Source organism: Misgurnus anguillicaudatus, chromosome 12 (assembly GCF_027580225.2).
Source record: "Misgurnus anguillicaudatus chromosome 12, ASM2758022v2, whole genome shotgun sequence".
In the NCBI taxonomy this organism is placed as follows: Eukaryota; Metazoa; Chordata; class Actinopteri; order Cypriniformes; family Cobitidae; genus Misgurnus; species Misgurnus anguillicaudatus.
The window spans coordinates 36,087,426-36,209,321 of record NC_073348.2 but is presented as its reverse complement, the minus strand read 5'-3'; the positions used below and the strand labels follow the sequence as shown (position 1 = coordinate 36,209,321).

At 38.3% G+C, this 121,896-nt stretch overlaps 16 protein-coding genes across 16 annotated transcripts; 3 read left to right on the top strand and 13 right to left on the bottom strand.

Moving 5' to 3' along the window:
- Positions 1-630: 630 nt before the first annotated feature.
- LOC141369088 (uncharacterized) lies at positions 631-5,550 on the top strand. The gene is made up of 2 exons (XM_073874489.1): positions 631-745; positions 2,172-5,550. Exon 2 carries the CDS (start codon positions 3,303-3,305, stop codon positions 4,632-4,634), a length of 1,332 nt encoding a protein of 443 aa, XP_073730590.1. The 5' UTR covers positions 631-745; positions 2,172-3,302; the 3' UTR covers positions 4,635-5,550.
- Positions 5,551-7,116: 1,566 nt separating this feature from the next.
- On the top strand, positions 7,117-8,879 carry LOC129447236 (GTPase IMAP family member 9-like). Its single transcript, XM_055208884.2, has 2 exons — positions 7,117-7,231; positions 7,370-8,879. Exons 1-2 carry the CDS (start codon positions 7,177-7,179, stop codon positions 8,137-8,139), a joined length of 825 nt encoding a protein of 274 aa, XP_055064859.2. The 5' UTR covers positions 7,117-7,176; the 3' UTR covers positions 8,140-8,879.
- A 4,355-nt stretch (positions 8,880-13,234) lies between these two features.
- On the bottom strand, positions 13,235-16,463 carry LOC129446325 (uncharacterized). Its single transcript, XM_055207277.2, has 4 exons — positions 16,329-16,463; positions 15,426-15,969; positions 15,031-15,104; positions 13,235-14,934 (listed from the first exon to the last, which is right to left on the bottom strand). Exons 1-4 carry the CDS (start codon positions 16,336-16,338, stop codon positions 14,285-14,287), a joined length of 1,278 nt encoding a protein of 425 aa, XP_055063252.2. The 5' UTR covers positions 16,339-16,463; the 3' UTR covers positions 13,235-14,284.
- A 6,455-nt stretch (positions 16,464-22,918) lies between these two features.
- Positions 22,919-23,914, top strand: LOC129446605 (trace amine-associated receptor 13c). Its single transcript, XM_055207796.2, has one exon. It carries the CDS (start codon positions 22,919-22,921, stop codon positions 23,912-23,914), a length of 996 nt encoding a protein of 331 aa, XP_055063771.2.
- A 3,399-nt stretch (positions 23,915-27,313) lies between these two features.
- Positions 27,314-28,398, bottom strand: LOC129446229 (trace amine-associated receptor 13c-like). The gene has a single exon (XM_055207185.2). The coding sequence runs from the start codon at positions 28,313-28,315 to the stop codon at positions 27,314-27,316; it is 1,002 nt and encodes a 333-aa protein (XP_055063160.2). The 5' UTR covers positions 28,316-28,398.
- Positions 28,399-31,390: 2,992 nt separating this feature from the next.
- On the bottom strand, positions 31,391-32,414 carry LOC129446611 (trace amine-associated receptor 13c-like). Its single transcript, XM_055207804.2, has one exon. The coding sequence runs from the start codon at positions 32,390-32,392 to the stop codon at positions 31,391-31,393; it is 1,002 nt and encodes a 333-aa protein (XP_055063779.2). The 5' UTR covers positions 32,393-32,414.
- A 4,296-nt stretch (positions 32,415-36,710) lies between these two features.
- On the bottom strand, positions 36,711-37,679 carry LOC129446244 (trace amine-associated receptor 13c-like). The gene has a single exon (XM_073873742.1). It carries the CDS (start codon positions 37,677-37,679, stop codon positions 36,711-36,713), a length of 969 nt encoding a protein of 322 aa, XP_073729843.1.
- Positions 37,680-47,965: 10,286 nt separating this feature from the next.
- On the bottom strand, positions 47,966-48,934 carry LOC129446606 (trace amine-associated receptor 13c-like). The gene has a single exon (XM_055207798.2). It carries the CDS (start codon positions 48,932-48,934, stop codon positions 47,966-47,968), a length of 969 nt encoding a protein of 322 aa, XP_055063773.2.
- A 4,323-nt stretch (positions 48,935-53,257) lies between these two features.
- On the bottom strand, positions 53,258-56,719 carry LOC141368915 (trace amine-associated receptor 13c-like). The gene is made up of 2 exons (XM_073873741.1): positions 56,681-56,719; positions 53,258-54,280 (listed from the first exon to the last, which is right to left on the bottom strand). Exons 1-2 carry the CDS (start codon positions 56,717-56,719, stop codon positions 53,258-53,260), a joined length of 1,062 nt encoding a protein of 353 aa, XP_073729842.1.
- Positions 56,720-58,119: 1,400 nt separating this feature from the next.
- On the bottom strand, positions 58,120-59,088 carry LOC129446609 (trace amine-associated receptor 13c-like). The gene has a single exon (XM_055207801.2). It carries the CDS (start codon positions 59,086-59,088, stop codon positions 58,120-58,122), a length of 969 nt encoding a protein of 322 aa, XP_055063776.2.
- Positions 59,089-75,898: 16,810 nt separating this feature from the next.
- On the bottom strand, positions 75,899-76,894 carry LOC129446604 (trace amine-associated receptor 13c-like). Its single transcript, XM_055207795.2, has one exon. It carries the CDS (start codon positions 76,892-76,894, stop codon positions 75,899-75,901), a length of 996 nt encoding a protein of 331 aa, XP_055063770.2.
- Positions 76,895-79,463: 2,569 nt separating this feature from the next.
- Positions 79,464-80,432, bottom strand: LOC129446608 (trace amine-associated receptor 13c-like). The gene has a single exon (XM_055207800.2). The coding sequence runs from the start codon at positions 80,430-80,432 to the stop codon at positions 79,464-79,466; it is 969 nt and encodes a 322-aa protein (XP_055063775.2).
- A 5,667-nt stretch (positions 80,433-86,099) lies between these two features.
- On the bottom strand, positions 86,100-87,274 carry LOC129446615 (trace amine-associated receptor 13c-like). Its single transcript, XM_055207808.2, has one exon. It carries the CDS (start codon positions 87,066-87,068, stop codon positions 86,100-86,102), a length of 969 nt encoding a protein of 322 aa, XP_055063783.2. The 5' UTR covers positions 87,069-87,274.
- A 2,335-nt stretch (positions 87,275-89,609) lies between these two features.
- On the bottom strand, positions 89,610-90,578 carry LOC129446614 (trace amine-associated receptor 13c-like). The gene has a single exon (XM_055207807.2). It carries the CDS (start codon positions 90,576-90,578, stop codon positions 89,610-89,612), a length of 969 nt encoding a protein of 322 aa, XP_055063782.2.
- Positions 90,579-101,548: 10,970 nt separating this feature from the next.
- On the bottom strand, positions 101,549-102,517 carry LOC141369211 (trace amine-associated receptor 13c-like). The gene has a single exon (XM_073874769.1). The coding sequence runs from the start codon at positions 102,515-102,517 to the stop codon at positions 101,549-101,551; it is 969 nt and encodes a 322-aa protein (XP_073730870.1).
- A 1,709-nt stretch (positions 102,518-104,226) lies between these two features.
- LOC129446613 (trace amine-associated receptor 13c-like) lies at positions 104,227-105,279 on the bottom strand. Its single transcript, XM_055207806.2, has one exon. It carries the CDS (start codon positions 105,277-105,279, stop codon positions 104,275-104,277), a length of 1,005 nt encoding a protein of 334 aa, XP_055063781.2. The 3' UTR covers positions 104,227-104,274.
- Positions 105,280-121,896: the final 16,617 nt, after the last annotated feature.

The following is a 121,896-nucleotide window of genomic DNA, read 5'->3' as shown; positions in this document are numbered from 1 at the left end:
TTACACACACGTGAGGAATATCTTCATTTATGTCTGGACATTGAGGAAGAGAAGCATTTATCTTTAAGGTTACCTTAGAAGAACAATGGAGGACGCACTGGAGCTGGATTAGAAGTAAGTAACGTTAACAGTTAATTTATACCATTTATATTTGCTATCATATAACTTAATATGCTTGTGCAGTTCAGCCTACATACAGTAACGTTAAGCAACCTCAGCAGACTGTACGCTTCGGATTGAATAACTTTCGCATTGTTTACAAACGGACGCGATCTCACGTAATGGCGTATTTCACTGTTGCATGCTGTAACAGTGTTAAACACAGTAATTCACTTATATCCTTCGTGGCAACTTTCAGTAAGCCTGCTGTATCTTTTAAGTGTGTGCTGTAATATGATTCCATGTTTACATGCTTATTTACAAACAAATCCGCGTGACCTCCCGTAATGGCGGATATCTTTTACATGTTTTACAGCGTTAGACACAGTTATTCACTTTCGTATCCTTCCTGGCAACTTTGAGTAATGCTGTTCTGCGGGATTTGCTGTAAAATGATTCCATATTGTTTACATGCAAGCAGGGTCGGCGCCATGGGGGGGCATTCGCGGGCAGTGCCCCCCCTAAGAGGTTGTTGTGCCCCCCCTACACAGTTTTTTAAAATAATTTAATTTTTATTACGAAAAATTTTAATATATTAAACGTTGAATGTTTCATGATTTAATGTAATAAAAATGAGAAAATATATGTTACCAAACTGACTTTTGATCTAGATATTCAAGAGGGCACTATGCCCGCGCCAGGGGTTCAATTTAATGAACAATTACACAGTATAAGAATACACGGTTTCTTTTATTAGAAAGTATACTGTTCACAATAGAAGTGTTTGGCAGTAAATCAACAAAACAAAGACTTAAACAAAACATTACACAAAAACACTCAAAATGGCTGCAACCAGAATAACGGGCCTAGTCATTGATGGCAAGTCTCTGAATATAATTTAGTCACTCTCAGCAGTGTTACTATAAATCACATCTATCAGAAATACAACCCACTCTCAGTGTTCATAAGTAAATCCACGCTGGTATTTATCACTACACACACACACCACCCTCTAGAGGCCGGAGTGATAATACGCTGGCCCGTTAACCAGGCAGACAAGGAAAAAAACCAAAGAAACAAACAAACAAACAAACAAACAAACAAACAAACAAAACTACAATCACATCAAAATACAAAGTAAAAGAAAAGAAATACAATCAGTCTAAACACTTTACTACTGGGAAAAACAGTGGTCATTTCGATACAAGCTGGCAAGTGAATTAGCTCTGTCAAACACAATTTCACATGATTAATACTAATGAACAATTTACTTTGTCAAACAATTTCACATGATGATTAATACTAATGAACAAGTCACTTGGTCAAACACACCTTCACGTTATTAATACACTGCATTTAAAATATCTTTTTATTATATAAATACTTCCATACAAAAATTATTATAAAAAAACATGGCAGCATTGAATTACCTTAGTTCCCATCCATTACATTGGAAAGGTAGCGGCGTAACAGTAATTTGCCAAAGCTTACGGCGTCTTGTCACCCTCGTTATTTCCTCCGCTCTCGCTATTAACAAAAAGTATCATATTACACACATTAACTGAATAGCGGAGTAAATTCTTACAGACTCTTATTGGGTCACTCGCCAGCTCACCCAAACACACTTTACATCATGCATGCCACCTACCTACAACATCGTCCAAGCCTCGCAATAGATTAGAAGAAAATGCACAATACAGCGCTTATAGCCCAACAGCACCGTATCACCAACGCACTGCTACTTTACAGAGTCTATATCTGCACGTAAACAAACGCGCATTACATTACATTGCATTACACAAAACCCTGTGATGTACATAAGAGATAAAAACATACCCAGACACACACAATGCCCGATATCCAGGACAAATCGGTGGCATACACGATATTAGTCACTCAACAGAAGAACAGTTGTAAGAAGTTGTAAGAAGCGGCTGTTTGTAGCAGCACGCCAAGCAGCCAGGTGCACACAATTGCTACGTCATCTAATGCGCCTTTTATCATATGCAGGCGGAACTTACACAGAAAGGTCTATAATGACGTCACCCATCATACCAACCCACTACATATAGTTGATATGCTTTTTAAATTAAAACAGACCTTTCTCTGATTGGTTGAATGGCCGCGTCTCATGCGTCATTACGTCTTTAGCGTATTGATGTGACTAGACGAAGCAATGTTTTTTCGCGGCATTTTGTGAATTGTTTAAAAAAATGGATATTAGAAAATGGCTCGTCGGTTCTGCTTCTAAGAAAACTTCTTTGGATTCTTTGGATTTAGAACGTACTATCAACACCCTGCCTTCTCAAACAGCACCACCTGCTCCCTCTGACATCACACAAACACCGGTTGGCTCAAACTCAACGATTAGGACTAACGAGGCAGAGGCGGAGTTTTCAAATGTACAGGCCGCGGATGATCTCGGGACCGATCAACCGAAACAAGTAATCTTAAAACAGTACCCTGCACGCATGTTCGGTGGCAAAAAGCGTGCTTTTGTGTCTAGTTGGTATACTAATCGAGACTGGCTTGAGTATAGCGTAAAAACTGATTCTGCGTTTTGCTTTTGCTGTCGTAAATGTAATGTTGGTACGAGCCGTGGTGATGCGTTTGTGAACACTGGCTATCGTAACTGGAAGAATGCCAGTGAAACAGACCGAGGATTTCACAAACACGAAACGTCTAAAGAACACCTTTCTTCATACACAATGTGGAAGGAGAGAGAGAGACGTGTAAGCAGTGGAAAAGAGATCTCGACTCTTCTAAACGCAGACCAGCTGCAAAAGAACAGGTACTATGTGTCATCCATAATAGACGTTATTGGCTTTCTCGTGGAAAATCAGCTACCTTTACGGGGGAAATTGGATGCCTTTGACAACATGTCTGATGGAGGCAGCGGCCTTTTTCTTTCATTGCTGGACTACACAATTTAAAAGGATCCCCTTTTGGCTGACGCAGTGAAAACACTTCCTCGAAATGCTACATATACGTGTCATGATGTTCAAAATGAGATCATCAGTTTACTAAGCGATGTAGTAACTGAAGCTATCGTGAAAGAAGTGGGTGACTCATATTACACAGTAAAAGTAGATGGTACCCGCGACCCCACTGGCTGCGAAAATATATCAATTGTCATTCGGTTTGTAAATGAGAACGAGTCTTTCGAAGTATCGGAGCGCCTGTTAACCTTAGCCACTGCTGAAATGGGTGATGCCCGGACACTGACAGACACCATTTTAGCAGAGCTAAACAAAGCTGGTCTTAACCCATCAAAGATCCTTAGCCAAGTATATGATGGTGCATCACTAATGTCAGGAAAGTTTGGCGGGGTACAGAAGCTGTTACAAGAAAAGCTTAATAAGAATATCCCTTATGTTCACTGCCTTAATCATCAGCTACATTTAGTTGTAGTCCATGCGATGTCAGCCGAGGAAGCTGTGATGGATTTTTTTAAAGTTTGTAACGCCTTGTACAAATATTGTAAGAAGCCCACAATAGCTGTGCATTACAAGGGTGAGCGCCTGAAACGGCTTCTTGAACAAAGGTGGACAGGCCATTTTGCTACCGTGTCCGTCCTTCTCAACAATTTCAAAGATATCACATCTCTTCTGACTGAAATTGACTCTGTAAGAGCCCATGGTACGGAGCTGCGTATGGAAGCTGTTGGCCTGCTAAGAGAGATAACTGCACCAAGCTTTTTGTTCATCGCAAATCTTGTGCACGAAGTCCTCGCATTGTTGGATCCACCAAATAAGCTTCTGCAGAGGGAGGAAACTGATCTTTGGACAGGTCTGGACATTGTGGCAAGTGCAAAAGCATGTGTGCAGAAACTTCGTTGTGATGAGGGATTTACAAAAGTGTGGGAGAAAGCCACGGCTGATGAACTGCCGAAATCCACAACCCCAAAGCGAAGACGCACCGGAAAAAAGAATATGGACGATTATTTTGTAGAAGAAACGACGGGTCAAAGAGAAAATGACATGGAAACAGAACTCAAGAGACTGTACTACAGCACTGTAGATTCAGTGGTTGGAGAGATGGATCAGAGATTTGGTGAACGGAAGTCACACTTGTACCGCGCACTTAATGCGCTTGACCCAAAGAGCGATTTATTTCTGGATCCAAAGACCGTGAAACACATAATGGACCTGACACAATCACCAATTGTTGATGCAGAGTTTGAAGTGGCAAAACACTTTTTGAGGTCGCAAAAAGAATCGAAAACAGAGGGGGACAACTGGACCACAAAATTCGTTCTCTCGAAGTACCACACAGTTCTGCAAACTATGCCTAGTGTACTGACTGCGTTTAAACATGCTCTGACTTTCGGCGCTTCTACAGCAACCTGTGAGAATTCTTTCTCCTCTCTGCGCAATGTTTTTTCGGACCACAGACGCTCAATGCTTCACAAACGGAAGGCCCAGTTAGTTCAGCTGGCCTTCGAGATGGATCTTACTCGAAAATGCACCACCGAATGGAAGGACACCGTTTTAAGGAGGTTTAATAATCACACGCGCCGCCTTCAGCTTTTTTAAAAAGTAAGTTATGCGGTTATTTTTTATTTTAGATTACATAAGCTTTGTTTTAGTGTAACAACATTCGCTTCGGTTTGAGTATAACAACGAGATGATTTTAAAAGCTTGCCATGTTTCTATAGAATAGAAAAAGGTTTTGGCTCACCTGTACCACTTTTCATTTAAAAATGGACCTTGATTGAAACTTTTTATAATCATAAGCTGTGTAGTGTTGGCTAATAAAACGTTAACTGCATATAGGTTATTTTTTATTTTAGATTACATATACGCTTTGTTTCAGTGTAACAACATAAGCATTGGTTTGAGTATAACAACGAGTTGATTTTAAAAGCTTGCCATGTTTCTATAGAATAGAAAAAGGTTTTGGCTCACCTGTACCACTTTTCATTTAAAAATGGACCTTGATTGAAACTTTTTATAATCATAAGCTGTGTAGTGTTGGCTAATAAAACGTTAACTGCATATAGGTTATTTTTTATTTTAGATTACATATACGCTTTGTTTCAGTGTAACAACATAAGCATTGGTTTGAGTATAACAACGAGTTGATTTTAAAAGCTTGCCATGTTTCTATAGAATAGAAAAAGGTTTTGGCTCACCTGTACCACTTTTCATTTAAAAATGGACCTTGATTGAAACTTTCATAATCATAAGCTGTGTAGTGTTGGCTAATAAAACGTTAACTGCATATACTTGTCAATCTGTGTTTTTTGCGAAGTGATTGTGGTAACACTGATTAGTTTGTGATCTTATTCACCTTATACGCGAAATGAGCTGACAGTCTGTATCAATTGTATGAGTGTGCGTTTGGACTGTATTTGTTGTTTTATGCCTTATTTTTTTAAGTTTTTGTTGTTGATTGCGTGCCCCCTTGTTGGAAGCCGCATGCCCCCCTGTTAGTTATGGTCTGGCGCCGGCCCTGCATGCAAGGCAATTCCATACATTGCGCTTTACACGCGACACCATTTTTATGAGCGCCGCGTTACACGGAGACGCGAGCTCGCGCACATGCGATGTGTTTTTAAAGTTCATACGCGCTTACAGAAACGCGTTTAAAATAGAAGCTAGACGATAAGGGGATAGGCATCTGAAAACCGTCTTCTGAAAACAGCTTTTTATATAACTAATCGCTGCAGATGTTTATCTGAGATTTAGTTTATGTACAAGATAGTTTATATGAATGTAGTATCAGTGACATTTACCCTTATATATGTAAGGGTATTTCTGTGGACAATTTATGCTAACAGCTGTTTATAACTCTCTTAGAGGTCTGCATCTCTCTCATCAGTACAAAACTATGAAGTGGAAAAACACTTTTTGGACATAAAGTTATATGGTAACATGAGCCACATGAAGTTTACAGCTCTGTTGTGTATCAGTTTCTTAGTTTATACAAAGTTTTTGAATTGGGTTTGTTTCCAAATAAACTGAAAATGTCCTACTGACCATCATTTCTATTTTGATTATATTGTTAACTTAATAAACCTCAAACAAACATGTATACATTTGTCCTCACATTCTTTACTGTAGTTCACTCTCAGATTCCTATCTAAAGGCTCATTATGCAGCTCATTATGCAGCTCATTATGCGAGCCTTTGTTTGCTAGCTGTCAATCAATCCTTCTCGCATACGGCCCCTCTAAACAAAAAGTGTCTTACAATTTCGAAATCAATACATTGTTTTATGTGAATAAGTAGGCAGGATGATTTTCACATCATTTTAAAGAAAAAACTCTAGACTACTAGATTCTGTTTAGGAAGGTCTTGTTAAAACATGTTTAGTATATGTTTTGTGGACTTATATCAGTGACTTAAAATTTTTGCTATTTTAAAAACCACGCATAAACCGTTTTCTCTCAAAAATACAAACATTTACATACATGTAGCTCATATAATATTTTAGCCCAGTTTGTGCTAAACGCAGTGGTAGGAGACACTTGCCATTATTATGTTTTAAAGCAACTGAAAAAAGACCAAATGTAAAAGCATGTCAGAACCTCTGACAGTGTCCCAAAATGGTCGGACCCCAGAGGGTTAAACGTTGTTCTTTTAGTATTTGAGTAATAAGTAAAATAAGCTATTCCTTTTAATGTAATGATGAATTGCTTTTTACACTTCCTGCTTTCTTTTCAAATGTCGCTCTTGTCTGACACCTATTTAACTTTTTTTATTCGTATTTATTTTTTAGAAAATCCTGCGTAATCCATCTCTAGTAAAAACCCCACTGCAATATGTACTGGAAACTCTTTTGACAAAATTAAGGTGATGATTAAAATACTGGAGTGGAAAGAATAATTCACATCAGTCTAAGATTCAATGAACGATCAAGATGTTGAATTTCCAGTTGCTCCACTAGTTACAAGAAACATTTATTTTTTATATCTGCCTGAGTGTAAAGTATATGGATGGTAGAAGTGAAAGTAAAAGCTAGTTTTCTAAAATGCACAAAATAAAGTGCAAGGGGTGTGGATAACATAGCAGGTACAATGCTGTCCGACTAAAAATTCAGTTGCATTTGAGGCAAACTGCTGCAGGAGAAAAAATGTTTGCTCGTCTAAATTGTCTGTGTTGTTATTGCCCTTTAGCACATCAACCAAGTAAGTTGATTTTGTTATTTTGCAAGGTTTCTGCTAAACTGATTAAAGTTCATGGCTTTATTTAGTATTATATTCTGTATACAAGTCAATGAGCTTATAGTAACTATAATTTATTTGAAAAAATGTTTGATATTCTAGACACGCCGCTTCGCATTGTAATGATTGGAAAAACTGGAGTTGGGAAAAGTGCAGTTGGAAACTGCATTCTCGGTAGAAAAGCTTTTGAATCATCCCCTTCTGCAAATTCTGTTACTCATATATGCAGAAAAGAAAAGGTGAATGTCGGAAGAGACATTTATGTGATTGATACGCCTGGAGTCTTGGACACCAATAAATCACTAGATAAGATCAAACCAGAAATCGTGAGATGCATTCAGGTGTCAGCACCAGGTCCTCATGTGTTCCTGCTAGTACTACAAATTGGCCGTTTCACAAACGAGGAGCAAAATTCTGTTCGAGCTCTACAAGAGCTCTTTGGTAGAGATGCTTCAAAATACATGATAGTAGTCTTCACTCATGGAGATCTGCTCAAAGATGAAACAATTCAAGAATATGTCCAAAAAGGCCATGGTGAACTCCGAAAAGTCATCCAGAGCTGTGGAAGTAGATATGTTGTTTTTGATACCAGAAACATAAGGAATCGATCTCAGGTGAAAATATTAATTGAGAAAATAGATGAGATGGTGGCGGCCAATGGAGGAGATTACTTTTCTCAAGAAATGTATGAAGAAGCAGAAGAATTGATTCAACAACAACAACGACAACAGAAAATAATCAGAGAGCTTGCAGAGCTTCTGGAGTATGATTTTAGGTTTTTTAGGATATTGGATGATAGAATTCCTTTGTTCCAACAAATATTGCTTGGCAACTATTACCAAAATCTTGGGTTTGATGATCGAATGTTATAAATATCATATATAACAGTGTCAGAGTGACATTCAGCCTCTTGTATTATTTTGCATTAAGTTTTCGTAATAAATGTATGTATTTTCATTCTTTAAAATCATAACAGTAATTTTGAAAAAGGGATTCAAATGATCAAATTCAGAAACAAAATGCTTAAATTTGTATGCCTAAGTTTACCTTAGTTGTTTTAGTTTGTCGTTTTCAATGCAGTCAGTTAAACTACACCATGTTATTCAAGCTTGTACAAATGATTACAAATTAAATATAGTGCAGATTATTTGAATTATGCAATTAGTTTACAGCGCATTCAAGCTATGCATTTTATCATTATATTGCATTGCCAGGTGTTTAAACCTATGACCTTGTGTTGCTACTATGCTCCGAAGATGCATCAAAGATTTACACATTTAACAAAGATAAACTGTCTCTGATACATTTATAGTCTGTAATAAATGTATTCTTTATGTATTACCAGTCTTTCACACTGAAATTTGCAACATTTTCGTAAATAATGAATAAGAATATATGACAAAAGATCTATGTTTTGATTTACGTTGATCAGTGTTTGCTTGTCACCATCTGCCTGCTGCTTGTTTGTCTGTATATTTGTCTTATTATTTGTATTCGTCCCACATTGTGAAGCGACCTTGGGTTCTTGAAAGGCGCTATAAAAAATAAACATATTATTATTATTATTATTATTATTATCTATGTATTTGTTTTAAAATGTATGATCAGACACAATCTAACCTTTCTCAAATAAATAATTTGTTAAATAACGAACTATGTTGCTTGTGAACATGTCTTAAATATTCACTGCCAAATATGGCTTCTTTTAGTTTCACATCAGATAACATTATAAAGCAATCCATTTCACTGAAGTGTTTTGTTTTTAAACATTAATGAAGTTCTAAATGTAGGTTCGAGAAGAGCCTAAACATTCAGTCCCGTCAATCACTTTGTGAGCCTATACACTCACCTAAAGGATTATTAGAAACACCATACTTATACTGTGTTTGACCCCCTTTCGCTTTCAGAACTGCCTTAATTATATGTGGCATTGATTCAACAAGGTGCTGAAAGCATTCTTTAGAAATATTGGCCCATTTTGAAAGGATAGCATCTTGCAGTTGATGGAGATTTGTGGGATGCACATCCAGGGCACGAAGCTCCCATTCCACCACATCCCAAAGATGCTCTATTGGGTTGCAATCTGGTAACTGTGGGGGCCATTTTAGTACAGTGAACTCATTGTCATGTTCAAGAAACCAATTTGAAATTTGTGCTTTGTGACTTGGTGCATTATCTTGCTGGAAGCAGCCATCAGAGAATGGGTACATGGTGGTCATAAAAGGATGGACATGGTCAGAAACAATGCTCAGGTAGGCTGTGGCATTTAAACGATGCCCAATTGGCATTAAGGGGCCTGAAGTGAGCCAAGAAAACATCCCCCACACCATTACACTACCACCATCAGCCTGCACAGTGGTAACAAGGCATGATGGATCCATGTTCTCATTCTGTTTACGCCAAATTGTGACTCTAACATCTGAATGTCTCAACAGAAATCGAGACTCATTAGACCAGGTAACATTTTTCCAGTTTTCAACTGTCCAATTTTGGTGAGCTTGTGTAAATTGTAGCCTCTTTTTCCTATTTGTAGTGGAGATGAGAGGTAGCCAGTTGCTTTTGTAGCCCATCCGCCTCAAGGTTGTGCATGTTGTTGCTTCACAAATGCTTTGCTGCTTACCTCGGTTGTAACGAGTGGCTATTTCGGTTAAAGGAACAGTATGTAAGAAATTTATATCAATTAATCATAAAATTGCCCTGATGTCACTAGACATTAAGAAATCATTTTCATTTCAAATACTTATATCACTGACAACAGTGGTTCGGACAGAATATTGTCATTCAAAAAGTGGAGTTGCAGCCCTCAACTGATGTTTATGTTGTCATGTTGTGTATTGGCCACCAGTTGGGTGATTGCAGTACCAGTTTTAGCCATAAGTTTTGTTATTGGAATACCAGTTTTGGCCACAATCCTACATACTGTTCCTTTAAAGTTGCTCTTCTATCAGCTTGAATCAGTCGGCCAATTCTCCTCTGACCTCTAGCATCAACAAGGCATTTTGTCCACAGGACTGCCGCATACTGGATGTATTTCCCTTTTCACACCATTCTTTGTGAACCCTAGAAATAGTTATGTGTGAAAATCCCAGTAACTGAGCAGATTGTGAAATACTCAGACTGGCCCGTCTGGCACCAACAACCTTGCCATGTTCAAAATTGCTTAAATCACCTTTCTTTCCCATTCTGACATTCAGTTTGGAGTTCAGGAGATTGTCTTGACCAGGACCACACCCCTAAATGCATTGAAGCAACTGCCATGTGATTGGTTGATTAGATAATTGCATTACTGAGAAATTGAACAGGTGTTCCTAATAATCCTTTAGGTGAGTGTATATAAGAGGTATCCCTCCACCTCCCGAAGCTCTTTCCCTCTTAATGCACAGTTCTAGTACTGGGGGCTGGGGTGGGGACAGATTGAGCTTGGGGTTTAAGCAGAGCCTTAGGTTCAAGCTCCCTCCAAGAACAGCAAGCCAAGTTAGTTTACCATTATCCATTAGACTGAATGCGCAGGCGAACTAGTGAAATGGTATGAGGTTCTTTTACTGTTCATTTTACAATACAGTACAACTTAAACCTCATTCACACAACACTCTGGTCCCAGAAGATGAAAGTTTTCTGTGTAAAAAAGATTTAAAAACAATGCCGTAAGTGGCGTGCCGTAGTGAGGACACGCATGTCCACGTAACATTATGGTTCAGCTCTTTAAAATTAAGGGTTATATGCACATTAACATTCATGATGAGAAATGTTGATGCAGAGATCAGCGAGCTTGTCAAATATTCACTCTGAAGTTGAGATCATTCACCAGCATACTAGAATGGCACATCAAGCACTACTTTATAATCTTATAATAAAAAGAAAAAGTATGTGCATGGTTTCTCGAGAGAGAAATCACGTATTATAAGCTAAATTCAGACGTTGCTGAGAACAAACATACCAAGTGCAGGACTTTAAACACGTCACGTCTCTTTACTGGATCTTTACGGCATCTGTGTGATGCATAAACAGATTCCGGAAAATCACACACATGACAGGCTGCATACATGCTGTGACGAGCTTCTCTTCTCGAAAAAGAAGCCACAGGAATTACATCTGCACTCAGCTGAACCAAGATCCGTACACATTTGAATGTGCTCTCTAATTAAAAACATTCTCTTAATAGTTCTCAGAAGGAAGAAAATCTGTAAAATGTTTTTGAGAAGGGTTATGCTAATAATAAAAATGATACTGCATTTTCGTACTCGGTTTACCAGCAGAATGTGAACTTGGAACACCACAAAAATGTAGACCGGTGTTCTTGCATTTTTACTTTGAGCAACTTAAAAAAACAACAGGTTTAAATAGAAATGTCAGTGGTAATTAACTGAACTTTGAGGGGTGGTTTCACGGTTATCTTAAACCAGGACTAGGCCTCAATATTATTAGTTTTAACCAGGCCCGGCTGCAGGATGAAATGACTGAGGAGGCAAGTGAAATTCATTGATACACTGAGATCTCACTTTGAAAAGACATATTTTTAAATGCAGCGGTCCATAAAACACTCCATATGCAACTGCACAGCACAGGTAACCAGAAACTCACTAATGATGATAGATCATAAGATATTATTTGATAGACTAGTAACTGTGGATTAAGGATGTTTAAAATCTCTAGCCTCTGGTCAGGACATGAATGGATTAAATCAACAGATTTGCAAAGGTTTATTTATCTCCACATATAAATTAAAATTAGCAGAGTAACTGTGCAGTATACCACATTTTAGCCTATGTCCTATGTGATTTCCATATTATAAAAGAGAGTATTCAACGGCAATAAACGTATGCAATAAATATCCTAACTACATTATTTCTCAACTTTGAAAAAACTTTGAACATTATTACGCGTATGATTGAAATATTAGACGAGAGAATTTATATAACGGCAATGGACGTCTCATATGGGTTGCAATATCCACATAGGCTTAAAGGAATATTCAATTGTCTTAAAAGAAAAATCAATTTACTCACCAGCATGTCAACCAAAATGTTGATGTCTATCTTTGTTCAGTTGAGAAGAAATTATGTTTTTGGAGGAAAACATTGCAGGATTTTTCTCATTTTAATGGACTTTAATAGAGCCCAACATTTAATACTCAACTCAACACTCAACAGTTTTTTTCAACGGAGTTTCAAAGGACTATAAACAATCCCAAACGAGGCATAAGGGTCTTATCTAGCGAAACAATTGTCATTTTTGACAAGAAAAATAAAAAATATGCTCTTTGAAACCACAACTTTTCGTCTAGGTCCGGTCCAGCGCAACCTACCGTAAATGCGTAGTGACGTAGGGAGGTCACATGTTACATATATAAAACGCAAATTTGCAGACCATTGTAAACAATAAACTGACACAAAGACATTTATAAGTATCAGTTGACATACAACAACGTAGGAACGTTCTCTTTCAACACATTCGTAAACACTGGGGCGGAGTTTCGCGTTCGTTTTCTGTGACCTCTTGACGTCATGACGTATTGCGTTGGATCACATCACGCATCATGACCGGATCTAGACGAGAAGTTGTGGTCTAAAAGTGGATACTTTCCATTTTTCCTATCAAAAATGACAATCGTTTCGCTAGATAAGACCCTTATGCCTCGTTTGGGATTGTTTTTAGTCATTTGAAACTCTGTTGAAAAAAACTGTTAAGTGTTGAGTTAAGTATTAAATGTTGGGCTCTACCAAAGTCCATCAAAACGAGAAAAATCCTGCAATGTCCCCCTCAAAAACATAATTTCTTCTCGACTGAACAAAGAAAGACATCAACACCCCGGACGACATGGTGGTGAGCAAATTATCTGGATTTTTTTTTTAAGAAAATAGAATATTCTTTTAACAAAACAGCATAATGAAATTAATAAACAGAGAAGGAAGCAGGATTGACATGTAAATTGTATTATTATTACCGGAAAAAAAGCAATATTACTGATTTGGCCGCAGAGGTATAGGCTAAATGCGCCAAACACGCTGTTAACGCCAAGTTTAAATAAGCAATAAACGTGGTAAAACATTGTTATCTCTTAAACTTTTTTTTTGACAAAAATGATATTTAAAGGAAATGTATTCTTACAGTTATTCAAAGATGCACAAATTATAAATGCCCCCTTTTTCCCCCCTCGTGGCGCCGGGCCTGGTTTTAACAAACATGCCTTACTAAAAACAATACTTTGTGTGCATTTTGAGGCAATACAAAGGGCACTGATGTATTTTAAGATATGTCAGTGCAAGTTGTTTTCAAGGCCAGGGTAAAAATCACAGCTTTTTGCCAATAAGGTAAGAAATTATCACAGCGAGAGTGACGTGTATCTAATGCATGGCTTATATATAATTTGGTGGAGGTTGTAAAACTCTTTATTGGTATCTGAAAATTATTCTCACTATATTACCTGCACAATAAAGGATAAAAGAGAAATCAGAGAGTGTGCTCACATCCAACATGTGTTTTTGTTACCACATTTATGTTTTTAATAATTTAGAATGGTTGCACATATAAGTTTTTATTATTTGTTCTGGGCTTCTACTTTCAAAGCTTGGTATTAATTGAGTTATTATGCAGAGGTAATTATGCAATGTAATAAAAGAACTAATACATTCATATAGTCTTACAAATACAACCATCCCTTTGAGAGCAACTATAATGCTGATGTGGCCCGGGATGAAATTGAACTAATCAGTTCAAGTGAAAGCTATAAAGCCATCTCTCATCTCTATCCCGCCACAAGTTTCATCCCTTCCCCACCGCATTGGTTGGATGCAGATTAAGGGGCGGTATTATCCCCTTCTGACATCACAAGGGGAGCCAAATTTCAATTACCTATCTTTTCACATGGTTGCAGAGAATGGTTTAGCAAAACTAAATTACTGGGTTGTTCTTTATCACATTTTCTAATTTGATAGAAGCGCTTGGGACCCAATTAAGGCACTAAAACATGAAAAAGGTCAGATTTTGTCGCCCCTTTAAGTATACTCTCCAGGTTGTTTACTGGATTCTGCAGTCTTTTTTCTCAGATGTCCTATAATACGGATAGTTTTCCAAAATGTCAGTTTTTCCATTTTGTCTCTTCATTTCCAAAATCATCTCTAAAAGTTGTTGAAACTGTCGATCATTGCGATCATTGTTGTTAAATGCAAGACATCTCGTCCCGCAGGTGCGTATGAGCTGCTGCAGGTGGGTGTCCGTATTTTCAATGTACTCTGATAATGTTTTTCCTCTTAGCTTTTCTTTGCCAGTGAACACAATAATGGTTTCTCTCACCACGTCCTCACCAAACTCTCTCTGTATATTGTCAACTATCTCTCTCTCTCCATCTGTGAAACGACCGAGCTCCATAACCAGTACATACGCATCAGGCCCAGGCTGAATGAGCTCTTTGCACCTTCTTATCTGTTTGTCTTGGTTTTTTAGTGCCTCATCAAAAAAATCTGGAGTGTCTATGACCCTGATCTTTATTCCACAAATGGTTTCCTCTGCCATCTGACATGCCTCGGTTACTGGGAGAGAACTGGCGTGAGATTCAAAATGTTGTTTTCTTAGGATGGTGTTTCCTGTAGCGCTTTTCCCACTTCCTGTCTGTCCCAGCAACAAAATGGTCAGGGTGTTTTTCTTACTGATAGCCGTTTGATCTTCTTCTATAAAATAATATAATGGAATAGAAAAGAGTATGTAAAATATGAAAGGATATTTTGTTTTTCTTATGATAATTTTGAAATAAAAATGGACATAACCTGATTTATGCTCTTGTTGAATTGCCTTCTGTGGTTGTAAAGTCTCATTCTTTTCCAAATATGGCATACGTGATCTGCAATAAAAGAGAAAAGATATCAAGATCTAAGTCCAGAGCTTCAGCTCAAAAAGTATGGCACTCTAAAAATGGCTGGGTTATTTTTTACCCATGTTGGGTAAATATTGGACAGAACACCGCTGGGTTAAGACCTAATGTTTTAACCCAACTGCTAGGTTATTGTAACCTGTGGTTGCATAACGACAACCCAATATTGGGTCATTTAAACTCAGCATTGGGTCATTTTTAACCCAGCATGTGTTTTGTCCAATATTTACCCAACGTGGGTCAAAAATAACCCAGCAATTTTTTTGAGTGTGAGATGTTGCCAGATCCTACCTTTCAACCTTGGGTTTTTGCACCTCAGGAACATGTCTCCAACATTTCTTCAGTTGTTTGATTAGTTCACTTTGATTCATATTTCTGTTAAAATGACACACTTTCATTTGGCAGTAATACAGAATGCATTTGAGGTTCTCATCTGAATTATTTGGCTTTGCCGATTTCTGGTTTTGATTACTGACCAGAAGTACCACAGTGTTTTCTGCCATCTTTTTACCAAACCTCTGGTGAAATGCTTTAAGTTTGTCCACATCCCTTTGAGAAACATGATCAGGCTGCAGGACAAATACCGTCATACATGGAGAACCAGAGTATAAAACCATGCGTTCCTGAATATGTGTTAACTGAGACTCCTGGTAATTCAGAACAGTAAACCAATTGCCCTCTGTCTCCAGTGATACCTCTTCAAATCTGCAATGTCCTGGCAGGAAATGTTCATAATCAACTATTTTATTCCCCACCAAACACATACGTCTGTTGTCTGTCCCCAGCAGAAAAATTGTGAAATAGTCATCTTCATGAAGCTCAAGGTTTTCATGCCCTGAAATAAAGCCCATAGAAACATTTAAAAAAGACCCCATAAGTCTGAACATTTAAACCCATGTGTATTAGCAGCTCTGATGCCCTCCATTTTAGTTTACATCTTAAAGTTGACTAATTTAAAATTCTGCATTTAAAATGTCTCAAAACATAATGCATTAAAAACACAGGAATATTTTATCACTTAATATTGGCTGGTAATTTAACCCACTTGCTGCTGATAACACCTGATGATAACACCAGGTGATCGTTTATAGGTAAGTTTGTGAGCCAGAAACACAGCTTTGTTTTACATATTTTTTTTACTCTTGATCACTGTCTATGGACATTAACAACACAATAAACACTCAGAAAACGTACCTTTTGACATACTGAAGTCAACATGAATGCTTTTCTTGAAAGAGCTTTTAAAAGGGTGCAGTAAATCCTCGTCTGAAGTAGATGAAAGTGAAACTCTGATATGATTGTGTATTTGTTATAGTGAAGGGGTGGATCACATACTGTATAGGCAGTCACAGTATGCATTTTTACAGCTCTGTTAATCATCTTTGAACATGTTTAAAGGGCACACTCAACAATTAATATATATATAAAAGCAAATGGTGCTAAATAGCACTAAAAATAGTTTGCTGGCTAGTAATCATAGGGGGACAATTTTTAATGGAAAACACCACTGTTTTTCAATATTTTACAATGTTCTACCTCAACGAATACCTATCTTCGATTGCATGCACAGTAATATTGACGGAAGTTTGAGCGAGAGGGGGAGTAGTCAGGAGTGATGCACTGCGTCCAAAAAAGCCAATTTCCAAACATGTGGTAGGCGCAGTAGTGCTTTTCGCCTACTATATAATATGGAAGTAGGTGGTTTCGGACGTAGTGAACATGTTACTGTGCTGCAAACTAAGTGCTCTTTAGCTATACATTTTAGTTCAAATTTTTTCCGCTTAAAAAATCGCCACGTGTTATTTTGTGCCACCTTACTTGTTTAACTACTTATGTAACAGTCTTAAAATATGGAAAACATGGAAGTGTTTGATGGCTTCTAAAATTCATCCCTGTTTGGATCCTAAGGAATGAATGGGGCTAGCCTAAATTCTTACACATTCACGACACGCTGTTGCACGCATTGGAAAAAAGGATATGTATGTATTCATTTGTCTAAGTTGAGGTAAGAACATAGTCAAATATTGAAAAATGGTGGTGTTTTCCTTGAAGTGCCACTGCACTGATGTAGCACCTGTGTAGAACCATACAATGCTTTGTAGAACCATATGTGGTGCTATTAGGGTGCTATATTACCCCATATGGTTCTTCATAGGTGCCATATAGGTTCTATAGCACTAAAAATGGTTCCCCTATGAGTGTAAAATATTTGGTGTTGCAAAAATAAGGTCATGTAATTTTAACGTGTCCACATCTACTTCTAACCCATAACCACATTATGACGCTGCGCACTGCACCCTACATTTGGATCACTTATGCTCATCACTGTAATGTGTGGACCTGGACCCCTCCAGATACAGTAGATAATTTTGGCCTTAATATAGAATAAACTAATCTTATGAAAATGAAACACAGTTTTCCTGCAAATAAAAACATGGTTAGTGCACTACATTTATACCAATTTACCACAAATTACAATAAACAACATAGGGTATCATTTTCAAGGTCAAATTGTGTAAACATAATTTGTTTCATTTCCTTTTTAATGATATATGAAGTATGATTGGATTAAAAGCAGACCTCTTACATGGACAGGCCGACAGTGCACCCCTATGGTCATTTGTGGAATTGCATTATTAGTAATCGATTAGTTTAGTCTCGCGCCAGGTGTTCATGATGGGCCGAGGGCGAGAACAACGGTCGTGAAGGAAAATCGCCTCAGAGTTTACGGTTTTAATAATATCGCTTTTCACGGGACAAAAGCATTTTGTCTCAACTTCTACAATCAACGATGGTGTGTATTTTTACTATATATGTTTTAATAACGTTAACTTCTGAATTTTGTCCATTCATGTATTTTATGTTACGTTATTTATATGACCGTTGCATTGGTCACGAGCTCCATGTACGTTAATTTACAGTGTGCACCAGGATTAACAACGGTCGTCTTTTATGTAAAATTATGAATAATTAATCATGATGGTAATGTTAAAAAGTTAATTGTTATTGTTTTAAAGTTAACGTTTTAAAGATTTCTAAAGTAACTGTGTAAGTACATGGTGATAAAGTGATAAAAGTGATATCCCTTAAATTAACAATGGTTTCACTACAAATAAAAATCATGGTTACTATTTAAATTTAAACCATGGTTACCACAAATTAACTATGGTTTTGCTACAGGAACCATAGTTTAAGCATGTTTTTGGTTTTACCAATGATAGAGTTAATTAATCGCCAAAAACACGGCTACACTTTTACTTTAATAAAACCAGGGTTAAGCTTTATAAGTATGGAGCTGTGTGGATTGGAACCAAATTTGTGTCTAGGACCTAAAATAGTCAAAAGTTTATAGCTAAAATATATAAATATGTACCCTAGATACTAATTAAGGGGAAATGTAGTACATTAAACATACATTTTAATAAGAAATAGGTACATTGATAATGGGTAAAAGGTATTTGCATTGGCTCGAGAAGTTAAGGTGAGATACTGTTAAACAGTGCTGTTTTATCATCGATAATGCCATTATTAAGGAAATTGATTTAAATAGATTTTCAAATTTGTTAATAACTATTTTTCATTTTTAGGGGGTGCAACAGAAGCTCTGCATGAGATCTAAAGAGGTAAAGCTTCAAATTCAAGTCAGTGGTCTGCGAATAAAGCCATCCTTAGATTTTCAGAGTGTGATTCACAGCTCCGAAGACCACAGAAACAAGTAAGAGCAAAGTTTAGTTTTTATGGACATTAAATTGCGAGAAAAAACATTATTTTACCAGGCCCTGTTGAAGTTAAAGCAGTCACATAAATGCATCAGGTCAAAGGTTCAATGCCCTCAAGTCTTTTGTGGCCAATCAGCACTTCTACCACACAGTGTTGTTTTTCTGATGAAATTTATCACCTGAGACTCTATTAACACTTGCCACAAGCTTTGTCATCTGTAATGATGTCTCATTAAACCAGCTGTTGAAGCCTAATAATAAAAGGTGTGAGGTAAACAGAGGTAAACTGAGCTGATGCAACCATGCTTACACGGATCCATTCCCCTTGGGAATGTCTTAATCATACTTTCAATCCAAAATGCTCAGAGATTTACCAAAATTAGGGTAAAAATAAAAGATAAGCATCATTTTATTATATGACATTATTGTCTCTGGAGTGAAAGAACATGGCGAAAGATGGCATTTCTGTGCTTAGTCGTAGTGCCTTGTGATAGCAGCTTTTTTAGAATAATAAAATGCATAAACAGTCACATGTGACAGTAGTTTTGGTGGTTTTAGCTATAATTAGTTAGCAAGGCAATCACTGCCGACCCCTCATATCCAGGACAGCACCCGTTCAACCTTATGCCCTCTGGCAGACGGTACAGGTGCATTAAGAGCAGGAGAAACAGACTGAAAACTGTTTTTGTCCTTGGGCCATTACGTCACTGAACTCTTAAATCTCTAAAGCATGTGCAATTGTACTATATATTGTTGGTTTTTCTTTCCATTATATTGATTTTATAATTTCCTTATTTATTTATGACATTTATTATGCCTGTGCGTAGATGCAATGCAATTTCATTGTATACTCAATGTAAATTCAATGTCTACATTGAAGCAGTCATAGCCGTGTTTTATCGTAAATAAAGCAAACCTATTGACCAATCAGAATCAAGGATTGGAACTAACCGTTTTATTAACAATTATAATTATAAGGTGATGCAGAACAAACAGAGTCTGGAGTATTTTTCTTTCCTTGGCTATAATGACTGCACTTATTAAAGTTCAAAATGTTTATTTGCAAAGGAAAGTTAATGGTTGTATTTATAACTGTGTTTATGTTTATTTTAAGATGGTTTATTCAAGCTGGTAAATTCAGTTCTTTAATTATGAGCAGGTTGTGGCATAGTTGTCTTTTAGTTTGCAGGTTAATGTCAGCATGATAACGTTTGGCCCTCATAAAGGGGGCATTTTTTCGAAACCGGCCCTCAGCCTAAATGGTCTTGACACCCCTGATCTAGAGCAGTGGTTCCCAAACTTTTTCAGAGTGCGGCCCCCTTGTGTACAGTGCATTTTTTCGTGGCCCCCCGAAAGAAAATTTATGACAATTTAAAATGTAATATTTTAATTAAACAAAACATATAAAATTATACCTAGTAGTGCTGTTGGTTAGTTGGCTTATTATTTTTTAGGTTTAATTACACAGAATTCATGATAATGAATGTATTTTATAAAATGTCATAAAACTGGGGCCCCCCGGCACCATCTCGCGGCCCCAGTTTGAAAACCACTGATCTAGAGTATCTCTGCAACACTGCTGTTTGAATAGCCAAAATGGAGAGTTTTGTGAAAAAATTCTTTACAACAGGCTTGTTGTAGATATGAATTGTGCTCTTGATTTCTGAAAGCAAAGGCCTTTTGCTCCCACTGATGGATCTGTTTGGTCTAGGGATGCACCGAAATTTCGGTCGCCGAAAATTTCGGCCGAAAATGGCATTATCGGTTTCGGGCCGAAATAAAAAATCCAGCCGAAAATGTAAACCGAAAATGAATGTCAACCGCGCCCCTCTCATCTGTGCGCTAGCGCTTGGGTTTCACTCACGGTGATCAGTCGTCTCCCACCCCTCCTCTTCGTGCTCAATAGTGCTGCAACGACGCGTCAACGTCATCGATTACGTCGACTACGCGATGCGTCACGTTGTTTACATTAATCTCGCGTAATGGCTGCTTCTGCTCCTGGCAGTGTTGTCCATACATTTATTTGTTTGTGTGCGCCACAAAATCAACAATGGTCGCAACATTTACATTTTTATTTTCATTTAAAACGGCTTCATTTATTGTTGTGAGCGCTCGGTGGTGCCTCTCTTGTGCTCTCTCTCTCTCTGTGCGTGAAGCCCCTAGACAGCGTCTCTCATACATGACACTGAGTGAAAGAATTAAAAGTTGGCTGTGTTTTCCATGCGGATTCCTCTGTGTACTTGCATTTTCACATAAACGTCAGATGTTACTGGGAGAGAAGACGACTGATTTGAGTTCATCATGAAAGGTTAGCAGTGTTTTCCCACACACACACTGGTTCTCTATGTGCTTGTGCGCGAGCTCTCTCTCTCTCCTATGCCCGCGCATGCCTTCTGTAGTAACTCTGTGTAATGGCAATTTTGTAATTTGCGCCGAATTGTCTGCGATGTCTCGTTTATAAATCAAGATTTTAGTAACTTAGTAGTTAAAGTAACAGCTGGTTGGATTAAACACAAGGTTATTGGGTCATGTTTAGTCACTATTTTAATAGTCTTTGGGGTGGTTTCCTAGACAGAGATTAGCTTAAGCCAGAACTAGACCTTAGTTTAATTAGGAAATATAATTAGTTTAAACAAACATGCCTTACTAAAAACATTACTTGTGTGCATTTTGAGGACAAACTAAAGGCAATGATGTATTTAAAGATATGTCAGTGCAAGATGTTTTCAGTTTGGACAGGTCTTATATTTATTTTAGTCTAGGACTAGTCTAATCCCTGTCTGGGAAAACGCCACTATATGTCTAACAACAGAACAGATAATATGTGAAAATAGCATTCAGTTGTGTTAAAATGCTAATTTCAGACCTTATTAATGTACAACTTTGTTCTTTTTATAAATGTTTGCAATTTCTTTATTGTTTATTAGATTTTTCCCACCTTTTTGCTGATCCGAAAAATAATCTGATCTGTGCCTCAAAAACTGTAATGTGATCCGAACTGTGAGTTTTTTTTATTCGTCACACACCCCTAGTAAAGTTAGTACACAGTGATAGCCATAAATGCAATTGTACTAATAATTGGCATAATAATTTATTTCGGTATTTCGGTTTCGGTTTTTCGGCCTTGGTTTCCTTTTTTCGGTTTTCGGTTTCGGCTAAGAATTTTCATTTCGGTGCATCCCTAGTTTGGTCTCCTACTACGGGTGTTAAAAAGTAGTGTGATTTTTTATTTTCATCATATACAGTAGAAGGCAGCTGCCACAGCCACCATTTACATTTTTTAAATACACTGCTTTAAGTGCAGTTTCAAATTTGCAACGTGTTTATGCACTTGTGTTGGCTATGTCTTGTCATTTTTGCATAATTTTGATTTTCATTATGTTTAAAATAGTAGAGCAGTCGTAGCCTATTTGTTAGAATCCGGGTTTGTGACCCAAAAGTCTCCTATTTGAGTCTTACTGGTGGCAGGTTGCGACTGTGCAAGAAACCCTTTGCCAAATTGCTCCCTGGGTGCTGCAGTGATAGCTGTCCACTGTTTTGGTTACTGGGATAGGTATGAGCTTATTTATTTCAGGAACTCATTCATACTATTTAAATTAAGACAACGTGGAAAGGTTTTTTTTAAGGGAAAAAAAACACTACTTCCAGCTAATGTTAATATGCATTAAGGGTTCAGTGGAATTTGGGGCTGTGAACTAATTTGATTGTTTTAGATAATAATTTAATGAATAAACTAAAGCTAAATCAGTCAGTCTAAACATTATAATGTGCCAAATGTAAGTTTAAAATACTTACTATACTTAAGGTTTGTTGGATTCACTTATTGATTACTGTTTAGATTAGATTAATCAGGTCTTTGAATATTTATCTTGTGGGTGGGTTTAAAGCTGACTTATGACAACTTGAGTGGAATGGGGTGGTTACTGCGTTTTACAAAGGTATAAAAGTAAACGAGTCAGTGATGAGAACTAGGAGGCCGAACTGACAAGCATCCTCACGCAGAATAGTTTGCAGATGAAGCACGTGTTGATGAAGTGTACTCTTCAAGATTGAGCCACTGTGGAAATGTCTAATTTGGGAGAGGCAAATGCGGACAATCAAACAATCCAATACTGCTTTCCAAACAATAATTTGTCATGTACCAGAAATATCAAACCTGAGGCTGAGTACATTTTTGTGTACGCTTTTATTTCTGTAACATCAGTCTTCACTGTGTTTCTGAATCTGCTGGTGATCATCTCCATCTCTCACTTCAAGCAGCTTCACACTCCAACCAATGTGCTCATTCTCTCTCTGGCTATTGCTGATCTGCTTGTGGGACTAATTCTCATGCCAGTACAGGGCATCAAATTAATTGAGCCGTGCTGGTATTTTGGAGAAATATTTTGTGCGATATTTCCTCTTATTTTTTATGTGCTCGTCACAGCATCTCTTGGCAACTTGATTATTGTTTCTGTGGATCGTTACATTGCTGTGAATGACCCTTTGCGATACCCAACAAGGTTAAATATTAATAGAGCTGCTTTGGCCATTATTGTAAACTGGTTGTTTTCTTTTGTATATTGTTTTATTCTCTTGTATGAGTCTTTTATCTCTCCAGAGAAAAACCACAGGTGTATTGGAGAATGTATACTTTATATTAAGTTGGGATATATAATAACAGATGTTTTAGTTACTTTAGTGACACCTTGTTCTGTAATCATATCTTTATATATGAAAATCTGCTTTGTGGCAAGACAGCAGGCACAGCATTTAAATTCGGTCTCAGACAAAAAGGCCATGTCAGAAAAAAAAGCAGCAAAAACCTTAGGCATTGTTGTAATGGTTTATATTCTGTGTTGGATACCGTACTATATAGCTGCTCTTATTCTTGGCCAAGAAACGAGTGACTCTCTTGTAATTAATATAATGTATTGGGTATTATGCACAAATTCCTGTATGAACCCTATTATCTATGCAATGTTTTATCGCTGGTTTAGAATATCAGCAAAATACATTTTAACTCTGAAAATATTTCAACCTTCATCAGAATACTTTAATCTGTTCATAGAAGAAAAATGATCATTTAACTTCATTACTATAATGTAGACCACATCTCTTTACAAAAGTCCATCTATTTGTAAGTGTTACTATTTGAAGAACCAAAACCATACTATCAAGTTTATTTACCTGGTTTAGCACAGACGACTAAGAGGAAATGTAAAATTTTTATGCTAAAATAGTGTGATTTTTCATAGATTATTTGGTAACTCAAGGATTTATTGTAACATTAGTTGATGCATTAGCTAACATGAACTAACAATGAACATTTTGCAGCATGTATTAATCTTTGTTAATTTTAAATTATACCCATCGTTCATTCATGTTAGTTCATTTTGCATTAACTAATGTTAAGGGATACAGCATTTGATTTTAAATATTTACTGTTATAGCAAATGTTCAAATTGGCATGCTGAGATAAAAAAATGCTGTATAAGTATTGATTATTGTTAGTTAAGTCTCACTTAGGTAGTTAACTTGCCAAATTAATTTTTTTTTAAAAGTTTCTTTAATTTAAGGAAATGTAAAACTGTATATTTTTAAACTAAACGTACAACTATTTTCTCCCTTCATCTTTTTCCTGTTAGCAGCCCTTACTTTGGGAATGTTTTTGAACTTGGCAAATGACCAAATATGGTTTGGTCAAAAAATAAAGGATTTTAAATGATTTGTCAGTGTTTTATCACTAAGGAAATTATTTAAATTAAATGTGGTGGGTTTTGTTACAAGGATAGCAAGTCTAACTAGAACAACAGAAAGATGTTTTGTATTGCGTGGGCGGAGCCACTATAATCAAACAAATCAGGATAGTTGAACAACTTTATTTATGTGGTCCTAAACAAAAGTTGTTCTGTATTAAATATGGAGGCCTACTTTTCACTCTCCTGAAAGTCATGGGAAATGATAGATTCATCATTATAGATTATCAATGACACGCATTGCTTTTTACACTAAATGTCAAAACACTAAATGTTTTTTAGATATATGCATTTTATTTTATTCAATATAATAAATAAGCTACATAATATTGACAGTACATTAAGTGGCTGCAACATGTAGTATAAAAAAATTGAGGAAAAACACTATTGTTGTTTTATAATTACCTCCTCTTTTAATATAATGGAATTTATAAATAAAAATGTTTAGATAATTATTATAGATTATTTGCATAATATTTATGAATCAATAAGGAACAATGGGGCTGGGTGTAACTTGGGGGATTTTATTATTATTTGCACATACACAGACTCAGGAAAATATGTGAATGTAGTTCTGCATGCTACACTTGTTTACACATCAAATTAATATACAAACCTTTAGTTTAAATCACATACCAGTAGTATGTATAAAACACATAACTAAATAGTGATTAATGTTAAAAAGTTATTACACGTATTCACTTTGTGGGTGTGAAATTAATTCATATGTGCATAGCTTATATAATGCAAGGGGCCATGTGAAAGTGATCTGATTAGGTATTAGTGTTTAAACCTAAATTTTCTCTGTCGGCCTCAGAATATTTAGTAGCTGAAATTTCATTGCTTTCCTAATTCAAAACTGCTTGTTTGTTAACAATAATAAAGGTATGAAAAAAGTACATAAAAGGACATAAAAGTGAAAAAGTTTTTACTGTTAAAAATGTCCACCAGAGATGCTGGGCTCACTGTCAGAAAAAAAGGTATAAAGTTGTTCCTTTTTCTGTCGCTGGGGTGGTACCCTAAAAGTTACCTTTGTACCTTTATGGGTAAAACACATTAAATTGTTGTACCTTATGGGGTACAATATTATACTCTAAGGACCAATTGTGTACCTTTAGGAACAGTTTTGTACCAGTTAAATTTTAGGGGTACAAAACAGTTTACTGTACCTTTTAAAGGTACAAAATAAATCCTTAAGGAACAGTAATGTACCCCAAAAGGTACAACATTGTATAATGTTTATATACCTGTAAAGGTACAAAACAGTACCTTGGGGTACCACCCCAGGGACAAAAAAGGTACAGTTTTGTACCTTTTTTTTCTGATAGTGCTGAATATTGTAAGAGTTAGGATAAGTTTAATCTCTTTTGAAACCAGGGGTAAAACCTAAATTGGCATACGTGCATGTTAGAAATGTCCACATGATGGCAGTGGTGACTGTGTTTTGTAATAGAGAAACAATATAGACAAGAATACATCAAAGGAGATTGACTGTCACAATAATGTTATTATTGTGTTAACAAAGCCTTGCTTTCAGATTTTTTATTTCATGTTTTTATCTTTGCAACTTTTCCAATTTTTATGAGGGAAATGATAACATAACGATAAGGACAGGATTAGGGCAGTGTCTAACCAATTGAAAGTCATCATATAATCGCACTTTACATAACACAACTCTGTTTTTTTTTAATTGTAAAAACAATCATTGTTATTTACAATAACAGTGTTATAAGATGATGATCAAATTTATATTCCAACTGATATTGGGGTGGTTTCCCAGACAGGGCTTATCCTAGTCCCAAAATCCATGTTTGAGCTGCCTTAATTAAAAAACCTTTTGCACTGACATATCTGAACATATCAGTGACATTGTTTTGTCTCAAGATACCCACCAGTAATGTTTATTAAAAGCCATGTTTGTAAAAAGTTTGAAAACCTGCTTAAATGAAGTTATATAACTAAGTCTTGGGTTAATCTGAACCCTGTCCGTGAAACCACCCCTTAGTGTTTAAGTAATAATATGGCAGGTAGAACAAAATGCTATGACTGGTGTATGGCTATGATGTTAATAAGAAAATTGTATAGGCAGGGGGTTAATTTTATACCCTAAATAGATAGCGGATGGGTTAGTATTGATTCTCGTGAGTTTAATTCATATTTGCCATTTAACAACCACGACTCCGCTTTCTTGATCTCAGGGGCTTCTTTTGCCTTAACCTGAACTGTATATCCTTTAGCATCCTAACATTGACAGAGGAACACAGCAAACTCAGCTAAATTTTTTTTTATAAATGAATAACAAACTAAATTGTGAAAAAGAGAACTGTATAAAAATATGTTTGACAAATGCTGTTAAATGCATATTTTCAGAAATTATAATATGATTTTTTAAAGTGAATCAAAAATTTACATCACTATCCTTTGTCTTGTAAACAGAAGCAGTACCCCCATAAACACTTGCACACAGTTTTGGGTAAAAGCTGCTTCTGTATCTACTTAATCCCAGATTGATCTGATAATGCTAAGATCAGGGATCTTTGGGGCTCATACATTGCATTGCAGGATTTCTTTTTTTTACTAACAAATAATTTCTATTGTTTTGGAAATCCAAAACTGATGTTTCATGCTGACACAGTATATCATCAAAATTAACATCTTATTACATAACATCTAATATGTTTTAAGACTTTTGCACAGTAGAAGCCCAAATTAACAAAACAAATCATGAATGATGATCTGAAAATATGTTGTCTCGAGAGTTTGCCTGCATAAATATTCTGAGAGTTAATATGTGTATAACAGACTTTCTAAACCAGGAATAAAATAAAGCATAAATTACCGGATTCAAGCATGAGTTAACATACAAGACCCATATTAGATATTGTGCTACAGTGGGTGAGATAAATGTGTTTTCTGTTAAAGTTAAGATATAGTAGGGAATCCAGCAAAGCAAGTGAATTGCCACAATAATTCCTAATGTCAGTGCGGCTTTGTGCTCAGATTTCCTCCTCACTGAACCTTCTGTTAGATCTTTTCCTCTCTTCAGCAGAGAGTTTATAACTTTTACTTGCTGATGTGCAACATAAAATATCCTCAAGTGCAAAATTATGATCAGGGAACAAGGAAATACGAAGGAAAGGAATAAATCGACAGCTCTCCCTTCAAAACTATTCACCATAACAATGCATTCACCATAACACTCGTTTCTCGGTGAGATACATACTACTATGGCAATGTTATAAACTAAAGAGCATAACCAGCAAAGGCAGATAATAATTAATGTTTTAGTTGTTGTTATTTTCTGTGTGTACAGCAGAGGGTGACACACAGCCACATAACGGTCAACAGCTATTAAAACTAAATTGCTTAGAGATGTAAAGAGGAGCAATCCCATGATTATTACAAAAAGTCTACAGTAAGTGTCTCCAAAATACCAACATGTCTCAATCAGCCTGATGGCTTCCAAGGGCATGATAATAAGTCCTATGAGCAGGTCGGCCACAGCCAGAGAGAGAATGAGCATGTTGGTTGGAGTGTGAAGCTTCTTGAAGTGAGATATGGAGATGATCACCAGCAGATTCATAAACACAGTCCATACTGACAACAATGAAAAAAACACATACATGATACTGTATTCATGAGTGGAGCGTTTTGTCTTGATGCATGATGAGTTAATGGCAGGAAAGCAGTATTGAGTCTCATGATCTTCTTTCTCATAGGCCATGAGTATAGTCTCCTCCTAATAGGAGGTTTGATCTGATCTCCTTACTGCCCTTTTAATTTATACAGTGTCTGGATTAGACCAGCCCATCTTCCACCTATGATGCATAATGGGATGCTGCAAAACCTTGTTTGGCGAGATGTAATAAACACATTTTTAATACAGACCTCCTGCATTAATACACAGTACAGTGATATATATACATAGTTTGGAAAACTGTGCTGTTTCCATCTGATAATAATCTAATAATGATAATATAAAACACTGATTAGCCGTCAAATGAAAACCACCTAATATCATGAATTCCCATACCAAAATAGCTCTGATGTGTCATTGTGCATATGTAAAAACTTCTACTGTGATTAGGCAGCACCATTTTTAAAGGTATTTTAGCTCTCTGCAGCACTCTTGCACAATTAGAATGTTTCACACTGTTCATACTTAACTCATTCACTGCCAGCCTTTTTTTTAAAGTTGCCCGCCAGCATTTTTTGCATTTCGAAAACTTGTGCTATGCTTATGTCGCTGTTACAGCTGGCTCATATACCGCAACATAAAAGAGGCAAACAACAAATGGTTCAAACAACAAACCAATTTATTTACAACTCAAAGAAACTATTATTAAACAATATATGTCTAGGGGAAAAACATGTGCGTGTGGCAACTAAATATGCATAAACTCTAACACAAACAATTACAAAAGAAGATCTATTTAAAAGGGGAAAACGATATCAATGAATGGCCTATTTTAGAATTTTTTTAATATATAGGGCGCACCGGGTTATAAGGCGCATAGAATAAAGGATTCTGCAGTCAAACGTTTGACTGGGTTTGCATTATGCATCCACTAGATGGAGCTGTGCTTTAGAGAATGTCAGATAAAGTCAAACTTTATTAAGCCTTTTGAAAACTCAGTTCACCATGGTGACGTTGTTCAAACGTTGATGTGCATATCAACAATATCTCCCAGCCTTGCTCACTCTTCTCCCAAATGTGGAAGGGAACTTTTCCCTAATTCAGTAAACACGTTGTAAATGAAACAGTCTGATACTGAAGCGTCCTCGGCGGCACGGAACATTTTGACATTGACCCGGAGTTTGCCTTGATCCATATAAGGCGCTCTGGATTATAAGGCGCACTGTCATTTTTTGAGAAAATTAAAGGCTTTTAAAAAATACGGTATATATAATGGAAAAAAAATATAGAGAGAGCAAGACTCAGGCGCCACCGATCTTTTATACCCACGCCATATAAGAGGGTTAATTACAAATAGAATGCACCTGTTGTCCAACTAACATCTGCACTGTTTAGCAGAGCCAGCTGGGGTACAACAGGCAGGCGACAGTAGCATGCGCCCAATTTATAGAAAAAAAGCCAGGACCGCTATTTTCATCATAATCTTACTTCGAAATCTAATCCTATAAACGTTTCGGCGTTTGCTGTATCGCTATTACTGCCCTGCCAAACTGGCTGTCTTAAATAGAGAAATAAGTTCATTCCTTGATTTGCGTTGTTGACTCATTTATAAACACCCCCCCCCCAAGGGTTTAGTTTCATGCGCAAATAGCATTAAAATCAATAGAACATGACGATTACGTCTTTCTTTGGTGAAAAAATAATAAAATAAATAAGTCTACACGAAATGTGTTTCAAACTACTTTTGAAACCAGGGGTAAACCTGAATTAGTATACGTCCATGTTAGAAATGTCCACGTGATGGCGGTGGTGACTGTGTTTTGTAATAGAGAAACAATATAGAAGAGAATACATCAAAGGAGATTGACTGTCACAATAATGTTATTATTGTGTTAACACAGCCTTGCTCTCAGATTTTTTATTTAATGTTTTTACTTTTGCACCTTTTCCAGTTTTTATGAATGAATTGATTACATAACGTGCCCAAGGTACAAGATCAGGCAGTGTCTCACCAAATGAAAGTCATCATATAAGCACACTTTACATAACACAACTCTGTTTTGTTTGAATTTTAAAAACAATCATTTTTAATTACAAAAGCAGTGTTGTAAGATGAGGAGCAAAACCATCAAAGTAAAAAACTCATATTGTTTTGGTTTCCCGGACAGGGCTTATCCTGGTCCCAAAATCCATGTTTGAGCTTCCTTATTTAAAATCCTCTTGCACTGACATATCTGAACATATCAGTGCCATTGTTTTGTCTCAAGATGCAGACCAGTAATGTTTATTAAAAGCCATGTTTGTAAGAAGTTTGTTAAAACTGCTTAAATGTAGTTATATAACTAAGACCTAGTCTTGGATTAATCTAAACCCTGTCTGGGAAACCACCGCTTAGTGTTTAAGTGGTAATATGGCAGGTAGAATAAGATGCTGTGACTGGTGGGCAAAATGTTAATGGGAGTATTGTATAGGCAGGGGGTTAATTTTATATCCTAAATAGATAGGAGATGGGTTAGTATTGTTACTCGTGAGCATAATTCATAATTGCCATTTCACAACCACAGCTTTGCTTTCTTGATCTCAGGGGCTTTTTTGACTAAACATGAACTGTATATACTTTAGCATCCTAACATTGACAGAGGAACACAGCAAACTCGGCTCAAAATTTGTTATAAATAAACTAATTTACTAGAAATAAATATTAAAACTGCATTCACCTTTTCACAGTATTGTAAAAATATGTGTGACAAATGCTGTTAAATGATGTTTTCAGAAATTATTATATGAATTTGAATTTATTATATGAATATGAATCTTTTTTTTACAAAGGGAATCCAAAAATGTACATCACTACCGTTTGTTTTGTTAACAGAACCAGTACCCCCATACACACTTGCACACAGTTTTTGGTAGCTGACAGGAAGCTGCTTCTGTCTTTTTTCTTAATTCCAGACTGATCTGATGATGCTAAGATCAGGGCTCTTTGGCGGTAATACATTGCAGGATTTATTTTGTACTAACAAATAATTTTTTTGCTTTGGAAATCCAAAATTGATATTTCATGTTGACACTGTAGAATATAAAATTGCCATCTTATTGTAAAACATCTAATATGTTTTAAGACTTGCACAGTAGAAGCCCACATTAGGTAGAACAAACAAATCATGAATGATGATCTGAAAATATGTTGTCTCGAGAGTTTGCTTGCTGAAATATTCTGAGAGTTAATATGTGTTTAACAGACTTTCTAAACCAGGAGTAAAATAAAGCATAAATTACCGGATTCAAGCATGAGTTAACATACAAGACCCATACTAGAAATTGTGCTACAGTGGGTGAGATAAATGTGTTTTCTGTTAAAGTTAAGATATAGTAGGGAATCCAGCAAAGCAAATGAATTGCCACAATGATTCCTAATGTCAGTGCGGCTTTGTGCTCAGATTTCCTCCTCACTGAACCTTCTGTTAGATCTTTTCCTCTCTTCAGCAGAGAGTTTATAACTTTCACTTGCTGATGTGCAACATAAAATATCCTCAAGTGCAAAATTATGAGCAGGGTACAAGGGAATAGGAAGGAAAAGAATAAATCGACAGCTCTCCCTTCAAAACTAAGCATAACAATGCATTCACCATAACACACATCTGTTCTCTGTGAGATACTTACTACTAAAGCAATGTTATAAACTAAAGAGCATAACCAGCAAAGGCAGATAATAATTAATGTTTTAGTTGTTGTTATTTTCTGTGTGTACAGCAGAGGGTGACACACAGCCACATAACGGTCTACAGCTATTAAAACTAAATTGCTTAGAGATGTAAAGAGGAGCAATCCCATGATTATTAAAAAAAGTCTACAGAAAGTGTCTCCAAAGTACCAACATGTCTCAATCAGCCTGATGGCTTCCAAGGGCATAATTATAAGTCCTACGAGCAGGTCGGTCACAGCCAGAGAGAGAATGAGCATGTTGGTGGGAGTGTGGAGCTTCTTATAGTGAGAGAGGGAGATGATCACCAGCAGATTCAAAAACACAGTCCATACTGACAGCAATGAAAAAAACACATACATGATATTGTATTCATTTGTGGAGCGTTTTGTCTTGATGCATGATGAGTTAATGGCAGGAAAGCAGTATTGAGTCTCATGATCTTCTGTCTCATACGCCATGAGTATAGTCTCCTCCTGATAGGAGTTTGATCTGATCTTCTCACTCTCCTTTTAATTTATACTGTGTCTGGATTAGACCAGCCCATCTACCACCCATGCTGCATAATGGGTGGCTGCAAAACCTTGTTTGGCAAGATGTAATAAACACATTTTTATTACACGTCACCTCCTGCATGTACTGTATGGTATAGCGATATATACATCATTTGGAGAACTGTCCATGTGATTGGCTATACACGTCATAACGTCTATCGTGTATCCCTCGTTCTGCCAATATAGCTCTGATGTGTCAGTGTGCATTATCTTGCTAAAAGCACTATTTCCTGGAAGGTGTTTGCTGTCTGCAGCCATCTTTGTGCTACACAGGGTTGCACGATTAAAACGTTTCACACTGTTCACACTAAAACAGGGGTTAAGCGATAAGCCTGGGTATTCATAATCTGACTTTTCACAGTGTGTATTTCTTAACTTTGGGTTTACACTTTTCTTGGCATATTTGTAGAGCCTGATGGTATGCAGGGTTTTTAAGGGGGCGATACAGCAACCCTATATCACAAAATTACGTGACTTATCACGCATGGACCAGCGTGACAATGTCACGCTTTGCCGCGTTTGAGCGTGAGCATGTCACGCTTTTCTGTTTGTGTCACTGTCACGTATTGGTTACTCAACTTTTTTGTCCTATTTTCAAACCATTGTCGCTTCGGTTTAGGGTTAGATTTGGTGCTTGCGTTATATGTCACTTTATTTGTCACTTTAAGTATTGGTTTATAAAAATATAAAAGACTTATTCTTTTATATTTTCTAAACTTTAACCAATTTTCACCTGACGTTGGGTTTAGAGTTGGGTTTGGGTAGGAATGTCATTTTATGTAATCTAAACCGAAGCGACAATGGTAAGAAATTAGGACAAAAAAGTTGAGTACCCAATACGTGACAGTGACACAAATAGAAAAGCGTGACATGCTCACGCTCAAACGTGGCAAAGCGTGACATTGCCATGCTGGTACATGTGTGATATACGTAGTCACGTAATTTCGTGATATTGGGTTGGATACAGACATTGGGGAGCAAAAAAGACAGATAACGCATACATGATATTGTATTCATGTGTGGAGCGTTTTGTCCTGATGCATGATGAGTTAATGGAAGGAAAGCAGTATTGAGTCTTCTGTCTCATAGGCCATGCGTTCTTCAGTTTGGAATTTGCTTCTGGTTTAAGTCTTTTATGTAGTTTCAGGATCAGGCTACCCAGCCCACACTATCTCCCACTTTTTTGACACATAATTTTATGTAAATGTGATTCATTTTATGCTTTGAGTAAAATAAATATTTTTATTTTAAATACTGTCAATTCTCCGCCTGTTTGTAATAGCACTAATAAAAGCTTTGACCAAAAAATTGGCAAAATATGCACCCCAGCTGTCACTGGGACAATACCCTTTCAAATGTCTTATTGGGACATACATGTTCCATTTATACTGCATTATCTATCTATGATGTACTAAAACAAACTCTTGAGCAGTGTTTCCTCAAGGATTTTTTCCATCTGTGGCAGCAGGGGACAGCCATGGTGGTTAAATGTAAAAATTTTTTTATTGTAGAATATAGGGCTGAACGATAAATCAAAATCGAATCACAATCGCAATTTGAAAAGTTGCAATTTGCTAATCGCAAAAGGCCACAATATCAAACATACACAACAAGTTTGTCGGATGGCAAACGTGTGACTGTCCTTTTTGTGTGGCAGTCTTATTAACCAATTGAGTGGGTGGACCTTCAACTGAGTAAAGGGGGTCGCACACCACCGCGCAGCTGAGCGTAGCGCCGCGTCTAAGACAACTAGGAGGTATCGTAAACCGGAAGTGCACATTAAACAGCGCGAGCTTCGTCAGATAGCGACTACTTCAAAATGCAAATTATACGTTAGCAGCCAATGTTAATCGTTAATGATTTGCGACAAATATGATGTTATTTAATGTTAAGCTATGTGAGTGGCGCTCTGTGGTGCGACAGGGATTTGAGCAACTTCCTGAGTCGTAGTGCCGGTGTGCGTATACTCATAAAAGACAATGTGTTTGAGATTTTTAGAACGCCACGGCACTGCAACTCATGCATCCGCTGCTTTTTAAGCTTTAAATACATATATGCAAAATTCTTTGCAAGTATCCTCATCAACACAACCATTTAAGGCTTAAGAGAAAGTACAAAACTGAAAAAGAAGACACATGTGTAACACTAGATTGGATCTGGACTTGGACTTAAAAAGTTCAAAAAGGTAAAGTTACCTAATTTTGCTCCTGTCTGTCACTCATGTTAATCAAACAGCAAAAAAAAAATCTCTCACTGCTCTTGACTAAATCACTTTTCTACCTTACATACATACACATATACATACATACATACTGCATCTGGCAAGGTAGTGGAGGTAATAGTGTCTTCTAATATGTAATGAATCCTAATAATATGTCATCTGGCAGATGGGAACCAATAGAACCATTAGAATTGTGTGGGGGTGGCTCAGTGGGTAGCATTGTTGTCTCCAAGCAAGAAGGTCCTCGGTTCAAGCCCCGGCTAGGGCAGGTGGCCTTTCTGTGTGGAGCTTGCAGATTGGGGATGGCAAATTGTCCCTCCCCCAACCTGTGTAAGGATCAGCTTGTCTGAATAAAACTTGTGTATAGATTAACTTGTTCTCGCCATGAATATAGAAGTAGATGTTGGAATGGCGTAAGGCAGGAAGAAGAATTTTTGTCAGCAGGGTTCCATACTGTGCTGTACTATTGACAATATTTAGGTGAAGCTTGACTTTGCAAAATTAATCCGCAAATTGAATCGCAACGCAATGTCGGGCAAAACATCGCAATAAGATATTATGCCCAAATCGCACAGCTATAGTAGAATTTAAACATGTAACGTGTATTTTATACCTTTCTGCTGTCTTTTTCTTATATATTTATAGCCTATTGCTTTAATTGTATTTTTGGTGCGAAATGGGTATGGTAGAGGGCCTAAAAAATTGCTAGTATCACCCCTGCATGTTGTCAATCTAATATAAATTAATTTCTTAATTTCATGAGAACAATGAGGCTGGTTTTTGATCTTAATAAAAATTGGCCTCCTAGAAAGAAAGGTTATGTGGTCGTATTCCTCCTAGACGCAGTAACAATTTCTTTTCTCATTTGACCTCTTGGTTATTTTCTCCTGTACTGACCGGATCAAGACAGAAATTAACCATCTAAAAAAATCAATTACAGTAAACTCTGAAGGCCAATTATACTTGTTATATAAGAACCCCAGTCATGTTTTTGAAAGGTTGTGCATTATTTCCATAGTTTCCGCTGAGACAGGAGAAATACAGATTTCAGTGTTGCACTTCATTCTTTCAATGATGTAAAAATCATCATTTTGCATCATTGAAAGAAGGAAGTCCAATATCTTTGTTGAGGGGGTGAGACTACAAACACCCCTTTTCTCGGTCAAATAGGCACCAAATTTGAAATGTATGTTACATTTCGACTTCAAATATGATGCACTTTCAATAAAGATTAATGTTTCTAAAGGTGAAATTCTCCTTTAAAATTGGTGCAGGGTCTTAAGGGTCCTGTTAAACATATATGCTGCATCTAATCCACCAAAGGAGCATTAAAAGTGTGAAACAAACTCGCATGCAAGTAGATTGACAGACTGATTCAATAGTTGCTCTTCATGCAGGTCAGTGTCATGTCTTGCACGTTCATGTGAGAAATAAAAATAACTTAAATAATAATTAATCAACTTAGTTATTAATCAAACTAAATAAGACATTTTATAGAATGGTATCATTGTGCCTGAGTATTAAGTGTGCATGTTTGCATACAAATTTACAGATCTAACTTATAAATTATATATTTGTCCTGCAGTTTCCATAAACATTTACACAGTTAGCAGACACTTTTATCCAAAGTGATTTTGTGCATTACAAGGTACATTGTACATTAGAAACAGTATGTGTGTTGCCTTTGTTCAAATCGAGGAATCCCAGATTTATGTTTGTGACATTTGTAGTTAAAACATGACATATAAATTCACAGAGAATGCATTTATTACTAGTATATCAAACCAAATTTGTTTTTCTAAGGTCCAGACATCAGAACAATATCACTCTATACTCATGTTTTCTATTTAACATGAGGGAAACATTTATGCGTTATAAATTTGACAAAAAATGGCCAAATCGTAAGTGTTATATTTTGTGTTGAACCCCATCATTGACTGATTTGAACAACACTAGTAAATCCAGAGCCTTTATTAATATTATAATGAACAAGACCAGTAGAACTTATGCTGCCTTAAATATTTTGGATAGATTTAGGATGTGTTTAACTGATGTTCTAAACCAGGGGTAAAATATTGCATAGATGAGAGGATTCACACCTGAATTAATATACAACATCCATAACATAACATAGGCTATAATAGAAGTCATTCTTGTGTTTGGTGTTAGAGTTAAGCTGTAATAGGGAATCCAGCAAAACAGATAAACCGTCACAATGATTCCTAATGTCCGAGCGGCTTTACTCTCAGATTTCCTCCTCACTGAACCTTCTGTTAGATGTTTTCCACTCCTCATCAGAGAGTTTATAACTTTCACTTGCTGATGTGCAACATAGAAGATTCTCAAATATAAAGTTATAATGACGACACAAGGAAGCAGGAAAGACAGGAACAGGTCAATGATTGTCAAGGTAAAAGTATACATAAATGTACATTCTCCATAACACGTGAATTTACTTTGTGAGGTAGTTATAAAAACTGAAATGTTATAAGCTGAAGACCAAAACCAGGAAACATAGATCATAATTATTGTTCTTGTCATTGTTATTTTCTGTGGGTACAGTAAAGGGTGACACACAGCCACACAACGGTCCACAGCTATTAAAACTAAATTACTCAGAGATGTACAGATGAGCAATCCCATGATTAAAATAAACAGTCTGCAGATAGTGTCTCCAAAGTACCAACATGTTTCAATAAACCTAATTGCCTCCAAGGGCATGATAGTAAGTCCTACGAGCAGGTCAGCCACAGCCAGAGAGAGAATGAGCATGTTGGTTGGAGTGTGAAGCTTCTTGAAGTGAGAGATGGAGATGATCACCAGCAGATTCAGAAGCACAGTCCATACTGACAGCAATGAAAAAAACATGTACATGATATTGTACTCATGTTTGGAGCGTTTTGTCTTGATGCATGATGAGTTAATGGCAGGAAAGCAGTATTGAGTCTCATGATCTTCTGTCTTATGGGCCATGAGTAAAGTCTCCTCCTTATAGGAGTTTGATCTGATCTGATTCTTTTTACTGTTCTTTCATTTATACATTGTCAGACTGACTCAACCCATTCACCACCCACTCTGATGCAACATTGTTTTTCAATGGATGTTATTTTGGTTTTTTAACATTTTTGATTTTAGATGTTTGTACATGATGAGCTGAGATGCAAATTGAGGAAGTTATGTCACCACCTGTTCCCGCCCACCACGCCTGTCAGCGGGACGTTTCACTTGTAAAACAAATATAGAGGAAGAGTTATACTATTTTATTGTAGAGAATATGATGCATTGATGCAGATTAAACTACCCAACACTATCAAATTTAACAACCGTAGAAATATACTAAAAAAGCAACATGCACAGTATGGCAGTAATCATTTTAATTCACATCATTAAAATATCATAATAGTAAAACAGTACCAAAGACCTTAAATTTGCAAAATATAAACTTTTTTTTTCTACAGTTAACTACAGATCCATCTGATGGATCCTTCATTTTTACAGGAAATGGGAAAGCTTTCGTTGCTGCGCGGGAGGTCATTGACCTTTAAATATGTCCTGCGGATGACGCAGCCTTCAAGTTGGGATCCACCCAATAGTGTGCCACGAGAGCCCTTTAATTTATATAAATACTTTAATTTCATTTCATTTGTTGGTAAGTGTGTGCAGCTCCGTTGAGTTTAACACACATTGACATGATATTGTTTTTGAACAAGCTCTCTGTCTGGAGCAGAAAAGACAACGTGCCATGCGGGGAAGTAAAAAGATTAAGAACACATTAATGTTTTAAATTCCTACTTGGTATTGACTTACCATGCAATGCATTTAATCACACTTCAGTCCAAGTCTTTAGATTCAATATGAGTCCAATGTGTTTTGTTAGAAATGCCAGTACGCATCATAATCAAAATCTTTTCAAAAGTGTTTTAATAACAAATTCATGTATAGCAAGATAAAAATGTAGTCTAAAGGCTGCTAAGCTAACATTACAGCAAATATCTTGTCTGAGTTTTAGCTTTTGATGCTACTTACTTGATGCCTTTGGTGAAAGGGACTTTGGTTATGCCCACTGAGTGGCAAAAGACAGAGCAGCAGATTTAGTGTACAGTGTAAAATCAGCAAAAACACAGGGAAAACGCGTCTAAAGCCAGGAATACACTGCAGAATTTTTGCACTATAAGATCATTACATTATCACACTGTGCGACATGGATCGTTAAAGCTTGGGTACGACAAGCATGTAGACTGCATAAGGATGACATTGAAACTTCACATGTTAGTGCAACGTCACCAGCATGCGCTATTTTTTTGTCCACTCCCAATAAAAACAAAATGTTGTGCTTTTCGCAAAATTAAGAAAATAAACACACGTTCTGTTCTCTCTCCCTCAGTGTGAAGTCCTTTCAGCAACGGGTCAGAAAAATAAACTGTAACTTGCCGAAATCTATCACACAAACAACACATAAATGTCCATATAATGCTTGGAATGTCTGCTTTTAAAGCATAACTAAACCCCTGGTCAGAGCCTGACTCCACCCACTGGCAATATTTGAAAAATGCAAGAAAAGTAGGCAGATCCCAACAGAGATAGAGGGGACGACCTAAACTCGTACCAAGTGTGTGATGAGATCGTAACAAGGGCATGGTAAGCTTGAAACTGCTTACGTCACGAGTCATTTTTTGGACCCAACATCCAATAGGAAAATTCAACTGCAGTAGCCACCGTTCAACCTGAAGAGGGCAGCACTCAGACGTTTTTACACCATATATTGTAGTATTGAAACACTTTATATCCAAATGTCAAAAAACTTACTAAAATCAATGAACAGTAATAAACCATCATTCTTACAGATCAGTAACTAAAAAAAGTTGGATTAGGGTTTAGTACTCTTTAAATGATGTAAGTGAAAACAAATATTCTCATTTGGTGTAAACTGTATGAGGAGGAGGAGAGGTACCGTCTTTCTCCTGTTACCTCATTATCTGTAATGAGCTGAGATCACCACACCCCGCTCCATTGAAGTAGAAAAACAGAGATGATCCATATGCATTACTCAACCCTACAGTCAGTGGACACACAATCCCGGATCTCTGCATTCAAGTGCTGTTTTTTTTTCTAAATGCGAGAAACATGACATCTAAATCCTTGTTTACTCACAGGTGTAACTAAAAGTTCTCTCCGTACGCGAGTTTTTTTACTTTGTGCTTCCGTCAGACAGTGTGACGCGATTGCCATATGTGCACACAAACACACAATGCCTCATATTTAACATGCTTTGTGGTAATCTCATAAAAGACATGATTGCAAACAGAACATGTAAAACCTCGTTTATTTGCGTATATCTCTGCACAGTAAGGGGCTGGACACACCAAAACTTTTAAATGCGGCTGAAAACGCCTTGAGGACGCCGAATGCCAGCTGTTTTTCAGCTGAGTGCCAGCTTTTTTCAGCTAAGCGCTTTGGTAGCTCTGATACGTCATCTGTGAGATGGTTGGTTGCTGTGATACTTGTCCCGCCCCACCTCCACTGTGATTGGATGGCCGCGTGAGAACTGACATTGACGAGCGGAGCTTTTCTCCCAAAGTTGAATCTCTTTCAACTCTCGACGCTCAGCGCCGAGCGCGGAAAAACCGGCGAGTGCCGGTTTTCAGCGCGGAAAAAACCCGCTACCTGCTGGCTTATTTGAAAAACGCAGAGCTTCCATTGGAAACAATTGAAAACATGCGCCAGCCGCGGGCGTAAAAGCGTTGGTGTGCACGCCCCCTTAGTTTATTCAACGCAGGATCACACGCATGGGAAGGCATTCCTTTGTGTTGCTTTCACAATCAACACGTGACTGAGTAATGGCATCTGTTAACAAACACTAAGTATTGATAAGTTGACCACACTCATCTCGTGTTGTGTTTAAACCACAAATAATAGTTCAGACAATGAGGGGAAGTTCTTCTATTGTGCTTCTTACTGTTGCATCTTCATTATGATTTCAATTGCTGACATAAACTTAGTCGATATTAAGTCGATATTAAAGATAATACGGTTTTTTTTCACAGAATGTTCTTTACATTATGTATGGTGATTTTATGTAGAAAACAGTAAACCACAAATACTTCAGCTGGGTTTTCACAGGTAGGGTCACAATTACTTATTATATGAAGCTAAAGATTTTTGGTTAAGGTTCAAATACACCATATCATGTATTTTTAATCTTTGTTTAATAAAAGTTGAATTTTTTCTGAACAATTGCACAATAAATCATCTTATAGCTATAGACATGACAGGTCTTTGACTGAAGACTAATAATAGTGATCAAAAGCAATAGCAAAAGTAATAGGTCTGTATTATTAAATTGCAGACAAAGATTTTGGATAGCTAGGTTGGCTTGTATTTTTGGCGTGAAATGGGTGCGGTAGGGGGCCCAAACTCGTATTCTTACATAGGGCCTAAAATTGCTAATATCGCCCCTGCATGTTGTCAATCTAATATAAATGAATTTCTTAATTTCATGAGAGCAATGAGGCTGGTTTTTGATCTTAATAATAAAAATTGGCCTTCTCAGGACTCCAGACTGTTTTGCCACCAAAATTTGAGAGTGTGCCACTGAATTTTACATCCAGTTGCATATGTGCAACCAGTAAATTTTTTGTGATGTGACACTGAATTTGAAACGGCACATGGTACTTTCTGCATCTTTCATCAAAGTATTTATTAGTAATACAGTGGAAATTAGTAGAAATGTGATTATTTGGTTAGCATGTTGATTTACGGTGTGTGCACCTACATTTTCTGTGTGCGCCCCTAAAATTTTCAGTATGGGGCCACTGTGCTCCTAGTGAAAAAGTTAGTCTGGAGCCCTGCTCCTAGAAAGAAAGGTAACATGCGCAGATTTGTCCTAGACACAGTAACAATATCTTGCTCTTTGAACTTTTGGTTATGTTCTCCTATACTGATAGGATCAAGACAGAAATAACCATCTGATAAATCAATTACAGTAAACTCTGAAGGTTAAATGTATTTTGTTATGCTTTGCTATTCAAAATGTGTGCAGGTTCTTGAGGGTCCTGTTAATATACCGCATGTAATTCACCAAAGCATCATTAAAAGTGTGAAACAAACTCACATGGTAGTAGATTGACATGCAGGTCTGTGTCGTGTCTTGCACGTTCATGTGAGAAATAAGGAATAAAAATAACTCATTTAGTTTGATTAATAAATAAGTTGATGATTTTTTTTATAAGACATTTTATACAATTGTATCATTGTGCTTGAGTATTAAGTGTGCATGTTTGCTTGTTTCATCTATAACTGCAATGTTGATTCTGAAGGTTTGATACTATGTAGTACTTTTGTTTTTATTAGTATACATATTTACAGATTTAACTTATAATTTATATATTTGGCCTGCAATTTCTATAAACATTTGCACAGTTAGCAGACACTTTTATCCAAAGCGACTTACAGTGCAGTACAAGGTGTATTATACATTATTATCAGTATGTGTGTTGCCTCAGTTTGAACAGAGCAATCCCAGCATTATGGATGTGACATTTGTAGTTAAAACATGAAATATAAATTCACAGAGAATCCATTTATTACCAATATTTTAACCCAACTGTATGTTTTTCTAATGTTCAGACATTAGAAAAATGTCAGTCTATACTCATGTTTTCTATTTTAGATGAGGGAAACATTCATGTGTTCTAAATGTGACAAAAAAATTGCCAAATGTAAGTGTAATATCTTGTGCTGAACCCCATCATTGACTTATTTGAATAGGGAATCCAGAACCTTAATTATTATTATAATGAACAAGACCAATAATAGTTATGCTGGCTTAAATATTTTGGATAGATTTAGTATGTGTTTAACTGACGCTCTAAACCAGGGGTAAAATATAGCATAGATGAGAGGATTCAGACCTGAATTAATATACAACATCCATAACATAATATAGGCTATAATAGAAGTCATGCTTGTGTTTGGTGTTAGAGTTAAGCTGTAATAGGGAATCCAGCAAAACAGATAAACCGTCACAATGATTCCTAATGTCAGAGCGGCTTTACTCTCAGATTTCCTCCTCACTGAACCTTCTGTTAGATGTTTTCCACTCCTCATCAGAGAGTTTATCACTTTCACTTGCTGATGTGCGACATAGAAGATTCTCAAATATAAAGTTATAATGGTGATACAAGGAAGCAGGAAAGACAGTAACAGGTCAGTGATTTTCAAGGCAAAAGTATACATAAATGAACATTCTCCATAACATGTGTATTTTCTTTGTGAGGTAGTTATAAAAACTGAAATGTAATAAGCTAAAGACCAGAACCAGGAAACATGGATCATAATTATTGTTCTAGTCATTGTTATTTTCTGTGGGTACAGCAGAGGGTGACACACAGCCACATAACGATCAACAGCTATTAAAACTAAAATACTCAGAGATGTAGAAACGAGCAATCCCATGATTATTATAAACAGTCTACAGATAGTGTCTCCAAAGTACCAACATGTTTCAATAAACCTTATCGCCTCCAAGGGCATGACAATAAGTCCTACGAGCAGGTCGGCCACAGCCAGAGAGAGAATGAGCATGTTGGTTGGAGTGTGAAGCTTCTTGAAGTAAGAGATGGAGATGATCACCAGCAGATTCAGAAACACAGTCCATACTGACAGCAATGAAAAAAACACATACACAATATTGTATTCAGGTGTTGAGAGTTTTGTCTTGATGCATGATGAGTTAATGGCAGGAAAGCAGTATTGAGTCTCATGATCTTCTGTCTCATAGGCCATGAGTAAAGTCTCCTCCTATTAAGAGTGTGATCTGATCTGATTCTCTTTACTGTTCTTATACATTGTCAGACTGACTCAACCCATTCACCACCCACTCTGATGCAACATTGTGAATATTATTTTGACCTTTTTAAACATTTTTCTTTTTAGATATTTGTAAATGAGCTCACATTTAAATCCCTCTAAGTATGACATGTTTTCATGTTATGGACATTTTTAAGACTTATAATAAAATATGTTTGCAATGGATACAGGACTATTTATGCAGTTGACTTTATTTGGTATCAGAACCAATGAATCAAAGACGGCGCTGGTGTTTGTTCCTCATTGAAGTCTGTTCCCTCTAGGTTTATAGCGTTTTCATCACGTTACATTTATAATTTATTTCATATTTGACAGTTGTGTGTCTTTTAACATATAGCCTGTCTTTTTCTTTTCTTTTTTCTCTACTGTTTGTTTTAAAACTGTTATGTTTCCAAACATAATAAATATATATTATACATATAATATGATTCATACTGTAAAAATAATTGACTTACAATCAAGAACAGTCAAGATACAATACATAAATGCACACATATACATCTCAGTAGCCATTAAAACTTTCAATGTATATAAAGAATAAACGTATAATGTGATAAAAATGCTATAAAAACACTACACTAAAGGGAAACATAGGGGGAACAGACTTCCACACAACACAGACCGCGTAACTGTTTAGTCCATGCCAATTTTTTTATTCGTCAACCCTTAAACCTTTTGACATTTTGCCTGACGTGGCTAAATAAAAAAATCGCCTTCCAAGACAACTCATTATGGAGCTGCTAGATCTTCTCTAGACCATATTCTCTATTTAACTCGATTGCTTTTTATTGAAAACATTAATGGTAAGCAATACCGCATTAAACAGAAATACTGCAGCTGCTTGCCAATCAATTCTGATTGTTAAGTACCTTAACTCTTTCACCGCCAGCGTTTTTAAAAAAAGTTGCCAGTCAGCGCCAGCGTTTTTCATGATTTTCACAAAAGTTAAATGCCTTCCAGAAAATGTTCTTCTTCAAATATATAAACATACGATATACCAAATGAAAGAACAGACCCTCTGCTTTCAAACAAAAAAAAAAAACGTTTCATCCTACCTTGAGTAGTTCTTTTGTAATCAGCTTTTGCATACGAGTAGGTTTCTGCAAAAACACCACATTTTGAGCAAAAAGCAGAGATAATTCCATTTTTGTGACTGACTTTTCATAGAGATCCCATTCAGAGCGATCTTTAAAACAGACACGGACATGCAGCAGCTTGCCATAGGGCAATACTTCCGGGTTTAAAAAGTTGCGGAAGGGCATTACATATTTTTTTAAAGTCCAAACCCAATGTCAAGAAGCCGCACAAGTGGCACAACGGGATAAGGAAGGTGGATAAATAGCGAGGGATACCCGGTTCGTCTACCCGTATTACTGACAATTTGATCATTTAATTAATAGTCTATATTTTACGGATAACCTAAACTATGTTAAAATAAATGTCACTGGAATAATTTGAGTAATGTTCCATTTGTATAGAGCGTGTTGTCTTTCTTAACGTCGTAATGCACCTTCGCGTGAAGTGGAAAATCGATCCCTGAGCGATCGATCGCAAATAATTCAGCACCTTAACTTGGGACAGCGCCATTGTACGTTGAACTTAGAGGCAGCGTGTTAAGAAGCTTCTCAAGAGACACTTCGGGGAACACACTAAGGAACATCAACAATTTTGGTAAGATATATCTTTTTGAGTCTTCTTAGCGTGCTAAGAGTGAATGTTATCGGGGAACCTGGCCCAGACTTTTTAATCATAAGACCAGACCACAGCTATCCCCACTTCCCATATGTGGAATTGATAAGGCTCCACTAAACTGTTATTTAATGTGTAAAACTTGACATAAAAAAAATGAAGCGATCGCACAGAAGTTAAACTAGCCATGATTGCAACAATGCTTGATGCCAAGCAAACACCTGGGCTTTTTAACGTCATGCGGACAAGGCTGGCTGCTAACGCAACGAAATGGCATCCGCAGTGGATCTGATAGGGTCCGATACAGAAAATGCTAATACATTTAACATACTGAAAGCAAAGACCCTCTCTAGTGAAGGCTCCAAGCTTTGGAAAGCAAAGCTGCTAACTTGGTATACACAGGGAAGGAGACCAGAGGCCGTTTTTTAATGAAAAGACTAAAATGTAATCTTAAATTCTAGTAATAAACTGTAAAATGTAAACTGCAACTGACTGTCGTAACACTCTGAATGCCCGCAATAGATATCACTGATCATTATTGACTGGCTGACGCACTACATGCTAGCCAAGTTGACCGTTTCAGGTTTTCTAATGGAAGGTTGTCATCTCCAAAATAAGTGTCTTTGCTGAAAGTGTGTCACAGATCTAAGTTGGAGGTGACGACAGGAAAATTGCCCTTTATATGCTTCTTGGATATGATTACAACAAACAGTGTATCAACGATTCGGAAAGCGAGGTGAACGACTACAAAAATAACACTTGAACATTTATTCTGACATGGACTTTCATGCGGCTGTTACCAGAGTGCCCATGTGAGGCAGAGTTATACACTGTTAGTCATTCATTTTTATTACGATATAAGTTTAAATTGATGATTTTTATCAAAACACCAACTACATTTGACTCATTTTACAATCCCACTAGCTTGTTATTTAGACGTTAGGTGTTATTACGCACACTTTCATGTCATTGGCTAAATGCCACTGCAGCAAAGGCTTATTGCACTGTTACAGTTAACGATTATTCGATTGATTGATCATTAATTTAAACAATCTTCGAATATTGGGAATTGCAAAAAATTGCCATCCCTAATTTTAATTTTGTCTCACATTAATCTAGGGGTGTCACGATTCTCCAAATTCTCAATTCGATAAAATTTTTCTAGATTTTAAGATCAGGATTCAATTAGATTGTCGATTTTTACTTCATTTTTTAGCACAAAAAATGCTAGACTAGACTTTTATGAAAAATAATATGTGACCTTGAACTCAGAGATGCCCTGCCATGTTAGTTGTGGTGCCAGTCGAAAAATATGGTACACGCACATACCTAATGAAACTTACTGTTAGATGAACATTCTTGTCAGTATTTTGCACTTTAAGAACGCGCTTTTATTACCGTCAGATGAGATTGTGAGACTATACCTTAATAAGTCATGTTTAAATGCTGTTTTCATAACTCTTAAGCAACTGAAATAAGTTGTTGTGACAGATCTCAGTTCAGAGAAACTAAATGAAATGTTCATGTGAGAAATAAAAATAACTCATAAAAAATAATTCCTCAAATTAGTTATTAATCGCCAGCAGCCATATCACCCTGTAGCCCAAGACAGCTTGCCCACTGAAGCTAAGTATTGAGTCTGGTCAGTACTTGGATGGGAGACCTCCTGGGAAATCCATGTTGGTAGAGGTGTTAGTGAGACCAGCCGGGGGTGCTCATCTTGTGGTCTGTCTGGGTCCTAACACCCCAGAATAGTGATGGGGACACTATTCTGTCAAAAGGCACCGTCTTTCGGATGAGACATTAAACCGAGGTCCTGACTCTCTGTGGTCATTAAAAATCCCAGGATGTCATTTTATAAAGAGTAGGGGTGTGCCCCGGCATCCTGGCCAAACTTGCCCATTGGCCTACTAATCATCCCCATATATACAAATCATCGACTATATCACTCTGTCTCCTCTCCACTAATAAGCTGGTGTGTAGTGGGCGTTCTGGCGCAATATGCCTGCCGTCGCATTATCCAGCTGGATGATGCACATTGGTGGTGGTTGAGGAGATTCTCCTGTTAAGCGCTTTGAGCGCTGCAGAAAAGCATATAAATGTAACAAATTATAAAAATTATTATAATCAAACCTAAGACTTTTTTAGAATGGTATCATTGTGTCTGAGTAGTAAGTGTGCATGTTGGCTTGTTTCATATACAACTGCAATGTTGATTCTGATGGTATGATACTAAAAATCTCAGTACTTGTGTTGTTTTTATTAGTATACATATTTACAGATTTAACTTATAATTTATATATTTGGCCTGCAATTTCTATAAACATTTGCACAGTTACCAGACACTTTTACCCAAAGCGACTTTGTGCATTACAAGGTACATTATACATTATTTTCAGTATGTGTGTTGCCTCAGTTTGAACAGAGCAATTCCAGCATTATGGATGTGACATTTGTAGTTAAAACATGAAATATAAATTCACAGAGAATGCATTTATTACCAATATTTTAACCCAACTGTATGTTCATCTATACTGTTTTCTATTTTAGATGAGGGAAACATTCATGTGTTATAAATGTGACAAAAAAATTGCCAAATGTAAGTGTAATATCTTGTGCTGAACCCCATCATTGACTGATTTGAACAATGCTAGGAAATCCAGAACCTTAATTATTATTATAATGAACAAGACCAATAGTAGTTATGCTGGCTTAAATATTTTGGATAGATTTAGTATGTGTTTAACTGACGCTCTAAACCAGGGGTAAAATATAGCATAGATGAGAGGATTCAGACCTGAATTAATATACAACATCCATAACATAATATAGGCTATAATAGAAGTCATGCTTGTGTTTGGTGTTAGAGTTAAGCTGTAATAGGGAATCCAGCAAAACAGATAAACCGTCACAATGATTCCTAATGTCAGAGCGGCTTTACTCTCAGATTTCCTCCTCACTGAACCTTCTGTTAGATGTTTTCCACTCCTCATCAGAGAGTTTATAACTTTCACTTGATGATGTGCGACATAGAAGATTCTCAAATATAAAGTTATAATGATGATACAAGGAAGCAGGAAAGACAGTAACAGGTCAGTGATTGTCCAGGCAAAAGTATACATTAATGAACATTCTCCATAACATGTGTATTTTCTTTGTGAGGTAGTTATAAAAACTGAAATGCTATAAGCTAAAGACCAGAACCAGGAAACATGGATCATAATTACTGTTCTAGTCATTGTTATTTTCTGTGGGTACAGCAGAGGGTGACACACAGCCACATAACGGTCAACAGCTATTAAAACTAAATTACTCAAAGATGTAGAGATGAGCAATCCCATGATTAATATAAACAGTCTACAGATAGTGTCTCCAAAGTACCAACATGTTTCAATAAACCTAATCGCCTCCAAGGGCATGACAATAAGTCCTACGAGCAGGTCGGCCACAGCCAGAGAGAGAATGAGCATGTTGGTTGGAGTGTGAAGCTTCTTGAAGTGAGAGATGGAGATGATCACCAGCAGATTCAGAAACACGGTCCATGCTGACAGCAATGAAAAAAACACATACACAATATTGTATTCAGGTGTTGAGAGTTTTGTCTTGATGCATGATGAGTTGATGGCAGGAAAGCAGTATTGAGTCTCAGGATCTTCTGTCTCATAGGCCATGAGTAAAGTCTCCTCTTGTAAAGAGTTTGATCTGATCTGATTCTCTTTATTGTTCTTTCATTTATACATTGTCAGACTGACTCAACCCATTCACCACCCACTCTGATGCAACATTATGAATATTATTTTGACCTTTTTAAACATTTTTCTTTTTAGATATTTGTAAATGATGAGCTCAAATTTAAATCCCTCTAAGTACGTCATGTTTTCATGTAAATGTGCATTTTTTTTGTTAGACGCTTAATTGATTCTTCCTACAAACCTGAGGCCGAGATTAAGCGAATTTGAAACTAAACTGCACAGGGGTTTGTTTCCCGAACAACAACATAACTCACTGTTTAACCACCATAAGAAGATGCATAGTTGGAGAAACTAACTACCTTGTCAAAACCATTGTTTTCCAAATCATAGCATCTTTGTCACACATTCGTCTTTTGAACCATGGTTGTTCAACAATATAGTTGATGATGTCACGTTGGAGGTTGAGTACTAAATTATCTGTTTAATGTCAGATTATTGCTGTAAATAACGTACATTGCATCAATGTAAATAACGTACATTGCATCAAAAGACTGATTTTGTAACAATGATTTAGTTGTTTGTTGTTTTATTTCAAGAGATTTAATTCATGTGCAAGAGATTTTAACCCATAAACCTAAGATAACCCAAGATAAAACTTAACGTTTGTAGAATTTGCTTATCTGCACGTGTCTGCAGCGCCTGTGCAAAACACATAAAGCTGTAGAAAAAAAAAGAATAATTCCCAGGGAATACACATACCGACAAATTATTGTATAGGTTAAATGTGCTTGCTAGTCATTTTGGGTACAAGTGTGACTGCACACACTTACTATATTTATTTTATTTAATGACTTTAAAGCAAACACAAAAATCATTTGATGATTTGTATTTTTTTTCTATTGTAATTTAATAATCATATCCAAGTTCAATATAAGCTATTTGTAGGTTGATTTCACCAAAGATTAAACTGTGGCTGGTAACGCAAGAAATGGCATCCGCAGTGGATCTGATAGGCTCCGATACAGAAAATGCTAATACATTTAGCATACTGAAAGCAAAGACCCTCTCTAGTGAAGGATCCAAGATTTGCATTGCAATGCTGCTATCTTGGTATACACAGGGAAGGAGTGTAACGGTAGGTGGATCTGCCTCTACACAGACGCCAGCAGAGGACATCGCTGCGTCCACCCTCACCGCTGAAAGGGTTTGGGGGCTTTGAAATTGGACCCAAGAAACACAAGGTCCAACCCCAAAGTACACTACAAATCAAGTTCACATACATTAAGGTTTCTTATGAAAACATTTTAATTATTATTTACATAAAATAAACGTAATACAGCCACACAACAAACTTATGAAAATATTTTAATCGTTATTTGCATGATAGCTAAGGTGACCGTTTCGGGTTTTCTAATGGAAGGTTGTCATCTCCAAAAGAAGTGTCTTTGCTGAAAGTGCGTCACAGATCGAAGCTGGAGGGGATGACAGGAAAATTGCCCTTTATATGCTTTTTGGATATAATTACAACTGTGTATCAACGATTCGGAAAGTGAGGTGAATGACTTGAAAAATAACACTTGATGATAAAGAAACAGTCCCACTAGCATGTTATTTAGACATTAGGGGCCCTATCTTGCACCCAGCGCAATTGACTTTGTCAGTGACGCATGTATCATTCGTATTTTGCTCCGGCGCACAGCGGGTTTTTCCCTCCACAGACGCACATAGGCAAACTAGGAAATGAGCTTGCGCTCCCTGGGCGTTTCAGCGCAAAAAAAGAGGCGTGTTCCGGCGCAAACCATCCCTGATGCTATTTTGCAGTTTCAAAAAACAATTGCGCCACTGACCAGAAAAAAAAAGTTTAAAGTCAGTGGCGCGTTGTTCATTATGCTATTTCAAGGGCGCATGCTTGACCATAATGTATAGCATGCACAACGCGAATACACTTTGCATCTAATCTACACAGATGCAACAGTTATTTTTGCAAATCATAAATTTTTACACTTAAAAATATTAAAACATGAGATAAGGGGAATCATAGTGGTGAGCATTGTGGTGATAGTTTTTGTTTATTGTGTGGCTGCGTTAAAAAATTATCATGCAAATAACGATTAAAATATTTTCATAAGTTTGTTGTGTGGCTGTATTACGTTTATTTTATGTAAATAATAATTAAAATGTTTTCATAAGAAACCTTAATGTATGTGAACTTGATTTGTAGTGTACTTTGGGGTTGGACCTTGTGTTTCTTGGGTCCAATTTCAAAGCCCCCAAACCCTTTCAGCGGTGAGGGTGGACGCAGCGATGTCCTCTGCTGGCGTCTGTGTAGAGGCAGATCCACCTACCGTTACACGGCGTGCCCGATTTATGCTGGCAAGCTTGGGATTCCCCCGTCTCCTGACATCATTGTAGCGCTTGGCGCAACGATGGGTATGCCAGCTGATGAGACTGTGGCTATTTCCTCTCACGCCTGTTTAACCGACGCTGATTTGGGCGGGTTTCTCCTATCCCCATACAAAACAACTTATCTGTCTTTGACTGCTCTAACAAGAACGTTGATCTCCTCGGCTGTGAACCGCTCCTGGCGTGCGCCTGGTAAATCCGTCATAATAATAGCAACCCGCCATGGAACTTGCGCCCTTGCGTTTAAAGGGAATGTTGGATAGCGTTCTGATTGGTTTATTTGACGTTACGCCCAAACCACACCTATGAATAATGAACCTACTTCAGACCAACCCCTTATTGATTTGCGCCCGGCGCAAGAGTTATTTCTCACGCCGGGAAAATAGCAACAGCACCCAAGATCCGCCTACAAACTCACTTGCGCGTTGCGCTTCGCACTTGCGTTTCAGATCGTTAAAATAGGGCCCTAGGTGTTTTTACGCACTTTCATGTCATTGGCTAAATGCCACTGCAGAAAAGGCTTATTGCACTATTACAGTTAACGATTATTCGATTGATTGATCATTAATTTAAACGATCTTCGAATATTGGGAATTGCATAAATTGGCATCCCTGATTTCAATTTTGTCTGACATTAATCTAGGGGTGTCACGATTCTCCAAATTCTCAAGTCAATAAAATTTGTTTTGATTTTAAGATCAGGATTCAATTAGATTATCGATTTTTACTTCCTTTTTTAGCACAAAAAAATGCTATGACATTTTTAGACTAGACTTTTATGAAAAATAATATCTGACCTTGAACTCGGAGATGCCCTGCCATGTTAGTTGCGCTGCCAGTGGAAAAATATGGTACACTCACATACCTAATGAAACTTACTGTTAGATGAACATTCTTGTCAGTACTTTGCACTTTAAAAACGCGCTTTTATTACCATCAGATGAGATTGTGAGACTATACTTTAATAAATCATGTTTAAATGCTGTTTTCATAACTCTTAAGTAACTGAAATAAGTTGTTGTGAAACTTAAACAGATCTCAGTTCAGAAAACGACCGGTCCTGGCACAGACGCCGTTCTGCTGTGTATGCGTACGTGCTCTGTTCTTATTGAGTTGTTATTTTTTGTTTCTAACATAAAGAGCAGCTCGTGTGGTGTCTCCTACATCTGCCATGCTATCTTTTGACTGGCTGTAGCTGCACATTGGTGGTGGTTGAGGAGATTCTCCTGTTAAGCGCTTTGAGCGCTGCAGAAAAGCACTATATAAATGTAACAAATTATAAAAATTATTATAATCAAACTTAAGACTTTTTTAGAATGGTATCATTGTGTCTGAGTAGTAAGTGTGCATGTTGGCTTGTTTCATATACAACTGCAATGTTGATTCTGATGGTATGATACTAAAAATCTCAGTACTTGTGTTTTTTTTATTAGTATACATATTTACAGATTTAACTTATAATTTATATATTTGGCCTGCAATTTCTATAAACATTTGCACAGTTAGCAGACACTTTTACCCAAAGCGACTTTGTGCATTACAAGGTACATTATACATTATTTTCAGTATGTGTGTTGCCTCAGTTTGAACAGAGCAATTCCAGCATTATGGATGTGACATTTGTAGTTAAAACATGAAATATAAATTCACAGAGAATGCATTTATTACCAATATTTTAACCCAACTGTATGTTTTTCTAAAGTGCAGACATTAGAAAAATGTCAGTCTATACTGTTTTCTATTTTAGATGAGGGAAACATTCATGTGTTATAAATGTGACAAAAAAATTGCCAAATGTAAGTGTAATATCTTGTGCTGAACCCCATCATTGACTGATTTGAACAATGCTAGGAAATCCAGAACCTTAATTATTGTTATAATGAACAAGACCAATAGAACTTATGCTGCCTTAAATATTTTGGATAGATTTAGGATGTGTTTAACTGACGTTCTAAACCAGGGGTAAAATATAGCATAGATGAGAGGATTCAGACCTGAATTAATATACATCATCCATAACATAATATAGGCTATAATAGAAGTCATGCTTGTGTTTGGTGTTAAAGTTAAGCTGTAATAGGGAATCCAGCAAAACAGATAAACCGTCATAATGATTCCTAATGTCAGAGCGGCTTTACTCTCAGATTTCCTCCTCACTGAACCTTCTGTTAGATGTTTTCCACTCTTCATCAGAGAGTTTATCACTTTCACTGGCTGATGTGCGACATAAAAGATTCTCAAATATAAAGTTATAATGATGATACAAGGAAGCAGGAAAGACAGTAATAGGTCAGTGATTGTCCAGGCAAAAGTATACATTAATGAACATTCTCCATAACATGTGTATTTACTTTGTGAGGTAGTTATAAAAACTGAAATGCTATAAGCTAAAGACCAGAACCAGGAAACATGGATCATAATTACTGTTCTAGTCATTGTTATTTTCTGTGGGTACAGCAGAGGGTGACACACAGCCACATAACGGTCAACAGCTATTAAAACTAAATTACTCAGAGATGTAGAGATGAGCAATCCCATGATTAATATAAACAGTCTACAGATAGTGTCTCCAAAGTACCAACATGTTTCAATAAACCTTATCGCCTCCAAGGGCATTACAATAAGTCCTACGAGCAGGTCGGCCACAGCCAGAGAGAGAATGAGCATGTTGGTTGGAGTGTGAAGCTTCTTGAAGTGAGAGATGGAGATGATCACCAGCAGATTCAGAAACACAGTCCATACTGACAGCAATGAAAAAAACACATACACAATATTGTATTCAGGTGTTGAGAGTTTTGTCTTGATGCATGATGAGTTGATGGCAGGAAAGCAGTATTGAGTCTCAGGATCTTCTGTCTCATAGGCCATGAGTAAAGTCTCCTCTTGTAAAGAGTTTGATCTGATCTGATTCTCTTTATTGTTCTTTCATTTATACATTGTCAGACTGACTCAACCCATTCACCACCCACTCTGATGCAACATTATGAATATTATTTTGACCTTTTTAAACATTTTTCTTTTTAGATATTTGTAAATGATGAGCTCAAATTTAAATCCCTCTATGTACGTCATGTTTTCATGTAAATGTGCATTTTTTTTTGTTAGACGCTTAATTGATTCTTCCTACAAACCTGAGGCCGAGATTAAGCGAATTTGAAACTAAACTGCACAGGGGTTTGTTTCCCGAACAACGACGTAACTCACTGTTGAACCACCATAAGAAGATGCATAGTTGGAGAAACTAACTACCTTGTCAAAACCATTGTTTTCCAAATCATAGCATCTTTGTCACACATTCGTCTTTTGAACCATGGTTGTTCAACAATATAGTTGATGATGTCACGTTGGAGGTTGAGTACTAAATTATCTGTTTAATGTCAGATTATTGCTGTAAATAACGTACATTGCATCAATGTAAATAACGTACATTGCATCAAAAGACTGATTTTGTAACAATGATTTAGTTGTTTGTTGTTTTATTTCAAGAGATTTAATTCATGTGCAAGAGATTTTAACCCATAAACCCAAGATAACCCAAGATAAAACTTAACGTTTGTTGAATTTGCTTATCTGCACGTGTCTGCAGCGCCTGTGCAAAACACATAAAGCAGTAGAAAAAAAAAGAATAATTCCCAGGGAATACACATACTGACAAATTATTGTATAGGTTAAATGTGCTTGCTAGTCATTTTGAGTACAAGTGTGACTGCACACACTTACTATATTTATTTTATTTAATGACTTTAAAGCAAACACAAAAATCATTTGATGATTTGTATTTTTTTTCTATTGTAATTTAATAATCATATATTTTCATAAGTTTGTTGTGTGGCTGTATTACGTTTATTTTATGTAAATAATAATTAAAATGTTTTCATAAGAAACCTTAATGTATGTGAACTTGATTTGTAGTGTACTTTGGGGTTGGACCTTGTGTTTCTTGGGTCCAATTTCAAAGCCCCCAAACCCTTTCAGCGGTGAGGGTGGACGCAGCGATGTCCTCTGCTGGCGTCTGTGTAGAGGCAGATCCACCTACCGTTACACGGCGTGCCCTATTTAGGCTGGCAAGCTTGGGATTCCCCCGTCTCCTGCACTGAAAAAAATGATTCATTGAATTTAATCAATTTTTTTAAGGTAAGTGGTTGCAATCAATTTGTTTAAGCTACATTTAAACAAAAAAGATTAGTAATGTAAAATAAAAAATAAAACTTTTGTTTGAATGTGGCTTGGGTGGATTGATTGCAACCACTTGCCTTAGAAAAGTTGATTAAATTCAATGAATAATTTTTTTCAGTGTGACATCATTGTAGCGCTTGGCGCAACGATGGGTATGCCAGCTGATGAGACTGTGGCTATTTCCTCTCACGCCTGATTAACCTACGCTGATTTGGGCGGGTTTCTCCTATCCCCATACAAAACAACTTATCTGTCTTTGACTGCTCTAACAAGAAAGTTGATCTCCTCGGCTGTGAACCGCTCCTGGCATGCGCCTGGTAAATCCGTCATAATAATAGCAACCCGCCATGGAACTTGCGCCCTTGCGTTTAAAGGGAATGTTGGATAGCGTTCTGATTGGTTTATTTGACGTTACGCCCAAACCACACCTATGAATAATGAACCTACTTTAGACCAACCCCTTATTGATTTGCTACCCCTAGGTGTTTTTACGCACTTTCATGTCATTGGCTAAATGCCACTGCAGAAAAGGCTTATTGCACTATTACAGTTAACGATTATTCGATTGATTGATCATTAATTTAAACGATCTTCGAATATTGGGAATTGCATAAATTGGCATCCCTAATTTCAATTTTGTCTGACATTAATCTAGGGGTGTCACGATTCTTCAAATTCTCAAGTCGATAAAATTTGTTTTGATTTTAAGATCAGGATTCATTTAGATTATCAATTTTTACTTCCTTTTTTAGCACATAAAAATGCTATGACATTTTTAGACTAGACTTTTATGAAAAATAATATCTGACCTTGAACTCGGAGATGCCCTGCCATGTTAGTTGTGCTGCCAGTGGAAAAATATGGTACACTCACATACCTAATGAAACTTACTGTTAGATGAACATTCTTGTCAGTACTTTGCACTTTAAAAACGCGCTTTTATTACCATCAGATGAGATTGTGAGACTATCCCTAAATAAGTCATGTTTAAATGCTGTTTTCATAACTCTTAAGTAACTGAAATAAGTTGTTGTGAAACTTAAACAGATCTCAGTTTAGAAAATGACCGGTCCTGGCACAGACGGCGTTCTGCTGTGTACGCATACATGCTCTGTTCTTATTGAGTTGTTATTTTTTGTTTCTAACATAAAGAGCAGCTCGTGTGGTGTCTCCTACATCTGCCATGCTATCTTTTGACTGGCTGTAGCTAGCTAAGTTAGAGGAGGTTGACTCACAGCACTCAACACGTTTTTTTTCCGCTAATCCACCAAAGCATCATTAAAAGTGTGAAACAAATGCTCATGCAAGTAGATTGACAGACTGATGCAATAGTTGCTCTTCATGAAGGCCAGTGTTATATCTTGAATGTTCATGTGAGAAATAAAAATAACTCATAAAAAATAATTCCTCAACTTCGTTATTAATCGCCAGCAGCCATATCACCCTGTAGCCCAAGACAGCTTGCCCACTGAAGCAGGGTTGAGGCTGGTCAGTACTTGGATGGGAGACCTCCTGAGAAAACCAGGTTGCTGCTGGTAGAGGTGTTAGTGAGACCAGCAGGGGGTGCTCACACCCCAGTCCTAACACCCCAGTATAGTGATGGGGACACTATACTGTCGAAAAGCACCGTCTTTCGGATGAGACGTTAAACCGAGGTCCTGACTCTCTGTGGTAATTAAAAATCCCAGAATGTCATTCTATAAAGAGTAGGGGTGTGCCCCAGCATCCTGACCAAACTTGCCCATTGGCCTACTAATCATCCCCATATATACAAATCATCGACTATATCACTCTGTCTCCTCTCCACTAATAAGCTGGTGTGTAGTGGGTGTTCTGGCGCAATATGGCCGCCATCGCATTATCCAGCTGGATGCTGCACATTGGTGGTGGTTGAGGTGATTCTCCCATTCATATGTAAAGCGCTTTGAGCGCTGCAGAAAAGCACTATATAAATGTAACAAATTATAAAAATTATTATAATCAAACTTAAGACTTTTTTAGAATTGTATCATTGTGTCTGAGTAGTAAGTGTGCATGTTTGCTTGTTTCATATATAACTGCAATGTTGATTCTGATGGTATGATACTAAAAATCTCAGTACTTGTGTTGTTTTTATTAGTATACATATTTACAGATTTAACTTATTATTCATATATTTGGCCTGCAATTTCTATAAACATTTGCACAGTTTGCAGACACTTTTTTCCAAAGCAACTTTGTGCATTACAAGGTACATTTTACATTACTATCAGTATGTGTGTTGCCTTAGTTTGAACCGAGCAATCCCAGCATTGTGGATGTGACATTTGTAGTTAAAACATAACAAATAAATTCACAGAGAATGTCTTTATTACCAATATATTAAACCAACTCTGTTTTTCTAAAGTTCAGACATCGGAAAAAAGTCAGTCTCATGTTTTGTATTTTAGATGAGGGAAACATTCATGGGTTATAAATGTGACAAAAATGTCCAAATGTAAGTGTAATATCTTGTGCTGAACCCCATCCTTGACTTATTTGAACAATGCTAGGAAATCCAGAACCTTAATTATTTTTATTGTTATAATGAACAAGACCAATAGTAGTTATGCTGACTTAAATATTTTGGATAGATTTAGGATGTGTTTAACTGACGTTCTAAACCAGGGGTAAAATATTGCATAGATGAGAGGATTCAGACCTGAATTAATATACACCATCCATAACATAAAATAGGCTATAACAGAAGTCATGCTTGTGTTTGGTATAAGAGATAAAATAAAATAGGGAATCCAGGAACACAGATAAACCGTCACAATGATTCCTAATGTCAGAGCGGCTTTGCTCTCAGATTTCCTCCTCACTGAACCTTCTGTTAGATGTTTTCCACTCCTCATCAGAGAGTTTATAACTTTCACTTGTTGATATGCTACATAAAAGATTCTCAAATATAATGTTATAATGAAGGTACAAGGAAACAGGAAAAACAGGAACAGGTCAGTGATTGTCCAGGCAAAAGTATACATAAATGTACATTCTCCATAACACATGTATTTTCTTTGTGAGGTAGTTATAAAAACTGAAATGTTATAAGCTGAAGACCAGAACCAGGAAACGTAGATCATAATTATTGTTCTAGTCATTGTCATTTTCTGTGGGTACAGCAGAGGGTGACACACAGCCACATAACGGTCCACAGCTATCAAAACTAAATTACTCAGAGATGTAGATAGGAGCAATCCCATGATTAATATAAACAGTCTACAGATAGTGTCTCCAAAGTACCAACATGTTTCAATAAACCTTATCGCCTCCAAGGGCATGACAATAAGTCCTACAAGCAGGTCGGCCACAGCCAAAGAGAGAATGAGCATGTTGGTTGGAGTGTGAAGCTTCTTGAAGTGGGAGATGGAGATGATCACCAGCAGATTCAGAAACACAGTCCATACTGACAGCAATGAAAAAAACACATACATGATTTTGTTTTCACGTGTTGAGAGTTTTGTCTTGATGCATGATAAGTTAATGCCAGGAAAGCAGTATTGAGTCTCAGGATCTTCTGTCTCATAGGCCATGAATAAAGTCTCCTCTTGTTAAGAGTTTGATCTGATCTGTTCTCTGTACTGTTCTTTTATTTATACATGGTCAGACTGACTCAACCCATTCACCACCCACTCTGATGCAACATTGTGGATATTATTTTGACCCTTTTAAACATATTTCTTTTTAGATGTTTGTAAATGATGAGCTCAAATTTAAATCCCTAAAGTATGTCATGCTTTCATGGTAATTAGCATTTTTTTGTTAGACGCTTAATTGATTCTTCCTACAAACCTGAGGCCGAGATTAAGTGAATTTGAAACTAAACTGCACAGGGGTTTGTTTCCCGAACAACAACATAACTCACTGTTGAACCACCATAATAAGATGCATAGTTGGAGAAACTAACTACCTTGTCAAAACTAATGTTTTCCAAAAGCATAGCAACTTTGTCACACATTCGTCGTTTGAACCATGGGTGTTCAACAATATAGTTTATGATGTCACGTGGGAGGTGGAGTACTAAATAATCTGTTTAATGTCAGATTATTGCTGTTAATAATGTACATTGCATCAAAAGACTTCCTGGTCTCCTTGACAACGCACTCGGGGCTTCATGAGCAACAGGTGTGCAGATTAAGTGTGGCAACTTGGATTGGAAGATGTATGGAAGACGTGACATATAAATAGACCCATAGAAACACAGGAAGGGCGCGGTTGACTTTGGGGCAGATGCAGTTCCGCCTAGGGCGGTTGATTTCGGGGCAACCTCCTTTCCGCCAAGGGCGGACCACAACTCACACTTCCTTTGAAGAGCCTGAAGGCGCCGTTGATCCAGGGATCGCTTAGAGCAAGTGGAAAGAGTGCGGTAGCCGAAAGAGGCGAAGAGGAAGGAGTTGTGGCTGTAAATTAAAGGAGCACCACGGAAAGGTGCTTTTCTCTGCTCTGTTGTATTGTGTGTGTTTGGATGAACCGATCTGGTGTGGAATAAGCGGAGGCCTGGCTGCGGTCCTGAAAGGAAGAAACAGAGGTTATAATCGACTGGGCGAAGGAAGTATTAAAGATATGAGTCACTGGCTGAGTATATAAGAAGTGTTACTATTCGAAATACGGATGTGTTTTCATGTGTGGGTTCCTTTCGACTGGAACATTGAGGATTACTCACCTGAGCTAGCGTCTAAGACGATCGGCTGCAGCAAATAAGCTAGAAGAGGAACAAAGACCAGCAGAGTGTTTACAGCAATGTGTGAGTAAGAGTTTCTGTTTGTAATATGGAGCATTGAGAAAAGAGTATTACCTGGCGTGTGTTGTGAGTTCATTGAACAGTTGCGGCCCCACAGCGGAGAGAAGCGTGGGCGAGCCGGGAAGTAATACCGAAAGCCCATATAGGAAGCCGGCGCTGTAAAGCATTGTCACCGCACCACTCAGAGTTGCGGCCCCACTGTGGAGAGAAGCGTGGGCGAGCCGGACAGTGATATTGGGGAACAATGTATGAAGCCAGCATTGTGAAGTACCGTCCTCTCACGTGAGTTAACACCATCCACTGCAGTATGTGGTATTAAAGGAGATATATTGCTTAACGTGTGTAGTAAGTCGAACTAACAGAACAGCGGCCCCACTGTGAAGAGAAACGTGGGTGAGCCGAGGAATTCAACTAGGAGTAAGCACAGGAGGCCTGACGTCCATATCTAGGTGCTTTTCCCCCTCTACTGAGAACAACGCCCAACCAGCCACACGACAAACCCGGAACGAGTTTGGCCAAGTCCTTAGTCTACTTAAATGTGTGGAGTGCCGTGGGTGAGTCTTTGTCTTCATTGTGTGTGTGTGCACTAGAACTTGCAGTGTAGTGCTGTGCTTACGTTGACAGAAGCCACTTCGAGTTCGGAGGGATCATGAGGAGATACAGTATGTTGAGGCTAGAGGAACATGAGCCACGAACCTGAGGAGGAAAAGTAAACGGCCAGTAACCTGAGAAATTCTTACCTCTGCTTACAGCCACGAACCTGAGGAGGAAAAGTTAAAGTCCCAGTAACCTGTGAAATTCTTACCTCTGCTGCCAGCCATGACCACAGCGGATCCAAATGCCCCCCCCCCCGCTATGAAGGCCCGAGGACTGGGATGTTTTTTTTTAAATATTTAATTCACCCTATTACCTTTTAATATTTAATAAGTTGTTAAATTTTAATCCTCTGTCTGTCTGGTCATTGGGGTGTTTTGGGACCTCCTCAGGGTGGAACTAGGAGGAGTGTGACCCGCGACAGGGGCGGTCCGCTTCTCCGACCTGTGACACATGTGCAAGAGATTTTAATCCATCTAGTGAGTCTTGGTCATAAGCTCGGTCTTTCCTTGCCAGCAATCGAATCTGCAACCTTTGAGTTACAAGTCAGACTTTTTAATCATAAGACCACAGCTATCCCCACTTCCCATATGTGGAATTGATAAGCCTCCACTAAACTGTTCATTTAATGTGTAAAACTTGGCATAAAAAAATGAAGCGATCGCACAGAAGTTAAACTAGCCATGACTGCAACAATGCTCGATGCCAAGCAAACACCTGGGCTTTTTAACGTCATGCGAGACGAGGCTGGCTGCTAATGCAACGAAATTGTATCCGCAGTGGATCTGACAGGGTCCGATACAGAAAATGCTAATACATTTAGCATACTGAAAGCAAAGACCCTCTCTAGTGAAGGCTCCAAGCTTTGCATAGCAATGCTGTTAACTTGGTATACACAGGGAAGGAGACCAGAGGCCGTTTTTAATGAAGAGACTAAAATGTTATCTTAAATTCTGGAAAGAAACTGTAAAATATAAACTATAACTGACTGTCGTAACACTCTGAATGCCCGCAATAAATATCACTGATCATTATTGACCGGCTGAGGTACTTCATGCTAGCCAAGTTGGAATGGAAGGTTGTCATCTCCAAAATAAGTGTCTTTGCTGAAAGTGCGTCACAGATCTAAGCTGGAGGTGACGACAGGAAAATTGCCCTTCATGTGCTTCTTGGATATGATTACAACAAACAGTGTATCAACTAGTGCTGGGCAAAGATTAATCGCGATACAAAATAAAGTGATTATTGGTATGATATATGAGTGTGTGCTGTGTCTAATGATTATGTGTAAATGTATTTATTTAAGAAACATTTACATGTTTATATATATTTATTTGTATTTTTATATAATCTATATTAAATATAAATAAAAAAATGATATATAAATAAAACAATTCTGAAATGAATGTGTGTGTGGTTAAATATACATAATAATTAGACACAGTACATGCACATATATTATGCAAAAAAATCACTTTTATTTTGTATGCAATTAATCGCGATTAATCTTTGCCCAGCACTAGTATCAACTATTCGGAAAGCGAGGTGAACGACTAGAAATATAACACTTGATGATAAAGAAGCCTTTATTTTGACATGGACTTTCATTCGACTGTTGAGTTTAAATCTATGATTTTATCAAAACACCAACTGCATTGATTCATTTTACAATCCCTCTGGCATGGTATTTAGACATTAGGCACTTTCATGTCATTGGCTAAATGCCACTGCAGCAAAGGCTTATTGCACTATTACAGTTAATGATTATTCGATTGATTGATCATTAATTTAAACCATCTTTGAATATTTGGAATTGCATAAATTGGCATCCCTAATTTCACTTAACGATTGCTAATCTGTTTGAAGTCCGAACACAAAGTTGTAATCCTTATATATTTGTTACATTTTATTCATTTCAAGCGAGCTGAGGCAAACTATCCTGTAACAGTGTTGGCAACGTTACTTTAAAAAGTAATTAGTTATAGTTACTACAGTAGTTACATCTCAAAAATAGTAACTGAGTTAGTAATTGCGTTACATCATTAAAAAAGTAACTAATTGCCAAGAAAAGTAACTATTGCTTTACTTTTCAAAATACAAATATTTCAAATTACTTGGATTCCCCCCAATATTAAATTTGTTAAATTAATGACTTGGACACTAAAGAGAAAGCACTAATTGTGTTGCAACATGTGATGATGTGAGGTGCTTTATCAGAATTACAGACGTGAAGAGGCTCTTTCTTACTCTGCATAAGTTGCATGTTACATAAACATTCTTGTCTCTCTTACATAACATTCTTGTATAAAAGTAGTGCTTATTATACTTTGTATTTGCGACCACTACCTTTGAGCTAGTTGGACTTGCCATCGCTCTGTTGTTTCGGAGGTGTGGGACTCGGGCGGACTGCACGCGAGGACCGGGCTGCCTGTGAGTGGCTAGCAGCAGCATCCGCTGCTCGTTGACAAGAGAGAGCAATACATGCTGTCGCGTCAGTCTCCAACCACGGCAGAAAAGATTGCTAGATTTGTCCTAGTCGCTTTTTTTAAAGTCGCTAAAGGGGTTTAGAAAGTTGCTAAATCTAGCGACAAAGTCATCAAGTTGACATGCACCGTCCGAGCAGCAGTGCAGTGTTAAGTTTGTGTATGAACTCTGCCTGCCTCTGGTTGGCTAACAATAGAAATTCAGCCAATCATCATCGGTTATGTGGTTGTCCCACCGCCTCTAACACACAGAGACCCATCATTATCATTTATGTGTCTCCCACCTCTCAACCACGCTGACACACCAAACACACACACACACACTAGAAAAAAACATTGCCTGTCTGGATGAGAGCCTACTCGCTTCAGTGAGATTAATTATAGTAACGCGCAGCATTTTAATGTCAGTAACGGTAACAGCGTTATAACGGGGGAAACAGTAATTTATTTGATTACTCGCTACTGAAAAAAATAACACCGTTAGTAATGTATTGATGTGTGTTTTGTCTTGATGCACCATGAGTTAATGGTAGAAAGCAGTGTTGAGGTTATGCTCATCTGTCTAGGATGAAAACAGCGGTCATGGCTAGATGAGATACAACTACATCCTAAATCCCGTGAAATGTGTTTAGGATTAGGTTTGGGTGTAGGATAAAAATACAACAGTGCTCAATCGCAGGTGTGACAGGAATGTTTTTAGGCATGGCGGCCCGGCACAGTAGAATGCTTGTAGTGGAAACACTGATTTAGGTCAAATCTGTACCTTTTTGGAAGGGTACAGCCCCATTGACAGCTACATATTAAAAAACAAGTACAGACAGACAGACAGACAGATACAAGTTGTGTGTATAATAATTGTATAAAGTAATTAAGCAATATCGCTCAAGTAGGAGTGTGATATAGCTCTATATCATCACGGCTGTGATTAGGCCAATCACAGCCGTGATGATATAGAGCTATATCACACAACTCCGAGAGTGATATTGCTTTTATACAACAGTTCGACGGCACAAGTTTGAAAAAAGAAAACTAGAAAACAACAACGGAGTTATTTTAAAAGCCTTTTTGTTTGGGAACTACTTTTTTCCGCCACGGATTTGAGGGTGGCCAGAATGACAGGTAACACTTTCGGCTGCTTTGAATCTCATAACAACTCGGAAAAGCCGTTTCTTTATATTACCGTTTCTTGGTCACAAAGTGTAGTTTTAAGATTAGTTCAGTCGAGAATGTATATGTATTATATTTAAATCTGCAGTCGATTAGTAAAGATAGCGCCTGTTTGAACGTTTGCTTATTGAGATTCAGTACGTATGAGAACCAAAGCATGAGCGGACGTCAGTGTTCACTCGCCCCGCTGACAACCGCCCTCTCTGGACTACATCTCTCACATTGATTCCCTGGCTCTCATGTTGGCCTTGTTTGTTTTTGATGGTCAAAAATAAGATCAAATCAGCAGTATTTGGTGTCATGATCAAACTATTACTTGTTTTTTTTATTCATATTTAGTGTCTTTTGTGTTGTTATTGTTTTGGCGCGCGGTAAAAGTGAATAAAACTATACTTATGTTACTATTGCGTTCCCATTTACTCTTAACGCGATACGAGCACTCGATTATTATTAAACTTTGTTCTTGTCAGTACTATATAAAACTGTTTTTTTTAAGTGTCAGAGATATGTTTTTGCATGCTGCTTATAAATATATCAGTGGCGATATCTCATAACATGTTTTAATAGTCACATCACGATAAAATAAATGATCAATGTCCACATTTAAAAGCTGTGGTGCTTACCTGCAGTTCCACTGTTTTCGCGTTCTGAAAAGAGATATAGCTCCAGAAAAAAATAGTTTAATTCCTCATTCCAAGTGTTAATCGTCCACACGATGTGACAAGACATTACTCCCATTAAGTTTAACGTAACATCCAAGAGCGCCGATCTTTGACGGAATAATAACTTCCGATTGGTATTCACAGACTGATTTACGAGCTAGTGAACTAATGAGAGACACGGAGAGTGATTCAAAACAGCGCGTTTGTGTGTGTCTGTGTGTGCCTGCAGTTTTTCCATTCAGAGATGAGCCTGTTTAGAGGACCTCCATTTACTAGGTGGCGGAATGATACGAAAGGTGAAGCGGTTACTGTGCCGTTATCAGTAGAATATTGCACGCCTCTTAGCCAATCAGATTCGAGAACCAGAAAGAACTGTTGTATAATTTTATTTACATTAGGCCAATAAAGATACAGGTTCAGTGTATTTTTTGCACATGAATGCTTGTGTCAAAACTGTTCACACAAAGGTTGACAATTCGTTGTAAATTTTACATTTAGACAGAAAGAATAGATTTTCTTTCTCTCTCTTTTCATGCCTGGGATAAAGATGTGCTAACTTATAGATGTTTTTTTTTTTGCATCTGCTTTATGGTGGCAAAAAGCAGAGTCTGGAACATAACTGCTCATTATCTACTTCTAATCTTAAATCTTAATGCTTATTGTCTTACAAATGTTGTCAGTTTGATAGAGCAACGAGGCTGGATTTTGATCTTAATAATTAAAAATCTTATTCAAGGAAGAAAGGTAACGTGGACTGATTCTTCTTAGATGCAATAACAATATCTTTGCTCATTTGACCTTTTGGTTATGTACTTCTATATTGACAGGATTAAGACAGAAATGAACCATCCAAGAAATCAATTACAGTAATCTCTGAAGGCCAAGTATATTTGTTATGCTTTGCCTTTTTAAAATGTCTGCATTATGTCTTTAGGGTCCTGTTAACACCTTTATGCTGCATCTAATCCACCAAAGCTTCATTAAAAGTGTGAAACAAACTGACATGCAAGTAGATTGACAGACTGATGCAATAGTTGCTCTTTATGCAAGTCAGTGTCATGTCTTGCACGTTCATGTGAGAAATGTTCCGGTAGCCAACAGTCATTTATGCACATAAAAAAATCAATAAAAAATGAATAATTTTAGTTACTAATCAAGCTAAATAAGACATTTTTATAGAATGGTATCATTGTGCCTGAGTAGTAAGTGTGCAGCTTTGCATCTCGTAACCGCCTCCAAGGGCATTACAATAAGTCCTACGAGCAGGTCTGCCACAGCCAGAGAGAGAATGAGCATGTTGGTTGGAGTGTGAAGCTTCTTGAAGTGAGAGATGGAGACGATCACTAGCAGATTAAGAGAAACAGTCCATACTGACAGCACTGAAAAAAACCCACATACATGATATTGTATTCATGTGTGGGGCGTTTTGTCTTGATGCATGATGAGTTAATAGCCTCTTTCACACAATAATTCTTGTAAATTACCATGAATTTACCAGTAAATACAAAAATGTGCTGTTCACACATGCAGTGACGTTCCGTCTTTTTACCAGTAAGACATCATTCACACATCAGTATCAAAATGCCGGTAAACTCGGAGAGAAAGCGGAAGTTACCTGTGGCGCAACATGATCTCACAAAGTTCCGTGGGATAGTCACGGAATTTTGTGCTCATTTTTCCGTGGCATTCTCACGGATCTCCGCATTTTTCCGTGGCCCTGCTACGGACTGTCTTTTTCGTGGCATTCTCACGGATTGGTTACTCAACTGCTTTTTCCTATTTTCAAACCATTTTCGCTTCGGTTTAGGGTTAGATTTGGTGTTTGCGTTAATATGTCACTTTAACTATTGGTTTATACTATTTTTTCTGCTTTATTCTTTTATATTTTCTAAACTTTAAACAATTGTTGCCTGGCGTTGGGGTTAGAGTTGGGCTTGGGTAGGGATGTCATTTCATGTAAATCTAACCCAAAACCGAAGCAAAAATGGTAAGAAAATAGGACAAAACAGTTGAGTAACCAATCCGTGAGAATGCCACGAAAAAGACAGTCCGTAGCAGGGCCACGGAAAAATGCGGAGATCCGTGAGAATGCCACGGAAAAATGAGCACAAAATTCCGTGACTATGCCACGGAAATTCGTGAGATCAGGTTGTGTGGCGTGCAGCCGCGAGCTCCGTGACGTATTTGTACAAATCTGTGGCAAACGGTCACAAAGTTGCTCGTGACCAAACAACATTGCGTAGGCGACGTCAAACGGAATCTGTGTTTGCACATTAGGCTTCACCGAAGGTGTACTAAGGACGTCGGCAATTTGGCAAATAGATGGTAAGTCGTTTTAAACAACTTTGAAGAAATGTGGATGTTAACCTCAGTTGTGCTCGACTTTTAAGCAGCAAGGGTGGATGTGGAAACGAACGTAAAAAGTGCAGGGGTAAACGCGTCATCTGTTTAAAAACGTTCTGATTGTCCCGATCTGTCAGCACGATCTGACGTCGTCCGTTCTAAATGCCAGTAATCCTATATTTTTCGTTCACACATAGTGCTTACCGGTAAATTACTGGTAATCTTACAACCTGTCTTACTGGTAAATTGGGACCACTGATTTACCGGAAAGGTTCTGTTCACACATGACATGTTAACTGCAGTAAAGACTGTATGTGTGAAAGGGACTAATGGCAGGAAAGCAGTATTAAGTCTCATGATCTTCTGTCTCATAGGCCATGACTAAAGTCTCCTCCTGATAGGAGTTTGATCTGATCTCCTAACTGTTCTGTCATTAATACATTTATACACTGTCAGGATCAGAATGACCCACCCATTCACCACCCACTCCGATGCAACATTTATTATGGATTATTAATTATCAATCTTCTGCCATCATTGTCAGTCAGCCCGCCTCACACACTCTTGACAGTAATAAATCAAATCCACGCCTTCCTAAAAAAGACTCATTCAAATACACCCCTGCAGTCTGATGTCACACTGCTGGGAACATTTCATATCACCACCCTAATGTATATGCAAATATGGAAGGTGTAACTTTTATTCACACTGTAGTACAGTCTAAAAATGGCTGGGTTATTTTTAACCCATAAGAGGTAAATATTGGACAGAACACATGCTGGGTTAAAATGACTCCATGTTGGGTTAAAATTGACCAAATGTTTTGTTGTTTAACCCAACTCTTGGTTATTATAACCCATGGTTGCATAAGAACAACCCAACTCATGGGTAATTTTTAACCCACAAAAACAAAGGCCAAATTACAAGTCCTGGCCAAATGATATATTCAAAGTGCATTGATACATTTTGTAGTGATTACAGCATACGAATTTGATTTCTTTACTCAAGTCTGTGTTAAAGTAGCCTAAAGCTTTAAAGTAAGAAAAAGTTGATTGTAAGTTTAATGGTTAAAATATATGTTAAGAGTATGGTAAAGTTAAAAAATAATTTATATAAAGAAGAAAATTATCTGTATTTGTAATGAATATATTAATGCATTAAACATGTTTTTACACCACCCAGTGACCCAGTACAACTTGGTGGTGCCAGTGCCACCTATCTCAAATGTTAGTCCGGAGCCCCGTGACAGCCCTATTGGAAACAATTAAAACTTTTTTGATAGCGCAAGTGGTTGAGGAGTTAAGGTTAAATGAATAGCGGTAGAATCAGAGCGCTTGAGGCCGTTTCTCAATCCGAAGGCTGTAGCCTCTGGAGGTCCCATATACAGGCTGTTGCATATGTCACAAGCCTAGTTTATTTAAGTTAACTGAGCATTACATACGCAAGTCATAAGCATATTACAACAATTTACGATTGATTATTATTCTTTAAGTTAATTTCAAAGTTAATATTCTGAAATAAGACAGTCTTTATGACGTATGCAGCCTCCGGAGGTTAATTTTAACCCATAAGAGGTAAATATTGGACAGAACACATGCTGGGTTAAAATTGACCAAATGCTGTGTTGTTTAACCCAACTCTTGGTTATTATAACCCATGGTTGCATAACAACAGCCCAACATTGGGTAATTGTTAACCCACAAAAACAAAGGCCACATTACAAGTCCTGGCCAAGACTGATGCAATAGTTGCTTTTCATGCAGGCCAGTATCATGTCTTGCACGTTCTTATGAGAAATGTTCAGTTAGCCAACAGTCATTTATGCACACAAAATAATTAATTAATAAAAATAATTAATCAACTTGGTTACTAATCAAGCTAAATAAGAAATGTTTATAGAATGATATTGTTGTCCCTGAGTAGTAAGTGTGCATGTTTGCTTGTTTATCTATACATTAAACTGCTGATGGTTCTGGTGGATTTAAGACTACACATTGTATGTTTTTTTTTATAGTTTACACCTTAACAAATGTAGCCTATAGATTTTATATTTGGCCTGCAGTTTCCATAAACATTTACACAGATGGCAGACGCTTTTATTCAAAGCAATTACATTGTAGTACAGGGTACATTATACATTATTATCAGTATGTGTGTTGCCTCAGTTCGAACCGAGCGATCCCATCATTATGGATTTAACATTTAAAACTTAAAATATAAATTCACAAAGAATGCATTTACTACCAATACATTGAAACAGCAAACCACTCTCTTAAGCCCGTTCAAATGTATGCATAATATTTTGTGTTGATCTGCATCATTGACCGATTCAAACAATTCTAGTAAATCAGAACCTTAATTATTATTATAATGAACAAGACCAGTAGAAGTTATGCTGGCTTAAATATTTTGGATAGATTTAGGATGTGTTTAACTGACGCTCTAAACCAGGGGTAAAATATAGCATAGATGAGAGGATTCACACCTGAATTAATATACAACATCCATAACATAAAATATGCTATAGCAGAAGTCATGCTTGTGTTTGGTGTTAGAGATAAACTATAATAGGGAATCAAGCAAAACAGATAAACCGTCACAATGATTCCTAATGTCAGAGCGGCTTTGCTCTCAGATTTCCTACTCACAGAACCATTTGTTAGATGTTTTCCACTCCTCATCAGAGAGTTTATAACTTTCACTTGATGATGTGCGACATAAAAGATTCTCAAATATAAAGTTATAATGACGGTACAAGGAAACAGAAAAAACAGGAACAGGTCAGCGATTGACCAGACAAAAGTAATGATAACTGTACATTCTCCATAACATGTGAATTTTTTTTCTGAGGTATTAATAAGAACTGAAATGTTATAAGCTGAAGGATAGATCCAGGAAACACAGATAATAGTTATTGTTCTAGTAGTTGTTATTTTATGTGGGTACAGCAGAGGGTGACACACAGCCACATAACGGTCAACAGCTATTAAAACTAAATTAATCAGAGATGTACAGATGAGCAATCCCATGATTAATAGAAACAGTCTACAGATAGGGTCTCCAAAGTACCAACATGTTTCAATAAACCTAATAGCCTCCAAGGGCATGACAATAAGTCCTACGAGCAGGTCGGCCACAGCCAGAGAGAGAACGAGCATGTTGGTTGGAGTGTGAAGCTTCTTGAAGTGAGAGATGGAGATGATCACCAGCAGATTCAGAAACACAGTCCACACTGACAGCACTGAAAAAAACACATACATGATGTTGTATTCATGTGTGGAGCGTTTTGTCTTGATGCATGATGAGTTAATGGCAGGAAAGCAGTATTGAGTCTCATGATCTTCTGTCTTAAAGGCCATAATTAAAGTCTCCTCCTGATAAGAGTTTGATCTGATCTCTTTACTGTTCTTTCATTTATACAGTTTCTGAATCAGTCTGACTCAACCCATTCACCACCCACTCTGATGCAACATTGTTTTTCAATGGATATTATTTTCCTTTTTTTTCCTTTTTAGATGTTTCTAAATGAGCTCAGATGCAAAACCCTCTAAGAGGCTGATAACAGACATGCATTTTTGGCAGCCTAAAAACACTCAACGTCATTTGCGTTTTTACATTGTCTAATTAAATGCGGGAAGAGACAGACCTTCCATTGTGATGACAGAAGTTTACAGTCGCTCAGAATAACTAAAGACTGCACTCACTCATGGACTGCATCCGAAACCGCATACTGTGCTGGTACTGTATTAGATGAAGTTGCCTGGTAAAATTATAGGTGCTAAGTATTATGAATATGCGTAGTATGAATAAATCACGTACTACATCCACCATGTTGTTACATCACGCGACATACATTGTCATAACAACAAATTAGGTGTTAACTAGAATGACGTTAAAACAAGCACAATTTTACCACAGGGACATATGTTTATTATATGTATTTGCATTTGAAAGAGCTCATGGGATAGCAAAGTCTCCATCAAATGAACACTTCAGGATCTTGCCAGAAGTAGTAGGTCATCCAGGTACTTTTTGGCTACTGTTTTTGGGAACAGATGTCAGACTGAAGTTTACTCAACTTTGTACTGACATGCCTTTCCTTTGAACGCAATGTGAAAAAAGTATGCATCCTCAGGGTACCCTGCAGCTTTCATCGAAGTAAATTGGATGGCAGAAATCTTGGGTCTGATGGTGCGATAGACCCTATGCAATGAACTGGATAGCTCTAACCAGGCTCAGAGTCAATGGTTCTTCCAAACACAAGAAACTTTTTTAGCCTGCAGAAAACTGCTCTGCTCCGAAGCAAAAAGCTACTTGTGCTGCTTTGTTTTACTCGCCCAGCGGGGCAGCGTCAGCTGAGATGGTTATTATCAGGTTTTGCATCTGAGCTCCTCCAATCTACCCAGAGCTAGGGCTGTGACGGTGGTAGTTTTTTATCACCGCAATGGTAACGTACCAATTCACAGCAGTGGTGCGGTAGTTATAGATTGTATGTGTGTGTGTGGGGGGGTGCGTGTATGCACTTATGTGCACGTGCACATTGATGCATATAGGTCTAATCTATACATATATTTTGAAATATAAAAATATAAACGAGAAACAGATATATAGTTTTTAACAAAAGTGCATGTTCGAATGCCCCAAATTCGTTCTCCATCGGTGGGTGCTCGTCACAGCGTCAAGCAATGCTTAGGTTACTTAGCAATGAAAGACGCTCTGGAGCGCCCACGCGCTTTGAAGAGGAGAAAAGTGGCGCGGTCACGTTTCTTGTGTGGTTTTAGATGTGACGTGAAGCAACTTTGCATATGTGCTTGGGCATTTCAGTGGGTGCTCGAGCCAAGCCCCCGAGCACCCACGGGATCAGTGTTTTCTGTGCGTGTTTATTGTACCACTTCAATTCGTGAAACAACAAGAGAGGAACCTTTTTGGGGCTATAATGTTTTCAGCCACGCTGAAAGGGCATTCTGATGGTGTAACGCAGATTGATACTTTTACGCAACCTTGAGTGACCAAGAGAGAACGGCTCAATCTGAAGGCTGCAGCCTCCAGAGGTCGCATATGTCATCAAGCCTGGTTTATTTCAATTAACTGAGTTACATTTGCAAGTCATTAGCATATCACAACAATATACGATTAACCAAGAATGATAGTCTTGATGATGTATGCAGCTTACAAATGTGACCTCTGGAGGCTGCAGCCTTCGGATTGAGAAACGGACAATATCTTGCCTCATTGTTCCGCCCCCAAGCCAGCGGGTCATCACTGATATCAGTTGCCTTCCCTTGCAAATAGCGCATTAACTCGGAGTCTGCTGGTCGTTTACTTAAACACCAACTTGTAGACATCTCACTGGGTGAGATTGGACTTTATATTTTTCATAGTTTGTGACATGCACACCACCACAGGGCGCACTTCCCCACCGTGGGTTGCACTTCACCACTGCGGTGGTGTGTGGTGCTAATGACAACCATCACAGCTCTACCCAGAGCCGATCCGCCCTATACACAAGGTATGCAAGCTGCATAGGGCCCCAAACCACTAGGGGGGGCCCTTTTTTAATTTCATGTTGTGCTGCACAGACCGATGGGGGTCTTTGGCCCTGTCCCAAATGGCACAATCCGGACTTGTGGTCCTCCTCAGAGTCCACACTTTGATGACATCACATAGTCCAGACTTTAGGGACCCTTGATGCGAGTCCGCGTGGGTGCACCGGAGTCGTATTTTGGGAGAGACTCGAGCATCACACCGGAAATAGGTAGAGAAGTTGCCCGTCAATGTGAACTCCTCCCTTCCGTCGTCTGATTGGTCTGATTGCCCTTTCGCAAGGACTTCTGGGTTGGTAAAGTGCGGGAAGCCTGCTGCCGTGCGGGCTTCGCTGAAGACCGCATCAAGGGGGCAAAGGAGGGGCTGATAAGCACACTTCAAAGTGTAAAAATGACAGAAGGGACACCCTACGGACTTGTAGACTAAGCGAGAACGCGCAATTTAAGGCCACAAGACCGAAAGTCCACATGAAGTGCGCCATTTGGGACAGGGCCCAAGTGTCAAGAGTGTCTTTGGAAAGCATAACAAGCAGTCTGAGCTCATGATACTTAAATTTCATTTGTCAGTTGCTCTATGCAGCAAAAAAGAAAAAAATCGTCCAGTGTGTTCTGTTAGAAATGCCAGTATGCATCAATCATACTTTCATCTTTCTTATGTGTTTTAAAAACATTGCACATCTAAAGTTATAGAATAGTTATATAAAGAATTTAGAATTTAGAGAATTGTTGACGTATTTTTGGTATGTTTACTACTGGAGTAAACTATATTGATCATGCCTTAGTTTTTTTAGCAAAATGGAAAATCTTTTGGGTTGTTTGTTATAGTTTTTCCTGACAGCTATTTTGGTTTTATTTGATTCATAATAAAATAAAAGGCGTTGCTTTGTGTACCACTATGGAAACCACTATACTGGTGCCCCAAACGCATTTCAATACGTCCTGCAGCTTTTATGCAACCACAGGGAAACACCAAGGGTGATATGTGAAGTTTATCATTTTATAAAACTTAGTTTTTGTGAAAAATTTTATCAAAAGTCCATATCATGCTCTTTTTGCAGCCATTTCTCCTTTTATTTTTTTAAGTATTTTCAAAAAGTCTATTAATATAAGTTAAGTGTAGATTTTAAAAAAATATTTAATTTAAAATGTAATTATTTCAACATTTGAACTTTGTCTCATCCCTTTTAAAAATTGTAAGTCAAACGTGTATTTTTCTGGGGTATGGTAGTACACATTGTGTATTCCTAGTAAGTTTTTAAGGGTTGACCTAGATAATGCATCTTGATAACTCAGTATAATGGTAGATCACCTTTTTTGGTCAGTCCCCTTTTCTATATTTTAAATCTGTATACATTTGTTCCCAATCAGATGAACACAGTGGCTGAATTTATAATTCTTTTATATCAACTAATAATATTAACCGATAAGATTAGCAAGTCCGGTGGAACATGGTGAAGGCAGCAGCCAAGGTGGTCTGCCCCTGTACTACTTAGTAGTAAATTAACTGGTGTAACACAAACACAGGTAAACACACAGTAGGCTGATACAATAACTACATGATTTCAATGGATGAAGTCTTGCTCATACAATTTAAGTAAAAAGAGTAAAGCAATTAATACAGTTTACACCGAATGAGAATATTTGTTTTCGTTTTCACATTTAAAAGTAGGCATTCCAAGCATCATGCAGACATTTATCATTTGTTTGTATGACAAGTATTCGTTAAGTTACAATTACTAAGTGACGTGTTTTTGAAAGGACTTCACTGAGGGAGAGAGAACAGAACGCGCATTGTTTATTTTCTTAATTTTGCGAAAAGCACAACATTCTTTCTTTATTGGGAGTGGACACACAAAAAACTAGTCATTTAAAGGAACAGTATGTAAGAAATGTATATCAATTAATCATAAAATGGCCCTAATATGTCACTAGACATTAAGAAATAATTTTCGTTTCAATTGTTTATATCACTGACAACAGTGGTCTGGCCAGGATATTGTCATTTAAAAAGTGGAGTTGCAGCCCTCAACTGATGTTTATGTTGTCATTTTGCGTATTGGCCACCAGTTGTGTGATTGCAGTACCAGTTTTAGCCACAAGTTTTGTGATTGCAATACCAGTTTTGGCCACAATCCTACATACTGTTCCTTTAACATTTTGAATTATGTTAAAATAATATCTGTATGTCCAAAATCAGCAGAGTAATCCAAGTCTCTTTGCGCAGTTAATTATAGTTATTATGTGTTATTTAAGGAATGTAAAAATGCGGAGCGCTGTTAACACCTTTGCTCCTTTTTAAAGGGATTTAATTGCCAAGTATTTTAACCCATATTGGAATTTAACCTATCCAGTGAGCACCTCAGTCGTTTCCTGCTGACATTGAGAATCAAATTTGCAACCTTTGGGTAACAATACTTTTTAATCATGAGACCACAACTGCCCCCACTAGCTATGTGAAGAATTGATAACCATCCATTGAACTGTTTATAAAAAGTGTAAAACTTGCCAAAAAATACATTCAATGCCAATGTGGGTATAAGAGTACAGTATATAAAGTATATTAGTATGTACTGCTCTCATAGATTGGAGACTGTTAAATCTGAACTTTTAAATAAAAAAGGTGGGCTTAAATGGTATCACAGTTTTCCTTATTTATATTTATGATATGTTTACAAACACATGCATCTATCCATTAAAAGGAAAATTATATAACATGATAAAGGGCTTTGGGTACCCCATTTATTATAAAATTCAACTAAAACTAAAATCAACCCTCCTCCCTACAAAAATGATGACTGATAATCTATAATCTAAAAAATGTCCACGAGAAAGGATGCTGGTTGAAATATTTTAAGAGTTATGATAAGTTTAACTGACATTTTAAACCAGGGGTAGAATAAAGCATAGATTAAAGGATTTACAGCAGAGTTTGAATATATAATCCATAATAAAACTAATGTGGTAGAAACCATTTCTGTGTTTTCTATTGGAAACAAAATAAAGTACGGAATCCAGCAAAGCAGATAAACCATGACAATAAGTCCTAATGTCAGAGCTGCTTTGCCCTCAGATTTTCTCTTCAGTGAACCTTTCATTATATGTTTTCCACCTTTTAACATAGCATTTATAACTTTCACTTGCTGATGTACGACATAGAAAATCCTCATATATAACGCTATGATTACAGTACAAGGAAACAGCAAGGATATGATCAGATCAGTGACTCTCCATGCATAGCTGATTGTAAAAATACACTTTCCATAACACACATCTGTTTTGTGCAAGTCCGAATGTCTACTGCTGCTCACAAGGGCAGTATTATAAGCTGTAGAACAAAACCAGCAGATACAGATGCTCATTATGGTTTTAGTGGTAGTTATTTTCTGTGGGTAATGTAAAGGGTAACACACAGCCACATAGCGATCAACAGCGATTAAAATTAAATGACTCAGCGATGCTGAGAGGAGCAGTCCAATAAACATTGAATACAATTCACATAAATTGTCTCCAAAGTACCAACACGTCTCAATAAGTTTGATGGCCTCCAAGGGCATGACAATAAGTCCTATAAGCAGGTCAGCCACAGCCAGAGAGAGAATGAGCATGTTGGTTGGAGTGTGAAGCTTCTTGAAGTGAGAGATGGAGATGATCACCAGCAGATTCAGAAACACCGTACATGCTGACTGCAATGAAAAAAACACATACATGAAATTGTGTTCATGTGTGGGGCGTTTTCCCTTGATACATGATGAATTAATGGCAGGAAAGCAGTATTGAGTCTCATGATCTTCTGTCTCATAGGCCATGAGTTCTTAAGTGTGGAATATGCTTCTGGTTTTAGTCCTTTATAGTTATAGGCTCAGGCTTCCCAGCCCACACCACCGCCCAGCCATCTGATACATGATGACATATTTTTTTTATTTCCCATGTGATTCATTTTATGCTGATGTTTTTAAAAATCTAAATACTGTAAATTCTCTGCCTTTTTTATGTCTACCATGTTTTTCAGATGGGCAAGGTGCTGTAAAAGAGCACATAATAGAAATCACTACGCATGTACACTATTAAGGTCAAAATACAGTGTTTCCTTTAGGATTTTTTTACCTACTGTGGCAGCGGGGGGCCCCCATGGTGGTTACATATTACTTTAATATAGAATATAAATTAACATGTATTTTATTATTTTCATGCTGTCTTTTGCTTCTATTTATAGCCTATTGCTTTTTATGTTTGTTCTAAAATGCATTTTCTAAAAATAAGTTTTACTACAAAGCTTCATTCGCATCTTTCATGTTAGCTTTAATGTTTTGTGCTAGTTTGTGGCATGTTTAACGTTAGGCTACAGTTCGCTGTTGTGGACTCATGCACAATCCTGTTTGATGATCCGCACCCCCAGTGATTAAAACATATCCTGACTTGTTATCTGACATCAGCATCAATTTTATTCAATACCGGCCCTGTTTGAAATAAAGACCGCAAACCGGCCGCACCACAAATTGCGCAGTTAGTAGAAACCTTTAAGGGCCTTCCGACAAAGCGTGAACACAAATAAGGGCCATTTTAAAAAAATTCTGCCTATCATAATCGAGTTAGACCCACAGTCAACTCTTGCCTATTAATTTCTGACCCGCATCTACACCTCAAATGACATTAATAATATTACTATTCCACACATTTTTTTGGGCCACCACGCTTGCTGTTGTACCTAGAATGGATACAGCAAACAAAATCACGCAATGAAGGTTCCATTTTATTTCTGAATATTTGATTACTGTACTGTATTTTTTTATTAAATTTACATTTGCACACTAAATCATCTTATACAGTACTATAGCTACAGACATTGCAGATCTCTGCCTAAAACTAACAATAGTGGTATTAAATTGCAGACAAAGATTTTGAATAGCTAGGTTGGCTTATATTTTGGTGCGAAATGGGTGTAGTAGGGCGACCATCCTCATATTCTTTCATGGGGCCAAAAATTGCTAGTGGAGCCCCTGCATGTTGTCAATCTGATATAAATAATTTTCTTAATTTCATGAGGGCAATGAGACTGATCTCAATAATAAAAATTGGCCTCCTAGAAAGAAAGTTAATGTGCGTGGATTCGTCCTGGACGCAGTAACAATATCTTTGCTCTTGTTGACCTCTTGGTTACCGACAGGATCAAGACAGAAAAGAACCATCCGAGAAATCAATTACAGTAAACTCTGAAGGCCAATTATATTTGTTATGCTTTGCCATTCAAAATGTGTGTGGGGTCTTAAGGGTCCTGTTAACACCTATATGCTGCATCTAATGCACCAAAGCTTCATTAAAAGTGTGAAACAAACTCGCATGTCAGTAGATTGACAGACTGATGCAATAGTTTCTCTTCGTGTCTTGTCTTCACGTGTTCAGATAACCACAGTCAATTATGCACATACAAATAACTCATTAAAATCATTCATCAACTTAGTTATTAATTAATCTAAAAATTTTATAGAATGTTATCATTGTGCCTGAGTAGTTAAGTGTGCATGTTTGCTTGTTTCATCTATAAGTGCAATGTTGATTCTGATGGATTTAATACTAGAAATCTCAGTACCACATTTTTTTTATTAGTATATGCATTTACTAAACCCCTAATGATAGAGTCATGTAAGCAGAAAAATATCAGTCTATACTCATATTTTCTATATTTGATGAGGGAAACATGCATGAGATATAAATGTGACAAAAAAAGGACAAAAGCTTTTTGGAGACATAGTTTATAATCATAATTCTGTGAAATTCTGTGTAAAAGGCACTAACCAGATGCCATAATACCCAGCAAATTAAGAAACATTTTATGTTTATTTTTTGTATGCGCATTAATGAGGAAAAAGCAGCATTATGGTTAAGCAGCAAAATGTTTTAAAAACTGTAACAAAGGCTTTGCATGGGTAATTAAACCACCAAATATGGACATAATTTCAGTATGGTTAAAAGCATTGGGTTAAAAACTTTACTTTTTATAATAAGGTTGACATTTGCATGGAATGGCCCAAACATGACCATATACATTAATGCAATGCTCTACCACTAAACTATTTCAGCAGTAACATCAAACAGCTTTCGCGTGGAACAAACATAACTTCCTGTAAACTTTGCAAAGAATCAAAGTCCTTTTAGAGTAGTATATTTCTGATAACAAACAAAATAAACAGCAAGTAGATTATCTTAGTTCAAATTATAGCTAAAGCGTATCATGAATTACACTGAGCTAACGTTATAATATAATTATACAATGTTAACTACAAATCGGCTGCCAAACATCCCTTTACATAGCGGTGACTACTTTTTACTAATATGACAAACCCTAATTTTTATTATAATGAACAACACTAATAGACGTTATGTTGGTTTAAATATTTTGGATAGATTTAGGATGTGTTTAACTGACGTTCTAAACCAGGGGTAAAATATTGCATAGATGAGAGGATTCAGACCTGAATTAATATACATCATCCATAACATAAAATAGGCTATAACAGAAGTCATTTTTGTGTTTGGTGTTAGAGTTAAAGCAAAATAGGGAATCCAGCAAAACAGATAAACCGTCACAATGATTCCTAATGTCAGAGAGGCTTTGGTCTCAGATTTCCTCCTCACTGAACCTTCTGTTAGATGTTTTCCACTCCTCATCAGAGAGTTTATAACTTTCACTTGCTGATGTGCGACATAGAAGATTCTCAAATATAAAGTTATAATGATGGTACAAGGAAACAGGAAAGACAGAATCAGGTCAATGATTGTCCAGGCAAAAGTAACGATAATTGTACATTCCCCATAACATGTGTATTTTCTTTGTGAGGTAGTTATAATAATTGAAATGTTATAAGCTGAAGAGCAGAACCAGCAAACACAGATAATAATGATTGTTCTAGTCATTGTTATTTTCTGTGGGTACACAAGAGGGTGACACACAGCCACATAACGGTCAACAGCTATTAAAACTAAATTACTCAAAGATGTATTGAGGAGCAATCCCAAGATTAATATAAACAGTCTACAGATAGTGTTTCCAAAGTACCAACATGTTTCAATAAACCTAATTGCCTCCAAGGGCATGATAATAAGTCCTACGAGCAGGTCGGCCACAGCCAGAGAGAGAATGAGCATGTTGGTTGGAGTGTGAAGCTTCTTGAAGTGAAAGATGGAGATGAGCACCAGCAGATTCAGAAACACAGTCCATACTGACAGCATTGAAAAAAACACATACATGATATTGTATTCATGTGTGGAGCGTTTTGTCTTGATGCATGATGAGTTAATGGCAGGAAAGCAGTATTGAGTCTCATGATCTTCTTTCTCATAGGCCATGAATAAAGTCTCCTCCCGATAGGAGTTTGAGCTGATCTCCTTACTGTTCTTTTATTTATACATTGTCAAGATCTATCCAACCCATTTACCCCCCACTCTGATGCAACACTGGAAAATGTCTTTTTCCTTTTTAAATATTTGAAAATGATTAGCTCAAATATACTGTAAATGGCAAGAAAAAGACAAAATATGATTAGTTTATGTTTAAAAGCACTGAAATTTGCAGTCAAGCCTTAATTGATTATCTTAATTGATAACATGTAATTGTTGATTAGATAAGTTTAAAATTGATCTAATAAACTACATTTCTATTAGTGCTGTTCCTACTTTTTAAATTTTAAATATTTTTTTGGAGTGTTGTTTGGTAATTGCATTTGCATTGGGGGGGGGGGGGGTTCGGCCTTCCTTTCTTGCTTCCTTCGGTTTTGTCCTTTGCCAATCACATACCTGCAATTGTGGTGTCACATCATTGTCCCGCGATAGCCATTCGAGAGCATAACAAGCAGTCTGTTCTCACTATAATTTAATTTAATTTGTCAGGCAGTTGAACATGCTTATTTATTATATGCGTCTTGATATATGCAGTGGTTAAATTGGGCCGGAGCTCACCGGAGCGCAGCTCCGCCTCCTCGGGTCCACAACACACCCTGTCGGAGCTCAGCTCCGTCTCCTTCAGCAACAGGGTTTAAATAGGGCTGGGGCCAAATATTTTTAATGACATTCGGGTCGCGGTCGGTCGGGTTGTTTGAAATAAAGATGCAATTTAAACCTTTATAATTTTGGATCATGCTTCTCAGAGGTCCACTGTGTTTTTAATTCCGTCCGAATTGGCCATGTCTGTGTTTTTCTCTGCAACCTCTGTAAAAATTCCAGAGCAATTTACCAGAGCAATTTTCGCCAAATCCAGGCTATGTTTACATTAATGCTTTTATCCTTTAAATCGCGTTACTTTTGCTACGTTTACGCCTTTCATCTACACTACATCACCGTTTTCGACCCTCATAAACGGATTCGTTCGCAAACGCTGAAGACCCTGTTTTAGTTTGAGAACTCAAGACGTTGCTCTGAGTGTAAATGAACGTAGACGGAGTCTTATGTAAACAAACAGCTGATGTTAACGTGACAGCGCATCATTTTCAAAGTAAAAATTATTTTATTCATGTAAATGTTGGTTTGCAACGGAGGTTTTGACAAAAATAGTAAACATCTACCAACCAGCTACTATAAACGCTATATCGGATTGTTTTAACGTGTATCCTTATAGATAATGTCTGTTTTATATTAATGTTTGAGTATTGTTGGGTTTAATGTGTTTATGTTTTGTTTAAATTTAGTTAGCTTACGAAAGATAGACTGTAATTTTATACGCCATATAGGCGTTGTAAAGGCCAATATGAAGGGAGAATTGTAATGGGTCAGACATTATTTTCCAGTTTAATGTAAGTTTTGTTTGCTACTTTAAAATGAATTTCGTTTCAGATAATTTGTCTCTTAATTTTAGTCGATGTTTTGTTGATAAGTTTTGTGAATATAAATTAATAAAAACAATAAACTCAACGTCATTAATAAATAATGCTCGTTTAGGCGCTATTTCTGTGTTGCTAGCGGAGGATGTGCACGGACCTCGCACACTTTAAAAAATTAATGCAATAATCATTTCTGGTAGGCTAAAGCAATACTTCACCTCTTACTATGTTTGATTGAAGTATGCATTTGCTGAAATTTATTTTTGCTTCAAGTTCGCTACTGTTTAGTACTGTTCACTTGAATGCTTTCTTTTTAAATCATAAAGACCTTTCTGTTTAGTTATAAAATCAAAATTAACATATTAATCATATTAATATGTTGTAGGGGGGAGCTAGATATGCTTTTCGAACAAAGCTATTCGTCCGGAGCAGAAAAGAGGAAAGTGCCATTAAGGTGACGTAAAAAAATTAAAGTACTTTAATGTTGTAAATTCCTATTTAGTCTTGACTTACCATGCAGTGGATTAATTACACTCCAGTCCAGACCTCCAAATTCAATATTAGTAAAGTGTGTTTTGTTAGAAATTCTAGTATGCATCAATAATTTTTTTTCATACGTGGTTTAAAGAAATAAACACAATTCAGTATTGCAAGCTGTCGTTTGACTCCTGTCAGCATTTTAAAGCAATGCACATTTTGTCTAAAGTTTGAATATATAGAGAATTATTTATATATTTTGGTATGTTTACCACTGGAAAAAGATAGCATGGAAGATGCAGGAGACTGCTCTTTACATGGGAACCAAAAAAACAGCAAGCGCATTCCGCCTTCAGCCAAACTCAGAACAGAGCAAACATGCCTTGTTTCTCTGAACAGAAATGTGTTCAAGTTTGACAACAGCTCATTTCAGTTGCTTACGAGTTATGAAAACAGCATTTAAACATGACTCATTGGGGTATAGCCTCACAATCTCGTCTGACAGTAATAAAAGCAAATTTTTAAGGTGTAAAGTACTTACAGGAAAGTTCATCTGACAGGAAGTTTTGTTTTATCAGGTAAGTGCGTGTACCATATTTTTTTCACTGACAGCACGACTAACGTGGCATGGCATCTCCGGGATCAAGGTCAGATATTATATTTCATAAAAGTCTAGTCTAAAATGGCATAGCATTTTTTTTCCTTTAAAAAAATGTGAGAATCGAATTGTGACCTTAGAATCAAAAATGTAATCGAATCAAGGATTTGGAGAATTGTGACACCCCTAGTATTTAAGCATATGAAAATAGAAAAGAACAAAGTTACAAATAAAGTTTAACAGTAGTATTTAGGAACAGACAAAAAGTCAAATGAATAAAAACACTGTCGTCTTCATTCTATAAATTAAATATAAGTCATCTTTCAAAAGCTACAGAAGTGATTTTCATTTTGTCTTCTGTTGTTTGTTTAACATAATGACACAAACATACACAGATTTCTTGATGTTTAAAGGCAGGGTCCATCACCAGAGCCGGAGACTCGCTTTTCTGTTCCCCGCGAGGTGGAGACTCGCCGTTCTGTTCCCCCCGAGCCGGAGACTTGCTTTTCTGTTCCCCCTGAGCCAGAGACTTGCTTTTCTGTTCCCCGCGAGCCGGAGGCTTGCTTTTCTGTTCCCCGCGAGCCGGAGACTTGCCTTTCTGTTCCTCGCGAGCCGGAGACTTGCTTTTCTGTTCCCCGCGAGCCGGAGACTTGCTTTTCTGTTCCCCGCGAGCCGGAGACTTGCTTTTCTGTTCCCCGCGAGCCGGAGTCTTGCTTTTCTGTTCCCCACGAGCCGGAGACTCGCTGTTCTGTTCCCCGCGAGCCGGAGTCTTGCTTTTCTGTTCCCCGCGAGCCGGAGACTCGCTGTTCTGTTCCCCGCGAGTCGGAGACTCTCTGTTCTGTTCCCCGCGAGCCGGAGACTCTTTGTTCTGTTCCCCGCGAGCCGGAGACTCTCTTTTCTGTTCCCCGCGAGCCGGAGACTCTTTGTTCTGTTCCCCGCGAGCCGGAGACTCTATTTTCTGTTCCCCGCGAGCCGGAGACTCGCTTTTCTGTTCCCCGCGAGCCAGAGACTCGCTTTTTTGTTCCCCACGAGCCGGAGTCTCGCTTTTCTGTTCCCCGTGAGCCAAGGACTCGCTGTTCTGTTCCCCGCGAGCCGGAGACTCTCTGTTCTGTTCCCCGCGAGCCGGAGACTCGCTTTTCTGTTCCCCGCGAGCCGGAGACTCGCTTTTCTGTTCCCCGTGAGCCGGAGACTCGCTTTTCTGTTCCCCATGAGCTAGAAACTCTCTCCTCTAATCCCAGGAAATTAAAGACTCGCTCCTCTGTTCCCTGCAAAAAGACCTTCATGCCCGTATCTGTTCCCCGGGGAGAAAGTATCAAAGAATGATGTCTTGCCTGGAGGATTATCAGATGATGTTTTTGCGGGCGGCCAGAATCTCAAGTCCGGTTGGGTACGGTCCCGTGGTCCCTCTTGCATCTGAGGTATGTCCTATGAGTTCCGTGCTTGTCAAGTTTGCCATAGCCCGGTGGTGTACGTGATCTGCTTACTGTGAGTACACTCAAGCCTACGAATCTGAATCACCTGACTTTGCTGAATCACCTGGCTTGCCTGAATTGCCCGAATCACCTGGCTTACCTGAATCACCCAAATCAACTGACCTCTCTGTATCGCCTGAATTGTCTGTTTCATCTGGTTCACCTGAGTCGCCTGTTTCACCTGAGTTGCCTGTTTCACCTGAGTCACCGGTTTCACCTGATTCACCCTAGTCACTTGTTTCCACTGGTTCCCCCAAGCACCCTGAACTCTCTACCCGGCCTAAGATGGCCGTTCCCGAACCATCTGAACTCTCTGCCCTGCCCAAGATGGACGTTTTCGGGTTCCCTGAACTCTCTGCCCGGCCCAAGATGGCCGTTCCCGAACCATCTGAACTCTCTGCCCTGCCCAAGATGGACGTTTTCGGGTTCCGTGAACTCTCTGCCCGGCCCAAGATGGCCATTCACGAGCTCCTTGAACTCTCTGCCCGGCCCAAGATGGCCGCTCCCAAATGCCCGAACTCCCGGTCTTTCCCAAATAATTTTTTTTGTTGGGGGGGGAGAATACCACCATGGTTGCAGTGACTGTGAGATCTTCGTACTTACCTGCCTTCAGAATCATGCTCACTGTGACCGTTGGTGCTCTGCCGGCACAGTTTTAAAAGAATTAAAGCATCAGCATATTTATTTAGTGAGTTAAAAAGTTTATTTTACTGGTGTTTACTACCAATAACATTCATTTGGTCTTCCATTCTTGATGAGAATCAACTTTTGGCCTTATTGCCCTTCACTTTCTGACTTAAAGACTTTCTGCCCACTACAATCTGTTTTGCTTGCATAGACAATTTTGTACTGTGCCCTTATTGTAAAGCTATTACAGTGCAAGGTGCATTATACATCATTATCAATGTGTTACCTCACTTTGAACCAAGCAATCCCAGCATCATGGATGTGACATTTGTAGTCAAAACTTTAAATAAAATTTAACAGAGAATGCCTTTATTACCAATGTATTGAACTTTGTTTTCTTAAGCCCTCGATTATAGAGTCCAGTAAATCAGAAGAATATCAGTCTATACTCATGTTTTCTGTTTTAGATGAGGCAAACATGCATGCATTCTGGATGTGACAAAAACGGACACACGCTTTTGGGAGACATAATTCATAACCATAATTTTGTGTAAAAGGCACAAACCAGATGCAGTTATACCCAGCAAATGAAGAAAAGAAAGGATGGATCTTCAAAGAACATTTCATGTTTATTTTATTAAAATTTTTGAATGTGCATTAATGTGGAAGAAGCAACATTGTGGATGTGACAATTCTGAAATTTACACTTAATTAACTGGAAAATATATTTTAAAAATGCTTTATTAACATCTGAGATTTCAATATGGATTAAAGCTTTGAGTTAAAAAACTTTATTTTTCATAATAAGGTTGACATTTGCATGGATGTGCCCAAACATGACCTTATACATTAATGCAATGCTCTACCACTAAACTATACATTCATTGGAAATATGACAAACCACCCTTTTAAGCCCTGCCAAATGTAAGCGTAATATTTTTTGTTGAACCCTATTGATTGATTTGAACAATGCTAGTAAATCCAGAAGCTTTATTATTATTATTATAATGAACAAGATCAGTAGCAGTTATGCTGGCTTAAATATTTTGGATAGATTTAGAATGTGTTTAACTGACGTTCTAAACCAGGGGTAAAATATAGCATAGATGAGAGGATTCAGACCTGAATTAATATACAACATCCATAACATAAAATAGACTATAACAGAAGTCATTCTTGTGTTTGGTGTTAGAGATAAAATAAAAAAGGGAATCCAGCAAAACAGATAAACTGTCACAATGATTCCTAATGTCAGAGCGGCTTTACTCTCAGATTTCCTCCTCACTGAACCTTCTGTTAGATGTTTTCCACTCCTCATCAGAGAGTTTATAACTTTCACTTGATGATGTGCAACATAAAAGATTCTCAAATATAAAGTTATAATGACGGTACAAGGAAGCAGGAAAGAGAGGAACAGTTCAGTGATTGTCAAGGCAAAAGTAATGATAATTGTACATTCCCCATAACATGTGTATTTTCTTTGTGAGGTAGTTATAACAATTGAAATGTTATAAGCTGAAGAGCAGAACCAGCATACACAGATAATAGTTATTGTTCTAGTCATTGTTATTTTCTGTGGGTACAGCAGAGGGTGACACACAGCCACATAACGGTCAACAGCTATTAAAACTAAATTACTCAGAGATGTATTGAGGATTAATCCCATGATTGTTAAAAACAGTCTACACATAATGTCTCCAAAGTACCAACATGTTTCAATCAACTTAATTGCCTCCAAGGGCATGCCAATAAGTCCTACAAGCAGGTCAGACACAGCCAGAGAGAGAATGAGCATGTTGGTTGGAGTGTGAAGCTTCTTGAAGTGATAGATAGAGATGATCACCAGCAGATTCAGAAACACAGTCCATACTGACAGCACTGAAAAAAACACATACATGATATTGTATTCATGTGTGGAGCGTTTCCTCTTGATGCATGATGAGTTAATGGCAGGAAAGCAGTATTGAGTCTCGTGATCTTCTGTCTTATAGGCCATGAGTAAAGTCTCCTCCTGTTAAGAGTTTGATCTGATCTCCTTACTGTTCTGTCTTTTATACAGTATCTGAATCAGACTGACCAACCCATTCACCACCTACACTGATGCAACATTGTTTTTCAATTAAGATTATTTAGCCTTTTTTACATTTTCCTTTTTATATATTTGTAAATTATGAGCTCAGATGCAAACCCCTCTAAGCATGACTTGACCAAAATTGTCGCAAAATGCGATCATTTTTGATAATGTCTGAGTGCATAATGTTATTGGCTGGCACATGAGTCTGTATCCGGGTATCTTTTTGCGTAAGCACATGTCTGCATCGCTTTCAGTATATTCAAGCCTGCTCATGCACAGATAGGCCTGTGCGCTGTACAAAAGGTTACTTGGTAGCCAGAGCACCAGTGCTTCACCTCATTTACAGGACATTCACAAATCTACGATAAATGAGGAAAAGTTTCGGATCCAACATTGTAAGCAAAGTTTAGCACAAACATCAAGAAAACAAAAAACAGATTTGCGATGGAGCTGCTTAAGTAACACTGCCATGTCAATTTACTACTATAAACAAAAGCTTGCAACACTTGCCCTGCCTTTGGGGACTTCTGATTGGCCACTGCTGTAAAATGCCATTGATGAGCCACACGTAAAAGTTAATATTCTTTAATGTACAAGACGCTGCAAAAGACGCGAGACGCAGGCATATGGTCAAACACGTCCATCTAGAGCATGTTTACACAGAAAAAGATAGATTAAATTATTTTGATGTAGAGCAGTTGCGATTGGTTGACACAATCAACTGCGTTTCAATCAATTAATATTTTTTATCGATTCCATTATTTTTCCTTTTAAATTTTGTTCTCACACTAAAATAACTTGTCTGTCGCGGGGGCAAGTGCAATGTCAAATGAGTTAGTTTGCAAAAGTTTTCAAAGGCCGAATTGGTCTAATGTATGGGAGTACTTTAAATTAGCCACCGGTGAGCTTACGGCAAAGTTAGCGCAAGTTGTTTTTTGTCAACTCATCTGTTTAGGCAGAACTTTTTAAATCTTCTGTTCTTTTTCAAAAGGGTTGTGAAGACTGGAATTGTTTCTGTTTCTATTGGACGTGGACTGTTTCTATTGATTTGTGCCTGTGTTTGTTTTTGTTCAGGCTTAATGTAACCTACCGTAACTCTTCACAAGACTTTTATTACGACTGTCATCAGCATCTTAAATCCTCCAAAGATCTTTATATTTTCTTTTTTTATTTATGCAGATTTACAACACTATACATTGTATTACATTACCTATGCATTACATTGTCTGCGTGCATTCACACACATACCGTAAAGATCCCATTAGTGTTGTAGTCAAGACCACCTAAACCGAGACCAAGTCATGACCAAGACCAAGACAGGCCGAGAACGAGACAAGACCAAGACTTTAAAGGGTCGAGACCAAGTCAAGACCAAGACCAGTGCAAATCACTGCATTTAAAACACTTTTGATAAAATGTGGAATATGCATATGATTAGGCACTTCTTGTATGTCTCTGTGTGTGTGTGTGTGTGTGTGTGTGTGTGTGTGTGTGTGTGCGTGCGTGAGTGAGTGCGTGCGTGCGTGCGTGCGTGCGTGTATGCCATCAGAGAAGTTGATAAAATAATCAAAGGCATTGCAGATATGTGGGAATTTATCTTTGTCTATAAGCAAATAAAAGTGAACAAACACTAAAGAGCTGTAATCAACTTAACCATTTATTCTGAACTGTCTATCCATGGCTTGCCATCCACTTAACACAATGCAGGTGTTTTTAGTAATACAATTAGAAAAATTGTCATTGGAAGAAACTTAAACAATGCCAACATCATATGCCAAACCTGAATAAACTGCATAAAATTTATGATAAAAAAAACATTTGTTATTTGCCATCAGTTGTGGTCTTGACTGGTCTTGAAATAAAATGTCCTCTTTGTCTGAGACCGAGACGAGACCGAGTAAAAATGCGGTCGATTTCAAGACGAGACCAAGACCTTTAAAAAGTGGTCTTGAGAAATTCTGTGTAAAATGAAACCAGATGCAGTTATACCCAGCAAATGAAGAAAGGATGGATCTTCAAAGAACATTTCATGTTTATTTTATTTTCATTTTTGTATGTGCATTATTGAGGATGAAGCAACATTATGAATGTGACAATTCTGAAATTTACACTTAATTAACTGAAAAATATATTTTAAAAAATGCTTAAAAACTGAAACAGAGACTTGCATGGGTAATTAAACCAACAACTATTCTGAGATTTCAGTATGGATAAAAGTTTTGAGTTAAAAACTTTACTTTTCATAATAAGGTTGACATTTGCATGGAAGTGCCCAAACATGACCTTTTACATTAATGCAATGCTCTACCACTAAACTATTCAATAATTAGAAATATGACAAACCACTCTTTTAAGTTTTGCCAAATGTAAGCGTAATATTCTTTGTTGAACCCTGACTGATTTGAACAATGCTAGTAAATCCAGAACCTTAATTATTATTATATTGAACAAGACCAATATCAGTTATGCTGGCTTAAATATTTTGGATATATTAAGGATGTGTTTAACTGACGTTCTAAACCAGGGGTAAAATATAGCATAGATGAGGGGATTCAGAGCTGAATTAATATACAACATCCATGATATAAAATAGGCTGTAGCAGCGGTGATTCTTGTATTTGGTGTAAGAGATAAAATAAATAAGGGAATCCAGCAAAACAGATAAACTGTCACAATGATTCCTAATGTCAGAGCGGCTTTGCTCTCAGATTTCTTCCTCACTGAACCTTCTGTTAGATGTTTTCCACTCCTCATCAGAGAGTTTATAACTTTCACTTGCTGATGTGCCACATAGAAGATTCTCAAATATAAAGTTATAATGACGGTACAAGGAAACATGAATGACAGGATCATGTCAGTGATTTTCAAGGCAAAAGTAATGATAATTGTACATTCTCCATAACATGTGTATTTTCTTTGTGATGTAGTTATATAAATTGAAATGTTATAAGCAGAAGAGCAGAACCAGGAAACACAGATAATAATTATTGTTCTTGTCATTGTTATTTTCTGTGGGTACAGCAGAGGGTGACACACAGCCACATAACGGTCAACAGCTATTAAAACTAAATTACCCAGAGATGTATTGAGGAGCAATCCCATGATAATTGAAAACAGTCTACAGATAGTCTCTCCAAAGTACCAACATGTTTCAATAAACCTAATCGCCTCCAGTGGCATGCCAATAAGTCCAATAAGCAGATCAGACACAGCCAGAGAGAGAATGAGCATGTTGGTTGGAGTGTGAAGCTTCTTGAAGTGAGAGATGGAGATGATCACCAGCAGATTCAGAAACACAGTCCACACTGACAGCAATGAAAAAAACACGTACATGATATTGTATTCATGTGTGGAGCGTTTTGTCTTGATGCATGATGAGTTAATGTCAGGAAAGCAGTATTGAGTCTCATGATCTTCTGTCTCATAGGCCATGAGTAAAGTCTCCTCCTGATAGGAGTTTGATCTGATCTCTTTACTGTTCTGTACTTTTATACAGTATCTGAATCAGACTGACTCAACCCATTCACCACCCACTCTGATGCAACATTGTTTTTCTATAGACATTATTTTGCCTTTTTTTTACATTTTTCTTTTTATTTGTTTGTAAATGATGAGCTCAGATGCCAACCCCCTCTAAGCATGACTCAACACTGCGACAAAAATTTTAGCAAATGCGATAATTTTTTGATAATGTCTAAGTGCATAATGTTCAGGTTATTTTGGTACCTTGGCTGGCACATGAGTCCGTATCCGGGTATACTTTCTTTCTGCGTCCGCACTGATTTTAGTATATTCAAGTGTGCTTATGCACAGATAGATGCATGCAACATACCTGTGTGCTGTACAAATAGTTACTAGGCAGCCAGGGCTCCACTGCTTCACGTCATTTACAGGACATTCACAAATTTAGGATAAATGAGGAAAAGTTTCAGATCCATCATTGCACCATTGCATTTTGATTGAATGTTTGTTGATTTTTGGTGTTAAATTATTAGTTTAAAGCCCCACTGTGTAGGATCTACTCCCATCTAGTGGTAAAATTCTATATGACAACCAACTGATTATTACTTTCTAGCCCCCCCCCATTCGGAACGCGTTTTAACTAGTACGGTGGCCCTGTCATGCCAAGGTTAACATGGCTTCCAGTAGCTAAAGCAAAAGCAATGAAAAAATGAACAATTTGCAATCGTGTGATCCGTCAAAGCACACAGATTTATGTTAAACATGTAAAAAGTCTGATTGTCATGATATGTCCGCTTGAAATCACATACAAAAAGCAACCATAAACGTAGCTTAGACACTCCTTTTTCATCCACGCATGGAAAAATATCACAGGGGCTGTTACACTTGGTATTTAGATGTGTTTTCGTCGATCAGATCACAAGTGGACGAGAGAGAGACATTACGTTTACACTTGGTGTTTAAATCCGTCTCTTTTTGTCCATTTTCGACCGCTTCTTTCCAGATTACTGAGGAGATGGTCTGTGGACGAGTCCCTCTCCTGTCATTTAATCATGAGCTGGAGTAATGACAGGTTTAAATGGACGCGAAACTAATATGTCAGAGTCCAATGCTTATGTTTTAAGTAAACGTTACATGTCCATGTATATGTAAGAGCTTTCTCTGATATCAATGAAATAAGATCGCACAACTTTCACACGCTTGTAAAGTGAAACGAAAGACGCGCAGATCAGCAGCGTTTTATCAATGAAAGGCTAAAAATAGCGCTGTCACCGTGTGTTTGTGCTAGAGGTCAGAAAATAAGAAAAACATTTATCTCAGTACCTAAGATTACATAAATGGGCGGAGAGACGGCGTGTGGCTGTTCAGCACACAAAAGCACATGCGTGTTTACACTAACTGCATAACCATGCTATAGTTAGCCAAAGAACTATAAAACTTCAAGTTTACAACATAGACTGCATAGATGTAAACGAATATGCTGAATTACCTGTGGAGAAGATAGAAAGTAACTTAGCAACTTCAGTGTCCATTGTTGAGCCCCATCTTGGAAAACTAACTCCTATATTGACTTTGGTCTTGATGTTTTTCCTGTCGCGTTGTTGTTTAAAATCCCCGTTTCGCTTCCTTGGTGACTTGTTTTAATGTCCTCGAGAATATGTCTTCAACAGGCTTTCAAATCAAAGCATTAGATCGCAGGTTTATCACGGCGTGCGGCCGAAGGATTCAGTCTACGCAGGTCGCAGGCTGCATACGTCATCAAGCCTGGTTTATTTAAATTAACTGAGCATTACATTCGCAAGTCATAAGCATATTACATCAATTTACAATTAACTAAGAATAATTGTCAGCTTTATAATTGTTAATATTCTGAAATAAGTCTGTCTTGATGACGTATACCGCCTACACATGCAACCTCCGTGCAACCAGCGTGAGTGTAGTCTGAAAGCGCGAAAGGCGGAGCTTGAATTTCAGGAATGTCTCTCGTCGGCGAATGTATTTCAAAGATGGAGGCACAACATGGATTCAGCCAGAGAGCGACTCGACCGTATGTATTTTAAATAGCAGATTCTACACTTACGAGAATACTTTGATTAGTGGGGTGGACGTAATTACACATGAATGAGCACATACTTTTGAAAGAAAACATGGGTTTTTGCTAAGAATTAACTAAAAGAAGTACACAGTGGAGCTTTAAAATAATCAATTAATCAAATAATTAGTCTATAGATTAGTTGATATAAAAGTAGTCGTTAGTGGCAGCCCTATTTTGATAAATATGAAATATATAAGTATATAAGTCACTGTCAATCTTTACGCCAATGCAAAACTAGCATATCGTCGCTGCCCGATGAAACTCACGTATGTCCAAAACGGTTAATTTTCAGGAAGTGAAAAAAAAACACAGTATATTAAAAGCAGTTGAATGTAGCATTGTCATACTTGGTACAGCATCTTTACATGTAACCATATTTTTGCCAGTATAATGATATAATCCACATTTGACCAAAATTGAGTTTAAATGGACATGCATATTTTACAGTAACGGTGGTCGATACGCGATAGTCGCGTTTTATATTGACAGATGAATACGCTCAGTTTATTAAATAGCCTACGTCTTAGTTAAGTACGCTTAGTTTATTTAATATTAATTATAAATTTATTATAATAAATGTGCGCGTGTGAGAGAGAGAGAGATCGTGTGGGAAGTGACACCCCTTTGCAACTTGCTCAATGGCTAACAGAAAGCGCTCTAACCTGTGGTTACATTTCACAAAGGATGATGCAGACAATGCTACCTGCAATATTTGTAACAGTAAGTGCAAGGCAGGCAGTGGTAATACATCCAACCTGAGGAAGCAATTATTTAAACACAATGTGTAATTAAAAACACAGGAGTGCTTATTAAGATGCGTTTTCGTCGATCGGATCACAAGTGGACGAGAGAGACACATTTTGTTTACACCTGGTATTTATCAATACCAGTCCGTCTCTTTTGTCCACTTTCAACCGCTTCTGTCCTGATTAATTTGAGTGGCGGTCCGTGGAGACTGCGGGGAAGTCCCTCTGCTTTCGTTTTAACGCGAGCTGGAGTAATGACGGGTTTACTAATACTATGGCGCTTCTTGTGCTGTAAGTAAACATGCTGCACATTGTTTTGTACATGACTATGTTGGAGCTTTCTGACTTTTCAGCGCATTTAATGAAATAAGATCGCACAACTTTCACGCGCTCGCAAAATGAAACTACGCGGAGATCGGCTGCTTTAGTTTTATCAATGAAAGGCTAAAGATAGCGCTGTAAACTGTGTTCACGCTAAAAGTCAGAAAAGACGTAAAACTTTGTGCTCAGTACCACATCTTACATAAATAGGCGGAGAGAAGGCGGTCTGTGTGGCTGGTCAGACACATTCAATCAACCACATGCGAACCAAATGCCAATGCCGGCCAGCTTGGCAAAAAGTATCTCTGTGTCCTCTTCTACATCCTCGGAGCGAGTGTTCTCTACAGCAGTGGACACAGTGAGCGTAGAGCGGGTATGGCTTTTACCTGAGAAAGTTGACGTGCTGATTTTTCTAAAAAAAACAACTGCTAGTTTTGTTTTCTACATAAAAGTATACTTATATGTTGCTTTTATTACGATTATGTTCTTTGATCATTTGTCTTATATTTTATTTCTATGTAAGACGCCCTGGATGTTGTAGGGATTTATTTAATTTTTTAGAAAAGATTGTGTGTATTATTGAACATTTCGAAATAAATAACAAAATGTTGAAAATGAGAGGTTTGGGCTCATTATGAACATCAAAATCATCAGTGTTAAATCAACACTGCTGGTGTATATATGGGGACCACCAGGTCTGGTGCTTGATTTTTCAGAACATTTTAACCAAATGCTTTCAAAAAGTGGTGGGATGTCCCCAGCGTCTCCAGTGTAAATAACACCTATGATAGACAGATACTTTGTTTGCACAGTCCTACCGTAATTAGGACTTAAGGGGGAAATGTTTACCTCGATGAAGGAAAGTCATTGTCTAAACAGGCTATGTTTATTCGGCTATATCCAGTGCTGAGGTTCGATGAAACTTTACGAGACCAGCCGAGATGCTTCCACAGGGCGGAAGATACGCAGCGTGATTGACAGCTTTGACACCAAATGGATATACGTGAAAATCAGATGACATGATTTCACAACTTTTCATTGGCTATTTAGGTATGTGAAGCATACTGTATACGGAAATGAACCTGGAAATTCAATCCGTCGAAAAAATCTCAAAATTGGCAAAATGGACATGCGTGGTTTTCATCGGACAGTGACGATATGTTATAAACATGCAAGGTCATTTTTATTAATATAAAAAGGTGCGACTAAGTTGTAAGTTGGAGTGACCAATTGTGAAAGTTCGCTGCACTAGTGTGACTATTGGAAAGAATGAGTCTATATATACGAGCATTCGGTTAATATCATTAGCTCACTTTTGAGGTAGGTGGCATTACCAGGTTTTTCATCTGGGCTACTCAAACTACCTGTCACGTTTTAGTATAAGAAACATTATGCCCTACTAGTTATTATGGCAGGAAAGCAGTACTGAGTCTCATGATCTTCTGTCTCATAGGCCATGAGTTCTTAAGTTTGGAATTGTTTTTGTCTGTTTTTAGCCATTTACAGTTTCTACTTTCAGGCTTCCCAACCCACATTACCGCTCACAAGGGCTGGGACAACGCGCAAAAAATACGTTGACGCAAAATATGCGCATTGATTCGTCAGACCCAAAAAGGTGGCGCCGTAGAATAGTAGCAATGCGAGTGGCTTCAGTCCACGCCGGTTTCACACAGCAAGTGTGAGCAGTACGTGCGGCGCGTTTTTTTCAGTGATGTTACCAAGCATGCACCCTGCGCGAGCATGAGCAGCGCGAGCTCGCGGCTCTGTAGCAACAGTGCTGCAATCGGTTCTGCTGCGCTGCTCATGCTCAATTAAAGTGAAAGTGCTTTGTTTATGGTTTAAATGCTCGTGGATTGACGCAAAAAAGTGTCATTTTACCATAAAATCATGAATGTGAAGTGTGTTTTAAACAGTCATGACTTTGAGCAGTTTAACAAAAAGCAATGAAATATATCACTGTTTGCCAGAAGACTGCCCTTTCATTCACTTTCTGTCCAGCAGTAAATGAGTCCTAATCTATCTTAAAGAGTAACTAAACCCTTAACCAACTTTTTTTAGTTAATGATCTGTAAGAATGATGCTTTATTAGTGCTGTTCATTGATTTTAATAAGTTTTTTGACATTTGGATATAAAGTGTTTCAATACTACAATATATGGTGTAAAAACGTCTGAGTGATGCCCTCTTCAGGTTGAACGGTGGCTACTGCAGTTGAATTTTCCTATTGGATGTTGGGTCCAAAAAGTAACTCGTGACGTAAGCAGGTTCAAGCGCACCACGCCCTTGTTATGATCTCACCACACGCTTGGTACGAGCTTAGTTCGTCCCCTCTATCTCTGATGGGATCTGCCCACTTATCTTGCATTTTTCAAATATTGCCAGTGGGTGGAGTCAGGCTCTGACCAGGGGTTTAGTTACGCTTTAACAAACTTAAGAGAAAGAGATTTAATAATATATGTGCTTCTTAAGTCTATAATTGTGTTTATATCTGTCATTAAATGGACTAGCACAGCACAAAAACAATGTGGATTAAAAAAATCAAGTTAAAAGTTACACTGACCATCAAAAGGCACATTGAAGAGGTTTTGCTCATAAATGCGTGTAAAATAAAGTAATTTGAACTTGAGATTTTTATACTGTTACTAAACTGCACAGTATGCGCTGCAAATGCTTTATTAAATGCTACCTCTAAGAATGCATTATTTTGCACTTGTATAGTCTTTTTTATTTTGAATTTTTAAGAGCAATGAATGAACATATTTTGAAATGTTTACATTCAGATATGTAAATCAACATGTATAAATTGCTATTAGTTAATTAACTCTTTCACCGCCAGTATTTTTAAAAAAAAGTTGCCAGCCAGCGCCAGCGTTTTTCATGATTTTCACCAAAGTTTAATGCCTTCCATAAAATTTTTTTCATATATATAAAAATACAATATACCAAATGAAATAACAGACCCTCTGCTTTCAAAAAAAAAAAAAAAAACATTTCATCCTACCTTGAGTAGTTCTTTTGTAATCAGCTTTTGAATATGGGTTTCTGCAAAAACACCACATTTTGAGCAAAAAGCAGAGATAATTCCATGTTTGTGACGGACTTTTCATAGAGATCCCATTCAGAGCGATCTTTAAAACAGACACGGACATGCAGCAGCTTGCCATAGGGCAATACTTCCGGGTTTAAAAAGTTGCGGAAGGGCGCCACCTGGTGGATAATAGAGGTATTGCGGAAAGACGGAAAATCTCGTCATTGGCGGGGAAGCGTTTTCTCTTAATTGAGGAGATATCTCGTCAATGGCGGGGAAAGAGTTAATAGGGAGATAATCGAGAATCGAATCGAAGTCGAATCGGACTGATAAAATGAATCGTTAGCTTAATGGATGCATCGAAAAAATAATCGCTAGGTTAATCGTTTAAAAAATAATCGTTTATCCCAGCCCTACCGCTGACTCTTCTAATTTGTGATGACATGTTTTGTATTTCCTATGTGATTCATTTTATGCTTTCTGTAAAAAACTTTTTTTTTCAGATGAGCAGGTGCTGTGGGAGAACATATAATAGAAATTAGCATGTACTGAAGACTGTTATGGTCAAAACTTGCACCTCAGCTGTCACTGGGGCAGTACCCTTTTAAACTGTTATAATATGTTCCAATATTTACCAATATATACTTTTACAGTATATATCTTTGATGTATAAATTTATGTATGTACTTTTAGCAAAGGTACAGCCCCAGTAACAGCTTGAATAGTACATCTGTGTGTTTCCTTAGTTTGAACGAAGCAATTCCAGCATTATGGATGTGACATTTGTAGTCAAAACTTGAAAAAGAAATTGTCAGAGAATGCATTTATTGCTAATATATTGAACCATCATGTTTTTGTAAACCCCTGATGATAGAGTCCAGACATCAAAACAATATCAGTCTATACTCATGTTTTCTATATAAGATGAGGGAAACATGTTTGCGTGTTATGGGGGCACAAACCAGATGCAATAATACCCTGCAAATAATGAAATGATGGCTCTTAAAAGAACATTTGTCACACCCCGGGGGTGGCTACTGTTTAATTAAGCCACGCCCCTTCTCAACTTCCACCTCGAGGAGGTCCCCAAAGCCAACCCAATGACCAGACAACAACGAGGACAGGTAAGTATAAAACAAATCTTTATTAATTTAAATATTTAAGAATAACTTGGGAAATGGGGAAGGGGCAATTAAAACTAAGGTATCTGGCTCTGCCCTCCAGGTAGGCTGCGGCCAAGAGGGTAACAGGGAGAAGGGGGGCAAGGGGGGGTCCGGGGCACTGTAGACCAGGGGGCGTGGGACTCAGGCTCCTGCCTGGCCTTGACTGTCCGTGGCGCCCTCCTTTTCCTCCTGGAGGCAGAATTAAAAGCAAGATGAGTGTTGGTGTTAATGTCCTCCCTGCATACCTTTTTCTCCTTGCGGGGGCTTCGCCGCACGTGCTCTGGGGGGGGGAGTTACAACAGTGCTTCACCGCCACTCCTAAACCCACTCTGATATCAGAAGGAGGGGTCGTCCTGGGCACCACACCGTTACTATATGCCTGGGGCAGGCTCACAGCATATATTGAATAGCGACACTGGACACGGCAGCCTCTTCGTTTCCCTCGACGAGGCGTATGAAAGCGGGGGTTTGTCTGACAAGACACACAGCAATACACAGCAGTACACAGCACCACGTCAAAAGTGAAGATTTCACAGCACCAAGACTCACCCACCACAATCAAGTGTACACTTAAAGACGCCCGCCTTCTTCCACTTCGTCGGGGGCAGTTCGGCGATGGTTAGTACGGCCCAGTCGGTAGATGCGTCGCTGTAGTTAGCCCCAGCAAAATGTTCCTCCGACTCACCCACCACGCTAACTTAGGGGTAGGGCCGCTCTCCTTTCCTTGGAGATAATCGCTAAAACGACAGACAGGGCTCGAAATTGCGACCATTTTGGTCGCATATGCGACCGAAATTTAATCTGTGCGACCTTAAAATATATTTGGGAGCATTTGTGCGACTGCCCATTTTGTTGTGACGCTAGTTGATTGTGATCCTGCGTGCTGGCGCTGTCCCAGGTTCAGTGTTCTCTCCAACGATACATAACCATCAAATTTCACCATTAAGTTCTTGCGTTTAATGAAGACCGCGGATTGGCTAATATGAGCGTCAGTCATTCCTTGTTGCCGTGAAGCGCGGAAATGTGAAAAGACGAACGCGTCGCGAGCATGACGAGAGCGAGCCGATTACAGCCAAGGGGCCTCATTTATAAAGCGTGCGTACGCACAGATTTGATCGTAAAGTGTGCGTGCGCAAAAATCCACGGCAAAGTCCATATTTATAAAAACCGTCTTTGACGTGGAAAAGTGCTTAGCGCCACGTCAGGGTCTGAGCAGACGTACGCACTTTGCTTGTCTGATTGCTGCAAGTTTTTGGAAATATAAGCCATTCTTGCTGTTTGACATTGGGTTTAAACCTTGACATGCGCTTTTTTATATGTCTGACATTAATTACTCATCGTTTAAAGGCGGAGATCTGAAACTGCTCGGCTGCGCGCACAAGTTCAAGTTCATTTGCGGTTTATAAATTTGAAAGGGGTAAGCGCGTTTTCTGCGCGTACGTTCGGTTTATGAATCACACGTACGCATTTTTGTTAAATGATCGTAAGATCAAATGTAGGATGGTTTTTACGCAGCATTTTATAAAGGAGGCCCAAGGTTACTGTATTTTTTGACGACGATCCGGATTCAAATGTAACTCCACCACCGGAAAATACGAGTTGACGTTAAACCTTTCAGAGAGAGTGGCTTAAAGATTTCGAGTGTCTCCGCTATGAAAATGTAACTTACTGTGTTTACTGTAAATCCTGTAAAACGGCGTTAATGGCGGAATCAAAACATTTTAAGCGCCAGACGTACCTTGCTTAAACATGGCAAAAGTGCCAAAAACACAAGACGTGTCATGACAAATGTGTTTATTATTGATGGAGAGACACCGACCTGTCTGTCAAAGTGTGTTTGATGGTGTATGTGCGCATGCGCTGGTGAATGGACATTCGACAAACATCCTTGTGGTCCATGTTGCTGTGGAATACGACAATGCTGATGGTATGTGTTTATTGTATTTTTTAAAACATTGCCTATTTAGTAGTAAAAGCATCCTGGTAATGCAGTTATCAATACCAATATATATTAGCCTTCTATATTAGGGTCACTTTTGTAATGTCACAATTAATCAGTGTTTTACGTGTTTGCTAGATTTTCTATGCAATCTTAATCATGTTACCTGTAATTGGTAAATTATTATTGCTGCTATACTATTTCAACAGCATTTGGGTATTAATTTAAGAATTTATGCAGCAAAAAATAAAATAAAATAGAAGACCAACTTTTAAATGCTGGCCATAGGATGTGTAAAGCCCGGTGGTGGTGTTTTATTTTTAATAAAATAAATCTATTAACATTTACATTGTAGTTGTGGTGCTTTTAAATTTTTGGATGGATGCGCCTAAGTTTTTGCTGGTGCTCCTAACTCTTTAAAGTTGGGAGCACCAGTGCTACCAAATAAAAAAGTTAATTTTGAGCCCTGGACAGATATTATGCAGTGTGTCTTCTAAATCAATATTTGATACTCACGGATGATGTAAGTTTGGCTCAACTGTTCTCCGTTTCAGTTCACACGGCGATCGCCTCCTAGTCACACAAACGGGGCGTTTCTTCCCCTAACAGGATTACCACAGTAAATCCATGCATCTCAATGGCTTTCATGCAAGTGTACACTCACGCTGACTCCTTTTTCCTCTTCTTTGTTGCGTTTCAGTTTGCAGTCATCTTCATCCGCTCTTCAACCCGTAAGGTTTACAACAGCCACACATTTCAGCCTGGGAGAGAGATAAACAATCCGCAACAATTGCACCGGGCGAGCACAACACAGCACCTCAAACTGCATACGAGAACCTCAGAAGCACACTCCGGTGCAGTGTTCCTTTAAATGTCACAGCTCCATCCTTTTCGCCTCTCTTGGCCGCCGCACTCTTTCCTCTCGCTATAAGCGCTCCGTGGATCAACGGCGCCCTCCGGCTCTTCCAAGGACGGAGCGTGTGATTGGGTCTGCCCTAGGCAACAAAGGAGCTCGTGCCCGAAACAACTCTGCTTGTTTGTGCTTTCCTTGGACCTTTTATGGGTCTTCTCTCTCTTGTCTCCTCCAATCACGAGTTGCCAGCTTAATCTGATACACCTGTGGCTCATCTGCCCGTGATCTGTGTTGCCAGGGAGACCAGGAAGTAAAATGTGTGGTTAAAAATTGGGCCCGGGCGGAAACCATCTTCAGGCGGAACCTTTCTCCGCCACTTTCGGTTCCGCCCCATCATAGTCACCCGGTGACACATTTAATTATTTTTTTTATATATGTGCATTAATGAAGAAGAAGCAAAGTTATGGACGTGACCTTGCTGAAATTTTCACTTGGATATGAAAAAATGCTTTAAAACTTTGCATGGGTAATTAAACCACCAAATATTGACATCTCAAATCTCACTATGGTAAAAACTGTGGATGAAAACTTTTTATAATAAGGTTGACTTTGCATGTAATTGCCCTAATAAATGCAGTGCTTTACCACTGAACTATACATTTATTTGTAATATGGCAAACCACTGCCAAAATGTTAAGTGTAACATTTTGTGTTGGTCCCCATCATTGACCAATTCAAACAATGCTAGTAAATCCAGAACCTTAATTATTATTATAATGAACAAGACCAATAGAAGTTATGCTGCCTTAAATATTTTGTATAGATTTAGGATGTGTTTAACTGACGTTTTAAACCAGGGGTAAAATATAGCATAGATGAGAGGATTCATACCTGAATTAATATACAACATCCATAACATAAAATAGGCTATAACAGAAGTCATGCTTGTGTTTGGTGTTAGAGTTAAGCTGTAATAGGGAATCCAGCAAAACAGATAAACCGTCACAATGATTCCTAATGTCAGAGCGGCTTTGCTCTCAGATTTCCTCCTCACTGAACCTTCTGTTAGATGTTTTCCACTCCTCATCAGAGAGTTTATAACTTTTACTTGATGATGTGCGACATAAAAGATTCTCAAATATAAAGTTATTATGATAGTACAAGGAAACAGGAAAGATAGGAACAGGTCAATGATGGTCAAGGCAAAAATAATCATAAATGTACATTCTCCATAACATGTATATTTTCTTTGTGAAGTAGTTATAACAATTGAAATGTTATAAGCTGAAGAGTAGAACCAGGAAACACAGATAATTATTACTGTTCTAGTCATTGTTATTTTCTGTGGGTACAGCAGAGGGTGACACACAGCCACATAACGGTCAACGGCTATCAAAACTAAATTACTCAGAGATGTAATGAGGAGCAATCCCATTATTAATAAAAACAGTCTACAGATAGTGTCTCCAAAGTACCAACATGTTTCAATCAACCTAATCGCCTCCAAGGGCATGACAATAAGTCCTACGAGCAGGTCGGTCACAGCCAGAGAGAGAATGAGCATGTTGGTTGGCGTGTAAAGCTTCTTGAAGTGACAGATGGAGATGATCACCAGCAGATTCAGAAACACAGTCCATACTGACAACAATGAAAAAAACACATACATGATATTGTATTCATGTGTGGAGCGTTTTGTCTTGATGCATGATGAGTTAATGGCAGGAAAGCAGTATTGAGTCTCGTGATCTTCTGCCTCATAGTCCATGAGTAAAGTCTCCTCCTGATAGGAGTTTGATCTGATCTCCTTACTGTTCTCTCATTTATACATCGTCAGGATTAGAGTTACTAACCCATTCACCTCCCACTCTGATGCAACATTGTGGATATTATTTTTACCTTTTTTTTTTTACATTTTCCTTTTTAGATGTTTGTAAATTATGACCTCAGATGCAAAATCCTCTAAGTGTGTTTCCTGTGAATGAGCATTTTTTTTATTAGACTCTTAATTTATTCTGCCTACAAATCTGATAAACATATAATACATGCCAAAAGCATTTGTATAAATTTAGGTTTAACAGGTTTTGCATCTGAGCTCCTCAAATCTATCTAGAGCTGATACTCCCTATACGCAAGGTATTGTACGTAAGCTGCGTAGGGCCTTGAACCACTAGAGAGCCTAACAAGCAGTCTGATTTCATAACAAGCAGTCTGATTTCACAATACTTTGATTTCATTTGTCAGTCGCTTTGTGCACTCCGCATGCAGTTGAACACGCTTATTTACATGCGTTAACCCAGAGAGAATGCTACGACATTAGCTGTAATTATGGTTCTGGAGGCTGAAGAGTGTTGTCTTGCCTTTTTTTAAAGCAACATTAAAAGTGTGAAACAAACTCACATGTAAGTAGATTGACAGACTGATGCAATAGTTGCTCTTCATGCAGGTCAGTGTCATGTCTTGCCCGTTCATGTGAGAAATGTTCAGTTAGCCAACAATCATTTATGCACATACAAACTCATCATAACTAAGTTGATTAATTATTTTATAAGACATTTTAAAGAATGCTATCATCATTGTGCCTGAGTAGTAAGTATGCATGTTTGCTTGTTTCATCTATACATTCAACTGTAATGTTGATTCTGGCATCAGAATCAAATCTGAGTACTTATGTTTTTAGTATACACTTTTACACATGTAGATTATAATTTATATAGTTGGCCTGCAGTTTCCATAAACATTTACGCAGTTGGCAGATGCTTTTATCCAAAGTAACTTACAGTGCATTACAAGGTACATTATACATTATTATCAGTATGTGTGTTCCCTTAGTTCGAACCAAGGAATCCCAGCGGATGTGACATTTGTAGTTAAAACTTGAAATATAAATTCACAGAGAATGCCTTTATTATCAATATATTAAACATTTACTATTTAAAACGTTATATTTCCCTAAATCCCTGATGATAGAGTCCAGACATCAGAAAAATATCAGTCTATACTCATGTTTTCTATTTTAGAGGGAAACATGCATGCGTTCTGGATGTGACAAAAAAAACTAACACTACTTTTTGATAGAAATAATTCATAAAACATAATTCTGTGAAATTGTGCATAAAAGGCACAAACTTCAAAGAACATTACATGTTTAGTTTATTTAAATTTGTGTATGTGCATAAATGAGGGAGAAGCAATGTTATGGATTTGACAATTCTAAAATTTACACGTGCATGTAGCTAGGGAAATGCTTTAAAAACTTTAACAGAGACTTTGCTTGTGTAATAAAAACACGGAATATTGACATCTAAGATTTCAGTATGGTCAAAAGCTTTGCGATTAAATCTTTACTTTTCATAATAAGGTTGACATTTGTATGGGAGTGCCCATTCCATGACCTTATATATAGATAATGCAATGCAAATGTAAGTGTAATATCTTGTGTTGCACCCCATCATTGATTGATTCAAACAATGTTAGTAAATCCCAAACCGTAATTTTTATTATAATGAACAAGACCAATAGCAGTTATGCTGGCTTAAATATTTTGGATAGATTTAGGATGTGTTTAACAGACGTTTTAAACCAGGGATAAAAAATAGCATAGATGAGTGGATTAAGACCTGAATTAATATACACCATCCATAATATAAAATAGGCTATAACAGAAGTCTTGCTTGTGTTTGGTGTTAGAGTTAAAATAAAATAGGGAATCCAGCAAAACAGATAAACCATCACAATGATTCCTAATGTCAGAGCGGCTTTGCTCTCAGATTTCCTCCTCACTGAACCTTCTGTTAGATGTTTTCCACTCCTCATCAGAGAGTTTATAACTTTCACTTGCTGATGTGCGACATAGAAGATTCTCAAATATAAAGTTATAATGATGGTACAAGGAAACAGGAAAGACAGGAACAGATCAATGATTGTCAAGGCAAAAGTAATTATAACGGTACATTCTCCATAACACATGTATTTTCTTTGTGAGTTAGTTATAATAACTGAAATGTTATAAGCTAAAGAGCAGAACCAAGAAACACAGATAATAATAATTGTTCTAGTCATTGTTATTTTCTGTGGGTACAGCAGAGGGTGACACACAGCAACATAACGGTCAACAGCTATTAAAACTAAATTACTCAGAGATGTACAGATGAGCAATCCCATGATTATTATAAACAGTCTACAGATAGTGTCTCCAAAGTACCAACATGTTTCAATCAACCTAATTGCTTCCAAGGGCATGATAATAAGTCCTACGAGCAGGTCAGCCACAGCCAGAGAGAGAATGAGCATGTTGGTTGGAGTGTGAAGCTTCTTGAAGTGATAGATGGAGATGATCACCAGCAGATTCAGAAACACAGTCCATACTGACAGCAATGAAAGAAACACATACATGATATTGTATTCATGTGTGGAGCGTTTTGTCTTGATGCATGATGAGTTGATGGCAGGAAAGCAGTATTGAGTCTCATGATCTTCTGTCTCATAGGCCATGAGTAAAGTCTCCTCCTGATGGGAGTTTGATTTCATCTCCTTACTGTTCTCTTATTTATACATTGTCAGGGTCAGACTGACTCAACCCATTCACCACCCACTCTGATGCAACATTGTGGATATTATTTTTCCTTTTTTTAAAAAAACATTTTCCTTTTTAAATGTAAATAATGAGCTCAGATGCAAAACCCTCTAAGTGTGTTTTCTTTTAAATTAGCAGTTTTTTATTAGACTCTTAATCGGTTCTGCCTACGAATAAATATTTCTGAATGGTGTGAGACAGGGATTAAGTGAATTTGAAACTAAAGTTTTTGATGAACATATAAATCATGCCGAGAGCATTCGTTTAATATCATATCTTATTTTTGACGGAGGTGGCGTTTAGCACGTTTTGCATCTGAGCTCCCCAAATCTACCCAGAGCCGATACTCCCTATAAGCAAGGTAGCAATTCAGAAATTCTTCTGAAAAAATGTTGCCATATTAGCTTTTTCTGGCAAAATAAGCTGCCGTCAGAGCAAGTGTAATTGCAGCATTCTCCTCTGATTATATAATTTTTCAAAATTGTTCTTTTAACTCCGAATGTAAAAATAACAGGGACACTTACGTTCTTACAAAGATGTGTTGTATTTGTATTATTAGGGATGTGCAGGTGAGGATTTTTTAACCTTCTGAACTTATTAGACACACCGCATATTTTAAACAAAAATATATTTGGTAAAGATATTTTGAATAAAATTAATTTTTAAAAGGTTTGTTCATGACTATTCTTAACGAAAAACTCAACACCAATAAAATTGTACAATGACAAACCAGATTGTATTATATTTAGCATTTAAAACATTTATAAAAAATACATTTATACAGATTTGTAACAACATGATTGAGTAAATGACAGATTTTTTCATTTTTGGGTGAACTATGCCTTTAAAACATCCTAGCAGCTATTCAGGTTTAGGCCATCTGTTTTAAAGAGTTTTTTTTCACTCTAGAAAATATTAAAAGTGTCAATGAAATTCAGTCCTCTTATGGTGCGGGTGTGTTTTGCAGCCATGCATTTAAACTGAGTATTCAAGAGAACATATTTGTTCCTCTGTCTGAGAGAGGAATGACTGCACTTTCAGTGTTTCAAGTGTTTCAAAAACTTCATAAAAGTTCTCTTCAGTAACTCAGACTTCTCTTTCTGAATATGATTTTTGCCCACATGTATGACAATACGACTGACAGACTTATGTTTCATCAGAATTTTGCAAAGTTTCCTGTTAACATCAGAAACAGTATGTATGGGTAGCATTGCTTCCAATGTTTCTGATAATTGTCACCCTATTTTTCACCCACACTCATTAGTGCTTCAGATGCACAGGGGGTGGTAGAGTACCAATATTGGCTACTCGAGTTGTACCCATCTGGGGTAGATGATGCTAATGCAGCAATTTGTGTGATACTCATGACAGTCTAATGTCTTGAGCACTTTTGGGTCCTGCACCCTGTTTTTGCCATGAATTTGTGTTTTCAGTTACTATAGGTTTCTCCAAGCTCACTATGACCTGTTCAAAAGAATTAGGTTCACAGGACGCAAGTCCAATGAGCAGGTCAGACACAGCTAGAGAGAGAATGAGCATGTTGGTTGGAGTGTAAAACTTCTGTGAGAGATGGAGATGATCACCAGCAGATTCAGAAACACAGTACATGCTGACTGCACTGAAAAAAACATATACATGATATTGTATTCATGTCTGGAGCGTTTTGTCTTGATGCATGATGAGTTAATGTAAGGAAAGCAGTATTGAGTCTCATGATCTTCTGTCTCATAGGCCATGAGTTCTTCAGTTTGGAATTTGCTTCTGGTTTTAGTCCTCTATTTCTAGGGTCAGGCTTTCCAGCCCACACTACCACCCACTCTTCTGATACATAATGACATGTATTTTATTTCATATGTGTTTCATTTTATGATAATGTTTTTTTTCTAAATACTGTAAATTCTCGGCCTATTTTTTATGTCTTTCATGTTTTTTAGAGGGGCAAGGTGCTGTAAAAGAGCAAATAATAGAAATTAACATGCATGCACATTATTTAGGTCAAAATATGCACCTCAGCTGTCACTGGATATGTTTCAGTATGTACCAATATGTACCTATGAGATACTAATACAGTATCTATCTTTGATGTACTAATATGAACTCTTTAGGTCCAAATCTGTACTTTTTGAAAGGGTACAGCCCCAGTGACAGCTGGACTACATATTTTGACAATTATTTCTGACAGTGTAGTGTCAGTTTTGGTTATACAGCATTGATCGATATATAAAGGTATTGTGAATTTTATTTACTTTAGGCCAATGCAAATACAGGTTCAGTGTATTTTCTGCACATGGATGCATGTGTCATAACTGTTCACACAAAGGTTGATAACTCGGTTCTAAATTTAACATTTAGACAGAAACAATATATTTTTATTCTTTTTATGCCAGGGATAAATATTTGCGGACTTACAGACAAAGTGTTTTACTTGATCTGTTTTTTTTCTGCATCTGCTTTGCGCTGGCAAACCTTTCTGAGTCTGGAACATAATGCCTCATTTTCTACTTTTAATCGTAATTTTAATGCTTATTGTCTTATAAATGTCTTGCACGTTCATGTGAGAAATGTTCATTTAGCCAATAGTCATTTATGCACATAAAAATAGTTCAATAAAAATAAGTAATCCGCTTCGTTACTACTATCAAGCTTAATGAGACATTTTATAGAATGATATCATTGTGTCTGAGTAGTGAGTGTGCATGTTTGCTTGTTTCAATTATTAACACTTATGTTGTTTTTATTAGTATACACATTTACTGATTAAACCTATAATATATTTGGCCTGCAGTTTCCATAAACATGTACACAGTTAGCAGACGCTTTTATCCAAAGCGACTTACAGTGCAGTACAAGGTATATTATACATTGTTACCAGTATGTGTGTTCCCACAGTTCGAACCGAGCAATCCCAGCATCATGGATGTGACATTTGTAGTCAAAACTTGAAATATAAATTCACAGAGAATGCCTTTATTACCAATATATTGAACCAACTTTATGTTTTCTTACACCCCTGTTGAGAGACCAGTCTGCAGAAAAATATCAGTCTTTATACCACGGGTCTGTTGTAAGGGTGTCACGATTTCGATTTTAAATCGAAATCGATCGAAATTGAGTCACAACCTCGAACTTCGAATGTAAAAATTGGATCGTCGATGCTGCCACGCCCCCATGTCACGTCCGGTCGGCTTGCCAAGCGGGGGAAAATAAACTCTCAGAAGTGCCTTTAAAAACATCCATCCAGCGGACCGCGATTTATATTTTAAACAGGAGGGATGTATTGCTCCTTGAAATGCATATCATAAACAGGATTACTACCTAGTGATCTGCCTTCGGACAGAGCGCAGCTCTCTGCACGTGCACGAGAGAGCCGCCAAGATGCAGCAGGTTTACTTTTAAACAAAAGGTATAGTTTGCCTCAGCTCGCATGAAACGCATAAAACTGAACAAATACGTAAGGATTATTACTTTAGTTTATGTTTAGACTTTGGACAGATGCGAGATGCGCATGCACGTGAGACAGAGAGAAGCGCAGCTGCTTATGACGCACCAGTTTTAGTTCAGATAATAGGAGTCCAAGACGCGCGCATTAAGTCTATCTGCGTGCAAGAAGGAATTCTCTCTCTACAAGCTCTCTCGCGTAAAGTAAAGCCCACAAACCCCCATGCGAGGAAAAGCACGCAATGTGCATGTTAATGTGAAACTATAATAATAATAATAATAATAATAAAGGCATATAACTTTTTGTCTTAAAAAAATCATTTAAAAATCGAGAATCGAATTGAATCGTGACATCAGAATCAAAAATGTAATCGAATCGAGGATTTGGAGAATCGTGACACCCCTAGTCTGTTGAATGGTGCATTCTGATTGGCTGAGAAATGTTCTATGGGTGTTGATTATTTTTCTTTATAAAACGGCTCATTCTGGTTCTTCATTCTGATTGGTTGAAACGCGTTCTAAACCGTGATAAAATACCCCGGTAAACCCACGGTTCAGACCGCATCACAAGTATCACTGCGCCACTGTTGCTGCGTACTGATTTATGAAAATAAACACCACAGTTTTTAATCATATTTAAATTTTTCTACATTTGCACAATTATGGCGATATCCAGATAAATGTCATAGATATTGTTGAGTCATTTCGTCAATAAAGAGAAAACGTTCTCTGGGTTGTTTTGTCTTAAATGGATATTTCCGCTATTGTCCACTAGATGGCAATCTTACCCAACTTAAACACAGACGCATTTACTCAACACAACAGCGTTGTGGTGGATTTAGCGTAGTGTGCAATCTGATCTCTTACAAAAGTTCTTCACAGAAATGGAATTATCTCCGCTTTTGAAGAGTAGCATGCTTCCAAGCTTATTTGATCATCACTTCAACAGTTGCACGATATAAATGTTAATGTATATTTTAGATTAATGTTGATTTATGTAGCAAATGGCTCGGAGTCAGATTGAGGCCATTTGGCGTCTGGATCGTAAACAGCCCTAAAATTGTGACTAGATAACCCTGTGTCCTGATAACACAATCACCCAGATATCTACCACCTATCAAGGCTGTAAAGTGGGCGACAATTAAAACAAATGCAGTCTTCAAAGGAGGTTCAAAGGGATCCCACCAGAGAAACCTGAGAGCCGTTCGTTCGACGATCGCCAGAGACACAGCAGGGGGGGCACAGACTATACGTCTGTGATGAAACCACATTCAAAGATCACAATGAGCTGTTTAAATGTATATATATGTTATATCCCTTTACTGCATGATCATGTATGTGCGATGTAACTGTGTGTTAACACTTTAGTTAGATTTTATTCACTGTAGCATGGTTCATATCTCAGGTATGAAATTATTATTCAACGTGATCTTAAACCCATGTCTTGTCTAGTATCAAATTAATCTACTCTTTATTTCCCAATCATTTATATGTATCATATTACCATAAGCCGCATCAATGTCATTTAGTATCGATTTGAAGAGTTATGGAAACAAACTTTTATCATTATGCAATTACGCATATGTGATGTCTGAAAGAACAAAGGCTTGTTTCCCCGCGCAATCGAACACTTCACATATTGGTCAGACACCCAAAATGGGCTGGGCGTGTGAAAGGTCAAAACGGCCTATCGCCCAAGCCATCATTGCTCATAGCTCATTGCCCTTTTTGCTCATTTGCTCGAATAGCTCAATTCGCTCAGTATCTCAGTCAGTGATTAGTTCACTCATGAGCGCTCAATCGCCCGGTTACTTAGGTAACCCGCCAGCGCAGTTTGGAAACTCGCTGAGACTCAACAAGAGTCCCTCGGATTCATCATCTTTTCTCTGAGCCCTGTCTTTCTTCGGGACAGTCTTCCTGGCTTGCACTTTGCGCTAGAGTTCGGAAAACCACGCGGACCAATCCGCCCTACGAAACAACTTAACAGACTTCCATCTTAAACGAACACACCTGGATTCTCTCTCTCTCTCCTTGCTCGCACCGCGAGCATAAGAAACTTCGCACCGCATCACAAAGAGCCAAATGCAAGTATAAACTCGTTTAACTCACTGATGTTCAAGCTTTACCCCTTATGAAAATTAAGGCGATCCTTAGAGATTATCCGATGGTTTGTGCAGATGTTAAGCAATAGTGCTATTGCCAATCTTTCACTCTCTCTAGCTATTTTCAATCTTTTCTTTCTCATCTATGTTTTATGTTATTGTATGTGTGTATGTTTAGTTAGTCGTTATGTGTACTTCATTTTATAGTTAATAAACCGGTTTGCATTTTCACAATTGAATTGTTTCTGTGTTCAATGCTCATGAAGGTAAAGTCACTATCTCTGCCTTTTGATCCAGCTACACGCTGCGAGTAGCACTGAATATCAGTGAGAAGGTTAATTTTAAAGGCCATGAAATTAACATTTCTTAGACGTTAATATACGATTATGGATATATGTCTTCGGTGGACGAACATATTAATTAATTGTTATTATTAATTCTGCTACGCCAGGTAAAACCTGATAAACTTGTATAGTTAATTACAGTTATACATATTCCCTTTTGAGCTAAAATCTAAGATTCCCTTGGGAATCCCCGTAGTGTTTCGGTCGGAGGTTCATAGTGTTTCAAACAACGTTATATTCCCCTCCTCCCGCTAATTCGCTACATATAATGGTGGAGAATGCGGGCAGATTTAAACATTATTTTCTGAGCAAACCAGTTACAAATCAAATGTGTTTTTGCATTGTGTGAATGAAAAAGGACTATCAGCTATAACTGATTTCGTTCTTTATTTGTATGAATGAAAATGTATTTTCCTGTATCATTTTCAGGACGTAACAGACTCGCGCCCCTGTTATGTATAGTTAACTGCAGTCTTTAAGGTAACCGTATTAAAAACCCTTTGATACGCTGCATTACCGTCTGATTCCGCCTAATAAAGAGTATAATTCCTTTATTTAGAGCGAAGCGGTGGTCGAGTGAGTACTCCCATCTGATAAGGCCTTTTTGTTAAATCTCCAGGAAATTATTTACAATTAGAGAAGCTGTCTATTGTATTTTTCCATTTTTATTCACGTACGTGGATTTTTAAAATTGTAAGCACCAAGGGTAAGACTTTTCAATTTTAACTGTTAAAGGAGATGAAAACTTGATCAAGTATTTATAGTCACAACGTATGATAAAGCACGTTGGACTCTTGTTTATTGCGTGTCCCGGTAACGTTAAGCCCAAAAGAGGCACCGGCCGAACACGAGCGAATTACATCCGTCGTCTTAGCAACGCAGCGGCCGCCGATGTAATTACTGTATAGAAGCGAATCTTTGTCAGTTTAAAGCGTACTACCTAGTTCTAACACTAGATGTCAGTCTTGAGTGTCTAACACTTCTCCTTCTCCATTACTTTACGCCTGACTTCCGCTTTCTTTCTGTGTTGGGTGAAATATCGCCATCTAGTGGGGAAAGCTCGTTTGGTCCTCTCATAAACTCTTTTGGGAGTGAATGACAGGAATCAAACTTGGATTTTTGACCTTACTTCAATAACTAGGTTATTCTACTACTTTGTAGTTTTATTTCCTACATATTGAATGTTATGGTCTTAAATTATAAATAATAATTAATATTGCTGTGGCTTTATTAATTTATTATTTCTTTATTTAATTTAATTTAATTTTGATTTATTTTATTTTTATTTTATTTCATTTTATTTTGCTGTTCTCTCTCGCTCCTTACGTCCCTGTTCTCTTTTCTATTGTAGAGATTGTATTTTAATTAAGTTTAAATTTAAATTCAATGCAGTTTGATTTATTTTAAATTTTAATTGAATCAATTCTTTACTGTGAATAGAATTCAGCCCCATAAGTCCCATTCTCAGTGAATTCATTTATGTTTTAACTGGTGCAATAGGATAAGCCCCTGTGCATCTCTTGAAAGCTAACACTTGATAGATGAATCAGAGGCTTCGCCAGCGGTGAGTTCTACAAGAGACCGGTCCCGCTGAACTGACTCGAGTGTGTACAGTCGGGGTGCTGCGGTAGCTCCCTCCTTTTAGCACCTTAGGCAGCAAGACACAGTGCAACCTCTGCCACCGGGCACTCCAATCGCTAACCTTGCCAGCTGACACACAAAAGCCCTAGCGGCAGTGCCAGTTGGTGGGTGACACCTTTGAGTGCGGCCCGGCGGTGTGAAGGGTGTGACTGTTGAGCGGTCGAGGTGGGGAGGGCAGAAGGCCCGGCACTCTTGGCTGCGTGCTCAGGGAAGCGCCTTGTCTCTGTGTTCCACCCTGGGTTTCCTTAAATAGTCAACGAGTGTTGGTGTAAAAGAGATGCACTTTTCTCCCCTCTGTAGCCACTAGAGGCACCAGATCCCTCTCAGGTTGGGTCTAGCCCAGCCAATCTAGCTAAGCCACTCCCCTAACTCGCATGACTCCATAGTGCCCTCTCCCTGTAAGGCCCTGTCATCAAATTTAGGGTAGAGAACCTGCTAAGCTGAAACAGGAAACTCCTTTTTCCACCTCCTATACTTTTCATTTTCCCAGCCTTAGGACTTCGTCTGTTGGCGGTCTCAATTCCCATTTTCAGTTTATTTTATTATTTTTATTTATTTTATTTATTTTTTTTTTTATTATCATTTATTTGGTTTTTCCTCTCTTTTCCCTTTCCTGTTTCATTTCATTTCCAGCAAACTATCCTCCTCATTCTTTATTTGGTTTGTTTTATTTTATTTTTATCATTATAATTAATTAATTTTAATTATTTTGATTCATTTTATTTTGGGCTGAAAGAGCAAAACTGCACAAACCATTAGGAGAATTCATTAGTAATACGCTCGATTAACCAAATGTCCAAGGCGACCTATAGGTTTTAACAAAGCGACAAATTACTAAAATTTTTCCCTTATTTCCCCACACTGATTATCTGTGCCGCTGGAGAAAGGCCCTGATAATAAGCTCATAGCCCACGTATATATATTTTATTGCCGTAGCTCGCTGAACTGTGCGGACTCGCATTGGCTCTTTGTGTTTTCTCTTCTATCAGTGTGTCAACATGTCCAGATTACCAAGCCCTGTCAACCACTGGGACCAGCTAGAGGCCTGGCTCAGCGCTGTGACATCTGAACTCCTGCCCAACCTCGCCAACGAACTGCAACACCTGGAAAGAGAGCAGCTCGACGGCACCCTGGACAAGTTCATAGCCCACGACCCAACGAGGAGCTACAGTCACAAGGATTTAGCCAAGATCACAGGTGCCATCGCTCACAACCTCATCATCCAGCTAAAGCTGGGCGAAAGGAACATCGCCCAACTGGAACAGGATGCAGCAGCTCTACAGCTCCAAGCGGCAGAGGCATGGAGGAATCAGGAGCATGCGCAGAATCGTCTAGATCAGCTGACACAGGGATTAGAGGATCAACACCCATCGACGGAGGAGAAGCACTGGAGGCTAAAGGACAAGATTGGACAACTCCAAGAGGCCTTGTCAAAACTCCGCACAGACACAGAGCACAAGGAGCAACATGAAAAGACAGCCAGAGAAGAGCTGTCTGGAAAGCTCCAGCAGGCTGAACATCTTCTGGTGAGAGCAAAGGCAGAACTGAAGGAACGTGATGCCAAGCTGAAGGCCTGTGAGAATCACCTGCGAGCGGCTCGAGATGAAGGTCGAGCTCTGGCTCAGCAACGAGACCAGGCGAGGGACGACCTTGACTCCGCCCAAAGAGAACTCATTTATGCATATAAACTGCAAGCTGAACAAGTAAGGGAAAAAGCAACCTGTCCCTTTCATTCAACCAGTGAGCCTGCACCCCCCACCAAAGCTTTTCTGTTGAAAAGGGGGGCGGGAGCCCACTGTTAAAGACATCAGCCAGCATCCCAGAACCTCTCACTACCATAGGGGGGTGGGGACAGACAAATTTCCCGAGGTCACCTGCAGACATGCCCGGCGTGGCACCCAAAGACCTCGACAAGCTGGCTAGAAATATCCCAACATTTACCCCAGAGCCTGCAGGTGGCCATGATATCCACTCTTACCTGCAGGACATTGACTTTTATTTGCAAACACTGCCAAATGTAACCACAAGAGACAAACTGTATCTGCTACGGGTTACTTCCAGTCGTGAGGTGAGGAGTTACCTTGACCGGCAGCCAGAAAACGTCAAGATGGATTACGAGCAGCTGCAAAAGGCCTTAATAGAAGAGTTTTCGGATCCAGAGTCAGAACAAGGACTTGTTACGGCGATGGACCTCAAACAGAGCAGAAACGAAACTCCACAGGCCTACTACAACAGACTCAGGCGAGCTTACTTTGGCTCACGGAATGAGCCAGGAATGGAGGAGGACTTTAACTTCAGGACCCTTTTCCTGCGAAATCTTCATTTCACAGTAAGCCAACACTTAGGAATTATTGCCTGCCCTCGCACGATGACAACCAGGCAGCTGCGGGACCTGGCACATAAAGCTTATGGTAAACAAAGAGCGGCCTCTGAAAAGACTGTTAAAAACCCTGTCATTCTCCCTGTCTCTGAACTGTACCCTGAACTACCACTGGAGGGCGCACGACAGCACCACAGTGAAAGACCTTTCAACAGAGGGCCAAGAGGGTCAAGAGACTTTACAGCCAGCCAGGAATGGTACGGCCATGAAGGGGCTCGTCCCAAGCACCAAATGGGACGCGCCGAGAGGTCATGGAGCCGGCTAAACTCATCAGACAACCAGAAGGGTGGCGGCTCGTGGGAACCGGGCCGACGACCTAGAGGTAACCGTCCTGCACCTGGCAGATCAAATACTGGTAACAGTCAACAGAGAGATCAGTCTCGATACACACAGAGCAAATCTAAGTCTGAGCTACCCCCAAAACAGTGTGACACAGACACGTCTGAGACAGCAGAGATTCTGAGAATATTGAAGGAGTTAATCCAAAAGAGGCCCCACAAGGAGGACCACGAAGACAAACCCGACTCCTTATTCAAAGACTTTGGCATACAAACAATATCTCAAACACCAACCAACCAAAGCCTGCAAGTACCAGAGAGTGCTGTGTTAAGTGTCTCCTTCCCTACAGAGTCACAGGAAACCAACCTTAACTGCCTTCCCATTAATACAGCCCCAGTACCAAGCCTCCTGGGAAACCTGATCGAAAGAGGAGAAGCCAAAAAGCTATATCTATCCATCAACTTGGAAAATGAGGTTGAACTAGAAGCCCTCGTCGACACCGGAGCTGACCTAACGCTGATGTCATCCCAGCTTTTCACCAGACTCCAGAACAGAGCTAAGGCCCAAAATCTGACCCTTAAACCCCAAAGGTGTATGGTGAATGTGCAGTCTTACAGCCAGAATGAAGTTCAACTGCAACAGGTGATTCCCATCCACCTGACAATCGGTCCTATGAGCATCATACACCCTGTGTACATCTCACCAATGGACTCATACCCTCTGCTCATTGGCAAAGACCTGCTAGACTGCTTTGAACCCTTAATGGACTTCAAACAGTTAAAAATTTGGGCTCAAGTGCGAGAACCTTTACCCTTTCAATCAGCCAGATCATCTGAGGTAAACTGCCAGGTCACACAGGTCATGGACGACCCCCCAGCCAGCCGCGGGAACTTCGTCTCAGACCTAAACTCCAAAAGTTCACTGCTCTGCACTCTGCATCCAGCCAAAGACTCAGAGCCATACCCAGGACTTTACGCACAAGTTCAACAAAATTTAAAAGATGCAGATGCCATGCAGGATGATGCAGATCATCAGAAACTACAAGCATTTAACATCGCTACCCAAGCTATGTTAAACCACCTCTCAGACCCCTCCACCTACCCTATCACAAACTCTGACCTGTCTGCTGCTCCAACCCGCAAACGTCTCAACGATGTCAGGCACCTGCTGCGCATACAACACATCATCCTTGGGTATGTCCCTGATGACCGCACTACACCTGCGCTTGTGGTTCCTCAGGCCCATAGGGGGGTCATACTGATGTATGCGCATGACACAGCATGTGCCGCACACCACCGCACAAAAGCCACGTATGAAACACCGAAACAGGTGGCATACTGGCCTGGAATGCAGCAGGATGTAGCAGAATACATCAAGGGATGTCTGGTTTGCTGCCTGTTCCAACCGGCTAAGCCAAACCATGGAGCACCACTTCAAAAAAGAGGTGTCAACTTCCCATTGTCAGACCTCCAGATAGACTGGGTTGGACCATTACCCAGGTCAACGAGGGGCAACAAACACTTTCTCACGGTCATCTGCAAATTCACAAAGTTGGTAGAATGCCTTCCAGCACCCAATGACACCACCCAGACCACAGCATACACCACTCACCAGTATCTGGATGAACTTCATCTGGGAACAACCTTCGCTTTTCGAACAACCAAGATCTGGTACTACAGTTTCGCCCCGCCAATTCAGACAGCTCACCGTCAGCTGTCAAAGAAATTTCTGCCACACTGGACAGGACCTCATGAGATTGTGGACAAACTCTCCCCCATTGCATACCAGATCAGGATGGGCAGGAGTCAGAAGGAACCAATTTCCAGATGGGTCCACCAGAACCAAGTCAAGAGACACTCAACATTATGGAATGATAGTAAAGGGGGGACGAGCACTAACCAGGCCAAACTTCCTCCACACTGCCTCATCACTAGAACTCTGCCACCTAGGGAACAGCCGCCAATGAAAAGAAAGAGATTTGTCCTGACCAAACAAGGACCTGTAGCGCTCGCCTATTGTTCTTTCTCTCTCTCCCTCTCTGTCACCAGGATGCTGCTGTGGATCACTGTTCTGTGCATCAGCCTACATGGGGGATGGTCGCAACCTGAAGTTGTGTCACCGGGTCCAGCCTCAGGCATCGTCCTAAAAGAGCAACCTGGACTCCTGATCACAAATTGCAGAACACATAGCCAAAAGGTCTACGTCCGACTCAACCCCCGTGATGTCTACAGAGCACACTACACAGCATCAGCACCAGAAACCAGTTGGGCAGGAGAACGATGGGCGCAGAACGCTATGTTTCACGCAGAGGCTGATATCAAACACATGCTGTACCAACTTCAGAAGATGACTGTCACACAAGCAGATCTTGGCGGACAAACCAAGCGTCCCAAGCGGTTCCTGGGAGCCCTCCTCGGAGCCGCCGCAGCAGTCGGAACTTTGTTCAACATTGGAGTTACCAGTGTCAATGCAGTCAGCCTAGCCACGGTGAGACGACATGTGAATGAGATCCAGGAGGAAATACCTCAACTGAGAGACCAACTGACAGCTCAGAGCAAATCACTGCAAACCATGGGCAAATCCTTAAAAGATACTGTAGTAATTCTCAACACACACAGTGTTGCGCTGAAACAAACAGTGAACTCTTTGAAACAGATTTTCTCAGTACTGCAGGTGGATCACGCCTATTCTCAACTGGTCACAGCTCTGATGTCAGACATGCTGCGTGAGGTGAGCTCCTCTGTGGACAATCTAGCCATGGGTAGAATTCCACCCTACCTGGTACCCCTAAGCCTGGTACAGACCATTTTATCCTCTGCCACTGCAGGCCCAACAAACACCCTGCAGGCGCATCTGGCCTACTCCCTAGGTAGCACAATTCCATTAAGCATAGCCCCTAACAAGGCGAACTTGCTTTTCTGATAAACCTGCCAATCATCGAGTCACACAACATCTACAGACTCAAAGACATTGTCAATGTTGGCTTCTGGCAGGGAAACACTCACATCAGAATACGCACCCCCACTGTTGTGGCTTACCATGACAGCAATGAACAGATGTACCTTGCACCAAACCTGCGCATGTGCAGCCTCACTAAGGACATTCATTATCTCTGCCCCAGCAAACCTTTCCTTCAGGACAACACTGACTGCATCTGTGGGCTGCGGCCCATGAAGATTGACTCTCGTTGTCCTGCCTCAGCTAAACCACGAGCCGAGGTCACTAACACCCAAGCTGAAATCGTAGGTGACCGATGGCTGGTCAACACCCCAGCCAGCACGGCCACTTTGACCTACGACCAACATGACACAGCCACCCACATCAGTCTACCAAACAAGACGATGTGGATTCAAGTTCCAAAAGATGCGGTTCTTCACATCGATGAACTCGCACTCTATCACCTTCCCAGTGAGGAGTACCACACCGAACTGGAAATTTCAACCTTTTTCAGGGACCACAACTTCACTTTAGACCCTGAACTGGAGATGAGGATTGCAGAAGGGGGGACCCAACTAATTGATGTCACGCCCATCGACACTGCCCTCCAGGCACTTGCTCGGATGCCAGCTATGCACAGCCTCCCTGTTGTCAGAGCCTGGACCGCCGCTGACACGGTACTGTGCCTCTCCACAGGAGTAGGATATGCCCTTACCCTTGGCCTCGCTTTCATCCTGTACCGAAGAGTCAGCGGGATGCAGGAGACAGTGAACAAGTGCACAGCTGCCCTCCCTCGAGCCTTCAAGCGGAACCGTGGGAAGCAAGACACACAAGCCGAGCAAGAGCCCAACCTCATTGAAATCACCCCTCTGCAGGCACGCCGAAGCGCTGCAGAAAATTAAGATACACCTGCCATCCAGACCAAATGACCTGTCCAACCATCGCCTATTGAACCATCGCCCACCAAAGTCTCTCAAGACCCTGGTGGCCATGAAGGGGGGATATGTAACAGATGGCTCGGAGTATGATCGAGGCCATTTGGCATCTGGATGCAACAGCCCTAAAATTGTGACTTTAGATAACCCTGTGTCCCGATAACACAATCACCCAGATATCTATCACCTATCAGGGGTGTAAAATGGGCGACAATTAAAACAAAGGAGGTTCAAAGGAATTCCACCAGAGAAACCTGAGAGACACAGCAGGGGACACAGACTATATGTCTGTGATGAAACCACATTTAAAGATCACAATGAGCTGTTTAAATGTATATATATGTTATATCCCTTTACTGCATGATCATGTATGTGTGATGTAACTGTGTGTTAACACTTTAGTTAGATTTTGTTCACTGTAGCATGGTTCATATCTTAGGTATGAAATTATTATTCAACGTGATCTTAAACCCATGTCTTGTCTAGTATCAAATTAACCTACTCTTTATTTCCTAATCATTTCTATGTATCATATTACCATAAGCCGCATCAATGTCATTTAATATCGATTTGAAGAGTTATGGAAACAAACTTTTCTCATTATGCAATTACGCAAATGTGATGTCTGAAAGATCAAAGGCCTGTTTCCCCGCGCTATCAAACACTTCGCACATTGGTCATTCACCTAAAATGGGCTGGGCGCGTGAAAGGTCAAAACGGCCTATCGCCCAAGCCATAAACGCTCAGTTCACTCAATGGCTCAATCGCTCAGTATCTCAGTCAGTGGCTTAGTTCACTCATGAGCGCTCAGTCACCCGGTTACTCAGGTAACCCGCCAGCGCAGTTTGGAAACTCGCTGAGACTCACCCAGAGTTCCTCGGATTCATCATCTTTTCTCTGAGCCCTGTCTCTTCGGGACAGTCTTTTCCTGGCTTTGCGCTAGAGTTCGGAAAACCACGCGGACCAATCCGCCCTACGAAACACGAACGCACCTGGACTCTCTCTCTCTCTCTCCTTGCTCGCACCGCGCGCAGCAGAAACTTCGCACCGCATCACAAAGAGCCAAACGCAAGTATAAACTCATTTTACTCGCTGATGTTCAAGCTTTACCCCTTATGAAAATTAAGGCGATCCTTAGAGATTTTCCGATGGTTTGTGCAGATGTTAAGCAATAGTGCTATTGCCAATCTTTTACTCTCTCTGGTATTTTCAATCTTTTCTTTCTCATCTATGTTTTATGTTATTGTATGTGTGTATGTTTAGTTAGTCGTTGTGTGTACTTTGTTTTATAGTTAATAAACCGGTTTTGCATTTTCACAATTGAATTGTTTCTGTGTTCAATGCTCATGAAAGTAAAGTCACTAATTCTGCCTTTTGATCCAGCTACACGCTGCGAGTAGCACTGTATATCAGTGAGAAAGTTAATTTTAAAGGCCATGAAATTAACATTTCTTAGACGTTAATATACGATTATGGATATATGTCTTCGGTGGACGAACATATTAATTAATTGTTATTATTAATTCTGCTACGCCAGGTAAAACCTGATAAACTTGTATAATTAATTACAGTTAATTATACATAATATTCCCTTTGAGCTAAAATCTAAGATTCCCTTGGGAATCCCCGTAGTGTTTCGGTCGGAGGTTCATAGTGTTTCAAACAACGTTATATTCCCCTCCTCCCGCTAATTCGCTACATTTATAAAAATAAACACCACAGTCTTAAATCATATTTTCATTGTGTCTTTGCTGCGTCTGTGTTGGTTAGTAACTGCGCTCTGTTGCAGCCACACTTGATTCTGAGGAACTACTTTGTTTGACGGAAGAGCAATATTTGTACTAATATAATTACAACTTATTTGTGTTTCATTTTGTGAAACCCTGCTATGCATATGAAGTAACCGTTTTATAAAAGCAATAAACCCACGCGAAGCAGTGGGGTTACAGTGCATTTTATAACGCTTCGCGTCGTGCCTAACAACGCCCCTTGGCTGTTATAGAATGCACTGGTAGCCCACTGCTTCTTGGGGTTTATTGCTTTAGTAAACCGCACACCTAACTTTTAAAATGTCTTAAAAATAGGCACCAGAGCAATGTTTGTGGTAACCATGGTATAAGAGGAATAATTGACTCCGGTCCTTTGAATTATTTGAAAATAATGCACACTCCGCTTCGCGTCGTGCCGCATTACCACCTTGATGTGCATTATTTTCTTATAATTCAATGGCCCGTCGTCAATTATTCCTTACATATTTCTTTTTTTAGATGAGGCAAACATGCATGCATTCTGAATGTGACAAAAAACAGACACAAGCTTTTGGGAGACATAATTCATAATCATAATTCTGTGTAAAAGGAACAAACAGATGCAGTTATACCCAGCAAATGAAGAAAGGATGGATCTTCAAAGAACATTTCATGTTTATTTTATTTAAATTTTTGTATGTGCATTAATGAGCAAGAAGCAACATTATGGATGTGACAATTCTGAAATTTACATTTAATTAACTAGA

Excerpts from the sequence above, each read along its gene's own strand:
- LOC141369088 (XM_073874489.1), top strand. The coding sequence starts at position 3,303 with ATGGGTGATGCCCGGACACTGACAGACACCATTTTAGCAGAGCTAAAC.
- LOC129447236 (XM_055208884.2), top strand. The coding sequence starts at position 7,177 with ATGTTTGCTCGTCTAAATTGTCTGTGTTGTTATTGCCCTTTAGCACAT. Across the intron at positions 7,232-7,369 it reads CCCTTTAGCACATCAACCAA|ACACGCCGCTTCGCATTGTA; the intron begins GTAAGTTGATTT and ends TTGATATTCTAG.
- LOC129446325 (XM_055207277.2), bottom strand. Across the intron at positions 15,105-15,425 it reads CAAAAACCCAAGGTTGAAAG|ATCACGTATGCCATATTTGG; the intron begins GTAGGATCTGGC and ends CTTTTATTGCAG. Across the intron at positions 14,935-15,030 it reads TCAACAAGAGCATAAATCAG|AAGAAGATCAAACGGCTATC; the intron begins GTTATGTCCATT and ends ATTATTTTATAG.
- LOC129446605 (XM_055207796.2), top strand. The coding sequence starts at position 22,919 with ATGTCTAATTTGGGAGAGGCAAATGCGGACAATCAAACAATCCAATAC.
- LOC129446229 (XM_055207185.2), bottom strand. The coding sequence starts at position 28,315 with ATGGCCTATGAGAAAGAAGATCATGAGACTCAATACTGCTTTCCTGCC.
- LOC129446611 (XM_055207804.2), bottom strand. The coding sequence starts at position 32,392 with ATGGCGTATGAGACAGAAGATCATGAGACTCAATACTGCTTTCCTGCC.
- LOC129446244 (XM_073873742.1), bottom strand. The coding sequence starts at position 37,679 with ATGGCCCATAAGACAGAAGATCATGAGACTCAATACTGCTTTCCTGCC.
- LOC129446606 (XM_055207798.2), bottom strand. The coding sequence starts at position 48,934 with ATGGCCTATGAGACAGAAGATCCTGAGACTCAATACTGCTTTCCTGCC.
- LOC141368915 (XM_073873741.1), bottom strand. The coding sequence starts at position 56,719 with ATGGCAGATGTAGGAGACACCACACGAGCTGCTCTTTAT. Across the intron at positions 54,281-56,680 it reads CCACACGAGCTGCTCTTTAT|AACAATAAAGAGAATCAGAT; the intron begins GTTAGAAACAAA and ends TATAAATGAAAG.
- LOC129446609 (XM_055207801.2), bottom strand. The coding sequence starts at position 59,088 with ATGGCCTATGAGACAGAAGATCCTGAGACTCAATACTGCTTTCCTGGC.
- LOC129446604 (XM_055207795.2), bottom strand. The coding sequence starts at position 76,894 with ATGGCCTATGAGACAGAAGATCATGAGACTCAATACTGCTTTCCTGCC.
- LOC129446608 (XM_055207800.2), bottom strand. The coding sequence starts at position 80,432 with ATGGCCTATGAGAAAGAAGATCATGAGACTCAATACTGCTTTCCTGCC.
- LOC129446615 (XM_055207808.2), bottom strand. The coding sequence starts at position 87,068 with ATGGCCTATAAGACAGAAGATCACGAGACTCAATACTGCTTTCCTGCC.
- LOC129446614 (XM_055207807.2), bottom strand. The coding sequence starts at position 90,578 with ATGGCCTATGAGACAGAAGATCATGAGACTCAATACTGCTTTCCTGAC.
- LOC141369211 (XM_073874769.1), bottom strand. The coding sequence starts at position 102,517 with ATGGACTATGAGGCAGAAGATCACGAGACTCAATACTGCTTTCCTGCC.
- LOC129446613 (XM_055207806.2), bottom strand. The coding sequence starts at position 105,279 with ATGAAATCAAACTCCCATCAGGAGGAGACTTTACTCATGGCCTATGAG.